A 144,179-nucleotide genomic window follows, 5' to 3' on the forward strand; every position below is an offset into this window, starting at 1 on the left:
GTACAGAATATATTTTATCAAAAAATATATCAGTCACAACAGAACGAACAGAGATCAACACCTGTGTTGACGAGAAAACGTTTCTGGTACACAGCAGCATGTTTGATAATTAACTCTTGGCCCTTAAAATCTATTGAACATGACAATATTTTTCCATAATAATATTTTTTGAATAGTATAATGTCCATTTAATTTATTTTAGCCTAAAATAAGAAAAAAATTTACAATTTGACAAATATTTTAAGTCTTGTGTTGAGCATCAAAAATACTGCTGTGTGCCAGAAACTTTTACTCGTCAACATAGGCGTTGATCTCTGTTCGTTTCGTTGTGACTGATATATTTTTTGATAAAATATATTCTGTACTACTGGAACAATCGATTTGATATAATAAATTCCAATATCAATCGATATTTTCTCACATACTGCAAAAATATTCCGGCCTTCTTCAATAAAGACTATCGAAGTTGAATCGTTCCTTTAAGTTAATTGCCATTTTTTGAGTTATTATTTCAAATATGTATTTATTTTGAGAATTATTTATTGTTTTCTACTAATTCTAGCAATTTCTGGCGCATTCGAACCTTTATTATCTATAATAAATGTGATTTTCTGAATGTTAGGTGTACTGTACAAAATTTTTGGCAATTTTGATAAATTTTACAGATTTTTTCAAAAATTTTTTTCTGTAAATGATTTTATCGATGCTTAATTTGCATAACTTACCTAAATTTAAGTGATTTCTTAAAAACATGTTGAAAAAAATGCAGTAAAGTAAAAAATTACACAATGTTTTAATTATATGGCCACTTCAAAGTCGATGTATTTTCATAAAAACCGTTATTTATGGAAAAATTGCATGCAAAAAGTTTCTATTTTCACACTAAATCTCTTAAGTGCAGGATATCGAAGTGTACTGAATTAAAAAATTTTCAAAAATACTTCAAACGAATCGAGGGCTGATCAAAAAATGTTTACCACAATAAATGTTTTAATTGCGTGACCACCACTGTAGTTGTCTTACATAAAATTCTTTAGTCTTTTCATAAATAATCTTCAGAGACTTATTCGAAACTATTGATTGTACTGCATTCCTTAAAATATTAAAAACATACTGAAACGTGGAACTATGTCGACACATTCCTATTAAAATAAGTCTTTACATAAAAAAACACTTACCTAAAACTATAATATTGTGGGTATAATTCTTGTGCTTTTAATCGTTCATACACTTCCAAATCACGTTCTCTCAGCATTTCAGATAAGCGCTTCATCATATTTTTGATACCACCCTCTGAGTCATCCAAGGTTTTTATGAAAAAGTCTCTGATTTCGGCCATAAGGGCGGTAAAACAATAAAAACAATCCGCCTCAGCATGTTCTGGAAAAAACAACATAGTAAATTATTATTAAACTATCAATATATATTATTGTATAAACATTCAAAATCGCTTATGACGACATAACGGTTATAGGAACAATATCCAAAAATCCCAAAATAAGTTCTTCTCCTACTATCGCTTATAGTGACTAATAAACAATAATCTTTACAAGCCACTGGTGTTTCAATTTTGTACATAAACATTTACCTCTATATTCCGGATCCGGATCAGAGGCCATAACATAATAAATTGGTCCCACAATCTCGTTCATACCCTGGACATATCCTTGACCGGGATTCAGTTTGGCATATAAAAATAAAATACGCTGAACCACTTCCCAGTGAGCCTCTTGTCCTTCTTCCATTGCTTTATAGGTTTCCTCAGAACGTTTGTTTATTAAATTTATCTATTAATATAAAAATACATTATTACATGAAGAACAACAGAACATTATTAAAAAAAAAAATGCTGACTATAGAAAAACATGTGTGACAAATACCTGCTGCTGTTATTTTCAAAAGGCCGCATGTAAATTATATTGGAAACAATTAAATTCGGTTTTCTTATCAACACAATTGTGTGTTGACCCCAAGTCAAATGAAATGATTTTAAAATACTGTCTGTAATGCTTACCTTGGTAACACCCAATCCCTTACGTTCCACATTGGCCGATTTCAATACTGAGGGTACAACTCTTTGATGTAGCCGCCGTTCACCTTTGCTATTGACCACAATGTCACAGGGATATTCAGTGGGTTGTTGGAAAAATGAAATGTCGGGACATAAACGCCTAACATCCTTATCGATTTGCAGAAGAAATTCATTGTCATTAAAGAATGTATTCCAGGCACTATCCGGACCCTCGTTCAACGGATGGTCACACAAAATATCTTTGTCTCCATTTTCTTTAAGACCCGGTGGCAATACTAAATCTTCAATAAATTGACGATACAATGACCTCTTCTTGGCTAAAGTACTTGACCAGGATTCTCGTTTGGGACCCAAATAGCCCAATAAGAGTTTCCAACACAATGGTCTCAAACTATTTACATCGGGAACACCTTGAATGAAGAAATACAATGAATGTTAATTGGAGTAGAACGTGAAGGTGTTCGGGAACACCTTGAATGAAGAAATACAATGAATGTTAATTGGAGTAGAACGTGAAAGTTTGTCTTTACATTTTTTCTTTTAATTTTGGGGGCGAATACTTTGTGACCCCCTAATTTATTGAGCTGACGACTGCATGCATCACTTACCATTACTGCACAACTTTCTCAGTGCCTTCAGGTCAATTTCATCTCTGGCCAAGGTATCTTCAAATTCTTTTACTCTTTGCCGATATGGAAATGTAAAGAAATGTAGTTAAATTTCTGTATTTTTATTAAATTAATTAATAAACTGATTGCTTACCGTGCCTTAAAGATTGACATAGTTTTAATAACTAATGTTTTGTTTTATTTGTCTAGGGTTGCCATGCTTCTTGTTGTGGCTGAGATGAGTTGTACGTTGTAGCATCTCAACATTTGGTCTGTATTTTTTTTAACATAATAAAAAAATGTGGAAAATATTTAATTGAAAAAGGATGTAGAAATATATTTACTAATCAAAAAAGTCTATAATGCAATTATTATGTCTTATTTAATAAGTATTTTAAGTAAAGACCCGCATATTGAACAAAATATGTATTGCACTAAAAGTTGGCAACCCTTTTTGGAAAATGCGAGAGAGCGACACAAAGTAAATGAGAGCATAACAAAACAAAAATGTTGCCAGATTAGTTGCTGCTGCTGAAAGAAATAACATTTAAGGTGAATACTAATTTTGGAAATACAAGTTAAATGAGTTGTATTCTATTGGAGGTCTGTGGCAAAATTTAACTAGCAGAAAATAGGTGAATACATAACCAGTTTTTGAAAGAAGAACTTCATAGCAAATCAATGAGGGAATAATGTTTTTTTACAATTGGAAATATCTGTGTGGGATGTACAAGAAGAAATGGATAAATATTTCCCTTAAATCCACATTTCGCGCAAAAATAAAGGAGTGCAATCAGAGTGGATTGGATATTACATTCGCTGTGTATCAAAAAGTTTGTAGTTAAGAGGTACGAATACGATTGACCCGATAAGTTACGTTTTTGGACCTGATTTAAGTTTTGAAGGAATATTAAGATGTGAAAAATTGGAATACTTCCTTCGAGACTTATCCTCTTATAGGAACATATATTTATGCAGATTTTAAAATCGGTTCGATTTGAAAGCTGATGGTTTCAAAGTAAGATGGGTGTTACTACAATAACTACATTCAATGCCAAAACGACAGAAGCCAAGAATTCTGAATATTGGTTTAAAGAAAGAACTAAAACGCTCTAACCTTGGTATTGAGTGAACGATTGAGCTTGACAATTTCCAAATTACAAAAAGTTCTAAACAGTGCTGAATTTAGTACAGTAGGTATTGAGTGGTTGGACGATAGAAGCTATATTCTTGAAATTTATTTGGGAATCGCAATGGAGTTGGGAAAAGATTGTGTTTTTCGAAATTCGTACTACAGTTGTACAAAAAATATTAAATAATACTAAATTTATTACATTAAATATTGTGTTCATAAACTAGAACTAAATTGAAAATTAGTATACGCATTGAAGATTTGATAGTGATTTTTAAAATCAGTATTATAATTATACGAAAAACTGCAAATGATACTAAAATTAGAAGTAGTTTTGAAGAGATGAGATAGGGAGGGGTTTTTGGAAATACTAGCTGGTATTGAAAAAAGTACAATTAGTGTTTGCTGGGCCAATGGGGCTATGATTATTAACTTTAATACCTGAATTATTTTAGCATACAGGGTTTTTCATTTGAAAATGTAAAGCGTCCGAAAATTACCAAATGAGCACCATTTTGGTATTATTAAAAAAAACTGAAATCTTGAAATGTGCTATGTGAATTGTAGACTATAGGACTGAGATATGAAGAACATTCGTACTGGGTGGGAATTTCATTTGGTGGATGTTTTTGGAAATTCGTGCTATAGATGTACGAAAATTACTAAAAGATGTACATTATTAATCAATGTATATATTTTGAAGGTCTTTAACCAATTATAGATATTCGAACGGTCACACAGTCACATTTTGTATTCATTTATCATATTTTTATTGAAATATTATTCATTCGAATTGACTACATTTAGAACTTCTGAATGTATTTCATGCAAATCATTTTTGAAACCAATTCAATTTTGATTCGTTTTAGTAAGAGAAAATTCACAGTCGTTTGATTTTAAATTACACCCCACCAACAACCATCTTTATACATTTCTCGAACTCGAATCAAAAATCCTTCAAATATTGAGATTTATATATGTGGGATCACAATAAATTTCCAACAAATTTTAGACAGAACAAAAAAAAACAAAATTATTGTTTTTGTTAATTGCTTTATTTCTATAAAATTTAGTTGCATGATGGCTGTTGCACTTAAATACCCATTTCATACAACAAATGGGAACGAAATGTATCAGTTTAGCGAAATATTGCACTTAAATGTGTGCACATACACACACATACGCAGCCATTACCATTCATAAAATACGACCAACAAGTGGTAATGACCGAAAAATATGAACTAAATTTTGAGAAAGCGTCTAAATTACAAATTCTTAGTGAGTGTGTGGGGACGTGTACCCAGACAGGCGGACAGTTAACCAGATCCACATACAGCTGCAATAGTACAAAAAAAAAAAAAAAACAAGAACAACAAAACAAAACGCAATGTATGGGTGTAAGGACATTCGGCTATAGTCGGCACATAATCAAAATTTTTTACGATATTCTAAATGGCAGACAGATTTTATGGTGAATGATTTTTACCCCTCAGAATGAGAAAAAAAGAAATACTATAACAAAACCACAAAACAATAATCCAATTGCGAATGTGTATTTTTTAAAAAAAAAAAAAAAAAAAAAACAAACAACAAGAGACGTCATTGGAGACCTAATAGAAAAAAAATCATACACAGACATCCATCCATCTACCCAGTCCGGCCAATTCGGATCGTTCCGACTCGTTGCCATTATTAAACAGAATCAAAAGAAAAACATCTGTTTTTGCGGAGGCTGGGAGACTGAACCTGAAGAGTAGATAACAACATATTTAAAGAAAATTGAATCTGTCATAATGACTTTAGATCAGCGGTTTTTGATTTATAAGCAAAACAGCAAATTTTTCTCATTCTACAGAAATAAAAATTAACTGAGTGCCTTTGGAGAATATAAATTGAAAATTTGTTTATTATTTTTATAGATTTGAAAAATAAACTTTTGATTTGGTAGTGTATCTAAATGTCGTTCTTTAATTCGCAATATGAATCGGGCGCATACCATATGAATATCTACATATTCTGTTTATATGCAATATTCGCTAAGAGTCCCTTGAAGACAACAAATTGCAAATGGCAACGAATATTGAAAATGAAAGATCAATGATTGATTTCTGTGAACACATGTGGACATTGATCAGTTTAGGATGCTATGCCAGCAACTAAGTATGACGAAGAGAAACACATCTTTTTTTATTGAGTTGAAAATTATTTAGAAACGAACATTTCATTAGTATATTACATTTTTTTGATGGCTATATTCAGCACAGTATTCTTTGGACCAAATAAGTTTAGACAATAATCTTGACCTCTGGATGAATTTATGTCAATTCATTCAAAACTTGCAAATTTCGTGGTATGACAGGTAGGCTGTAGAAATTATTTGAAGAGAAAAAAGTTTTAAATTTTCACACCGGAAATCTACTATAGAATGTTTTTTGTTCTTTTGCTGACAATATGATATTCGATCCCGCCAAACCTACATTTAGTACCTTAGTTCTCTAATAGTACGTATTTCCAAAACATCCACACCAGTTATGACCGCAACGAAATCTAGATTTGTACAAATTTTTGTACAATTTATTACCTTCTGTACTTATTTCCAAAACTAATTTTAAATTTCATAATTCAAGCTCTATAGGTTTAACCAAATGCCTCTATATGTTTATCCAAATTTAGTAACCACATCAACAATCCAATGAAAATCATATCTCCCAACTTCAGGATTCCAGCCCGATCGGTTCACCCAAATCCAAATTGAACTAAATTTAGTTCAAAATAATATAAATTTCCATAAGTAACCACCTCAACAATCCAACAGAAATATTTTTTGAAATTTTCAGAATTCAAGCCCGATCGTTTCACCCAAATCTACATTGTACCAAAATTTAGTACCATTTAGTAAAAAATTCCAAATCTTTCCAAATAATTCCAATTTTTAATAGAAATTTTATTTCACAATTTCAGGATTCCAGTTCTCTCGGTTTACCCAATATTCAAATTGTACCAAATTTAGTACCATTTAGTACTTTTCGTACACATAAGTACACATTTTCAAAACTACCTACAATCCTACATTATGATCAGTGTTGCCGAATGTGGGCATTTATGCCCAAAAGTGGGCATAAATAATGTAAAATTTACGACTTGGGCAGATTTTGGGCATTTTTTCGTTCCCGGCACATTTACATTTTTTTCTATATTTCTATATGCCCTACACAAATATGCTGTGAGAAATTTTATTGTCCCAAGAGTTTGTAAAACAGCAAAATATTACTCCAAGACTACTATTTCGACTAGCTGATTCGATTTACACATGTTTTTTCCCCCGTCTGTCCATTATAATTTGTATTTATGGATTAATAGCCATGTGTATGTGAATTCGGTTCTACTCAAAGACGACTACTACACTGCGTATCATAACTATATATGAACCTTTTATTCAATTGGTATGTTAGTTGATAAATAAGTTATTGTACACAATAAAATCATCAAACTCTCCCTTATTTTGAATAAGTTCAAAAATTCTGTCCATCATACTGTCTATCAAATTTTGTTCGCAAATATTCATCAATTGACGGCCATTCATCAATAATCACTCCTTTGGGTTAAACACAGTTTGGTATTGGCGGTTTTTTCACGAAGAGTCAAGATTCTTCATATGTTCTCAATCGGATTCTGGTAGGAAGTTGGAATATTTTTTGATTTTAACCATTCTTAAGTATGACGACTTTTATGAACTGACGAATTGCCCTGCTGAAAAACGAATCTTTCATTGTTACTGCTTTCCCAAAATGGCAATAATTTGTCTTCCAAGACTTAAACGTACTCCATTGAATTCATTCGACAAATAGGAAATGCCAAATCAAAATGCTCCCATTAAAGAAGCCGCCACTGAAATTTTGTTGTAAGGAATATCGTGGTTCCTTCCGCAGATCTATCCAATAACAATTTAAACCATCTGGGCCATCAAGATTAAATTTTTTCTCATGTTCAGTCGTATTTGTGAAGGGTGTTGTATGGTCAGCCCCGGTTTACTGGGGTCTATGAAACTACTCTCTAGTGCCAAGGTGGAAAATTTTTTTTATTATATTGTGACCGATAATTGCCCAAAATTCATATATTAATATATAAGTATTAAGGCCTTTCATTTTTAGACCACAAAGTATTTACCATTCTCTTTATTTAAGGTATATGTTTTTTTCAAAGAGTTATGTCCTAGAGGCCACATATTCGGGTTTAATTCAGATTTGGTAAGATATTACGATGTGTAATCAATGCATGAAATCAATATTTACAACCTTTTAAAATGTTGACCCTGAAACATTGACCTGTGGGTTCCCACCTTCGAACTTGATATAGTTTTGGTAAAAGTAGGTGGAAAGATTGAATCAGACATTCTGTTCAACTGATATTGGATGAACAAAAAATTAAAAATTTCGACGCTTTGTGGGGAGGTACTGGAAGGAGTGTTTCGATGTTCTCCATCTCCGATCTTGATTTAAACTTTAATATGTGCTAAGTTTGGATGAAATATGTTAGTTCTTTCGAAAAATATCGTGCGCACCACTCATCCAGACAGACGGTCATTTGTAAATGGACTCCAAATTGTCGAATCAGATTTGGTCCAAAGACACATGGCGTTTAGACTCCATTTCCAATATTTCGATTAGGGAATTTTGCGCAACAAAGTACAAATTTTTAAATCAAATACATAAAAAAACTAAAAATCAAATTTTCCATACTTCCATGCTGCAAAACAGTGTAATTTTCAGCATTTAAAAAATATAGAACAAAAAGGACCCTCGCTTTTAATATTTGTATCTTTTCATTAACGCTTAAATTTTTGGGCATAAATTTTTGATTTTGGGCACTTTTTAGGGGGAATTTTGGGCGGAAATAAAAATTTCAAACGGCAACACTGATTATGATTGTAATGTTAATTTGAAATTTCAGAATTTCAGCTCCATCCGTTCAATTCAAAGAACGAGAATATTTAATCGATGTTCTATAATGGGCAGATTTTTAGTATTAACATTCTGCTTAAAAAATGAAATTTCCCTCAACAATTTTGGTTTAGTTCCACTACCAAAACTTTTAGGTTACATAGCCACTTTATTGCAATTGTAAAATTAAAAAAAAAAATGAAATTCAAATTTATAATGAGAGATTTGTTTTCTTCAAAATATTCGAAATAAAATAATACTGGACTTTTATTCTACATTCTGATGAGCCATAACAAATTCATATGAATTGAAAGAGAAATTTATTAGCACTGTGAGTTGGTTGGTGGGGTGGCTATTTTGCTTTTATTACGCTTGCGATCAGCTACAATACAGTCGTTGGCATTCATATTAGAACGCTAGGAATTTATATTGAGTAAAAAAAGTAACGAAAAAATATAGTTATGTCCGAGCAGATGGAAATATTCCACATGAGCAATAACAAAATATATGTAATTCAAATGGAGTATACGGAGGACCTATGATAAACCTAATTGGATAATAATAGTCATTGAAAAATTCGAATGCAACTCTTAAAATAATAAATATGGAGCGGAAAATATTTGAAATATTGGGTCTCCGACGAGTATTTCAAGGCAATCCATGCGAAAAAATAAAAAAGCAAAGAGTGGTCTATTTATAGAATTTGTATAAAGTCCCTTCTATTTAAAGATGACCTAAAAAGTAATTTATCCTATCTTGGGACCTATAAGAGGTCCTCTATATATAAAACCTTTGAAAGATCTTCCATCTATGACATACCTATAGAATCACTTTAGTCGATTTTCGATATACAAAAGGTCTTTAATATATAGAAGATCTAATACATCGCCAAGGTCTATATACGAGTTTTACCCGTTGATAGATCTTCCATCTAGGGTACACCTATAGAAGGACTTCTGTCGATATTTGGTCTTCTATATATAAAAAGATCTTCAATATATAGAAAATCTAATAACCCCCCTGTGCACTGTATGTTTGTGCTTACGTACAATCTCTATATCACCGTGTGCATGTGGTGACGACGACGACGAAGAAGCAAAAAAAAAACCCGAAAAAACAATAACAACAGAAGAGCGCCGTTCCGTTTTTACTTTTTGTTTGAAAAATATTATAAACAAAAATCTTATGTTTTATGAAAAGCCTTTTCAATTGAGAAAAACTAGTGAACGGAAAAACAACGTGTGCCTTATAATTTGGGCCAAATACAAGCGTGTATTTCTACAAAAAAATTGCCTTGCCGCTCGTGAGTGTGTCCCCGCCGCCATACGGCATCGGTGTGGAAATATAAAGTGTGCGTGTGTGTGTGAAATTCGCAAAAGCAATAACAACAAAAAATATATAGACGGCTAAAAAGAAAAACAAAAGAAAATAAAGCGAATACAACAATTTTCATTTGTGTCCGTGAAAACGAAAAAAGAAAATGAGTCAAACGAATTCAATACCGCGACCCGCATTTTGGAAAGTATCCGACTATGTGAATGATATGCAGCATTACAGAGTGCCCAATGCGGCACCAATGCAAACCCCCACATATACAAGTCAATATCAAAAGCAGCAGCAACAACAACAAAAATATCCAGTTACACCATCGGTCACCGGCATAAGTGGTGCAACCGGTGTCAGGGGTATAAATTCCTATGCCGGTACACCAAGTGTTATAACCAGTGCCACCCCCTCGACGACAATAGCAACAACACCAATAGCTACCCCTACAAGGGGTCTCTTGAAAAAACATTTTCGCTGTGCTGAGAAATCAAAGAAGCGCGTACGTTTTAGGGACACTGTGGACCAATATAATTATCTACCAATGCCACTGGATTATAAGGCAAATATCGCCAACAATACCACGACCACTAACATCAACGATTATCTGACCCAGGGAAATGATTATCCTGCAACGAATGCGAATTCGGCATATTATCCAACGAATTCATTGAATGTAAGTAAGCTGCCCGTTCTCCCGATCTCCTTCTCTCTTTTATAGTCCAAAAGATTACTGATATTCTCCAGATTATTTGCTGAGAGATTTAAAAATGTTCAAACATTTTGAATTCGTTGAACGGATTTACAGTTTCCGTAACAGTTTTTTTCCGAATAGTTTACTTTAAAAAGAAGAAGAGTGCACAAAAAAGAAAAATAAATAAATCGGCATGTAAACAAATCGCAAAAATCGGTTTATATGTATGACCGAAAATATAAACATGTCATCATCTGTTTGGCGGTTTCGTAAAATCCAAACAAACGTATTAAAAAAGAGAAACATAAATTCAAATAATAATCAAAAATAAAAATTTTTCGATGACATCTAAAAAAAAAACGCAAAATGAATGAGATGTCAGTGGTGGTGATTTGAAAATAAAACAGCAACAACAACAACAAGATTAATATCATGTTTTAAGAATAAAACGACAACAACATCCTGAACATAGAATTCTTATTAGAATCAATGTTATATGAGAAAACATACATACGTATGTATGTTTGTACGTAAGTTCGTATTTGAATGTGTGTAGGAGTGTGTCTGTGCAAATTTTGTACATAAATATGTATGTAGCAGAGGACATGACATGTTGTTATTTTTTTTAGTTTGATCCATATTATTATTTTATTCTAAAGATTTTTGCACATTAGGATAGAGTGAAAGTCATGTGAATACACTAATACTAATCTATCAAACTATTTTTTTAATCGCACAGAATATAACAGTTATATACATCAGTATAACAGATATTTAAAGTGTATAATTTTAATACACTTTACGACTTCTATCTGTAGAAGTCGTAAGGAAGTCTTATTTTAACCGAAAGTCTTGTGGAACCAATAGAAGGTTTTCCAATCAATTAATTACCTAAGGAAGATATGCAAAAGGCCCATGACATTTCCATAAAGTTTGACATGTTTATAACATAAACGTACTCATTACGGTTTGGCGTACTACCATGTGTTGTGTAGTTTACTGTGTCTAGAAAAATAAATTTACCATTTTTATAATTTTTGGCATTGAATATTGTGACAAGAAAACTTCGAAAAGCTGGTAGAATGCCTATAGGAGGTTTTCCATCAATTAGCTATCTATGGAACATACTCTAGATAAAGAAGGCCTGTAAAAAGCTTCTATATGCAGAAGACAATCTGTGACATTTCCATTGGAAAGTTTGACCTTTTTATAACTTAAACGGACTCATTACGGTTTAGCGTACTACCATGTGTTGTGTAGTTTACAGTAACTTAAAGAATAAATTTGCCATTTCATAACTTTCGATGTGGATTCACGACAAGAGTTTATGCAATAACAATGTGGAAAATAAGTTTATTAACCCTTAACTTGGAAGGAGAAGTTTTAGAACAAATGGAAAAGTTTACCTTGACACCATACCTGAACTAATAATGCGAGGTCGTCACGTGACATACCGGTGGATACAGGCATATTTTGGCATTGCCTCCGCTAACATATATTCGATATTGCATGAATATCTGATCCCGTAAAATAGGATCGTGTCGATTGTTTTCGACCGAAGTCAAATCAAATACAAACTGCTTATGCAGCGAATGTTCCACTGAAATGACTTTAGGCCATTCCAGGACCAAAAATCAGCTAATACTTAAAACTTATAATATATATTAGGTTGGGGAAAAAGAAAACCATTATGAAAATGTCGATAAAATAGCAGCCGTAAAATCACCCAGGAGCTTAAAATCGACTGTCTTTTAAACTGTTTTAAATCATTTACACAAAACTGGATTCAAAAAGAAGCTCGATGTTTGGGTGCAACACCAATTAATAGAAAAAATAGGATAGATTGAATTTCCATCTGCGAAGCCTTGGCCAAACGGAATGAGATTGAACCATTTCTTAAACGGATGGTGATTGGAGTTGAGAAATGGTGAAGCATCTCAAACGGTGGCCAAACCAGAACTAATAGCCAGGATGGTTCTGCGTTGCATTAGGTGTGACTGGAAGGGGATTATTTATTATGAGTTGCTTCCATATGGCCAAACGCTAAATTCTAATCTTTACTATCAACAGCTGGACCGTTTGAAGATAGCAATTGACCAAAAACGGCCAGAATTGCCCAACAGGAGAAGTGTCGTGTTCCACCAGGACACACACAGTGACTCGCCAGAAACTTTGGCAGCTTGCTTGGGATGTTTTAATGCAACCGCCAAACAGCCCGAACTTGGCACCAATCGCTATAATATTTTTCTTGCATTTCAAAATTTCTTTCATGATAAAAATTGGTATCTAGGGGGATTGTGAAAATCGACTACCAGAGTTTTTTTTTGCAAATAGAGAGCTGGACTTCTATGAGAGTGACATTGCGAAGTTACCTTTAAAATGGCAATAAAATCATACCACACAAAACGATGCATATTTTGTTGAAATCGAACATTCCAAAGCATGTTAAATAAAGTCCTATAGTTCATAAAAAATGATGGATTTCTTTTTCTCCACCCTAATATATATGGTAAAAAACTTAATCCTATATTGAACATATTCTATTAGGAGTGTCTAGGCCACTTCATTTATAAAATCCATGGACTATTTGAATATGTATGTGGGTGTTATGTTAAAACATAGATATCGAAAAAAATTCAATCAGGAGGTCTTTAATCATCTAAGGACCCAAAATGCATCTAAGAATTTCAAAATACTTGGGTCGGAACTGATATATGGGAACCTCTGAAAGCTCAAAATATGAAATTGCTGTCACTTCTGTAAATTGGTATATCTTAAATTTTGCCTATATTTAGATCCAAACAACCGAAAATAAAATACTTTAATAGTTTTCAAATACAACAGCCAGACAAGTAATTGATGAAATGTGAAACATTACATTCGATGTGCACATCTGAGTATATTCACGGGTTTTCGCGCTCTGTCCCACTGAATTGAAATTTAGCACAAACCTCGTAATTGAGTCTAGAATTACAGGTGTAAAATGTGGTATAAATCAATTCGGACTTAGATACGGATATTAAATGAGAAAGTTATTTTGGTTTGAGTTATTCTAAATTTGACTAAAATGTTTCCAATTTGTATACTTTGGTACGGGTTACTTGTTTAAAAATTATTAAAATATTAGGTTATTACAGGGTTTGTTTAGAGTTTTTATTGTGATTATTATTTTTATTATTTTATTTTTCGGTAAATCATTTTATTTTGTATTATTAGATCCACCCCATTATCCTCAACTACACAGTTCAAAATGGAAATATTTTCATACAATTTTTGAATATTATTGACTCTAACATATTAGGTCAAATTTGCACATGTATATGCCGCCGTTTGAATATGACATTAGTCATATAAACAAAAATTGAAAATTAAATAAATATCACAGCTTTCACTATAGACCAATGATAAACCACACAATCAAGATAAACTCAATTTTACCATACACATATTTAAAAGATATTAAATAAATAAACATTTCATACAAAAATGTAGTTTTTAAGAAACATATTTATTATTGTTACATTTCCACATGTGAACATCAAACAAACACATATATATTTATATATAGATATAAGTCTCATTTCATGCCGAAAACCTTCATATGTCTGCAGTAGTAAAATGGGAGATGGTACTACACGTTGTGCATGTATTTGTATGGCATTTGATCTGTTTTGAAATAACAGGATAATTATGATATAATTAAAAAAATAATTAATAATTTATATTAACTATGGATTAAAAAAACCTAAATACAGTCGCTGGTATAATTGTTTTGATTGTGAGGATATTTTTTTATTTCAAATACAAATACAATATTTCAAATACGATCTTTTTTTAAGAAATTTGTCAAAACAATTATGCCCATGACTGTGAATTAATTTGCATCTTTAGGTGTATGATAAAAATAGCTATTAATATAAAGTTTGAAATCTTTAATAAAAAATATAATAAAATAAAAATAATAAAAAAAATATTTAACAAAAATATTAAACAAAAAACTAATATTATTGCTGTAAAATATAAAAAAAAATATTATATTATATATTTTTAATACATCTTACATCAATTATAAGTAATTAAAACAAAGTTAATCATTAATTATTTTAATAATTTTTATTATTATTTCATTGCTTGCTTAAAAGCTCTGCGCTATGCCTCTGCAGCCGCAGCATGCCCATAACGAATTTAATCATCATCAGTACATTTTCGACCAAATTTGCTGGTGGGTGTTATTGAATAAAACAAAAACATGAAACTATAAATTTCTATATTTAAAAATTTAATTTGAATATTTACTAATTCTCTTATCTTCTTATCTTTTTTTGAAATTACTTTAGCTAATAAAAACATATACATAATATTTAACCATAACCAATGATTCTAAATTCCAAAGCAGCTACAAAATTTAAATCTAAAAACTCAACTTAACCACAACTAACTACTGCACAGGCGTTGGTCAACAACAAAGTCACAGAGAATGCCACTGCATCAACCATCATCAATTGGGGGAATACTGCCTGCAGACAGCGAGGGATTGAAATGGTGAGTCTAAATGTTGTTGTAGTCGATAGTTGATAGATTGTTGTCGTAGTGTGTAGTTTTCGGATGGTGTAGTAAAAATATTAATACAATGCGTTGGTGTTGGATTTGTAGTTTTCAAAAGCATTTTCATTTTCAACAAAAAACAGTGAGCGGAGCAGTATAGTCGGACTGTGCCAACCATATGATACCCTAAACAGCTTCCATGGAAATCTAACTTAGAAACGTTGTCCTTGACCATACCTGGATCCTCATGGAAAATTTGAAAGCGATCAGCGCTATATATCCGCCCTCTAGTTTGGGTTACTACATAATATGTGAATACGTAAGCACCTGTAAATATTTAAGTGTAACTCAAGCATCCGAGTACCTAAGACTATATAATTGGTATCAATTTAAAGGTCAACCACTCCTCTCGGATATACTATCAACTTCTCGGGTCTATGTCCTTCAGTGGTAAATATATACGCTATAGAATAAAAATTTTGTCATTTTTCACACAAAAGTTAGGGTCCATTTGACCCGCTAAATATTGACCGATCACTATCAAAACAGGCATGCTTATTCTTTGGCCTGATCCCCTTCTCCATTCGCGGTGTTTGGGCCATAATTGCGGCCTCTGGAGCGACCAGAAAAACCGACAAAAATAAAGATTTTGGTCCATTTCATCTCCTAAATGTTAACCGATCTTTTCCAAAAACAATAAAAATCTGAACCGGTTTTCACGAAACTTAGAACACATCATTCTAGGCTTATCACAAAAAATTAAGTTTTTGATCCACTTCATCCCAAAATGATTATCTGATCATCGCCAAAAATCATAGGCGTTGTCCTTGACCATAACTGGATCCTCATGGAACATTTCAAAGCGATCAGCGCTATATTTCCGCCCTCTAGTGTGGTAATGATTTATTAAATAATATCTGAATACGTAAGCACCTGTAAATATTTAGTTGTAACTCCCACATCCGAGTACATACGACAATATAATTGGTATCAATTTAAAGGTCAACCACTTCTCTTGGATACTTACTTACTTACTTTCCTTAAGCCGAGCTTAAAAAAGATTTCCAAGCGCGTCGGTCTTGTGCGCAAATCCACCAATTTGGAAGATCACATTCCAAGATGTTGTTTTCTACTTGGTCTTTCCATCTAATTCGTGCTGCAGATATTAAGTATTTGGACCATTTCTTTTCCGATCTTTACCAAAAACAATAGGGGGTTCATTGCCCAAAACCCATGCAACATGCAAAATTTCGTGAAGACTGGTCCATAACTGTGGCCTATATCGTGTTTACAAATTGTAATGGACAGACCGACGGACGGACACACATGTCTAGACCGACTCAGCTAGTAGAGATTTGATCGGTATACTTAACAGTGGGTATGGGACCAATATTTCGCGGCATTACAAACTCTTGGGGCTGCACAAAGCTATAATACCCTGACAACATAGTTGTATAGGGTAGAAACAGTAAGTAAAATAAGTGACATTTTTGACCGGAAGACTTATGGCAAACAAATTGTCGTATAAAATTCAGAATCAACCGTCCGCAAAAATGACATTTCTATAGCCTCTATATTACGGCATGAACATTTCTCAAATTATGGCACAAAAATTTCATCAAGTTAATTCCATTTTAATTCCATTGACTCTTGTATATAATTTCCCACCCTTAGGTCATTTTTTCAAAAAAAAGATCTATTTTATGAATACCCCTAATTAAAAATCAAAACCACGAATAAAACTTATTTTACCATGTCAGTCAAATGTAAAACAAAAGAACCACAAAATCGAAAAAAAACAACAACAACAATGGAACACTTGTGCCACATTTTGAATTTATTAACTCATTTATCATAAATCAGAAGAAAAGGAGAAAAAAATACAATAATGACCATATCGATATACGTCAACGGATCAGCTGTTACTTATGATATGAGGAAAATGTGGACTCGAGTGTGTGTGTGCTAGTGTGCGATTCTGAAGAATTTTCATATGTTTGTAAAATTCATCGATTAATGTCAGAATAACATGGGGAAAAATAAAACTCACAGTTCATTTCATTTTTATTTCAACGTGCAAAATGAAAGACATCAGAAACTGCTGCTGCTACAAATGTCTTTCATTTTTGCACGTTGAATATTTCCTCTTTGAAGTATTTTTATTTTTTTGTGGTATTGAATTTTTTTTTGGAATTTTCAATGACTCAGCTTTGCTAAAAAATGTCGAAACCAAGAAAAAGGGGAAATATATTCAAGAAACTGGAATTTGGGATTTGTTGAAAAATGAAAAGAATGTTTATTAAATACCCAAACATGGGGAATTTTCGGGTTTTTTCATTATTAGTTTTAGCTAAACTCGAATGTAGTGACCAAAGCTAAAACAACTGAAATTGCAAACTGACCTGTAAACTTTTTTGAAAATAAAAATATAGTGATTTTTTCAGAAATAAATAAGTAATGTATTCATTAAAAAAAAACAAAAAGTATAAACGCAAAATTTATTTTGAAATGAAAAACTAAATCGCAGATTTTTGCTTGGTCAAAACTAATGCTGATGTTTTCTTATAAATAAGCAATTTTGCTAGTAATGGATAGCATAACTATTATTACGACATCGCACCTACAATGCATTTAATCTATAAAATGCTCAATTTAATTCTTGGGTGTACTGTTTTTTGCATCCTGAACCTTTGGGAAGAGGTTATGTATTTTTTGTGAAACTTTTTTTATAGGATGATGATCAAGCGGTATATTTTTACAGCGAAGGGAAACATAGGGTTTTCCAACACATTTGTAAAAACAATACGATTCATTGCTTTATAAATATCGAAAATATATCGTACTTCGTAAAAAGAAGAACTCAAAAAAGCATAAAGTTCGGCTGGGCCAAACTTTGGATACCAAAAATTGGGACTGTACCGATAATTCTACAAACCGACCATTATGTACACCAAATAAAAATTTTAGCAATTTTTAATGGCGATTGTTTCTAAAATCTGAAATCCCCAAATCGTGGACTGATACTAATAACGCATGGTAGAGTATACAATCTTCAAACTACTGCAATTTAGATTGCAAAGTTATATGAGGCTATGCCTAAAAAGGGGACCAATATTGATTACATAGAGTAGGAATAAGCGAATATTTGAGGACCGATGTATGTCAAATTCGAACCCATTATTTTAGTTTTGTATCTCAAATCTTTCCTCCAGGAGGTATCATTATATGGAGGAGATGCCTAAATGTCTGCCGATATATCGTTATCGTTAAGTTCCAGTTTTTATCACGATATCCATAGAAGACGGAATGATTAAAAAGATAACTGAAATTCCACACTTTGTATGATAAAAACTGACTATTCCGAGCAACGACTATTCCACTTACTATGGCAGAATACACCTATATATAGGGACAACCCCAACACACGGTACAAATCAGCTAAATATTTTAATATAAAAATGGGGTTATATGGGGACTACTCCTAAAAGGGGGTGAATACTAATAATTTTTGGTTGGGAGATTTGTTACCATATACGACTTCAAAATGCCAATTTACAGCGAATTTAGTTTAAAAACACACTCAAGAGCCCCAAAATACCGAAAATTGGGGTACCCTTATATGGGGGCTAACCGAAAAAATTTACCTATATTTATAATTTTTAGTGAAGAAAGTTGGTACCCAATAAGAACACAATGTACCAAATTTCATCGAATTCGGTTGAAAAGCGCGCCCAAGAACCCCAAATACAAAAAAGGTGGGAGGTCTACCCTTATATGGGGGCTAGGCCTAAACAGACATAGAATTTTACGCTGATCAAGAATATATTTACTTTATAATTTTTAGTGGAGAAATTAGGTAACCAATAAGAACCCAATGTAACAAATTTCATCGAATTCGGTTGAAAAGCGCGCTCAAGAACCCCAAATACAAAAAAGGTGGGAGGTCTACCCTTATATGGGGGCTATGCCTAAACAGACGTAGAATTTTACGCTGATCAAGAATATATTTACTTTATAGGATCGGAAATGATTATTTCGATGCGTTACAAACGGAAAAACAAAACTAATATCCTCAATACTATGGTGGAAGGTATAAAAACAGTCAATACCATCATTGACCCTCCTCCATGCTTCCCAGTCCCCCCGGCAATACTGTCGCCTCCAATTTGAAGACTTTTGCACGGTAATTTTTTTCATGTCTGCGTCTTTAATATTTAACTTTAATTCACCCGAGAGCATAATATGTCTCCACTGAGTCGAATACCAATTAATATTAGAATTTCCGAATGACAATCTGGCTTTCAGATTTTTTCAGAAATAAAAGAACTTTCTTGATAGTTTCCGGGCATGTAGACCTGCTACCATAGCTCGTGTACGCTCTGTTCTTAAGGTTATAACCAACGATAATAGTCTGGCAAATTCCGTTGAACTCTTAAATGGCTATTTTTTACTGCTATGACAATTTGCTGATCAGTACGGTAAAAATAACTAAAATTTTAGAGCTCATCTGTTTGTACTATAGGGTTGCTTTAGTTTTGTCTTAGCAAAAATTGAGACAACTCCCATATCCATAAATTCTTATTTATTTCATAATGAATTTTGCATTAAGTTATGCGCCATTTATTAACATTGCAAATTTAGTTGCCAAAATTGCAAGGTTATATCCTTAATTTTGCAATAGGCATTGTGATATACAGCAGACAATTTTTTTCTGGTATAGAAAATTTCTTCAGCCATGTTTTTTTCGACATTAATTGGATCAACAAATTGTCGTGTATGTTCCAGAATTAAATAATTGAAATAAATTGATACAACGTGATATATCTTAAAATAAACATAGCTAAAATGACAGCAACAACAAAAATACTTGTTTAATATAAACAGAAAAAAACATTGTCGCCTATCTTTGATTTTGAAATTCTAAAAATACTCGATTTAATTTTAAAACTCAATAGAAATGTTGAAATAAATTAAGTTTTTTTATATCCCTCCCCAATAAAAACAAAAGAAAACATCAATCAGTATCTAAATAAAAATCATACCACTACAACTATACAACAATCAACCCAAATCATTCCCCTGGTGGTGGCGGTGATGATGAACCAATTCCCCCATGACCAGTGCCAATGAATAGTGAAAGTCCATTATTTTACGTTGATTTAAATTAGTCTTTTTCATAGGTTGTTAGTAACTTGGCTAATAGATAGCCAACCACCACATGAAAAAACAACAACAACAACAAGAAAAGAAACCCAACAATTTGTAACACTGCTAACAATTTGCATTACATTTCCTCCCCGTAAGCAAACCGAAAAAAAATCAAAAGGTGTTATTTTTAAAAAATGCGGAAAGATCTGACACTGAACCAAAAATATAAATTGACTGTGAACAGACGAGATGATACCTTTTGCAAATTTTCGCATTCTATTTATTTCCCCTCTAGCTCAGGTGTAGGATATTTGGGGAGAAGGGGGGCTGCTGGGTTTCAGTGTGTAATGATGTTACTTTGCAAATGTCTAAGATCAGCTGCTTTTTTGCAGATATTTTTGTAATTCGTCACAATATTTTGTTGGTGAAATCGTACGACGGAGTGGTGGTGGTACATTGTTTGGTTTGTAATGATTTTGATTTGGTTTTTTATTGTAATTTCTGGCCAAATGGTTGTTGGTGTTGTTTTTGTAGGGATGTATGACTCGTACTTTTTACTACATCATAGATAGGCATTTTCGAAAATAAGCAACAGAAGAAATAAGAACATTAGACAGATATTCGAGAATAATGAGCATTAATTTTTTTTTTAAATAATTACACATTGAAGCAAAGACAATAACAAAAGACGCAAAAACACAGGGGCGTAGTTAAATAATAATGACGAGTAACATTAACTACATTGAGTAACATTAACTACTACTTCTTTAGTATCTTTGATATTTTTTTGTAAGATAAAGTGCAAGAAATATTTGTTATCCTCGAAAGTCTGTTCCTTGCCCAAAGACAAACATTGTTCCGATTGCAGAATATCCTCCTCCACACTTTGTGGCGATGTACGGTGTGCATTGCACAGGTCCAGCCTAAAATTGTTGGCATTTTGATTATTTTACGCTTTTTTCCTATTGCAATAGCATCGATTCCTTACCAAAAGGAATCGATTTTAGTCCAGGATTACATGCATCGCCCACATAACGGTACCATCCCTTTTAATGACAATTTCCATAAAAATGGGGGCCAAAATTTAATATTTCTGGAGTAAAAATGGCATAGGGCTGGTTTTCTTTTTATGGAGTTCGATCTATTTACGAGATTTCTGAAGTTATGGATCGTATTGTTTATACAAATGTGTAAAACGCTATGGTTACCTTGGCTGAGCAATATTCACATTTACTATAACCTCAAACATACACCGAAACGTGGCAAAAATTTGTTTTTCTATGACCTATCAAATATAAAAAAAAATCAAAAACAAATTCAGAAGCAAACAAACATAACCTCTTCACAAAGGTTTAGTTGGATGCGAGGAATAGTCTATCCAAGAATCAAATTGAGCATCTTATATATGTATGTTATACTGTCGATTGCTTTAGTCGCTTTAGTTTTGACCAAGCAAAAATTGGGTCAATTTAATTTCCCGTAGATTATTTTTAATTTCAAAGTAACTTTTGTGTTTATATGTTTTTTAAAGTGAATAAATTACCTTTTTATTTCTGAAAAATGCACTACAACTTTATTTTTAAAACCAGTGAGCGGAACATTAAAGTCGGACGGGGCCGACCATACGATACCCTACAAAATACCACGGAACTCAAACTTTCTGTGGATTTTTATACCCTTCACCACACTGTGGTACAGGGTATTATGTCTTTGTGCATATGTTTGTAACAGGCAAAAGGAAACGAGATAGACACATGGTTCCTTTTGAGAATATGCATAGAATCACTTTCTAAGTCGATTTATGCATGTCCGTCCGTCCGTCTGTCTGTCTGTCCATGTATTTTTGTGAGCAAAGTACAGGTCGCATTTATGATCCAAATTGGATGAAATTTGGCACAGCTCATTTGTTTGGCCCAAGGACGAACCCTATTGAAATTGGGAAAAATCGGTTCAGATTTAGATATAGCTTATATATATATATTTAACCGATTTAATGTACGGTATATATATCTTTCGATTTGCACGAAATTTGGTACAGCCTAATCATTTAGGTCTAGAATGATGTCTGCCAAGTTTCGTGAAAATCAGTCAAGATTTAGATATAGCTCCCATATATAGTTTCGTCCGATTTCATGTAAATGGTGCCCCAAAGTCCCTATATATCTTCCGATTTGCACGAAATTTGGCATAACGTATTGAATTAAGCCTAGAGTGATGTCTGCCAAGTTTCGAGAATATCGGTCCAGATTTAGATATAGCTCCCATATATAGTTTCGCCCGATTTCATGTAAATGGTGCACCAAAGTCCCTATATATCCTTCGATTTGCACGAAATTTGGCAAAACGTACTGAATTGAGCCTAGAGTGATGTCTGCCAAGTTTCGAGAAAATCGGTCCTAATTTAGATATAGCTCCCATATATAATTTCGTTGGATTTTATGTAAATGGTCCACCAAAATCCCTATATATCTTTCGATTTGCACGAAATTCGGCATAACGTACTGACTTGAGCCTAGAATGATGTCTGCCAAGTTTCGAGAAAATCGGTCCAGATTTAGATATAGCTCCCATATAAAGTTTCGTCCGATTTTATGTAAATGGTGCACCAAAGTCCCTATATATCCTTCGATTTGCACTAAATTTGGCACAACGTACTGAATTGAGCCTAGAGTGATGTCTGCCTTGTTTCGTGAAAATCGGCCTAGATTTAGATATAGCTCCCTTTTATTATAGATTGATTTTAAGTAATTGACGCACCAAGGAATTTTGTGATGCGGCCTCTGGAGCTACCAGAAAATCAGACAAAAATAATTTTTTTTTGGTCCATTTCATCTTCTAAATATTAACCGACCTTTAAAAAAAACAAATGCGGCCTGTATCGTGTTTACAAATTATAATGGACAGACGGACGGACACACATGTCTAGATTGACTCAGCTAGTCGAGATATGACAACCGGTATACTTAATGGTGGATCTGGGACCAATATTTCGCGGCGTTACAAACTCTTGGGGCTACACAAAGATATAATACCCTGACAACATAGTTGTGTAGGGCACATGAAGGTACAGTACATCTATTAAGTTTGTAATTTAGTTGCTTCACTTTTGGCCATCAATGTATGTATATTCTTGATTAAAAAAAAATATATGTCGATTTACGCATGTACGGATTTTGGGCACCGGTTTTAACTGAATTGACTGTAATTTGGTATTTTGGGTATCAAATCTGATTACCAAAAACTATCGGTATTTTGAGAATTAAAAACATATTTTTCTCGCTTCTTTTTGGTATGTTCATGGTGCTCCTAGGAGAGGGAGCACCTCATTCTTTTTTTGCACTGGTACTTTGAAAACCCTAGAATTTAAAGGAATGTCTGGAAGACTGTACAGAAGTCGTCCCACTATCACCAGAAGTTCTATGAAGTCCTTAAGGAATTTAGCCAATGTGACATTTAACCAAATGTCTGCTTTGTATATATGTTGTCTTGTAAATATACCTCCTATTCCAAGAATTAAAATATTTGCATTTTGAGAAAACCAACAGACAATCTGTAGACCAGCAAAAGGTTACTGTCTATGGAAAATCTTATATCTGCAGAAGTCGGAAGTCTGTGAAGTGTTCTGTCTGTCGCATAAAAAAACACAGATCATAATCTAAAGATAGAATTCCTTCCCCTCATAACTCTGTGGAAATTCTTCTCGTATAGGCCTAAACATTAATGAAAATTATGACAACATTTGACATTCGCATAAATTAATTTTTGCAAAAACAATTGGACATTCATAAATACCCCAACCCCAGACGAAACGCCACTGAACCACAACAGCAGATTGCTAGTTAGCATTAGTTTTGGCATGATCCGTACAATAACAATGCGCTAGGAGCTGGCCGCTCAGCATAGCCATCGGCCGCAACAACAATACTACGGCAATACAGCAAATAAAAAGGAACAAATAAAAATTGATACATCTGTATGTAAAATAATAATAAGAACAACAACAGCAGCAATCAGATCATTAAAAACGATGCCGCAAATTCGGCATCTGCCGCAACCGCAGCAACAGCGGCAGCTGATGTTGAATGAAGAAAGAAAATGAGACACAATTGCAAAAAATAGCGAAACGAAGTAAAAAACGCAAAAAATGCTTGTTTATTCGGATTTGTGTTTTTAAAATTAGTACTTGGGCAGCTTTCAATACGATCAAGACGTTTTTCTCTCTTCAACAATCAAAAATCAAAGAACTGAACGTTTCAATTACAACAACCAATTTTTTTGCAACAACTAGTTAATAGTACTAGAGAAAAGTTATAATAACAAGAACAGACTTGAAACCAACAAATAAGAAAAAAAACCGAATTGCGAAGTTTTTGTAACGGAAAATTCGAAATATATTTAATTGTGTTTCCAATTTTCGAAGTCACAACAAACTTTCGTTTTGGTGAAGTGTCAAGTGCGAGAGTAACGAGGAAGTCAGGAGAAGACTAAGAAGCAGAATAATGAGCCCTAAGCTACATGAATTTGCAGTAGTACTCAAACGTGATGGTCAAAATACACCCTGGGGTATACGTCTAGTCGGTGGCAATGATCTGGATACGCCATTGATAATAACACGGGTAATACAACAAAAACAATACTAATTGGAAACAAAAAATTAAAGTGACATTGTGACCATGACATTTGTGTAGTTAAAAAAATATTTATTGTGAATTGCAAATTAACCAGTGACATTTATATGAATTCAAAACATATTGAAATTATTGCAATGAACGTAAATTTTAAAAATATTAAATTTTATAAATTTAATACCAGCCAGTAATAATGATTTTTATATGTTTTAAAGTAAAACACATATCTTTTAAATATAAAAAAATTTAAAAATATAAAATTTTTGTGAATTCGAAACTTTTATTATGCAATGTGATATATCGTTCATACGCCTAGTGGTACCCATCTGTAAAAATCAAAGTCATACCAACAACAACAAGAACAAAATTTAAAACCCCAACATCTAAATGAAAAATATCTAATTTATCGATTGTCATCGTTATCGTGTATTCGTCACTTTTCTTTTAAGGACATTTATTGCATTGTGTTTTGTGAGTGTATCGTCCACCAACGCCACGCCATGCCACACTTCTTGCTGGGCACCAATTTATCAAAAATTTGTTTTGGTTCTTTTTTGGGTTTTCAAAAAACTACAGATCATTTATTTGCCAAGTTTATTTACCACAATAAAAATAAGAAAAAAAAAAATTGAAAACAAAACAAAAAATAATAAAAAAGAAATTTCGAAAAAAACTGACGCTATTGCAATACACAGATGATGAAGAAACAAAAAAAAAAGAGACGCTAATCGTCTAAACGATGCCAATTTGTGAATGAAAACAAACACCAAGTAGCCGTTCAAGAAACAAAAAAAGGGCCTCCACTTGTCTCAATTCAGCCAATAGCTGGTCGCCAAAAATACGTTGCATTTTCAGTACCCTACCAAAGCCAACTATTTTGTGATATTTAACTAGTTAGAAAATATCAGTTGATGTTTCTGATGGATGGACCTACACTAGTGGCCAAAACTAAAGCAATTAAAATTGCAAGGTTAATAAATGCAAACCTAATTATGATATATATATATATATGCATATATACCGACCCTACACAACCACTACAGAACTCTAAAGGGCTAAGCAGAATGATCGCGTTGAGCCATCCGTTGCGTTATGTGTTATCGAAAATACAACAACCACAAGGAAACGATAACACAAACGCTCGAAGTTGTTGAGCGCTGCGCTTCGGAGTTAAATATATTTTAACTTTTTGCGTGCGTTAACGCGATAACAAAAAACGCTCAACGCGAACATTCTGTTTAGCCCTTAACTTCCTGCGGATGTTTTGTCTGAGCCTGGGAAATATTTCATTATATTTGCCCTTTTTGCGCGATTAGAGGACAACAACACTTTTTCCTCACACTGACATATTTTCCGAATATTACTAATATTCAAGTACAGCCCTTATAATTACTTTCCTTCACCATGGGTTGTGTTGTAATGTTCGACTTATAATTGTGGCCCTTAGATTGACTCGAAATAGGTAAGATTTCGGTCCACTTCATCCCAAAATTATTATCTGATCAACACCGAAATTTATATGCGTTGTCCTTGACCATAAGTGAAACCACATGGACAATTTGAAAACGATCAGCGCTATATGTCCGCCCTCTAGTGTGGCAGTGGGTCCTTCTATGTCCTTCAGGAGTAAATATATACGCCATAGAATACAAATTTTGTAATAGACTGACCGATCTTTATCAAAACAGACATGCTTATTGTTTGGTCCGATTCCCTTCTCTATGTGAAATTTCGCGATGTTCGCGAAATAAATGCGTCCTCTGGAGCGACCAAAAAAACTAAGAAAAATTAAGTATTTGGTCCATGTCATCCCCTAAATATTAACCGATCTTTACGAAAAACAACAGGGGTCTTCATTGGACAGAATCCATCCACATGCACAATTTGGTGAAGATTGGTCCATAAAATGACCTGTATCGTGTTTACAAATTATAATGGACAGACGGACGGACGGACACACATTTCTAGATCGACTCAGCTAGTCGAGATATAACGATCGGTATACTTAATGGTGGTTCTAGGACCAATATTTCGTGGCGTTGCAAACTCTTGGACCTGCACAAAGCTATAATACTCTGACACCATAGTTGTATAGGGTATTAAAATGGCTAGAAACAAATACAGTACTCCGATAAAACATCTAATTACCAATGATTGTGAAAATAATTTATCACAGAAAATGATTTCGGAGAAATATCCCACGAATAAATCTGTGATTTCTAGAATTGTACGTTGATTTTATACAACTATATCAGTATTGACAGTTCAGCACGGAGAAGGGCTTCAAAAATATCAGTTCGTACTGATCAACAAATTGTCGTAACAGTTGTATATATGGTAGCAGGGCTACATGCCCGGAAACTTCGAAAAAAAGTTCTTTATTTTCTGAAAAGAATCGGAAAGCCAGATTGCCTTCCGGAAAAGCTCAGTCCTCGGATGACTTTAAATTTAATATTTAAGGCACAGAAGGTCAAAAAATGAATAGTTCAAGCCTCAGTATTGCAAGGGTACTGGGAAGCATGGAGGTGGGTATTTTTCTTTTTAATGGAATTCGATTTATTTACGAGATTTATGAAGTAATGGATCGGATTGATTATAGAAATGTGTTGGAATACGCTTTGGTTCAATCCGCCGAAGACAATGTACCATTTGTTTGGTTACTTCAACTTGACAAACAAACACCGAAACATATCAACGATTGGTTGCGCGAGTCAAAAATCAGGGTTTTATAATGTCCAACACAATTATCAGATCTTCACCCTATGAAAAAAACTTTGGGGTATCATAGAAAGCAAAATCAAAACAGATTCAGAAGCAAACAAACATAACCTCTTTCCGAGGGTTCAGGGTGTTAGAAATAGTATATCCAAGGATCAAATTGAGGGTGGTATAGATTCAATACCCCGAAAATGGTTACTCAGTTTGCAATTTCAGTTGCTTTAGTTTTGGCTACCAATGTATATAGACGATATTTGCACCAAACAAGATTCAACATTTGCTTTGGATGATATAAATGAATGTGCCTAAAAGTAACGAAAAAATGGATCGGTACCGTTATATGAGTGCTATACTAACATATGTACCTCTGTACATCATTTTTAAGTAGTTACAATGGCATTTTTATTTAATATGAATCTACAACTTCTCAAAAACGTCTTATTAACATTTCAAGTGAAAACCTCAACAACATTGGAAAATATATCCGATTTATTGTATCAGGATCAAGCGACAGCTATAGTGCTTCTCAAACTTTCTCAAAATAGTGTTTTTACGATTGGCAGGCACGATAACGCCAAAACGATTAATCCAATTGGTTCCATAAGCCTACACAACTGGGATAAATCCCTACATAGCTAGAATAAATCCAATCGGTTGAGTCCTTATTTTCTATCTTTGTTTGTGTTCTCCTCCAAAAAAATCCTTGGTCAGCATTTTTGCTAATTTTCGAGTGAAGTCAATAACCTGTATTCTATGTCAATAATCTGTATAATATGTATTCTTTCTAATTGGAATTGTGAGATTCGGATATTCCAGTGAAAACAAAGACTTTTCTTTAATTACAAAAAACAACAACAACATTTTGAAATTAATTTCTTTAAATTGTCTCTTATACCTTATTTAACACTAGATTGCCGAAGGCGATCATTTTGACCGCTTTTCAATTTCAAGTACAAAAACAACTGTGTATATAATGACACTTTCTTTCAAATTTGGTGACTTTTTGTACCACATAGAATTACGTTTTTATAAAAAAGTCACCAAATTATAAAAAAAAGTGTCATTATATGCACAGTTGTTTTGTACATAAAATTGAAAAGCGGTCAAAATGACCGCGTTCGACAATCTAGTGTCAATAAGAGTATACATTTTGTATAAAGTATTAAATAGTCGAACAAGCTGTGCACTGACTTTTTCGAACTTGTTGAATTTATTATTTGTTTGGCACAAATTCGGCTGGTGTTTTTTTCACATTTTTTTATTTGCTTATTCTTCTTTTGTAATTTGTAAATGTTGCAAATTGCGATTTTCACAATGCAGACGTAGTAAGAAAATAACAACAAACCAAAAATGAAGAAGAAAACAAAAATGAAAAATATTCAAACAAATGATGATGTATTGTTTTATGTGCTGTTTTCCTTTTACATGTTTTATTTTATTTCTTTCGAACGAAAATGCTGTGGTACAAGTTGCCTGTCCGGCTGCCTGGCAGTAGTCATGTAAACAACTTAAGAGAAGAAATCAAAACATTATTTTTTACAGGTATTTTTGGGGTTACACAGACACACACACACCTTTACAAACATCTAGTAAAAATAAATACTTTTATATTGTGGTCATTGTTGTTTTTAAGTGCAACAATATTTTGTTGTTGTTTTTTCATTTCATCTTCCTAGTATAGATTTACAATCACAGGTCCAAGGTTTCGAAATGTTTGCTGTCGTTGCTGTCTTTGTTTGCTGTGCGCTTTTGAACAAACAATGTCAGATCAAATTTTTCAAATTATATGTATTTTTCAAAAAAAAAAAAAAAAAAAAACGAAAATGCAGATATCCTTGAGATAATGTCAAAGCTAATTACAACATTCAATCATGCATACAGAACGTAATTGAAATTAATGTACATATGAACGAGTATGTATGTACATGTATTTGTATGTTCAATTGATATGTTAAGTGATCGAAATACCAAATTGATGGGCTATGGAAATGTTATTTTGAGCGATTGGCGGCGTATTATTAAGGCAAAAAATATTCCATGAAAATGAAAAAATAAATAAAATGAAGTATTGAATATGAAATCAGTGGAACATTAGGTGTTATAAAAATATTCAAAATATAATGTAGGATTATCCAATAAGATAATTTTTTAAATTCAAATTAAATGGAAATTTTTAGGATTTAATGATTGGATGTTTATTTCGCAATAAAGAGAAAGGAATGTGGTTTACATTTAAATATCTATTTTTATATGAACTTTTATAATAAACTTTGATATCCTCCACCATGAGGTAGACATTCAAAATATTAAACATACCAAAAATGACGCGGACCTTTGTATGATCAATGTTCATAATGCGCTAAGAATGCGGAATGCCAAATTATAGCCTCTTCGTAATTCAAATTAAATTAAGTATAAAAGGCCTACCTGGCTGTACCCAAAGATCGACCAATATTTACAATTTCTGTAGGAAGTTGGCTGGCAACCCCATTGATAACTCAATGCATCAAATTGGAACCAACTCGGGTGATCCATGTCTTCAATCCTCCTCTGAATTATAACCAAAAAATATATAATTATACCCTACATAACTATGTTGTCAGGGTATTATAGCTTTGTGCAGCCCCAAGACTTTGTAATACCACGAAATATTGGTCCTAGACCCACCTTTAAGTATACCGATAGTCATATCTCGACTAGCTGAGTCGATCTAGACATGTGTGTCCGTCCGTCCATTATAGTTTGTAAACACGATACAGTTATGGGTCACAGTTATGGGCCAATCTTCTCGAAATTTTTTGTATGTAGGACCGGTTTTGGCCAATGAAGACCTCTATAGTTTTTGGTAAAGATCGGTTAATATTTAGGGGATGAAATGGACCAAATGTATAATTTTTGCCGGTTTTTCTGGTCGCTCCAGAGGCCGCAATTATGGCCCAAACATCTCCAATTTTTACATCGAAAGTGGGATAAACATGGCTGTTTTGATAAAGATCGGTGAATATTTAGCGGTTCAAATGGATGCTGACTTTTGTGTGAAAAATGACAAAATTTGTATTCTATAGCGTAAATATTTACTCCTGAAGGACATAGAGCCAAGAAGTTGATAGTATATCCAAGATGAGTGGGTTGCCTTTAAATTGATGTCAATTATATTGTCTTATGTACTCGGATGTGGGTGTTAAACGGACGGCGAAGGACTGTATTGAATATTAGTAATATTCGGACAATATGTCAATGTAAGGAAGAGGTGCTGTTGAACTCTAATCCGGCAAGAGGGTGCAACTATCACGAAATATTGCCCAGGCTCGGAATAAAAATCCGCAGAAAGTTAGAGTAGTTGTGTAGGTTATCGTATGGTCGGCCCGTCCGACTACCCTGGCTTTTAATAGAATAATTTGCCGAAAACAGCAAAAAAAAAAAAAAACAGAAACAGTGTAACCTACCGAATATTGGATGGCACTGTTATATGGGGTACGTGGTGTAGTAACTCTTGGTTTTTCCGAACGTAGTGACCGACGTGTAAATGGAACTCATCAGACCAAATTATTTTTCGATGGATTTTCGGTTAAATTTCGTACATTTCAAAGACATGACGTTGTTGATGATTGGACGACTTAAAATCTTTATAAGCCCTTTAACCCGAGTCTTTAACGAAAATGATAAGGAATATGCAAATTTGGGGTTTCTTTAACACTTTGGATTATAACATTCTCAGATGTTCCTTAGTGAGGCATCACATCTCTATCTTGACCCAAAAAGCATAAGTTTTGCGAACTGTGATTTTCACAATTTTTGTGGTGAATTTTCATTTGTTCGTTCGTTGTTTTAACGCTTATCTCAAATATCTAAAATTACTCTAAAGATTTTTTTATTAAATATACAAAAACTTTTTTACCTAACTGTACGCAGAAAATGTTATTTTTCTATAGAAAATTTTACAATCAACTATAAACTAATAAAAATGTGTTCATAAAATGTCCTTCCCTTTATTAAATTTTCATCAGAGAGTGATTTTGCTATTTTTTTTTTTTTTTTGTGGTAGATGAAAACAAGAGCCAAATGAAAATTTGCCAAGGCCAATGAAATCAATGGCGGCAAGACACAATAAATCAAATTATAATTGCCCGAAACAAATTCTAAATAGACTTTTTTTGTCCAATAAGACAATAAATACATTTCGCAAAGAAACAAAGAATAATTATTTTAGATGAATTATTGAATTCATTTCAACAATGTTCGACGACAATTTTTGTGTTTAATGATTTTTAAATCGTTGGGACAAATTTAAAGTGCTGTCATTAATTTTGAAAATTCCACAGTGGTAAAAGAGAAAATTATGTGTGTGACAAAAGATAAATAAAAAAGGAAAATCAAGAACTTTGAGCATGTGGGCAAAGATTTTTCAAATAACTCTGATATTTCACATTTTTCATACACCAAATTAATTTAAAAATATGGAAATTTTTACAATGGCAAATAAAGAATTGCTTAAGAAACGTGTCAAAATTTGGAAACGATAGGATTGGATTGCCATTCGTAAAAACACAGTTTCGAGTAAAAACGCGTTTAAAGTTCGAGAATCACTTAAGGGGACCCCCCATTCTCGGGGTCAAAAATGTTGTTGATATAATTGGAATCTACACTAATTAAAGAATGTCCCTACAAAATTTCAAATAAAAATCTCAACAACTCTTAAAGATATAGCCGATTTATTGTGTGACGGCTGAAGGGTTTCTCAAAATTTAAACGAGTTTTTCTCTAAACATTTTTTTGCGAATGGCGGGCACGATAACTCAAAAACAAATAACCCAATCGACTTCAAATTTTTACACGTTTCTCTGTGAGTGTATAGCTATCGTATGAACTAGGATAAAGCCAATCGGTGAAGATCTTCCTTATTTTTTAACTTGGGATTTGGTCAAAAATCGGCGATTTTTCAAAAATATTTTTTCAAAGGTCCACCATTTTGTTAATTTTAGAGCGAAGTCAATAATCCTAGTTCATACGAGAGCCAGATGTGTACTCTTTCTAACACCGTTGGAATTTTCGGATTCCGATGTTCCAGTGAGGAGTTATCATGCCCGCCATCAAAAATAAGGACTTTTTTTAATTACAAAAAACAACAACAAAACAATAACAAAAATTTTTTGTAAATTATTTTTCTTAATTTTTAAATCTTCAAATATATATGTGTAAAGTTACAAACCTTAACAAGCATTGGTTTTGATTTACCAGCCCATTGAAAATCTTGAAAAATTAATATCGAGAATGGGGGGGGTCCCTTAAGACGTCGTTTGATGCTGACAGAATGAATAGGCTATATATTCGAAAGTTGTTGAGATTTTCACTTGAAAAGTTATAGGGACATTCTTCAATTAGTTTAGGTTGGAATCAAATTAACTAAGAATGGGGGTATCCCCTTAGGTTGGTCCGAACTTTTTATAAACTCCACAGTCGGGACCTTTAGTAGATTTATAACGATAAAATTAATAAAAAAAAACAGTGAGCGGAGCAGTATAGTCGGAAGGGGGCGAACACGAAAATCTAACTTTCCACGAAAACTTTCTTTGATTCTATATTCTGAGCATGGACAATATTTCGCGATATTTGCACCCTTTTGACCGACAAGAGATCGACAAATATTACTAATATTCAGTACAGCCCTTCTAATTACTTGTCCAGATTCCCTTCGCCGTGGGATGTGTGATGTTCGGCTTTCAATTGTGGCCTATATATCGAAAAAACACAACAAATAAGTTTTCGGTCCACTTCATCCCAATATTATTATCTGATCATCACCGAAAATTACAGGCGTTGTCCTTGACCATACCTGGATCCTCATGAAAAATTCCAAAGCGATCAGCGCTATATTTCCGCCCTCTAGTGTGGTAACGGGTCACTAAATAATATCTGAATACGTAAGCATCTGTAAATATTTAATTGCAACTTCCACATCCGAGTACATATGACAATATAACACTGTGCAACACAAAAAATAATTACCGGGAAATTCCAACAGATTATGAAAGAGGGGCTAAAAAAAGAAGACACGTGTATCGGCGTTTTTAAAGTTTACGTCGGGAGGTAACCTAAAAAGTGGGGCAATATTCCCCCTTTTCAAGAATTTCGATAATTTTCGAATAATGATTTCCTGAAATCCTTGCATTTTAGGTATATAGTGTCTTCGGCAATATTACTGATAAAATATCGAGGAATATTTTGGTATACAACTTTAACCCTCATCCGACTCATTGAAGGGGTCTTTTCGGTCCCCTTTTCCATAAGTGATTGAAAACACATTCAAAACGGTTTTAAAGCTGCTCAGAATATTCTACAGAAATATTCGCCATCACGTTTTACTATAAGTCTCAGAATAGACTAAAACTCAAAAATCAGCTTAAACGTCAAAAATCTTAAAAAACAAAAACTCATTTTAGGGTTAATATCGTACTTATTACTAGTTTTTACCCATTTTTCCCACATGATGACGTTTTAGAAGAATGGTACAAGGGACAAAAATATTCTCCATCAATTTTTAGTATATGTCACTGAACAAGAGAAATCTGTATAATGTATATACCGAATATATAGCCATACATTTTGAACCAAAAATTCAAAATGTTCTTGTATTTTTTTCAAAAGACATTTCCCAGTATTTTTTTCGACAAAGTGCATTAAAGTAACATGACACTTAATTTTATAGCCTAGACAGACGACAGCCTTAATTTGCATTAACAGCCTTAATTCAAATTAACTTGTACATTATCCTCATTTTTATGTGTTGTTAATGCACAAAATCAAACTGAATTTATACTGAATTAAGCTATTTCAATATGGCAATGCTGTAGAAAATAAATTGATTGTTGTCAAATTTGTTTACGTTTACGAAAATAAAAATTAAAAATAAAGGCAAAATTCAACATTTCTTCAAATTTGGAGCTGTTTTATCTTCATTATAGCTGTTAGTTTTCCTTCCTGCCATGTATCAATTTCAAAAAGATGTAATCCTAAAAAAAATTGTAAAGAAATGTCAATATTTTCTTCCTACACACAGACAAACAATAGTTTTGAAACAAAAAACTGGTTCATAAATGCAGAAACTCTCGTCTGTCAGGGGTAAATTTTAATTCAAATTAAGAACTTTTTAATGCAAATTAAGTCTGTCGTCTGTCTATGGTATTAGGTATATAATATCAAATAATAAAATAAATTTCTTAAAAACTATTGAATATAAATATATAGTTTGTTCTGAGACTTGAAGTGGATTTTGATTATCGTCTATATCCTTCAGGGGTAAATATATACGCAATAGAATACAAATGTTGTTTGACACTAAATATTGACCGATCTTTATCAAAACAAGCACGCTTGTTCTTTTCTCTATGTAAAATTTCGCGATGATAGAACCATAATCAGAAATAACGAAAAAAATAAGTATTTGGTCCATTTTATCCCCTAACTATTAACCGATCTTTTCCAAAAAGGGGTCTTGATTAGTCAGAGCCCATCCTACATGCAAAAGGTCGTGAAGATTGGTTCATAATTTTTCGTATGTACAAATTATAATGGACAGACGGACGGACTGACACACTTGTCTAGATTGACTCTGCTAGTCGAGATATGAAGATCGGTATGCTTAAAGGTGGTTCTAGGACCAATATTTCGCGGCGTTACAAACTCTTGGGGCTGCACAAAGCTATAACATCCTGACAACATAGTTGTGTAGGGTATAAACAGGTATACATACTGAACGTATGGGGACTATTAAATGTTAAAACCATGAACAAGTTTGTTGAAAATTTTTGGAAAAAATTATTTTAATCACAAGGAACATGTGATGTCAATGATTTCTTTAAAAGAATTCGACTAAAATCATTAAAATGTCGAAAATATGGCGGGACAAAACCCTGATCTGCTCCTGCAAAGATGTTTTCATCCTTCAACAACCCCCAATGACAATGGAAAATTGCAACACGCACCTGTCAAAATGAAAATGGGTCTTACATTGAACATTTTCTGCAAATTTGTTTCACTCCTATTAAAATTAAAACATCAAAACATGTAGCTGGGCTTAAACTTTATATTGTGACCTATGTTACATTTTCGCAATATATCAGTCTACAAAAACCCGGAGCTCGAAATTACATCCGTTTTGATCCGAACAATAAGGATGTATATAATTATACTGAAAATTAAGCGGAAGTTTTATATATGGGGGCTATGTTAAAACTCATTTTATATTTATATTTATACATTTCTACATAGATGTATGTCATACATGCTTATACTTTATATTGTGACCTATGTTGCCTTTTTTGCTATATATCAGCCTCCAAAACCCCGGAATTCGAAATTAGATCCGTTTTGATGGGAACAAAAATGATCTATTATACTGAAAATTAAGGGGGAAGCTATGTTAAAACAGCTCCTCCAGAAAGCTGGAATGCCAAAATACATCCATTTCGTTTGAAAAATTCGGCTAAATCCACAAACATTTCGAAAGTTTGGCGGGACAGTTTCAAAGCTACAACTTAAATATTTCGACAAACAAACATGGCTACATATTTTAAATGGGTGCCATCTTTTGCCCATATACAAAGTGTGGATCTATATACTTTAAAAATTTTTAAAATATGTTCCTTTGTGGGAAGTGTACCTAATTTGTAAAGTTTAGAGCAAATCGGGAACCCCATTCTTCACAATTTTGAACAGAGAGGTTATGCCGAATTTCGAATATTATTTGGACTATTTATTACGATATGAAGAATTTGGATCAAATCGGTTACTCTCTTCATTTTGAAATCGACACCAAATTCTCTGAAACGGATTTTGTTCAAAAATAATCAAGACTATAAATCAATAAAAATTCTTCGTAACTGATCATGCAGTACAAATCCAAATAAATCTTATAACTCTATTTACAATTTTATTAAAATTACGATATAAATCGCCGAACATATATTTGATCTTTTTCAGAAATTGCTAGAATTGTCTGTAATCGAAATTTCTCTTCTCATCTCGATGACAATTAATAAAAATTTACCATATTTGTTTAAAATTTGGATTCATTGTAAACTTTATTTGTGTAGTTGTCTTAAATACAAATATATGCCCCCTTCCTCTCGTTATTTCTAATCAAGTGACAATTTTATAAAAACATATATCTTTTTAACACTTTCACTGCACACACGCAATATTGTTACAAAAATAAAACTGATTGACCAAATTAATACAAGGTTAATGCGAATATCGAATGAATTGAAGATAAACTACACATGAATGCGTCAATCTATGCGTAACCTTCTAAACAGTATAATAAATACGAAACAAAACAGCTGCATTAAAAATGTTTGACAAAACCACAAAAAAAATATTTGTGATATATGACGATTATGTTTTCACTTACAAAAATAATAATGTTTTTTTTCACCTCTGTATACACTTCTAGGTTCAGGTTGGCAGCCCCGCTTTCGGTGAAGTGCTACGTGGCGATATAATTGCTAAAATTGGAGAATATGACGCCAGAGATGTTAGCCATGCCGATGCTCAGATGTTATTCCGTACAGCTGGTAATGAAATAAGTTTGGTTGTGCACAGGTAAGAATGTCTCACAAAAAATTTTAATCAACATGCTAATGTATGTATTCCTACCCATAGGGACAGTAAAATTGCTTACACTCAGGGTTTAAGTGCTGATAATTCGAGACCAAATTCCTCATTACTTTCTACCAGTCCAGATCCAAATCAACCCCATAGGTATTGTGTTTTCCATTTCTAATAGGAAAAAATGCGAAAAGTAAATTAAAATTTGTTTTATTTAAATTCCCATAGAGCCCCCTCACCTTTTCTACCCGGCCCCGGACAATATGAACATGCTTTGTCGGAACCCATCAATACGCTGCCACAAACAGTATTCCCCAAATTGAATCCATCCGGTGGTTATGTACCACCGTCTAGCACTTTTACACCAATGCCAACACGGGATCATCAACAGGATGTGGCTGAGGAACAGGCAACCATTGTGAATCAAGTGAGTTTCTAAATGCTTACCAACAACAACAATACCACCACAAGCACTACTACTATCCACCACCACCAAATATCATCCATTCAATTGCTATTTATCACCTGTTGCTAAAATTTTGCGCTTGGCTTTATTAACTGAAATAGTAGATACATAATGCTTTAAATTTGTTTAAAATTGCTAATTTGTTGTTGTTCCTTTAGTTGTTGAGATTTTTAATAAAAAAAAAACATTTTAGTAATTGTATTTATCTACAAAAATTGGCCAATTTAAATTTTTTCGTTAAAATAATGATAGGATCATTGATAATAATCCATCTTTCATAGAGAATTCCCCGTCCTATTTTGTTAACGCCTAAAAGTATGCTTTGAAATTTCAACATATTAGAGGGTAGCATTTGATTTTGTTTACGTTGATATTTAGTATATTAAAATATATGCTACTAATAAAACCAACTAAGAAAGTAGGAATAAAAAACAAAATCGGTGGGTGCATCATAGGACCAGTATCCTGTCCGATTTGCAGAACGAAATATATTAATAGTTATGTATAGAAGTAAAAATATTTTTGGAAGCTACCGAATCGGTGTACCATGAGATATAGAATCTGAATCTAGCAAATAAGACCACAAATTATGGGAAAGAGTTCTGAATCCAATCCTAAGTGACTACTATTTGTTACGTTAAATAAATTGTTTAACGTGGTTCTACTTTTGGACATTCTCTAATCAAAATGGCAGAATTCTTAATATTTTGAAGGACCAAGCGACATTTTCTAACGAAGTGGATGTAAACTGGCATTTCGACTTATCCTCTTTACATAAAATATCCGCCATATAGGTCCAAATGTTCGATATAGGTCCATGTTTAGACAAAGCCCCATATATAGAAAATCTGTACTATTTTCCGTATTACCCACAGAGGTTCATGAAGTGAGAAAAACATCTTTGCAGACAATTTTAGATGCATGTGCATATTTTGGCATATTTTTGCCGCATATTTTTAAAGAAGTAGCTTTAAATTGGCATTGCGGTTGAAAAACATCTTTGCAGACATTTTTCAATATAAGTCAATGTTATAACAAAACAGGGACCATTTAGGAATTGTGAGTGTTCAAGTGTCCTCACGAAGTGACTGTAATTGGGCATTCCGAGTTCTTAGAGGGTAAATCCATCATAAATCGATGGGCTGGATCCTTATACAGATACTTTATTGCCACATAGTCATTATAGAAAAACTTCTATAGGTTAATCATTCCACATAGCTCCCATATGAAAGTTCCGCCTTTCCGACATTTTCGATATTTTGAATTGTGTAGCGGCGTATTTCCATCGAAGTGACTATAATTTGCCATTTTGGGGTTCTATGAGAATGAAAAACCTTTTTCAAATCATAGGGCCAAGTATTGACAAATCCCACATATCAGGGTCCCGCCTGTTATAGATTTTTTGAGAGTTTTACGCATATTTTACTAACCCGGAATGCCTATAGTCTGGCATTCCGGGTTCTTGTAAGGTTAAAAGCATGTTCGCAGACTATTTTAGGTATAGCACCATGTTTTGACAAAGCTCCCATTTAGTGGTGCCGCCATTTTAGGCATTTGGACTGGGTTCCAGACTGGATAAAGAACTTATTAGCAGAAAATTTCTAAAAATAGGTAGATTAGGAAATGGCTCCCATATAAAGATTCCGCCCCATTATAAGTATTTCAGACTCATTTTCACACAGAATCGAGCGTAATTTGTTGTTCCGGGTTCTTGGAGGGTAAACAAATCATTACAGAATTTATTCTTTATAGGTCAAAGTATGGACATTGGATTGAATAAACAACGTAATCACACAAAATTTGTCAATATAGATCCATGTTTTAACTACCACTTCGTTGAAGAAATTCGACTAACATTTCTTCAACGAAGTGGCTGTAATTTGTCAATTCGGATCCCCAGTGGATAAAACGGATTCATGCATTGAAATAGCTCCCATACAAAGGTCTCCTTTAATTTTCGGTATATTTAAATTCCTAGACCACTTTTTCAACCCGAGGGTCTATGATTTGGTATTTAATTTTCTTTGATCACCTACTGGCTGACAGTATGCAGCACTGTTTAAAATTCCCGAGAATTTTGAAGAAAAAGTTCGGTCCGGCGGATATTAACGTAATTTTTATTTGTAGGCATTAAATGAGACTTTTAGGAGCTTTTAAAGTATCCGTTGTTGCAGTCTGTTAAGCCATCGTCCAATTTCATAGGAGTTAGAAAAGGTTTCACATGGGGATATAGATGATTTATTACAGCCGTCTTCATAGAAGGTTATATAGGGTTATATAGCCTCCTTTGTAGGAGAGACTGTATATGAGTTTCTTAAGACCCCTAAATAAACTTCAAAGGAACCTATGGAGGCCCTTTACATGAGCTTATAAAGGATCTTAAAGAGGAGTATTTAAAGGCTAATTTTTAGGTGCTTATATTAGAAAGGTTCTGCTCATTGGAAGAGGAGAAACCAAATATATCAACGACATTAGAAAAAGAGTACACTTTTCGTTCTCTATAAATAGAAAGCGAATATAAAATAATTTCCCACAAAAACTATATTTGGTCATAAATTGAAAATAGCATAAACTTTTTTAAATTTATCATTTGAAAGGGTAAAGGGACATTTTTGAGTAGTTATGGGATCAAACAAGTGGTTCTGATATACCTTTATAGGAGTGAAAAAACTCATTTACTAAATCTGCAACTCTTGTGTGTGTGTAGATTTTCATACGGATTTTTTTTAATTTGTAATAAAATCAATGGGAAAAAGTAAAAATTCCCCATCAAAAACAGTTCTCCATTCAAAGCAATAGTAAATATAGGGGAAAATAAATGTCAGTGTCTTTATTCCATTTGTGTGGGCGTTGATGAATCAATCAGTCTGTCACTTACTCATCATTTGATGTTTTTTAAATTTTTCTAAAAATATACACAGAATAAAATAATGTTAAATCACGTCATACATTTTAAATCACAATAATCCTTTTCTGAATCATAACTTTTTGTTCGCAATGAAATTTAACATTCAAATTACAATTTCTAGCACTTTAATATAAACGATGTTTACAACAGCCAATATACACATGAAATAGCTGCAGTCTTTATACACACCGCTTATTATGTGCACTTTAATGTTAGTCGACCAAAATATCGGGATGCCTATATTTCGGTGTGTCCTTATAGGCAACTGATATTTGTTAGGTATACATAAGAAAAATCGGAAAAATGTTTTGTTGTATCAATGGAGCAAAGCGAACCACAAAAAAACATCTAGTGCTTATATAACGTTTATATAAAGAAAATAAAAATGTTGTTGCAATTTTATGACCATCTTATTTTTGTTTTCAAATGATTGTTGCTTTAAAGATATCACAAATATAATGCTGTATTCAAGTACTCGTAGTTAACGTTTGAAGCAAGAAAAAGGAAAACAATGTTTATTTATTTCAAAGAGATTCGTCAATAAAAAAGCAGATCTCGAAACAAAATGGAAATTGAAAAAGAAAAACACAAATGCATTTTCTTGTTAATAAAATTGTACATTAAAAAAACTTTTGAAATTACCTGAATCGCATAACGTTGCTATAAACCTTGAATTCATTGTTAAATGGTATGACCTTGAACAAAATTTTTTTCATTGTGTTCGTTTTTTTTATAGAATTACAACAACATTCATCTGTATAGGTATTTATATATCGAACTGTGTTAGGAGGCCCATTTGTTTATTGCGTTTCGAGGGGCGTTTTCTCGAAAACAAAACGGAAGTGTGATAAACATAAAAAAGTGTATGCATAAAAACTGTGAATCGTAAAATTTTTTGTTGATTTTTGAAGGTTCGTCAATATCTCATCAGTGCTCCAGAAAAGATCTTATATATTTTTTTTATTTTTTTGTGGGGACTGTAATATGAATACATTATTATTATTATTTGAAGCCTTTGGTTTCTGAATTCTGAGAGATAACATCTCCCACATGCTAGAGAGCTCAATTGTGAATATTTGTAAGAAGTTATTTTTTCTGTGAATAAAATCCCACAGATATTTGGAACATTCTTCGTCAAAAAATGTTCTAAACAAAATTTCCTATAATTAATATCTTAAATATTTGACTACAAATAAACATATATGAATGAAATGATCTAAAAAAATCTGTGATGATAAATTATGCAATCGGTCCTTATTAAATGGGAGTCCGGCTTCTCGCAACTTTAGGGAGTACCTCACTGTATCCCAATAACTTCCACTATGCAATTTTCCACAAATTAACACACCTCCAAGGTATCGATTGAGAATTATATTCTGGAAATCGGTTATCTCATTTTGTACTTAAAAAAATATTGTTCAATGCTGTTTTCCATAAATTGGCTCATCTCCAAAAGTTTAGCAAATTTGTCTAATCATGCATAGACGCGATTGCAATCTATTGCGTTGTAGACGTTTCAGTTGACTGGTCGTCAATAATGTCATATTGGCAATTTAGAGTACAGCGATAAGGCACAACATTTTTTGTGTATTAGATATAATCCAGTTTCATCAACTTTCATTCGTAAAATTCGATCCAAAACATTTGTTTTTGTCCCGACTCTGATGTAATAATAAGGTGATGTATCAAAACAAAAACCTTTGTTTTTTCATATAATATTTCACATGGTTGGCAACATTGCACATCGAATACAAGTAGAAATTACTCACTTTGTCAAAGTGATAATTTCTACTTGAATCAGAATGTGCAGCTAAATGGACTACCTGAAATATTATTGTGAAAAAAATTGAAGATATTAAAACAAAAACAGGTTTTTGCTTTAATACATCACCTTATTATTGCATCATGGTCCCGACCATGTGCCAATTTTTTCTAGTAATATTTCAGAGGGTTGGCAACATTGCACATCGAATTCAAGTAGAAAATACACAATTTGACAGTAAATCGAATCGTCGCTGCGCTAAATAAACTACCTTTTTTATTGTGCCAGGATTCGATCCTTCAGTTTCGTAGTCAAACCCCAATGAATGTGAAATGGTTTTGTAGGACGATAAAGGGAAAGGTTGCCTTATTATAGCTTCTCCATGATGCAATAATACGGTGATGTATCAAAACAAAAACCTTTTCTACTCGACCATCTGTCAATCTTTCCCTTACAATTTTTCACATGATTGGCAACATTGCACATCGAATTCAAGTAGAAATTACGCACTTTGACAGTTAATCGAGTCATCAGCTGCGCTAAATAAACTACCTTTTTTATTGTGCCAGGATTCGATCCTTCAGTTTCGTAGTCAAACCCCAATGAATGTGAAATGGTTTTGTAGGACGATAAAGGGAAAGGTTGCCTATAGCTTCTCCGGAATATTTCATCAGTACAGAGCGACTTTTAATGACATAGTATACCCAAACGGTATTAATAGTTCACCAAGCGCATCAGCTGGGTCTAAAGTTTTCAAAATACATTATTGTGATTTATGCCTAATATATGGGTGTAAAAAAACAGGCAAAACGTTAGTAATATTCCGCCGGTCAAAATTTGTTATTCCCTTCACCATGTGGTGTGCATTTAAAAAATTCTTAAAATCTGTAACATATGATGACTATGTTTATTTAGAAAAAACTAGCACAGGTTAGAAAAACTGGACTAAAAACTTCAAAGTACAAATAAATGTTGTCCTGCCTAATTTGATATACAAATAATGTTACGGAACCTTTAAGGGGGTTCCCAACCTATTTATATATATTTTTCATCCTTCAAGACCCGGATTGCCAAACTACCACCACTTCGGTGGAAAAAGATTGTAAAACCTTAAACGAATTTTTATGGCGGACCTTATAGTGGAGGATATGAATATTACATTGATATAATTCTTAAAGAATTGTCCGATATTCTCATAGAAATACCACCAACATTTCCATCGTGATAATGTTTACAAACAGACAACGTCTGTATAGCCCTCTGCCCCAAACAATTTATAAAAATCGTTACTAATTATTGAATTCTCATACACACCCAATATTTAAATTGTAATTCCATTTAAATATATAGGTAAATTCAATCCGAATAATTTTTAGAAATTTAATAAATAAGGCAATATGTTACAAATCAAATTCCAAACGATTATTTTTAAAAATTCCTAGAACTGCCTACATAAACTTTTGACTTTGAAAATGAAAATGCATTGTTCTATATTTTTCCACAAATAAAATACAAATATAGATATTTATATCATTAAGAAAATGAGAGATTTACGATATCAGGTAAATGTTTGTTTAATGACCAACGAAATATATATAGAATTTTTTGTTTTGAAAAATTCAATGAACTTTTTGTTGGAAAGCAAAACAAAAAAAATAGACGCGACAAAACGAAACACCTTTGCAGGCCAATAATATTAAATAAATGTGAAATATTTTAAAAAATATAATAAAATAATAAATATAAATATAATTTGCATTAGACAATTTTAATTACCTCAGTTCTGTAGGTGAGAGAGTAGAGGGGAATGGTAAACCTCCACCTCCATTGCCCTCAAACTAACAATTTTCACAAATAAAGTTGCCTAATGTAATCTGGGTAACCTAATATTTTGAAAATACAGTCAAACATGATTTAGAAGAATTATATTGAGCCAAAATATGTATATATTTTTTGAAAGCTAATAATTTATAACAACTATATATTATATATAGAAGCTATACATCAAGTTTTTTATTGAAATAGATTGAAGTTCGTCATAATTATGCTATCCTTTATTACTTCTTTCCTAATAATTCAATTTAATTTCAATACGAAAAAATAAACAATAAATTTTAAATAAATCCGCTAATTATACAAAATATATATACGAATTTTTGTTCCTCTTCTTCTTCTTCAGCGTTTGAAATATTTGTATTATATAGATTTGTTGTTTGTGATAATTTAGACATATGACGCACAAAACACCAGACCCAGAACCCAGAATAGAATTTCTAAAATTATATATTAAAAAAAATAAAACAAACGAATATATATATATATATATATAGATGTGACGGCAAATTAAAGGCGTGTGGCCACGTTATGGCGACATGAAAGTCAAGTGACAATACCAACATTCAATGTAAGGCTCACATACAAAATATAAATGTTCGCAACATTTTCCCTAAAGGCACGTTTTTGGTTTTTACTTTGTTGTTGTTTTTTCTCTGGCGTTATTTTTCAAAGTTCTTTGATCGATGAAAGTATTTCAATGCTAATATTTTCCGCCTCTTAATTTTGATTGCCTTCTCGCAACAGAAATTCTGGTGATGAAAATCCGGTTTGAATTTTCAATGTAAAAATTGGGTATTCATCATTTCTGAAAATTCAAGGTTATGTATTTTATTTTATTTTTTTTTTTGTTTGTGGCTTTTTGAAGAGTGTCATTTCACCTCTACTGTAGTATGTAAGTGATGTGAATGAGTAAGTGGTGAGTGAGTGAGAGTGTCTTCTCAATTCAGATATGAATAAGTTTACATAAAGAAATACATATTACGGCGTGACCATGGTCTAAAACAAACAAAAAAATGAGTATTTTTAGAAGAATTTGAAAAATATCTATAGTTTTTTAAGAAGAAATAATATTAGGTCGGCATATTTTTGTTAACAGCTAATTGGAATAATAATTTTAAATTAAATAAGTATCTGTAAAGAAGAAATAATATTAGGTTGGCATATTTTTGTTAACAGCTAATTAGAATAATAATTTTAAATTTTAAATTAAATAATTGGTCTTGTTTTGAAAAGCTAGTAAAAGGGAAACATTTCAAAATCGTTCTCAGAGTACAAAATAATTTGAAAAGTTCGGAAACGCAAATCTAGTAAATATGCCAAAATTAGATGGCGATACTTCAAAATCAATATAACAGCAATAAGAACTTGGAATTCCTGTTTACCATTTTTATTCGGACAATTTTTTAGTGTAAAAAGTTTACAAAGAGTACATCATTTTGTTTTGTGTTCTCTTAAATTTGGTTCAATGTTTTACTAGTTTTGTTGATTCCGGAACTGTTGTAAAACTAGTAAGGAAAGTAGAAAAATCGGGCTGGGCTGACTATATAATACCCTTCAGCACTTTGGGTACATTGTAATATGTATCCTAACAGACGTGGCCTTTTCGAAGGAACATTGATATGAAATTTAACGAACTCAAATATGTGATCTTTATCTCTAAGTGAACCGACTAACATCAATCCATACACATCCCTTTCCACAACCTATGATAAATTCAATTTCATTCTGGCAGATTTAGACTCGTTTGCAAACTTGATATACACTATTCGGTATGACCCTCTGTTTAAAAATTAATCGCAATCAGACCCGTTCGATATATATATATATATATATTTATGTTTATATGTCAGCATCTACACCAATTTAAAAACAAAACGCAATAACGTCATTCTAGTCTCAATTTGATAGGTTTCAATTTTCCTTGAATCGGATGATCTCAACAAAACGTGTCTGTGATTAATTTATATTAACTTCAGTACCTTGTACAAAATATATAGGCTCGATCCAGTGCGCTGTGTCAAATTTCTTGCAAATCGAAGGATATATAAGTGCTTTGGTGCACCAATTACCTAAAATCGGAAGAAAATATATATTTCGTGCAAATCGAAAGAAATATAGGGACTTTGGTGCTCCAATTTTACGAAAATGTATATGGGAGCTATATCTAAATCTAAACCGATTTTTTCATTTTAATAGGGTTCGTCCTTGAGCAAAATAAATGAGCTGTACCAAATTTGATCCAATTCGGATCATAAATGCGACCTGGACAATTTAACATCAACAAACGGACGGACGGACGGACATGCATAAATCGACTCAAAAAGTGATTCTATGCATATTCTCAAAAGAAACCATGGGTCTATCTCGTTTCCTTTTGACTGTTCCAAACATATGCAGAAAGGCATAATACCCTGTACGCCTGTACAGTGCGGTGAAGGGTATAATTATTAGTTTGTTTAGGTTCTGTAACGGAACTCATTATTTTCTGCCTTAGTGTATAAAAATCTCCTTTATTGAAATTGTTAATTTATCATTCACTTATCGAACTCTCCCTTTTTTATATTTTTTCCCTGTTTTACCTTTTTTCAAATTTTGTTTATTTGCGACTTACTTCGCAAAAGAAAACAATATACATCTATTTATGTCAACACGAACGTCTATGACCCTAAAATATGTTCGTCATTTTTCCAAAGCGTAATTATTCAGGTGATAATGGATAACACTAATTCATTTAAGCGAGGTCATGTAGACTTTTTCTGACATATAGTTCATTGAACTATGTAAAACATTTAAAAGAAAACTAATCAGACGAAGCCAATCATTTGCCTTCTTCTTGAAATGTAAACACAATATTTAATATTGTAAATTTAAAATATTATTTAGTCTTATAAAACTGCTAATGTTTCAAAATGCCTACGTAATAAAAAATATATAAATTAAAAACATTTGATTTGAGGACTTTGACCGATAAGTTAGAAAGAAGAATTTTAAGATTGGCATCGCCATTTTAAGGCAGAGGTTATATTTACTATTGCAAATTAAAATATAAGGAATTTTCTTTAATTGATCAGTTTAAATGTAATAATTGTGAGAACACTTAATTTGTTTATTTTGCGTATACGTGTCGACAAAGCGTATACGAACAGGTGATCCCACTGTTTTAACAACAGCTCTAGTAACATTTCAAATTATTGTTATGTAGACGTGTTTATTATTATAGCTTTGTATTTTTGTTGTATATATTATTAATTACTTTTTATAAAAAATATATATTATTCTTCTTATATATTTTATTTTTTTTTTATTTGTTTTTTAACAAATTATCCATAATATGAAACATCTTACAAGCGTTAAATTAAAAAAAAAACAAACACATTCATTTTAAAAACATATTTCAATGTCATGAACTTTCGAGGTTACAATAAAAATAACAACAACATTCATACATATGTTACCTATAAAATATATTTTGTAAATGATGCAAATCAAGAGGTCAACATCTTGAATGTGAACGACAACACAAATCACTTTTGGAATCAAGGAACTTTTATGTGTGAACAACAACAACAGCAACAAGAGTAACAAATAAATTTTGTTTATAAAAAAAACATAATTAATTATTACCTCGGAGAGGAGCAAAGTGAATCTGTATATGTGATTTAAAGACATTACGTACATACGTAGGTATATAGTCGATGGGAGGTATGTAGGAGTGTGTGTATATGGGACACATTGCTTACCAACCAACCACCGACATGGTGGAAATGCCCCAAATATTTTAATGGCAAAAAATATTGTGTAGGCGCGAAAATTGTATACAAGTCCAAGTTTATGCTCGCTCACAGCAGCTGACGGGCGCAAAAAAAAGAAAACAAAGAAAATGAGAAAACATCGAGAAAAATTAATTTTCTCTAAAATGATTTTTCTTTTGGGGGTTACGGGGGAGATAAACTTTTATACAATATTTTCTGGTTTGCCTCTCAGCCAAAAAATATGACTTGTTGCTCTCACTCATCGTCCAAGTGAAACCACCCGCCCATATATTCACATACATGGATAAGTATGTATAGCGGACCATGGAACCACTGTGAAAATGAATTGATCTTAGAGGTCGGCATGGCGGAAGGGGGGTAATGCCATTGAGGGCATTTTGTGATATTGAAGATAAGCAGACAGACAGAAAAACAAGTGTGTGTGTATGTGTGAGCCATAATACTTCCACAATAGCGGTGTATGTATGTGATCTATATACTTTTCTAAATACATTGAAAAATTATTTTTTGAAAAACAAATTTGTTTTCATCATCAATTTTTGAAAAATTTTCAAATCAGTTGCTTTCGGAATATTGTAATATTAAGTTCGCCATTTTAGAATACTTAGGTAGTTGGAATAAAACGACGAAACAAACGAACCAAACCAAGAAAAAGATCTGGAAAAAGTACTTTGCAAAAACAAAAATTAAATAATTATTAAATTCAAAATCCAGTAAAAAAATAATAAAAAAAATATCCAAAAATACAATAAACAATACCAAACAAGTGTTATTTTAAATAAAAAAACTGAAATTATTGAAGAAAAAAAAAACAATTTGTGAAATTGACATTATTTTTTAATAATCTGAATTTTTGTATTTAGTGTTTATTAATTTTAATAAAATTTAATTTTTTATTTATTTTATCAAACCCAAAAGGAATTTTTAAACCGCATTAAACGAATTAATTTATAAAAACCAAAACCAAACCACACACATACACACAAAAATGGAGTACGTACAATTCAAAAACGGTTCACCACACTACTACAGGGAACAACCCGACCTCAACGAATGTATTCAATATCAAGTAAGCATCGAAGTTTTTATATAAAAACATTAAAAAAAACCTGCAATATATGACAATGAATTAAATTGAAATAGAATCCTGTAATATTTAAAAAAATCATTTTATGCCTATAATAAAAATCAGTTCAAATAACATTAAAAACCAATAGTGGGAGATAAGTTTAATTTCAATTTTTTAACGATTTCCATATTCATTGAAAATTTCAAATATGAATGTACATTTCGTATTGGGTTTTCCTTTGTACAATTTATATTATGTTCGAGAACCTGCAAGAATGCACAACTTTTTACTACGTTAACAATTCTTCCTTTCTGATATCGAAAAATAGAAATTAGTAAATTCTTGCAGTTCGAGAAGGGAAAAATATTTGAAAAATTTTGCCAATTTATTGGGTTATCGTATTACATTTTTTACTTTTATACGTTAATTTAGAAACACATTTTTGTTTCTAAAACCAAATTGACTGCCGTGGACTAGGTTTCCATTCATGTATATACATATGTATTAAAAATTGAAATCTTATGGTCATTTTGTCTTTCGTTAAATTGGAATAAACCACAGGACTTATGTCGTAAACAATGAATGACGTCTTGTGTTAGCGTCAAAAAGATATCAAAACAGCGATAATGGATTCAAAGAAAATTGTAATAAAAAAGAAAAGTTCGATATATTCCAAAATATTGATAAATCGTCCACCTTTTAAAATAATTGTTTTGTAGTTGTAGCAGTCCACCTTTCAAAATAATTGTTTTTTGTTTGTAGTTTTTAGTGATTAAAGAAAAGTCCTTATTTTGTATGGCGGGCATGATAACTCCTCTGTCTGGCTCTCGCATGAACTAGGCTTATTGACAATTGGCGGATTTTATTTTATTCATTATCTTTTTTTAATTCGCTTATTTTTGACCACAAACTAAGTTAAAAAATAAAGAAACTCTTCATTCCCAAAGAAACGTGTTAAAATTGGAATGGATTTTTAGTTTTTGAGTTATCGTGCCGTCATTCGTAAAAAGACTGATTCGAAAAAAATGCGTTTAAAGTTTGAGAATCGCTCTTGCCGCCACTTGATGCTGACACAATAAATGGGCTATATCTTCAAGAGTTCTTGAGATTTTCACTTGAAATTTGGTAGGGACATTCTTGAATTAGTGCAGATTCAAAAGTTCACTGTATTAAATTTGAAAGAAATCATAGGTCTTATTTCTTTTCGCCATTAAGATTAAAAGAATATTTGTTATTACTTCTAAAATAAAATATTTTTTATAAATAGGAATACTTTTATAAAGAATGCTTACCACTTTGCTTCAAATTTGAGTTTTCAACAACTCGAATTCAAATCCTTGTCTTCTGAAAAATGTTTCATATACATTTCAATTGGGATACGCTTTATTTTCTTATAAAGCCAAGCATGATTAAAATTATGGATCTGTAATGAAAAATATGTTTTTAAAAAAATAGATATACATTTTAATAAAAATCAAAGCTCATACCTTCAAAATAAAGCTGTGAACAAATTTTATTATTGTAGAACAGAATGTCTTCTGCCATTTCCATTGATTTGAAATCCATACATGTTGCAAGCCGCTCTTGCTAAAAATAAAAATACAATATAAATATTATTTATATAAAAAAACATTCATAGGTCTCTCATATACAGACATTTAATTTTATTAAAATTATTTTAATTAAAATTAAATTAAAAACATTTAAATTAAAATTAAATAAAGATGATATTCCGGTTTACAATTTTTTAAATCTTTTAAATTTATTTTAATTCATATTATTAGTTTCTTAGTAAATTTTATTCGATTGTGGCATTTGAATCTCAGCTCACTACAAACCATGGCGATTTAGTATTTCGCATTAATGACTGTCTTTCAATGTCAAACATTAGCATTCTATCCAGTTTACACTGCAATAAAACTAATCTAATCACTCAAAACTAATGAACAGATATTCCATTTTTTCAATGAAAAAAATCACCCAGTAATCAATGATTGATATCCTTTGAAAATTCCAATCAAATGCCAAATTTTTTGCAATGGAACAATTTGTTCATTGGCCAAATAAACATACACATTTCAAATCAGTAACAAAAAAAAAATACAATAACAAAACAATTCAATTCTCTCTTGGTCTAATATACAAAAAAAATATATAATTTATATGATACAGATGGATATGCAAAAATCTATTCATGCCTACATACATATACATATGTTTGTATAAATATATTGATGATATATGCCAAATTATATACACAAAAATCTTTTGTATAGATATTTGCTTGTATATACATACATGCATATATATCAAGGAAATATGGTCATCATCCATATAAAATAAGCTAACAAACCTAGAATCTTCTCTTTACTCTCAGATATTTTTTTCCGTTCGTTTTGTTTTGCGGCAAAACAAAATGTGGTGTAATTTATACTTTATTTTTAGAATAAACACAAATACAAAGACAAGCTAAACAAATCACTACGACGACGATGATGATGATGCTGATAATAACTGAATTGGAAAAACAAATTATTTTTTAATTTTCAAACAAAAAAACGAGAATAACAATACATTGAAACAATTTTATGTTTTGCACCCTCCCCTCTCTCCTCCCATATACATATATTTTGTGGTATTTGGAAAATAAAGGCCACAACAAATTAATTATAACCAAAATAAAATGTGGTAAATTTTTCTATATTGTATATATAAAAAATCTATTGTTTCACGCCTCAAAGCTTTAAAATAATAAACAACGTGAAAAACAACAACAACAACATTAATCCATGATGATAAACCCAGATGAACAAATTGTACGCCATAACCATAGGAATTTTTAAACAAATTATCACTGGCCATCATCAGCATCCACCGCCTATTAGCAGAATACCATACAAAAATATTGCTGAAACATATTTTGTTGTTGGCCAACTGACAAGGGATTTAAAACATTTGTCGTTTTGTTGATTTCAATCCATCATCATGATTTCCCTTTTGGTTGAAAAGTGAAATCATACCTAAATAGAAAATTATGTTTGCCAAAATATTTAAAAAAGGGAAAATATTTGGCAAAATCTGGCAGTTAAAATTATTTACATAAAGACAAAATTGTATTATTTATATGAGGCATATTTTTAATTAAAATTAATTAATTAAATCAACATTTTTCTAAGGCGTAAAACAATGAACTTTTGTCAACAAGTTGCATAAATTGTTAGTTGTTGTTATTGTTTATGAACTAAAAAATATGCTTGAGTTCATTTAAAACCCTTTACAACTACTATGTTAGGGGATAAAATGGACCAAGAACATTATTTTTGTCTGGTCTTCTAGTCATCATAATTTTCTTTCAAACCAAAAAGCACCTCTTTTTTAAATAGCCGGTCAACAGTCCACTACTTTTGTGTTGTTCAAAAAAGCTTTTAGTGCATGAGAGAAGAATGGTAGACCATAGAGATATACAAAATGTTTATAGGGGGTCTTCGTATTATAAGTCCCCTGAAAATGAAAGTACAGTGTGGTGTGTAGGGTATTCTATGATCGGCCAGTTCTAAAATACTTGAAAATATTACATTGATCCCCCAAGGGAAGAAGAAAAACAAGAAAAAATGTAATTTAACATTTCCAAAAGCAATTCTGGTCAGCAATTTGGGTTTTGTTTATTTGTTTTTTCTTTTTCATAAAAATTTCTCAAGATTTACAATTTTTTTTTAAATAAAGAAACTATATCCAGACTCAGACATGTAAACATTACACATTAGAGCTGGCAAACAAAGACAATAAAATACCAAACTATCAACTAATAAAAATAAAATTTAACGTAAATATGGTCAAGATGAGGTGGGGGTTTTGGGGGTGAAGACGTGTCATATATATAAAAAGAATAATTATTATCAACATATGATGTGTAGTCTAACTTATTCATATATAAACGAAAACGTGTAAGCTATGTAACCGCCGTTTCTTCGTTCGATTCGATTTTAAAACAATCAAAAAGGAAATACATGAGAAGAAAATAAAATACATCTTGAAATATCAAGGTTAAACAATTAGATGGTATGGCAATTAAAAATAATTTGTTGTTTGTCATTCTTTGGGTTTATAAATAAATGCAATTGTTATTGTGGTAGTAGATGTAGTGGCTGTCGTCTTAGCCAAAAAGTAATTAGAAGGTGAGTGGGATAGAATAATAAAATAAAATGTAATTGTCTGTTTTGTGGAAAAGGTGTGGCGGCAGGTTGAATAACTAACATTAAATTCTAAATTCTTTTAATGTCATGCTGTCTTGCCAATATTTTTTTAAGTAAAAATTTGTTTTCTTATTTAGCCAAACAGGCTGTGTCATCTAGAATGGAAGCAATCAATTGTTTGTCACACAGAGCACCATTCACTTCATCTTCATCCCATTGCAATTGGACTTTGTGTAGGCGTGGTTCCTTCTTTTTAATAATGCGCAAAATACCTCGTGTCTGTACCAAATCCACAGTGCCCGCGAATTCAGCCTGATCCAATGGATGTATATTACGTTTATTACATACACGTCTGTAGACTTCGTGTAAACGACCCATTGTAATGTCCTTGTTCTTTTCATTACGTAACATTAGCATTAACGAACATAACATTATTTTTTGTTGCAATGGGAAAGACTCTTCAATGTCTTCTTGGAGATTTTGAGAGGCACCATAGACCTTGTTTAAGACGGCCGCAACTTGGGTGACTTGCACGGGTTTAAGTACTTCTAAGGAAAGAAAAAAAAGAAAACATTTTGTAAAGGAAATATTTTCTATTATTTTTAATTGATCCTACCTTCCTTAGGTGGTTCCTGTGTAGCTGCAGATTCATTACCATCACCCACAATATTATTGAGATTTTTCAGCTGAACTTCTTTCTCTCCTGCCTTTTTCTGTTGCTCGGCAATTTCCACAACTCTGCGTCCAATATCCAATGCCCTACGTACATCTCCGCTGACAGCACTTACTTTGGCAGCCAACAGTTGCAGAGTAACTGGAGGAAAGATATCCAAAACTTCTGCTTCCTCCAATCGTGACTTGAAAATATCAACAATTTGTTGTTTAGAATAGGGTGGGAAATGCATATGTTTTGGTTTCAATTCACAGCGGGCATTCAAACGCAACAGGGTCCTTTCTGTTAAATCCAAACTATTGGCAATGCCCACCAGCAGGATACGTGCATCTGGCATAGCTGGCCATTCGAAAATCGTATACAATACAGATTGTTTGGAACTACACAGCTGATCAATCTCATCGAGGACAATGAGTAGCATTCGTGATGATGTTTTAATATGCTCTTGGATGGCCATAAGATGATCTCTTTCGGTACGGCCATGGGGTTTGAGATTCAATTCGGCACATAGTTTCTTATACACTCCACCAATGGAGGCAATAGATGTGCAGTTGACATAGACCTTCTGTATGCGATGTGTAAATTCGGGTGAGCGCAGTAGCAGTGAAAGGCAGGCAGTTTTTCCAGTACCCGGTTGTCCTGATACATACAAGCTACCGGATTTTTTATTCTCTAAATGTTCTCTAAAGAAAGCTGTCAACTCGGCCAATTGTTCCTCACGCCCGGGAAGTTTTTGACACTCAGCACTATTCAAGACACGGCGGGCATTTTGATATTTATTACGAGGTGCAGGTGATTTTTTTGGTGTTACCTCCTTTTGTGATGCCACCTTCTTTTTGTGCGACTTTTGTGTTGGACCATCTTCTGTGGAGGCATCAGATAAATCTTCAGGTTTTTCATCCAGACTTAAACGTTCCAAAACACGAGATTTTCTAGGAGTTATATCCTTTTGCGATGCCACTTTCTTTTTGTGGGATTTTTGTGCCTCCTCCGTGGAGGCATCTGATAAATCTCCTGGCTTGTCATCAATACTTAAACGATCCAATAGACGAGAGGGACTTATTACATGGTTAGGTATTGCCTTGGAGGTATGTCTAGGTTGTTTGGGTGGTGAAGCTTCATTCAGTTGTTCGACAGTTTTACCACATTCCTCTTCTGCCTGGAGTCGTTTAAGTAGCTCCCTTTTCTTGGAAGCTGGCATTGGTTTGAGTGAATTTTTACTTCTTGGTGTCTTTGGTGCTTCATCCTCCACATCCACCGTGTCCAGTGATTTGCTGGTCTTGGCAACTGATCTTTTCCTATGGGCAGCCATTTGATTAATACGATCACAATTCTCTTCGTTGCTACAATTCGAGGAACGCTCTTCTTCCTCTTCGTCACTGTGTATGGAATGAGTACTTTGTCTATGACCCCATATGGTTGACCTGCGGGTAGTGGTTGTTGTTGTTGCAGGCAGCGTAGGCGTTGCAGATTTAATACCAATGCTGCTTAAACGAGTTGATCGTCGAACTGCCATTTAGAATAACATTAACAAGAATTTAGCAAGTGTTAGGTTTGTGTTGTTGTAGTTTTAGTCAAATTTGGAAATTAGGAAATTTTAGTGTACCCAAGAACTGATAAAACAAAAACTGGTAACGTAGCCACAACGAGATAAAAGACAAAGAAAAAAGGTCAGCGATATGCAGGTAACACACAAAAAAGCGCGGTAAACAAATGACAAATGTCATTTGGTTGCATTGCCAGCTGTTTGAGAGTAACAGAGTTGCTAAATGGAGTAGTAACAAGAATGCGGGAATGGTGAGAGAGAAACATAGGCTGCTGTAGTTAGTGCACGAGTAACGTAATGAGATTTAATTAAAAAATTAAATACAAAAAGAAATGGGCAAAAAATATAAAAATTAATAAAATAATATATTATTTAGGACATTATTTTGTTGTTTAGAATGACAATTAGGAAATATTTCATTGAAACAGTACGGTAATTAGAGATATATTGTCAGCAGTGTGGGAAGGGAGGCTTTTTATATGTTTATTCAAGCCAGGTGAGAGGCAGAGAAGTATTGGTAACTCCGTTTTTATTGTCAGTTAAAATACATATCATGTAGTGGCCAGGCCACATTTCAATTTGCTTGGGAAAAGTACCAGATAACAAATTTCTTCAGAGTCGGGAATAGAAAACAGTAAATAAAATTAAATAGAATTATTATTGATTTTTATTTGATTTTTTGTATTTGATTGCATTTTAAATAATACAATTCTGGCTTTTTGGGATTACTATTTAAAATAAAATCATTTTGTCTTATTAAATATATATCAAAAGAGAATGAAAATATTATTTGCAAACTGGACACAATTTCAACGAAAATAACTTACGTAATAATTTATAAATATTATTTTAATTTTTCTGCTATCTTGAAATACTCAAGATCTCGTTATATGATGTGGGTGCTGACACTCGCAACAGAACAGAGAACAGGGAAAACACAACGTATATTAAACAAATGAAATAATAGAAAAATGACCAACAAGCAAAAAATACACAAGTAAACACCTACTGGTAAAATATATTAACACAGACACAGAATAGAAATACAATGTATATAGGAGAATGAAAAAGTTTTTTTCCAATTGCCAAAAATTAAAATTTTTCTCGATTTTTCCTCTCATGAAATGAGAACCATTTGTTTGGGTACATATACATATATTTTTTGAAAATTCTTGTGGGATGTTTAATATTCTTACTCACAAATACCATAACACATTTTCTTTTTCGATCTAGAAAAACGGTATGTTTATATAATTGCCACACAAACACATTTTCACAAAAAGAAAAATCTGAAATGTTTATTTGTCTACTGGAAAATTAATTACTTTTTATTTTGCAAATGTGCGTGTGCAACAAAATAGATCCATAAATATTTTGCCATATTGTTAGCATTAATTATATGAACAAATATACATATTTTGTTCAAGGTTTCTTTTTTTGTTCGTATAAATAATAATTTATTTATTTTCGTTTTGCTTTAATTTCCTTGCAGCCATACCGAACAACTCCACTTGTTTTGCCTGGCGCTAAAGTGAAAAAAGATGCTCCCACCACAGAATCCTACCTGAGACACTACCCCAATCCAGCTGTACGTGCTCGTCCCCATCAAGACTTCCATGACAGTGTAATGAAACAACGTGTGGCCGATACCATGTTGCACAAAGTTGTTGGCCAAGATGCTGATACCGGCAAAGTAAGTTCGGCATTTTTTTTAGGTCTGAAAAACGGACATTCTCCTTTAAAATGTTACGACGTTTTTTTATATTTGAAGTGTAAATTTTTGGGGAATATAGGGATTATATTATTATTGTCTTTATAATATCCCTGTAGGAATAGTTTGAGATTCTAAAAAAACACAATGAAGTAAAGTTATAGCTTACTCCCAGCCCTCGTCTAACATTTAATAGTTTTCCCAAATATTTCTACACTTAATTAAAATTGGGATTTTAATATTTAATTTGTATTAGTTTGAGGCGACAGACATTTAACAATACAGGATATATAAGTTCATGGCACAATGAATAGGTAGTCCATTTAGCGCAGATGATGTCTTGATTTACTGTCAAAGTGTATAATTTCTACTTGAATTCGATGTGCAGTGTTGCCAACCATTTGAAATATTGTATGAAAAAATTTGACAGATAATTGAGACAAAAACAAAGGTTTTCGTTGGTATACATCACCTTATTATTGCATCATGTATAAGTTCATGGCACAATAAATGGTAGTCCATTTAGCACAGCTGAGGATTTGATGAATTCGATTTGCAATGTTGCCAACCAAGGAAACATTTGACATTTGCCAAGGAAACATTTGACAGATGGTCGAGACGACAACAAAGGTTTTTGTTGTGATACATCACCTTATTATTGCATCATGGGTAGTCCATTTAAAGCAGCTGATGACTCGATTAACTTCCAAAGTGCGTAATATATACTAGAATTCGATGTGCAATGTTGCCAACCATGTGAAATATTATAAGGAAAAATTTGACAGATGATCAAGGCAATAATAAATAATAAAACGTGTCATTTTGTAGGGATATGTAAGTCGGCTTTCGAAAAGTCGTGTTTTGAGCATGAACAAATTTTGTTTAAAGTAAACATTACATACGTTTACATGAAATGTATTTTATTAAAATGGGTTATTTTAATTCTCATTTAAACGCATAGGCGACACATCGGACTTACAAATTTATATTCCTATCTTATATAATATATATCCCTAACTTTTTATAATTTTATTAATTTTTGTCACTTTCCTGAAGGTTTTCCACAAACAATTCAATTCCCCCATTGGTTTGTACTCGGAGAACAACATTGAAAACACCATCCGCCAGACAGTTCCGTAAGTATTATTTGATTAATATCTATTCTGAGTTAAGTTACTAACCTTAGTATGACCTTAGGGCTGACAATAATAATAACAATTAAACAAAAAATTAAAAAGAAGATATACAAAACAACCGCTTCAAAATAAAAATATTAGGTTAATTTGTTTATAGAATATTAAAAACAAAATGTATATATAAAATAACCACCTGAAAAAGTGCAAACAACACAAAATAATAATCTGTACTATCCATTTAAAACTAAACAAGGCTACACTGATTATTAAAAAAAGCAGAACACAATACTAAACATTTTTTGGATATTTTACTAATTTGTTTTTCTATTTATTTTTATTATTTCTTTATAATTAAAAAAAAAAAAACACTAAATATTGTGAGAATTGCTGTGTGCACGTTCAACTGTAGTCGAATTTTGAAACAATACAAAACAACTGTTGAATAATTGATGTTGAATTAATTAAATTTTTAATTTATTTTCTGTGTCAACTCTCTACCACATCTCTATTTAATGTTTGTTGTAGTGTCAATACACTAAGGAAGAGTGCTTTATATCGTCCTTTGCCATCAAAACTAGACGGGTAAACTTTTTTAAAACCAAATAAAACAAAATCACAATTTTCTATTTTTATTATCATTTTAAACAAATTAATTCAAAGTAATTTATTTTTCTCTTCACTTGCTCATGCCCAAAATTTCAAAATTATAACATTTTGAAAAAAATTTAATTTTGATCCTGCTAAAAACAACAACTAGACATAACGTCATTGAAATCAAGTTATCTCCTGTAATATATCCTTCAAGCAGTAATCAAAAATGTCTCCTGTAATATATCCTCAATAAAATTATTTCTTTTGGAATATCCACATAGCCGTTATAAAAGCTTGCTTCAACAACACACGTTTCCCACATAGGCACACACACATATGTATAATTTGTGTTTTTAATGTATTTGTTAATAACACGATAACAGTACATTTATTAAAACCGAATAATTTATTTACAACTTTCATAGTAATCCTTAGATACAATTTTAAGCAACTAATTTGAAATGTTGCCAGGTTGCTTTATGAGTTGCCAACACAAATAGTCGTATGACCCTTTTAGGGTAAAATTCATAAAGCTGCATGGCCACATATCTAGTTACCAATTTCCACAACATTAAAACAAACTATTTGTTCCAATTCCACACTGTTCCACAAAGTGCAAACGCCTCTACACTGTCGATGATTGTTCCATTAAACCTATTAATGAGGTCGCCAAGAAAGATCAGCTGTTTTTTGTTTAGTGTAAACATGCGTTATTGAAATTGAATAGAAAAATAAAGCCAAGATGGATTTCGCGATATTGTTATGTTATCATAACATCACCCCTCAGAAAAGTAGTTATTTAATGTGACGAATTATAAAACAACAATAGTCCGAATGGCAATGAAAAGCCCAACAAAACATCAATATTTAATTAAATTAAAAAAATTGGTCAATAACATAAGAAAATTTTTTGGGGCTAGGACAGAATAATCGTTTTATATAAAGTTTTTTAAATAAATTATCTAAATCGAGCTTCGAAAGAATTTGGCCACACTTTTTCCAAAGCAGTGTGACAACGATATCCGTTTTTTATTAAAATTCTTTTTTCCTCTGTTTCATTAAAAGTTTTATTTCAAATATTGTTTTTAGTGTATATATAAATTTTAGCTATTTTTGTTATTTCTTCCAAATCTAACCAAAAATTCTTTTGAAACTTTTGAATAACTTTACTAAATTTATGGTTTTGATTTTTTGGAATAACCCAAAATTAATTAATTTTGGTTAAACAATATTAAAAATTAACACAATTGATTAAAAACAAGCCAAACAAAAACACACCAAAGCAATGGAATTGGCAACACTATGACGGTGTTTCAATTCCATTCCATTTCAATGGGTGTTGTGTGTTTCCATATGTTTTTGTTTACAGCTAAAATACAAGTCTGTCACTGTTACTTTATTTTTGTTTTACTGTTGACAGTTGAAGTTTTATTTTGAATTAACACCAAACACTACCCAACAAACTATTTTGTAGAAAGTTTGTTTATTTTTGATGTTTACATTAGCAAATTTACAAATTGAAAAATAACGTTTAATATTTGTTTTACAAACAACTAATGTAAACATGATTTGGACCCATATCCCCCCACCAACCAACCAAACCAAAACAAGAAACAAAACAAACAAAAAGAAAACCAAATTTTTTAATAGTTGTTAGAATTATATAAGGACAAAATATTGTTAAGAACGATTAGCTGCACGATTAATGTTAGAATTTTCATCGATCTATCTTTCCTGGAACAAAAATATAAAATACTGGAGCAACAAAAGCAGAAAGAATTGAATGAACTACAACAGCGGAAACAGCGTCAAAAGCAGCTAGAACAACTGTATCATCATTGAGAAGAAGAATAAAACACTTTTGTGGAAGAAAAACATATTTCTGCGAATGTTAGAGAAAGAAAATGTGATAGAGAAAAAGTCTAACTCAAGCTCCCAATTTAACATTTTGTTTTCCTACAAACTAGTTGAATTTTCAAATTTACCCAAGTTCCTTCCACCACTCGCCCTTCAAATTCCACTCCACAAACCCCACCTATAGAGATTATGTCCTTTAACAAAAAATAACTAGTTTTCCCAGGTGTTTTAACTCCTCCTCCCCCACCTCAACACACACAGCAAACACTCCCATTGCAATTACCCGCAAAAGCTTTTGTGGCTAACCTAAAAAAAGAAATATCGAAATTTCCTTTTGGATCCCCCAAAGAAATCATTAATTTTTATATTAAATCCCCCACCACATATCCAAATGCTTCATTATTACTAATCTATAAAAAACCAAAAGCATAATCTAGCAATTTAATATTTTTAGTAGTTCTAATGCCATCTATAATTTGATGATGCTACTAGCTTCAAATGAAAACATAAACAAATTTTATAGCCATTAAGTTTTAATTGGAATTTGTCATTTTGCAAACTGTCATTGTTTTTTGCCAAATTTAACTTTAAAACCACAACAACAAAGAAAACATCGATTTTTTTGAAACTAATTCTAACTTATTTTGTGCACATCCTGTTTTTTCTCTCTCTTACTCTCTACGCTATCTTAAAAAATACAAAAACTAAAAAAATAAAACAAAAAATATTAAAAAAATAAAAACCAAAACGTCAAATATCCACCATCATAAAAAAATTAAACTCGGATCTCACATAAACCACAACCAACAACAACAACAAAAAAATGCTGCAACGATCACGAACAAATACGAAAAACAAAATCGTTTACCCCCCCAAACCCAATAAAAAAAATCAAACGACAAAAAAATTCCAAAAATTTAGTTACAAGCCAACAGTACTCTATGACCCATCAAAGAGTGAAACCTTTAAGGCCGTCCAGGAAGCGGGCTACGATCATGCTGACTATAGCGAAGAAGTAACGGTGCCAGTCCAACCTAAGGTTTTCCAACCCCATAAAACCGTTCCAGGAAAGGTAAGATCACAGTGTCACATTGTGATTGAAGCTCTTCTCAAATCAAAACAGAAAAGTGCCAACATAGAAATCATCTCTCGTGTGTTATGCGAGCTAGCGCTCTCTTTCTCTATCTCTCTCAAATCAGCTCTTGTCATATTTATCAGCATTTATTACTCGTTCGTCAGCTAGATTGTCCTGCGTCAAATCAAAAACCGAAATCAAATCAACAACAACAAAAAATATCATTGTCACTGTTTTGTTTTTCCGAACCCAAAACCCCGTCCTTACATTTTTGTTTTGTTTTTTGCTCTGTGTTTAATTTTGAATTTCTTTTTGTTTTTCGTTTTTATTCACTCACTGATCGCTCAGCTAAGCTCGCCGCTCATATTTATTTTTTTGAGAAACAATAAAAACATAATGTATAATCAAACAGCTGTAAATGTTGCCATATCAGCATATAAATATCAAATATGTAGTGGTTGTTGTCTTGCGCTTCGTGTGTAGCCGACATAGGTTATTAACAGTAACACAACTGTCAAACTATAGAGTTACCCATGTAAAGTATTACCATTACTTAATTGTGGGTAGGTGTCTATAGTTTGCAATCATTTTGTAAAATTCCATTTGACATTCATACTATAATTTATGAAAATTAACAAAATAATAGTTTTACTAATAGAAATATTACAAAATATTTTTATTACACTGATTATTTTTAAATATATAAAAAGAAAACATTAACACTTATACGTTTATTTGAAGTTTAATCTTATCACAACAAGTCACTGAAAAGTTAACTAGTGTCATTTTAAGAATTGTCATTGTACTAGTATGTACAAATTATTTCAGAAATACAGTTGGAAAATCTTAAAGACGACTAGATTTGTATATCGAGATACCAAATCCCAGGTGTTTAGACTAGCATTAAAATTATTTTTTTTGTCAGCTGTTATTTGTTTACATATACATACAAATGTCAGTGGTTGCATAATTTCTGAGACAATTTTTCAACCAATATTTTCAAAAATTAATAAAAACGTTTGATGTTTCAAATTATTTTAATGTCCACTATAAGTCATGGCATAATTACAGAAGTTAGTCTCACTTGAGAATTTGAGAATCATGGCAAACCTTTTTAATTTGGAACTCATCTATCAATTTTAAATAATATGAAAAATAAATTCCATAAAATTGTATGTATGTCGATTGGCATATTTTCAATAAAGTAAACAAAATATATTTTCTAAAGCTGAATATTATTCTCAAGATTTAACTATGATTGTTACAACTTATATTTATAAGTTTTAGAGGCAGGGATCTTCAAAATATTTTTAAATATATATTATTTAGCAATTTTCCACTGAACAAATGATATGCGTACATTTCGGAAAGGAAGATATTTTCATTTAAATTTTGAAAGCTGAATACTGTTAAAGGCAAATTTAAGAAAAATTTGGAAACATATGACTACATGAGACTACCTTGTATAATTATGCCATGACTGTTAAATTTAAATTTTTAAACAGTTGCCTTTTTTATAGGGAAGTGTTTTGAAGAATTCTTTTAGAAGAAGTGATTAATTTGTGGATGAAAAAACAGGGTTGTATTAGAATATATCTTGATCTAGCATAGAATTTCAAGATAATAAGTGGATTTAATTTTATGTGGTAGCTTTGAAATTATTAATATATAAATTTGACAGTCAGCTGGTCTATATTTCACTGATTTCAAAAATTCTGTTGCAATTGTTCAATGCTCTCCAATTTGTTTGACAACTATATTGAATTTTAATATATTTTGAAACGTGTAATATATTTTGAAACGTGAAAAGTGTAGCCATTTGTTACTTTTAGAAGAGATGCATTTTCTAGTTCAAAAGCAGAGTTGTATTTGAAATTTTAACGATTTTCCATGTAAATCGAATTTAATATAATATCAGTGTAATAAAATTATTTAATTTTGATTTTAATTATTCTGACTATTAAAATCAAAATTGATACAAATGTTCAAAACTAACAATATCAATGGCTAAAACTAACCTCATTTTAGTTAAAAAATCATAAAACATATATATGTAAACATTATCATTTGAAGAACGTCATTGCGAAATGAAAAGATATTAATTTCAAATGTACACTTTTTTATTTTACAACAGAAACTCTTACAATCAGCGCCCGTTTCCCACACGTCGTACCATGTAAGTATTTAGTTTTAAAAAAGTTCAATTTATAAATTTATAATGTTTCTACTTATTATATATGTTTAATAATAAAAACTACATAAAACACATACGATGTTAATGTAGCATTATCCACACATATCAATTGCAAATATTGGCAACACTGCCAGCACTGTCAACATTAATTCTCATATGTCTCTCTTCTCTTTCTCTCTCTCTTTATTTCAACAGGTGGTAAATTCACACGATGAGACCATTCGTCAAAGTGGATCCTTCAATCGTTTGATGCACAGTGTTTTGGGACAATCAACATATTAATTATTTTTTTTGAAAATATATTTTATTATTTAATAAATGTAATTAACAAAAAAAAACCAAAATAGTTACCAACATCAACAACGATTACTAAACCCAAATATACATATATATTTTCAAAAAAACCAAACAAATAAGCTCAACAACACCTAAACTTATTGTAATATGTACCATCAAATGCAGAAGAAGATATAATAGTTTTCAAAAATTACGACTTGTAATTATTTAATTAAATCATAGAAAAACAAAACCTTTAATGGGAACAATTTTAACCTTTGTATTAATAATTAAAAACCAAAAACAAAAAATATTACAACATTAAAACACCAAACACTAACACAGCCGATAAGAATTCAACTATTCATTTCTAAATTATCGATTATCGATCGAACAATTTGTGTGTCGATTTCATGTTCACAATTTGACATGCATTTTGTTCAATTCCCTTATAAGAAAAATACAACAAACAAAAAACAAAACAACTTATTATTTAATTTAAATTATTTTAATTTCATTAATGAGTAACGATTAAAACAAAAAACAAACATCGACAACAAAATTTTCTCTTTATCTGTGTTGAACAATTTTTTTCTATTTTTAAATTTGAAAATAAAATTAACACACCTAAAAAAAACAACAAAAAAACTAAAAAAATTGTTTTTTATTTATAAATTTAGAGGGGAATCTCAAATTGGAATTTTGGGAAATAATTTATGGGTTCGTCCTGAAACAAAATTTCAATAGGTATTTTTTATTTCCAGATTATGACACTTACTTTTTTGTCTTACTGTAATCTAATTTCGAATATGTGTTTACTTTCATTTTTGTTAATTACGAAATACCTGCCACTTTGTATTTGTTTTTACAGATCGAAAACTAATTGGCATTGCCGTTTATCCATTACACATGTCATAGCAATTTGCAACTGACCCAATAATAAACTTAAAAATACTCTCATTGTCCTATATAAAACTTGTTTTCAATACAACACATTCATTCATGAAAAATGTGTAGCAGTATGTAATATAGCTTCCAGTCGTAACCTGAGGACATACATACATAACATCCAATTGGAATTTTTATTATTGTAAATAACTTTATTTGCAATACAAATATGTATATAAAAAGAGAACAACGAACGGGAGGGAATTTCTGCAGACGAGCTGGATATGACGGGTCTTTATAAACGATCAGAAGGGGGAGTGGGTTCTTTGAAACGAATTGTATGTCAAATAAGAAGTCTTACAAATGATTTGTAGGGTCCTTATAGACCACATGAAAAGAGTATTCTTAAAGGAAATGGAACCTATAGAGCTGAAGCCAGGAGTTCTTATAAACTATCTGACGATCTGAAGCAAGATAGGATTTCCAATATGTAATTCTTATTTTTTAATAAATGTTTTCCAAAACAAGGGTAGATATTTAAAAACATGTTTCTACTTGTCATTAAGTTCGGCCGCACTATGGACCAGGAATCCAATTTTTTGGCAAAAAGTCCATTTCAGGTAGAGCCGATAAAACGTTATATATTTGAGATCTGGTGACTTTGAGCTTTACACCAGAAAAATTCTATAACATTGAGGGTCACAATTTACAAATGACGAAAAAGCTCAAAATTACATATTTTTATACCTTACACAACTACGTTGGCAGGGTGTTATAGCTTTGTGCAGCCCCAAGAGATTGTAACGCCGCGAAATATTGGTCCTAGACCCACCTTTAAATATCCCGTCGTCATATCTGGACTAGCTGAGTCGATCTAGACATGTGTGTCCGTCCGTCCGTCTGTCCATTTGCAAACACGATAAAGGTCACAGTTACGGACCAATATTCACGAGATTTGACATGTACGTTGAGTTCTGGCCAATGAAGACCCATATTTTTTGGCTAAAATCGGCTAGTATTTAGGGGGTGAATGCCAATCTTTGTCTGATTTTCTGGTCGCTCCAAAGGCGCAATTATGGCCCGAACATCGAATTTTTACATGGAGAAGGGGATCGGGCCAAAGAAAGGCATGCCTGTTTTGAGAAAGATCGGTCAATATTTAGCGAGTCAAATGTGAAAAATTAAATACAAATTGTATTCTATAGCGTTTATATTTACCCCTGAAGAGTATAGACTCGAGAAGTTGATAGTATATCCAAGAGGAGTGGTTGACCTTTAAAATGATACTAATTATATTGTCATATGTACTCGGATGTGGGAGTTACACATAAATATTTAGAAGTGCTTACGTATTCATATATTATTGAGTAAACCATTACCACACTAGAGATCGGAAATATAGCGCTGATCGCTTTGAAATTTTCCATGAGGATCCAAGTATGGTCAAGGACAACGCATTTATTTTTCGGTGTTCATCAGATAATAATATTGGATGAAGTAGCCCAAAAACTTATTTTTTGTGTTTTTGTCGTGTCGATCTATAGGTCACAATTTAAAGCCGAACATCACAACACAACCCACGGTGAAGGGAATCTGAACAAGTAATTAGAAGGGCTGTACTGAATATTAGTAATATTTGTTGACCTCAAGTCGGTCAAGAGGGTGCAAATATTGCGAAATATTGTCCATGCTCAGGATATAGAACCACAGAATGTTAGATTTTCGTGGAAGTTGTGTAGGGTATCAAATGGTCGGCCCCGTCCGACTATACTGCTCCGCTTACTGGTTGTGAATATTATTTATACTTGAAAAATGTTATATAAAATTGGGATGCGTCAAAATATTAACTGGAAATTACGGTCAATTAAACAGAAAAAATATCAGTAATATAAAGATAATAATAAAAGTTTCGCATATAAAACTCTTAAAAATTATTATTTTTTTTTTTTAAATTTCAGTCTATTTTTTTTTTCATAAACCTACTGCTCTAATTTTGGCCAAAAAATTAAATCTCTGGCCCATAGTGGGTAGGGACAAACTTTTTATAACCGCCACAATGACCTGCTGGACCTTCAGAAATGTCGGGCTATGTACTGGCACATTTATGGTACAAAGATTTGACACCCAATGACCCCCATATGGGCTCTAAACAAAAACGTGGGCCGAAATATTCCATATTCAATATCAAGCATCCTAAATCTATTGCGATTTCAAAAGACTGACAGACAAACATACGGATATGCATAAACAGACATAGAATTTTATTCTGATCAATAATATACATACACCATTGGGTCTATGGGGCTGCAAATGTAATGACAAATGTAATTTTGAATTATTTTTTCATCAATTATAAGCTTGGGTTTTTTAAATATTCAAAAACTAGTTTACATTTTTTTAAAATTTTTCTGGCAATATTTTTTTTTTATCTATCCTTGCGATAGTGAGGATTTTTCTTGTTTCTTGTAGACACTCACAGAGATTACCTTCAAAGCGTCTATAAAAATTCCCTACAAACTATTCTTCATCTCTTGGAAACCGTTCGGGTCGTCTAAAGGCAATCTCTTTAATTCTGAATATAGGTGCAACAAAACTTTGAATCAAACCTTCAAACATAACTACACATGAAAGATATATTTATATAATTTTGTTTTTATATTTTTCATAGTCAAATTTTATTTTTCAATCTCCATATATCATTTTTTTAATATTTCATTTATGCACACTCATTCGTAATTGTAATTGATACGCTATTTATTACATCTCAGGGTTTTGTTGCTGTTGTTTTTTTTCTTATCTGCCTGCCAACCACATTGAGGGCTGACCTAATTTTTGTTTCTGTTGTCAAAGAATATTTCGTTGGCGAAGTAAACAAAACCGACGACTGACTAAACAGTTGCCATTCGCATGCATCTACGCATGCGCAGCAACACCTTTAGTAACCAGACCAGACAGACAGCCGATACCGACTCGTACACACTCGCACAAATAATGGACGACATATAATTGCCGATATTCATTTACATTTGTTTATGGTTAGTCATCGTCATCGCCGTCAGTGTCTATTGTTATGGTTGTTGTTGGTGGTGGAGGTTTATGTTGTTGCTGGTGGCTAAGCCGCGGTGTTGCTGTTGGCTATAATATTTAAGAGTCATCATAGCCACCGCCACTGTTGGAAGACGTCGATGACAACAACGACGAATCATGTGCAATCATTTAAATGTTTGTTTGTTATGTGATGCTTTTAATTGTGGTTTGTGGAGACGTGATCTATAAGATCTCCTTAAGACAAATATACGCTGTATTATCTACATACATGTATGTACAACATGGGATATATTCACCCGTACCTACCTATGTATGTAACATATCTAATTGTAGCCATGGCTAGCATTATTATTTTTTAGGTTGAGGGTATTGTTATTACTGTGACGGTGGATAGTTACTTAATCAAAAAAAATGTTGAACTGTATCAACAATAAAAGAAGTACTGCGTACGTACTGATTGTGTTTAATATCTATTATTCAATTATCAAAAGCGTTCAATTGTTTACGAATATTCATTGTGGAGAGTGGAGTTCAATATGTTATTGTTTTATTATTGTTATGAACTAACCGCAACATACACTCCTGGATTAGAGACAGGCTGATCAAATTCCAAAACAATGACAAGTTCCTGATAATGGGAATATTTCACAATACAAAAACAACATACAATTATGAAACGAAAGGGGGTTTCTATAGACGAGCTAAAGGGAACATCTTTTGACGAGCTTGATGGACATGCTAAAGAGAGACTTATAGATGGGAATTTGAAAATGTAAAAAATCCACACCTAAAGCTAGAATATCCACTAGAACATATCATTAAAAAATCCACTCTTCTAGCTGGGATATCCAGGAAATCCACGCTAATAGTCCGTAATGAAAACCTGCCTATGGTTTGCGGAGGTGTTTGGAATTAAATATAGATTTTGTTATTAGCGATATATAAGAAATATGTTTCAGAGGTTTCAGATTTAATGTTGAACAAATTTTATAAAATATTGACCATTTGTAAGGGTTGTACCGGAAAGAGTGGTCCGGTACAAGTCCGATTTTCGGACTTGATGTAGAGTTGGTAAAGATAATAGGTTGTGCAAGGTTTGGTTCAAATCTGAAATTCCATTCAAATCTGAAAATCCATTATTAAATTAGTTTTAAGTACAATTTTGACCCTTTTGTGGAGGAGGTACCAGAAAGAGTGGACCAATAGGTCCAATCTTTAAACTTGATCTAGGCATGGTAAAGGTAATCGGTTGTGCAAAGGTAATAGGTTGTGGTTCAAATCGGACAAATATTGAAAATGTTGACCCTCTGTGGGGGAGATACCAGAAGGAGTGGACCAATGAGTCCCATCGTCCTACTGGATTTAGGTTTGGTAAAGATAACAGGTTGTATAAAGTTTCGTTAAATTCGGATAGCCCGTTTGCATGTTATTATAAAATTAATGTTTAGCACAATTATGACCATTTTGTGGTGGAGGTACCAGAAAGAGTGGACCTACATACCCCATATTCGAACTTAAACTAAGTTTGGAAACAATATTAAGATGTGCAAATTTTGGTTGAAATCGATTATTTCCTTCGAGAGTTATCGTGCGCACCCGCCAGCCAGACAGACGGACATGGTTAAATCGACTTCAAATTTTCTGAAACACCAATATTTCGATGAGGTACATTTTCACCGTATCATTAGCCATAAGGCTGAGTGTATAAAAATCCAGGCATATATTCTTAAAAATCCATACTATTCTCTGAATAATATTCTAGAGAATATTATTTAAAATAATCTACGTTTTAAGGGATAAGCAGAATGGATACGTTGCGTCATCCGTCATGGACAAGTGATAACACGATAACATCAACGATTGAAGTTGATGTGCCCTGCACTTCGGAGTTGGATGTAGACATATGAAAAACCTATACTGTCCAAGTCTATCTTTTGTCTTCTAATAAACAAAAATTCATCAATACATTAGTTTTCCAACTCCCCCAAGTATGTAACTCTCAGACCAAACGCAAAATCTGTTTGTATGCCTCTCACTCTCTAGGTTTTTAACCGGTTAAGTGACGTCACTTGTGGAGGGGAAATTAATTTTTTTCTCCTTGCGGTACGAACTCACACACATATCCACAAAATGTACGTGCAACATTGAAAGTGAGAGTGAAAAAATGTAATGATTGTTGTTGCCAACCAACAACGATTAGCTGTTTATGTTGTTAACCAGGTCTGAATCAAACAAAGCATCAGGAACAACAACAAGAGAATTTGATCAAAACAATGGTAAGTAAAATCCAAAACTGCAGCAGTCGCAACAAATGCTTAAAAACGAACTCATTTTTGTTGTTGGTTGGATGGTTGATCTCTTCCGAGAGACGGGCCGCAGAGCAAAAGAGTCAAAAACTTGATGATAAACCCCCCCAAAACAGAAACACACACACACAGCAACAAACTGAGGGGGACAATCAAATCGAATATAGATATACGTTGAAAAAGAAGTAGAGGAGGTGGCCATTAAACAAACGCTGAGCCATTGTCAAAAGTAGGTGCAACTATAAAAGCCTGGACTGCAGTGTCAAACTATTGCAGATACCGTTGTTAACGCTTTTAACGAGGACGTCTAAAGAAACACCAACGGCCGGAAATCGAAAACAAGAAAAACGCGTTTGTGTGTAATAGACCAATTTTGTTGGAAATAGTGTATTAACCTTATAAAGGATTTCGAGAGACAAAACTAGTTCAGTGGCTATTGCTTTGAAAGGAAATTAAGAAAATTCGAATTTTAATTAAAAATAAAAAAAAAATTAAAATGCGTGCATTTGTGATAATTGCTACATTGGCCGTGCTCGGCCATGTCGGAGCCCAGCAACATCAGCAAATCGATCCAGCCTATTTACGTCAATACTATCAACAGCTGCAGCAGCAGACCGGAGCTGCTGGTGATGCAACACCAATTTATGAACAAAACTCGGAACAATCACAGCAATATATAACGCCAGGACAACAGTTGCGTGTCAAGGATAATGTGCAAGAACAAGTAATGTCGATTAATATTTGAAAAAAGTTTAAATTTCGTTATATAATTCAAAATATTTTAAAATTAAAGAAAAAAATAATTTGAACATATCTCATAAACGAAATATGAAAATTAAAAAGGATATTGTTTGAATTATTGAATTAATTCAAATTAGAAATACAATGATAAGAAAAAATATTTTGAATTAAAATGTAATGAACAAAATTAAAGTAAAGAATTTAAAATATTATGAATTAAAATTTGTAATCAAAAAAATGTTAAATCAAATAATGTATATTACAATTGAACAATTCAAAATGCGCTATAAAATTTATTTCGAAAGTGATGATTTAAAAACTGATACGAAATATCGAATTACAAGTAAAAGAATTGCTTAAATTTCGAATTGCTTTATTTAAAACTCAAAATAGATTTGTATTTATTTTAAATTTCAAATATACAAGTTTTTAATTTTAATTTAATAATAATTCGGTATTTTAAATGAATGGATACATTCTTAGTTAAAGCATTGAAAATATGAAATTAATTAAATAGAAATTTAAAATAAGAACATTTACAATTTGTAATCAAATTTTATTCAAATTAAATTTGGAATTGTAAATGAAATATTGAAAGTATTTTCAAGTAATTTATTTGAAAATCGAAATAGCCGTATTTAAATATTAATATATTTAATTAATTTATATATATTTAATTTGTTTTGTGTATTTTAGGTCCGCGCCTCTCAACAACAGCACCAGCAACAACAGGGTTATGTTGCTCCTGCCGTCAGAGAATATTTACAACATCAACCTCAGCATCAGCCACAACAGGTAAGACAAGTTTTTTGGCCAGCAAATTAGAAAGAATTTCAGATTTTTAGTTTTGGAAAATATCGAAGCTTTACCATTTTTTATTCGGTTTGCTGCCCAAAAGAAACTAATTGAATGTATTTAGTTCCATAGTTCATTTTGGTTCAATCGTTCATTGGTACACGCCAAATAATTCGGTCAATGAACGAAGACATCTAAATGAACGATGGGATTAAGAGGAACTAAAAAAAGGGGAAAAGAACGACAGGATAAAAGTGAACTAGATGAACGAAATAAACGTACCTAGTACCGAACTTTTCTTTTGCGAACTGGTTCATTCCGAAACGATCCACTTCTACGGATTTTTGTCGGAAAATAAATATGAGGAACTCAGTTCGTCTTCGGACGGCTCACAAGAAGGACTTAAAAAGCTTTCACTTAACTTACCATGTTTTTATATACCGAACTAGACGAAATATAGTTTATCATCGAATACAAATTTGAGCGAAAATTGTTTATAAGAAGATCTCATTTTTATACAACAGCCAGCCAGTCTTATACCTTCTATTTTACCTTTGTATAAACTTTGTAAAGCTCAATACAATGATTTCGAAACTCGTTTAAATAAGTTCTCTTCAGCTTGTGTATACACTTTCTTTGGCTCCTTTGCAAAGATTCGCTCAGCTAGTCCATATAGTCTACATTCAGCTATTCTAATAATTATGTAAACGGGGATATATATAGCTGACACGGATATTCTACGCGAGGTCTACAGTCTTTGTGCACACTAATTTATTAACATAAAAATTGTTGCTTAAGAACTAAGTATGATAATATGACTTAATCTATCTTAGACTACTGTGTAAAAGAAAGAGAGAGAGAGAGAGTGAATACATAACACATGGAGTGGACACATACATTTCTTTATCTCACATCAGTCGGTAGGGTAGTTTACTCCCCATAATCTCACCCAAACATAACACACGTGGCAATATCATATTCTAGTGTACACATATTCAACAAAAGAAATCTCTTATCTTCAGTGGACTGTAGACAAAAATAGATCCCTGTTTAACTAAATATTCGTTCCTTTACACAAGAGGCCCACATCAAGACATTCACTATATTTATTATATGAAAATCCCTGTTTGCTATGTGAAAAAATTATAAGTTTCACATTTCCTTGTTAAAATAGTTTTTTTGCATTTGGGCGCCACTTTATCAATGTTAATTTGTAACTATATAATTTTATAGTTCAAAATTAAGAGTACATTTTTAAAACACTCTTTCCATGGTGTTTCCATTTAAAAACTGGTTTTCTTGCTGGCGCCCATTATCACAACATTTCCTTGTTAAATTTTTTTTTTTGCATTTGGGCGCCACTTAATCAATGTTAATTTGTTCTTTTTTTGCACTTATATAATTTTATAGTTCAACAAAATTAAAAAAAAAGAAAATAAATAGAAAACAGTATCAGTTCCACATTTTTTTAAAATACTTTTTTTTGCATACTTTTCAATGTTAATTTTTTTTTTTTGCAACTATATAATTTTATAGTTCAACATAAATAGTAGATTTTTAAAATACGATATCCATGTTGTTTCCACTTAAAAACTAGTTTACAACACTTTTCCAAGTTGAATTTCAGAGTTAATATTTTTATAGCATATTGAAATTGCAACTACACCAAAGCTATGAAAAAATTAAATATACATTTGGTTTACAAACGGACATTTTAATTTTCGAATAAATATTTCAATTTTCCTGATTGTTAAAAAAAAAATATTGACACATTAATTATTGATTGACACGTTTCAATTGAAGACATTGTAAATATTTTTTGGAATTAAGTGGTTAAACTTGATATTGTAGAAAACATTTTACATTACGCCATATTTTTGGGGGTTTTAAAATGTTTGAAAATTTATTAGCTTTCACACACAGCTCAATTAAATGCTAAGTGGAGGTAATTAGCGTTTGATAAATATCAATATCCTGGTTAAATTGACATTGGCATATTAATTTAAAATATAGTAAAATATGCAGACAAATAAAATTGGCAAATAATTTTATTTTTTGACAATCTTTTTCCTCTATAAAAATTTTTATGAATTTGTCGTAATTCTAATTTATTTTATTAATTTTTGTTCTTCCACGATGCCGTGCATTATTGCAGGACTTAGACAAGAATTTGTAGAGTTGAGTACATGGCACAATAAATAGGTAGTCCATTTAGCACAGTTAGTTCGATTAATTTCAAATCTATTTCCGATCAAAAGGAACATATGAAATATTATAAGGAAAAACTAGGTCAAAAACAAAGGTTTTTGCTTTGATAGCTAACCTTATTTTCATCATGGTTCATTCCTTTAGTTGATGGCCCTGCAGTTGAAATCTGTACCTTCCGAATATTCTACTATACAGAAATTGATTAAAATCATTTTTTTTTTAATTTTTGCTCAAGTTGTTTAGTTTTTCCATCAAAAACCAACCAAAATACGAATGTATGTTATGACAAATTCAATAAGTGTTCAAAAGGGCTTTATCTACACTTGATTCAAATTGACAATAAACGTCCGAATCCATGTCCATGTATTACAAGCAATTTTAATTCAAATTGGAAGCTCGGATTTTTAGAACATTTTCAATGCATGTTCAACATGTTCCGACATATTGTATTTATTTTGAAGGTCTAGCATAAAAAAAACCCCTGAAAAACAATTTTTACTTGTGTGATATTCGATATATCATCCAAAATTTTTACATTACTTTTAATATACGATTTATTAAATTTTTTATCCTTTCTCATTTTTCAGATTCAATACCAGGCGCCACAACAAGTCTATCGTCAGCCACAAGCTGTTGCCCCAGCACCCAGAAGACCACAGGCTGTGCCACAGCAATATCAAGCACCCAGACCCAAGGGCAAGGGACAAGTTGAAGAAGAAGAGGAATATGAAGATGTAAGTAAAAATCCATCCGCAAATTAACTTTTTTCAATTAGAAAATTAAATACTTTCCAAAAGAAACTGACAATACCTCCCAAATTATAACAAGATACTTTCTTTCCATAATCACACTTTTTCCAACTTCCAATTATTATGTGCCAACCAACTTCCTTTCATTCTTTGCCATTCCAATAAGAAAAAACTCCATTGTTTTCCCAATGCAGTCAACATAAATCACAGTTTTTTTTAAGTGGTTGTTTGAACTTAGGCCTGTTTATTAATTTCATTGTTTCCGAAAATTTCTCATAAAACGTTGAGACCAAATAGACTTCCTTTAAATTGAGTTTTTTTCTGTTTTTTGTTATTATCCCGTTCATTGTATGTTAATATTTCTTGGCTGAACTTTATTTCATGTTAAAGGCCAACAATGTTAGTTGTTTTTTTGAGTATGGTTATTTGCCGATTTTGGCCAGTTTGCATTGCATGACGGTAGATGGACAAATGGACGGACGGGTGGAGGAAAAATAGAAAAAACAAAAATACATAAACACAAAAGAAATTTCAAATATTACATGATTTAGTGCCACCGCCACTGCACTTGCGCATAGCCGGATCGTACAGCGATGGCAATATAAGGTCATTAACACCAATTGAAATGTAAGCGAATAAATGAATGAAACTAAAGCAACAACAACAAAACAGTCAACTACGTTACGTCAGGCATGTGCTTTGCAACTTTGATGATGTTACCAGCAGCCATCCAGCCAGCTAGTCAACCTGGCAGTCAGCATTCATGTAATTGCATTGCAACTGGGTTGTCAGACAAGTAGGCAGATTTTAGTCAACAACAACAAAATATTTATCATCAATGAATTTTCAATTATAGCAGAGTTGCCACTTAACGAAAAGGAAAGTTCGTCGGAAAAAGAGTTATGTAATAAAAAACCGTATCGGAAATTATTTTTCCTTTAAAAAAAGTTAATCGGAGATGATATTTCCCTTAGGAAAAAATAATCCTATATCCATTCGTCGACTCTTTATATACAAAGGAGATGTCTTCTCCTGGAGATGATTCACTGGAGATGATTCATGGATGTTATTTTCCAACATTTAAGAAATCATCATAAAGACAATACTTTCCCTCAAATCAAATTCCATGACTAGCCGTATAGTTAGTTCACGAAGCAGATCGATGTTTCTTGTTACTTTTTTTAGAAAGGAACTAGTTCCTTTTCTCCCTATATTTCATGAATCTCTGTCTTTCAGATTTTTTTGTTTACATAGTTTCGAAGTTAATGGAATTGAAAAATGAACTAAAGAACAGGACCTAGTTTCCATCGTTCTTTTTTCGGAATAGTTCCAATGAACATAATCGTTTTGAAATGTTCAAACTCTAGATTTTTTAAATAAAATTTATTCTTCAATGACCCACCAATGGGAGGAGGCTTCTTAGAGTTCAAATTAAGCGCATTCCACTCTATGAAAACTTCGATTTGGCTAAAATGTTCGACGTTGTAGATATATCTGATACTAAGATCCTTCTTAGCCACAATGAAATTCTTCAAATTTAAGATTAAGATTAAAATATTACTAGAGTTGTATCTTCGGAAACACAACATTTTCTTTCGATTTAGACTTAATCCACCGAAACAAGGACAGAAGCCAAAACCACAAACCAACATTTTCGAGATTAGGTTCCCATTTGATGATGTATTTACAAAGTGTTTCCCTGTACCTATTAAGATTTCTTTCCACAGGTCCGCCTAACATTTTCTAGCCATGCTGCCAAGATCCTTCTTAAATAAAATGTGAATCATAGCTATTTGCTTATTTTCTTGACCTTCAACAGCACATAACCCACATAAGGACAGAAGCCAACTTCGACTTTGTATTTGGACATTTTTGAAAATGTTCTTTGAATACTTGGGTTTAAGTGCATAGGCTTTTCCAGTTACAAGATTGATATTTCACTTTATATAGTATTTGTGATGTGTTTCCATCTACGCATTCAGTTTTCTTCTCATCCGTTGTTTTGACGTTCTGTCTTTGAATATTTATATACGAAAGATAATCAAAGGTGGCGATTTTCATAGAGGAGACGGCGTATATTTTCTGTAGAAAATACAATTGAAGAACTTTACTTAGATCAAACCATAGTCAAGGATTTTTCGTGATTATAGTCGAATACACAATGTAATTTTGGACTTTCAGTTTTTTTTTATCGATTTCTAAGTGACGATTTCAGATTCTTCTGACTGTTCAACAGCCATGAATATTTGTGTACAATGTACAATAAATAGGTACTCCATCTGACTAGTAGATTAACTGTCAAAGTGCAGAATTTCTTCTTGAAGTCTACGTGCAATGTTGCCAACATTGAGAAATATTACTACATAAAATTTCACGGATAAAAAACAGATGTTTTTGTTTTGATACATCATCTTATTATTCCATCATGTTTTCATGGTTGGCCACACTGTCAAACAAGCAATATGTGGGAAAGAGTCTCATTCTAAAGTGATAGTGTGTAGACCGCCTAACTTTCCTCTTGGATAAGTCCATGGCACAATAAATAGGTAGTCCATATAGCGCTGCTGATGTCTCGATTAATTGTCAAAATGCATAGTGCAATGTTGCCAACCATGTGAAATATTATAAGGAAACATTTGACACATCGTCGTGGGACAAAAACAAAGGTTTTTGTTTTGATACATCACCTTATTATTGCATCATGGATATGTCCATGGCACAACAAAAAGGTACTCCACTTAGCTCAGCTGACTATGCAATTAACTGTTAAAGTGCATAGTTTCCATGGCACAATGAATAGGTAGTCCATTTAGCGCAGCTGATGTCTTGATTAACTGTCAAAGTGGGCAATTTCTACTTGAATTCGTTGTGCAGTGTTGCCAACCATTTGAAATATTATATGGAAAAATTTGACAGATAATCAAGACAAAAACAAAGGTTGTTGTTGTGATACATCACCTTATTATTGCATCATGATAGTTTCTATTTGAATTCGACGTGGAATGTTGCCAACCATGAGAAATATTTCTAGATGAAACTTGACAGATGATCGATAAAAACAGCATTTTTGTTTTGATACACCACCTTATTATTGCGTCATCGTCGATCAATTTATCCATAAGAGAAGTCTTCTTTGAACTTCTCCAAAATAAAGTTGGCAATCCCAATCCTTGTTGACTACAAACAAGGCAACAACAATAAATCAGATGCTGTTTGTTGCAAACGTTTCGTTTCATTGCATGTTGTTGTTTTAGCTTTCTTCATTGTTGTTTTTGTTAGTCTTCCGTACGGAAATGCATATTGATTGGTTATACATTTTCATGCAATGTGTGTACGGATATTCGGGTGTGTGAATATGTTTGCATGGATACAATTTTAATGGGAAAACGATCAAACACGAAATGGTTTTTTATTTGGCCTTTGTTTTTCGTTATATTTTTGTTATTGCTTCCTTTCCACTTTTCATTTGCTTGTCTGCATGAATAACCAGTTGTTGGTCAAATTGAAATGTGACAACGTTAGCACTCTTGTTGATTGAACAGTGGGGTTAAAAAAGAATAAGGATAATGAAGTAGATGAGACTAACAGGGTCCAATGTATGCTACGAAACATCATTTTTTGTCGAATTGGGCAAATTCGAGTGGTATTTGCCTATTTTCTTGACCTTCGACAGCATAGGACAGTACCATAGCACTTCATTTTGCCTGAAATTTCAAAATCACATTACACTTGTCCAGGTATTATCATCAGCATACGTTAAAAGTTGTCATTCTCCAGCTGTGATCCAGGAGGCTGAAATTCATACACATTAGTTCGCATTATGCGCCTATTTTCTTGTCTTCGACAGCTCTAACTCATATAATGATAAAAGTCAAGGTTGTGCTGAATGATTCCAAGATAGTGTCTCACACTTCTCCACTCTCAATAAGTGATTCAAAGGAACTATTCCGTAAAAGGAACGATCGGCACTAGCTCCGGTTCTTTCCTATATATGGTTCCGATTAACTGTCAAAATGGGTAATTTCTACTTGAATTCGATGTGCAATGTTGCCAACCATGTGAAATATTATAAGGACAAATTTGACAGAAGTTCGAGACAAAAACAAAGTTTTTTTTGATACATCACCTTATTACTGCATCATGGCTGTGCTAAACGGACTACTTATTTATTGTATTCATAATCCAATTAACTGACGTGTACCAATGAACGATTGAACTATGTAACTAAATGAATTTCCCTAGTTCCCTTTGCAGAACTGACCGAAAATGCATTATTTGATCTTTCGAGAACGAGGAAATTCATTTAGTCTCAAAATACCTTTTAACTCAAACGTTCGCCGTACCCCTTACGACTTTTGCCGGCCAACGCGAAATCCATTTTCAATAAAAATCCTAATTTCCAATACAATATTTTACAATAATTATTTTTGAAAATAAAATTGTTTGACAATTTGTCAAACAATAAAAATACCTTCAAAAACTTCCAAAGAATTTGAAAATCATTTCGTTGTGAATGACAATCAAAAAATTGTAATTATGTTTGACAGAATCCATTCATTGGTGGTAATTGAACCGAAAACATGCAAACCATGAGATTGAGATTACATTTCCGAAACTATGTAAATATGAGACTAAGAAACTTCACTCGACAACTTAATTTGTATTCAATGAACAGTGTAAAATATTCTATCACATCATGTTAAACTGAGGAGGTATTGTTATGATGTTTTTGGGCTGCACCCAATGGTGGTATGCCAAACTGACAAGAACAACTACCTTAACCCAGTTTAGAGGAGAGCAAGCAAGCGAGAGTTTTGAATGCTGTTTCTTGCAACAAGAAAAAACTCCAACAATGTAGGCTCATAGAATAACCATTCGTTCGGCCTTCTGATCGTACTTTTGGTTGGTGGGGCCTACCATCTAATTCTGGCGGTGGTTTCTCGTTCTCTTGCATGTTCATCGGCATGCTGTATTTCCATTCATCCGTTCCAATGCATTCATTTAGGCTAGGCTGGTTGGCGGACTTCAAATCGAACTCTCATTGTTTGCCGCTTCATAAAACTTTTCGATTTCATTGTTTTCAGATTATTTTTCAATAGGTCTAATGAGAAATACGAGCGAACGATCAATAACCTTGAGTTGTTAACCTTTTTGAAGTAATTTCAAGAAGGAGAAAAAGAAGAAGATGAAAAAAATGCCAAAGAAAATCTTCATCGTCATCATTGACTTGGTGCCTGCAGCGCCCCCTATTATTACCTTCAAACTACGTTTGTAGGAGTAGTTTGATGTTATTACATGATTTATTGTAACTTCAAATGCATTGTTGTATGTTTTTTGGTATTAAAAAAAAGAAAAAAATCTTAATGGTTTCGATAATTGATGTGATAGCTTCAAAACCGAAACAAATGACTTTTGATTGATTTTTCTTTTGTCAGATAAAAACAATTTTTAATGATTAATTGTTCGAATGCATCAAACAAATTAAGATAATAGTAACATCAATATTACAAAATCGATTTCTGGCCCTTAAAGATCATCGCGGAAGATTATTGTTAAAAGTGAAGTCAAATATTTGATAGACAATTGTTGATCAATGCAAAGCCCTTTCTCAACAAATCAGGATGATTCCAAGATACTGTCAATAAGTTTAGAAGTTCCAAAAGGAACTATTACACAAAAGAAAGCATCGGTACCAGGTTCAGTTCTTTCGTATATCAAAGTTCATTTTGATCTTGTTCGTTCACCTAGTTCCTTATGATCCAATCGTTCGAACGATTGAACTAAAAGAAACTATGGAACTAAATGAATCGCCTAGTTCCTTTCCAATACAATATTTTCAGCAATTATACTTGAAGGAATGAAAAGTTAATACTACTTCAGAGGTCTTATATTCTCTATTAGAGTTCAATTATCCTTGAAATTTCAGGTGAAAATGTACGACGAGATACAAGAGAAAGGCATTTTTGATATTGCAACTAGTTTGTAAGGTTTTATGTCTTTGACATTGACCTTTTTGGAACTCATTTCGATTTACACGAAATTTTCAACTAGATTGGCTCATGTATGGAAGTAAAACTTTAACAAACTGCTGGCAACGTTTACAGTATGCATTAAATGTCCCAGTATCGAGAAATTCAAATTAAATTGTTGATGTAAATTCATCTTTAGAGCTATATTGTACTGACAGATCTCAAATGTTTAATATGTTGTTGAATATCAGGTGCAAATTTACGACGAGATATAAGACAACGATTTTTTCCATCTTAAATTCAGTATATTGTAAATCAAGTTCCACTTGATATTTCAAACGTTTGTATGAAAGTACCACCTTGCGATGTCGAGGTATTGAATGGGAGATACGATTCACTCAAGTTTAAAATTACATTATGTCAGAACGTTCCAATAGCGTGTAACACTTTTTTTTTTATTGTGACCATCGCACAATAAATAGGTAGTCCACTTAACGCAGCTTACTATTCGATTAGCTGTCGAAGTGCATAGCTTCTACTTGAATTCCATGGCACAATAAATAGGCAGTTCATTTAGAGCAGCTGATTACTCGATTAACTGTCAAAGTGCGTAATTTCTATTTGTATTCGATGTGCAATGTTGCCAGCCATATGAAATATTAAAGGGAAAAATTTGACAGATGTTCGATACAAAAACAAAGGTTTTTGCTTTGATACATAACCTTATTATTGCATCATGGTTCATTGCACCTTTGTTTTTGTCTCGATTATCTGTCAAATTTTTCCTTATAATATTTCATATGGTTGGCAACATTGCACATCGAATTCAAGTATAAATTACGCACTTTGACAGTTAATCGAGACATCAGCTGCGCCAAATGGACTACCTATTTATTGTGCCATGGTTCATGGTTTATACTTGAATTGCAGGTGCAATGTTGCCAACCATGAGAAAAATTACTATATAAAATTTGACAGATGACCGAATACAAAACATATGGCAAAGTTTTTTTTATTTCACTTTTTCAAATTCCGTATAGTGTAAATCTGGTTCCAGTAGAGTTTTCAGTAATTAGCATAAAAGTACAGACTTGGATAACGAGGCTTTCAAAGAAAGGGTAAGCAAAATTTCATATTTTTGTGATGTATTCTCGGTGTAAACCATCGAAGCTCACTCAAGCTTAAACATTATATTATCTCTGAAATGAATCTATGGATGGAGCTGGAGTAATAAACACTCAATGTTAGAGTTAGGTAATCTCGTTCATCAAGCAGATCCATCTTTTTCGATTCCCTCCACAAAAGGAACTAGGCCATTTATTTCCAAAGTTAATTTTAGTTCAATCGTCCATTTATACACAACGGTTAATAAGAGATGATCTCAATGAACGATTGGAACTTGGTGAGCAAAATAGAACAAGATGAACGGAAACTAGTTCCGATTTTTCCTTTTGCAGAATTTGTCCATTGAACTAGTTCGTTCCGGATCAATTGAGAGGAAATTCTGATGTATCATCGATAGTTGTCTCACTTAGACAAATACCTTAAAAATAAATTTAAAATATTTAAATGAATTTCGACTATTCCTAATGCTAATCAAATACTTTATGTTCCGACTAAAAATTCGATATAAATTCGCGAGCAACTAATTTTTGCTTGTTTCTTTGTTGTATCTTATCAGAGATGTCAGAGCTCGATTCAAATAAAAAAATCGAATGGAATTAAAAATACTACATATTGGAACGAAGGTTATTTCCACTTTAAAAGTAATCCGATTTTTATTGAGTTTTTTTTTTTTTTTTTTTGAATAATAACATAAAGTTTCCTTTCATTGAAGAAAAATAAATTCAGTCACATTTTTTTAAACATTTCCAAAATTGCATTTTTTATTGATTATTCAGAGGAATGGCTATGTGTCTCATTCTACACAAAATTTATGATAAAATGGAATGTACAAATTCCCATAATCGCTTAGGGTGTGTTCGAAATCCGTATCTTATTTTCAAGGACGTCTGTGCATTCTTAATGGAAAATTAAACAAATTTTACGCATTTTTTTGCAACGACAACGGCAAAAATTCCACAATCACGCCACAAAGCAAACAATTATTCATCAGACCAATCCCTTTCAAACTCAGAATTTTTGTGTTATGTGGCCCATATAAATATCACACCACGCAAAGCCATTAACACCGCTGTAGCTGCTGCTGCAATCACTTAGATTGTCAAAAATTTGTTAGACAACTTTCATAAATGTTATGGTTTGCTGTTGTTGTTGCTGGGTTTATGGACTAGTTTTTGTTGTTATTTTGTTAACTTCTTAACTTCCAAAGAAAGAAAGATTTGATATTTGTTTTTGGCCACAGTAATAAAACCTGGCGGGCTGGCTGGCTGCCACGGCATATCCAAGCCATGCTGTTATTGCGAAAAAATGCGTTTCTTATGTAATATGATCTATATATTACATAAGCGAGATACAAGCATGTTATGCGTGTTGTGTGCTAAATTTGAAGCTGTAGTACCTACAAGTCATAGCTCTAGATATTATGAATTGAGGAATGGTTGTTTGGATCTAACTAGCACTCTCGTTATGGCCTACAACGAATCTAGGTGGATGACTGACTGGCTGGCTGGTGGTTGCTTGCCGGGTGTTGGATAGTTATTTCAGGCCGTTCATTTGGACATTCCTTAACGCCAAACATTTATGGCAATAATATGAAGACCACGAAGCTACGGCTAAGACGGCCACAGAGAATTGAGAATTTACCAAAGCATGCCAGTCGTACGACGTCGTCAGTCACATTAGTTAAGACATTCACTTTGAGACAAACACGAAAACATCGACACACACACACACATATATCATTTACGACCGCCTCTGATCGCAATTAGATATCGGCATTTGAATTAATCATTTTTCTTATGCAATGTGGGATAACGATACAAAATAGAGAAAAATAAGTTATCAAATTGAACACTCGCACATGCACTCGTACATACAGACAGACAAACAGACATGTGTGTCACTTAACCAACGCCTTCTTTTTTCATTCAAATTTAAAATTTATTAATGCGTTTACTTTCTATTCATTACCGGAACATTGGCAACATTAAGCGGACATGGCCAGTGGAGGTAAAAATTAATAAAAAAGAAATCAATAAGTTTGTTTTATGAAAGACCGGCCATCTGGTTGGAATTGTGACATAATTATATTGCATGCAAACTGCAGTAATTGGAGACAGATTTACTTCGAGAAATGACTAAAGGGAGTCTAATTACAGTAATTTGTCATTTTTTGACATGGCCAGATGGACATTATACAACACATCAATGATACGAAAATAAAAAATTTAAAAAAAAATCTATGGGTTTACGCTTTGATATTTTATAATAAATATTAAAAACCTGTGAGCGGAGCCGTATAGTCGGACGGGGCCGACCATATGATACCCTACACAACTTCTACGAAAATCTAACTTTCTGTGGTTCCATATTCGGAGCATGGAAAATATTTCGCTGTATTTGCACCCTCTTGACCGACTAGAGGTCACCGAATATTACTAATATTCAGTACAGCCCTTCTAATTAATTGACCATATTCCCTTCACCGTAGGTTGTGTTGTGATGTTCGGCTTTTAATTTTGGCCTACAGATCGAATCGAAAAAACACAAAAAGTAAGTTTTCGGTCTACTTCATCTCAATATTATTATCTGATCATCACCGAAAATTATAGGCGTTGTCCTTGACCATACCTGGACCCTAATGGAAAATTTCAAAGCGATCAGCGCTATATTTCCGCCCTCTCGTGCGATAATGGGTTACGAAATAATATATGATTACGTAAGCACCTATAAATATTTAAATGCAACTCCCGCATTCGAGTACGTACGAGAATGTAGTTGGTACCAATTTAAAGGTCAACCAGTCCTCTTGGATATATTATCAATTTCTCGGGTCTATCAACTTCAGGGGTAAATATATACGCTATACAATACAAATTTTTATAATTTTGTACACAAAAGTCATTTGACCCACTAAATAAATTGACCGATCTTTATCAAAACAGGCATGCTTATTCTTTGGGCCGATCCTCTTCTCCAAGTAAAAATTCGTGATGTTTGAACCATAATTGCGGCCTCTGGAGGGACCAGAAAATCAGACAAAAAAAAGTTTTTTGTCCATATTATCCCCTAAATATTAACCGATCTTTACTAAAAACAATAGGGGACTTCAATGGCCAAAATTTCGGGAAGATTTTTCCATAACTGTGGCCTCTATCGTGTTTACAAATTATAATGGACAGACGGACGGAGGGACACACATGTCTAGATCGATTCAGCTAGTCGAGATATGACGATCGGTATACTGACAACATAGTTGTGTAGGGTATAAAAATGTATGCCTTGATATTTCATTGAAAAAAACTTAGAACTCATATTTGGTCGAAAAATATTTTTTTTTAAAAATCTATACCTTTATACTTTACTAGCATATACCCGCTACTTCGTTAGCAAATGTGGGATGTATTTAAACCCTATACCGACCATTATTAAAATTTTAGAATCATTTAGTACATATGTTCTCTTTAGTACGTTTTTCAAATCTACATCTATATATCAACCCTACACACCCATTCCGACCGCAACAGAAATCTACCTCTATGTTTTAGGATTCCAACTCTATCGGTTCACCCACAATTCAAATTGTACTAAGTTTAGTACATAGTAGTACCAATTTCCAGATCTTCCTACATACCCCAATTCTGCACCTCACATTTCAGGTTTCCAACTCTTTTGGTTCACCCACAAATCAAATCGTACTAAATTTAGTACATAGTACATACCCTACATACCCCAACCCTACACCCCCACAGTGATCCTAAATCAAAATTTCACGATTCCAACTCTATCGCTTCACCCACAATTTAAATTGTACCAAATTTAGTACACTTATTACAAATTTCTATAACTTCCTACATACCCCAATCCTACACCCCTACAGTGATTCCAATTCCATGTTTCAGGATTCGAACTCTATCGGTTCACTCACAATTCAAATTGTACCAAATTTAGTACACATTAGTATAAATTTCTAAAACTTCCTACATAAATCAATCTTACACCTCAACAGTGATTCTGACTTCAAATTTCATGATGCTAGCTCTATCGATTCACCTAAAATTCAAATTGTACCAAATTTAGTACGATTTAGTACCAATAAGTATTAATTTCTTAAACTTAATCCTTACCCCAAACCTACAACCCTACAGTGTTCTGATTCCAAATTTTATTGCTCCCGCTCTATCGGTTCACCCAAATCCAAGTTGTACCAATTATAGTACGATTTAGTACTTTTCGTACACATAAGTAACAAATTTCCAAAACTACGTACATATCCCAATCTTATACTACGACGATAATATTAATATTTATTTTAAGGATTCCAGCTCGGTTTGTACCTCTAAGCTGAATTTGTACCAAATGTAGTACCATATAGTACTTAACGTACACGTGAGTACACGGTTTCAAAACCCTCTCCTTATATCGACCCTAATTTGCATTCCATATTCCAAGTTTTTAGCTCTATCCGTTCACATGCTACAGAATTGTACCAAATTTAGTACATTTTCGTACTTTTCGGATAGTTATAGTTCGAATTTCCAAAAACTCTTTGGTACATTTACCCTACACTCCATCAACGACCACCAATCCAAATTTCAGAGTTCTAGCTCCACATGTTCGCCAAATACAAATGGTATCACATTTAGTACTTTTCGTACCGTTCTAGTACGAATTTCCAAAAACCCAGCCTTATATGTCACCTTTGGACCAAGAGTGAACCTCACACAAATTGTCAAGATTCTAGCTTCAGCCGTTTCGTCTGGGCGTTGATGAATCGTTAAATCAGTCAGTCAATCACTTTACTTTTTTATTAGTATAGATTCAGAAAATATTTTTTAAGTGAGTTATTTATAATTTTTCGATTCGAGCTAATGATCTAAGTTTTGCAATGAAAAGGAAAGCCAGGAGAAGAACCTACTTACCCACCATTATGCGACGCGTTTCGCCGTTGGTTAAGCGGCTCATCGGGCATATTGGGCAATGTGGCTTCATAAAGGTCGATAACTTGTTTTTATTTCGCCCTGATGAGAACTTGTATTTTTATTTAAAAATTTTACCACATAATATTTGGTTATATATATACCATATTTTTGTAATACCTATAGTTCCTAATGAATCCTTTTTTTCCTTACAGCAAAACTCTTCCTATCAATTTGGATTCGATGTCAAAGATGATGAATTCACAAATTACCAAAATCGCAAGGAGGTGCGCGATGGTGGCGTAATCAAGGGCAGTTACTCAGTCGTCGATTCGGATGGTTTCATTCGTACCGTCAAATACACTGCCGATCCCAAAGAAGGTTTCAAAGCCGAAGTTATTCGTGAGCCAACCGATATTGTTGTGAAAATTCCCACACCTCCACCACCACAACAACAACACCAAGGACTGCTGCGTCCCCATGCCCAGGCTGTTAAGGCTCAGGACTACAATTTGAAACAACAATATCAGCCACAATATCAACATTAGGGAGGAGATCGTTAAAAAATAAAATAAAAAAAAACAACAAAAAAATCGAACGAATTTAGTTAGGAGGAAGGAGTAGGAACGAGTTCCTAATACTCGTGTTTTATTTTTCTTAAAAAAAAAAATCAAAAACAAAATATTGTTTTCGAACAATGATATCATATTGTGTATTTGTTTATTTATTAGAAATGTTTTTTTTTTTAATTGTTTATCTAAATATGTATATCATGTGTTTTTATTTTCTATTCGAAACCATTATGTCAACTGTGTACGTTTTTATTAGAAATCATTCATTACAAAAATATTTTATATTTAAGTAAAAGCATGCGCCCATTTTTTAGGAAATTGACCATGCTTTTATGTTCATATTCATAACTATTTTTTTTTTTCAATACTCAAATTATAATTTTAATAAAGAAAAAAAATCATATAAAAATCTAGAAAAATTCGGGGTTTTATTAAAGATCTTTGATTTTTTTAGATAAAAATCCTACATAGATATTTTTGTAAAAATCCATGGCTGGATTTTTCATTAAGGGGACCACCCACCATTCTCGGGGTCAAAAATGTTGTTGATATAATTCGAATCTACACTAATTATAGAATGTGCCTACAAAATTCCAAATGAAAATCTCAAGAACTCTTGAAGATATAGCCGATTTATTGTGTCAGCATCAAGTGACGGCTGAAGGGCTTCTCAAACTTTAAACCCGTTTTTCTCTAAACATTTTTTTGCGAATGGCGGGTACGATAACTCAAAAACTAATAACCCAATCGATTTTTACACGTTTCTCTGTGAGTATGTAGCTATCGTATGAACTAGGATAAAGCCAATCGATGAAGATCTTCCTTATTTTTTAACTTGGGTTTTGGTAAAAAATCGGCGATTTTCCAAAAATATTTTTTCAAAGGTCCACCATTTTGTTAATTTTAGAGCGAAGTCAATAATCCTAGTTCATACGAGAGCCAGTCATGTACTCTTTCTAACACCGTTGGAATTTTAGGATTCCGATGTTCCAGTGAGGTGTTATCGTGCCCGCTATCAAAAATAAGGACTTTTCTTTAATTACAAAAAACAACAACAAACATTTTTTGTAAATTATTTTTCTTCTATTTTAAATCTTCTTCAATATTTTAAATCTTCAATTATATATGTGTAAAGTTACAATTCGAGATGAACAATTCCAGTGGTATAGAATATCCTTTTATATTTTTGTGTATAATTTAATGTCCTTTTTGTTAGCCTCTGGCTCATCAGCACCATTAAACATTGTCCGTTGCATTTCGAAGATGCTTTCATTTGCATATGCCCTGGCCATATATTTGTTTGCTTGATTTGGTTTTCTTGGTCTTTGACCGGTCAAACCGGTTTGTCCAACCGAACTGATCTAACTATCAGTGGGAAAATCTTTGAAGATGAACTTTCGATGTGTCATTGCTGTTGTTGTTATTGTGTAAGAAATGAGGTGTCCTTTTGCAATGTCCTTGCATACATTAAGGGACTCAACACAAATCGTAAAGATCGCCGCCCAAGATGCGTTCGTGTGGGAAAAAAGGGTTAAATGATTACGAAGTGACCTTAAATGAAAGAATAAATATGGAAAACCGGTTCTGGACATTTATCAAAGAAAGGTAGCCATGAAGACAGAGAATATACACATACACACACATTTACATATAGACATTTTTAAGGATACTTTGTAGCTATGTTGTCATATTTGTGTCGATATAGTTGATGGAATGTTAAACAATTCGATGATTATGAAAACCAAATAGTCCTGTGATGATGAGGTGGTTGGTCATACCCACGGTGATTGGGCATTGAAGACCAGTGGTCTGTTAGACGACCAAAAAGCGGCCAGCTGTTTAGTTACAAATTCCAAAATAATGGTCATTACATGTTTATGTTTTAAAATTAGTGAATGATATGCAAATGAATCTGCCTTCCTATTGTGTTGTCCTGTCTTGAAGTTAGACAATTCCCTCAAAAGATAATAAACCGAACAGACGCACCCCTATTTTCCATTACAGAGCAAGAATTATATTTACATGGATCATCACCACCAAACTGATCTTAAAGATTGCCCAAAGGGTTGTTGTCCTCTACATGAAGATACCATACAGGGAATTCCTGTCTTTATTTCGAAATTATCCTTAGGACATTATCATTTGCTTGTAACAGGGAATCACTTGTAAAAAGGTCATTACAGAAAACTGGTTTTCCACTCCCAAACATGATTGAAGGACGAAAAGCGGGACAGGCAGCCCAAAGTTGGACCTTAAGAAATGACCTTTCAAAGGATGAAATTTTGTCAATCAAGGATAGGAAAAAAAACTGGACTGACCACTTTTTACGTGAGAAATTTCTTCCAAAGAGAAAACAGACAACCCTTTATTTTTGGCTTCCAGCTTAAATCTCAGCTTCCATATTTTCGAAATGAAGAATGCAGTTTTCTTTTAGAAATGCAAATGTGTTTCTTCCCTTTCAGCTCTTCCTCAAAAACAAAACAAATGCAATTGACTTTAAGATTATTTTAAATAAATACTGCAAAGTTGTGCTAAGTCACGTTTTATTAGAACAATGCTCCTTAAAGTTTTCCCAATGCCAAATTCCCTTTAATGCAAAATATGAAAGAATCATTATATTTTCTTCAAATTATATTTCGTAAAGTCATTTTCAGCACTTACTTATGAAGATTTACACTCTTCCTAATTTCAAAACGTGTCTGAAAAAAATGTCGGCGTCAACAGCAACAATATTCACACTTAACATCTTGATGATGATCACAACCTTTCATTACAATTAATTGATTATTGATTTGATCAGACAATAGTCGATTAAAACACTTCTTACAACTAATTAAAATAACAATAACAATAATGTGGAAAAGTCAATAATAATCCAAACAATTCAGATACCCTACCCTCAGCAGCTCAAGATGAGGGTCTGTCAACACACAACAGCACCGTGTAAACATCACATTTCATGTTTTCCCTCCAGGGGTGGTGTTTTTTCCATTGTGGGTAATAACGTGGCAGCATCCTTAAACAGGACTGTTGTCTTGCTGTCACGCGTGTCCTCATCTTCATTCTTAGCACCCTTTGTGTCCTCAACTTTACCCTCCTCAGAATTTTGTATTCAAAGTGGATGAGTGTCTTTGCTATGACACTCTTGGTGCTGTTGATGATCCTCACGCTCAATTAACTTATCCTTTTTATTGTCCCGAAAAATTGCCCTCAATTTTCTTTCTTTTCTTTGAATAATAGAAGGATATGATAAATATTTTGGTTCATTTAAATTTACAATTGACTTATTAGAACGTGCCAGAGCAGGAGGAAGAGGCAGAAGAATTGATATGCCATTTGAAGGCCGATCGCTGTGTGTGGTGTTTTCTGATGGCGTTTCGTATAACGATGCAGCATGGACAGGTGTAAAGGGTGGAGATTTGTGGCTTTCATGGCGGGATTTATTTTTATTAAATTGTATAGATTCAAGATTTCCTCAGCCATACTTTGTTAAAAAGTTTTACCTTAAAATATTCTTAACAAATAAAAAACATGCCAAAGGCCAAACTAATAAATTTCTGAGAGTACAATTACAGTAGTCTATACTACTGTAATAAATCAAAATACTTTCTATATTCAATAGTGTCCTTTAGTCTCCAGTATCAAAGGAACATTGTCTGCTGCAGTAAGAAGATGCTTTTATTTGCATATGTCATGCCCACGAAGTTTTTCCTTGATTGGATTTTGTTGGTCTTCGAAAGGTCAAACCGGTTTCTCTAAGCAAACTGATCTATCAGTGGGAAAATCTTAGAAGATGAACTTATGATTTGTCATTTCTATTGTTGTTACGATATAAGGAAGGAATTGTCCTTTTGCAATGTCCTTGCATACATTAAGGGACTCAACACAAATCCAAATGATCGCCGCCCAAGATGCCGTCGTGTGGGAAAAAAGGGGTAAATGGTTACGAAGTGACCTTAAAGGAAATAATAAACTCAAAAATCGGTTCTGGACATTTATCAAAGGATGACTATCTTCTAAGGGATGGCTAAGAGAGGGAAGAATCACATACACACATTTACATATGGACATTTTTAAGGATACTTGGTTGCTATGTTGTCATATTTGTACCGATTAAGTTGATGTAATGTTAATCAATTCAATAATTACGAGAACCAAAGGTCCTGTGATGATGAGGTGGTTGGTCATACCCATGGTGATTGGGCATTGAAGACCAGTGGCCTGTTAGACGACCAAAAAGCGGCCATCTGTTTAGTTACAAATTCCAAAATAATGGTCATTACATGTTTATGTTTTAAAATTAGTTAAGGATATGCAAATGAATCTGCCTTCCCCTTGTGTTGTCCTGTCTTGAAGTTAGACAATTCCCTCAAAAGATAATAAACCGAACAGACGCACCCCTATTTTCCATTACAGACCAAGAATTTTATTTACATGGATCATCACCACCAAACTGATCTTAAAGATTGCCCAAAGGGTTGTTGTCCTCTACATGAATATACCATGCATGGAATCTTTTTGCTTACTTCGAAATTATCCTTAGGACATTATCATTTGCTTGTAACAGGGAATCACTTGTAAAAAGGTCATTACAGAAAACTAGTTTTCCCCTCCACAAAAAATGATTTAAGGACGAAAAGCGGGGCAGGCAGCCCAAAGTTGGACCTTAAGAAATGACCTTTCAAAGGATGACATTTTGCCAATCAAGGATAGGAAAAAAACTGGACTGACCACTTTTAGCGTGAGAAAATTTCTTCTAAAGACAAAACAGACAACCCTTTATTTTTGGCTTCCAGCTTAAATCTCAGCTTCCACAATTTCCAAATGAAGAATGCAGTATTCTTTTAGATATGCAAATGTGTTTCTTCATTTTTCCCTCCTCCCTAAAACCAAAACAAATGCAATTTTCTTTTGTATTCAAATTATTTTTCCTTTGTGAGTTTTTTTATTAAATACTGCAAAATTGTGTCGAGTCACGTTTAGTTGTTGAAATGCTTCTTAAAGTTTTCCCAATGCCGAATTTCCATGAGTGTTGGTCATTGTCATCCTTATAATCCATCCACAGGACCTTTAATGCAAAAATTAAAGAATCATTATATTTTTTCCAAATTATATTTCGTAAAGTCATCTTCACCACTTACTTAACCCTTATGAAGACTGGCACCCTTCGTGCTTTCAAAACGTTTCTTAAATAATTTCAGAGTCATTTGTACATGACCATAATTGGTCTGATGAGATTTGGGGTAATTTATAAAATATCACTAGAAAAATAGGTCATTTTTTCGATGAAAATAAGAGAATTCAAATTAATATTGATGATACTAGGGTTAAGGGTTGCTGCCGATAAATCATAAGAATATGGGGGTTTTTGAATTTGAATTTTTTTAAGGTTATAATTGGTGAAAATTAATGGCCAAATGAAATAAACCAATATGAATATCATTTGACAATAAATCATTAACTTTAAGATCCTCATAGTGATTGATGATGATCTTAAATCTTAGCACCAAGATTGGCGATAAGTTATATCAGTAACGAGAGGTAGTGTTCTTGTTGTCTTCTTAAATGATCCAAAGCTGTCTCCATTTACGGAATCTCAACAGACCTAATATCGCTGGAGGTTTTTATATTTCCAACTACATGCGAATACCTGTACTGGGTTACTAATTTCCAAGAACTCTTAGCAATCAATCCACATTCACAATTTTCAAAATAAGCTGATGATATTCAAAGGCTTGAAGATGCTGTCTTTAACAAATACAGACGAGATTCCTAAGGTTACTGCATAGAGGGCTAGTATATACTTTGTCGGTTGATGGGATTTTAACAATTGCCGACATAGGTGCGTCCATTGATGGTTATATTAATGTAAAAGATCCATTGTGGCAATGGGTCAATACCATATAAAAGCAGAAGAATACTCCAAGATCTTGCCCGATACATCGTTGAGAGGAAAATGCTTCGAAAAATCATAAAAATTGGCAATTGTAAACATCACTCCAACATCAAAACTGACACCAGAAATCTAACCATGATCAATGAATTGAATTGACTTATTTATATGAAAGAAACCCATACAAGTCATATTTGCAATCCATCGATTCCAGATATGACTACATGAATGTACCACGCAGAGAACCCTTTACTTTATTTCGAAATTATACTTAGAACATTATTATTTGATTGTAGCAGGGAATCACTTGTAAAAAGGTTATTACAGAAAACTGGGTTTCCTTTTCCAAAAACGATAGAATGACGAAAAGTAAGGAAGTTAAAGACAATTGATAGGCCATAGTAGGACTAGGAATGATCTCCCAAAGAATGCCATTTTACCAATCAAGGATAGGAAAAACGGGACTGGCAACTTTTAAAATAATTTTTTACAACGAAACAAGTAGCCCCCTTTTCATGGTCAGCTTAAATCTCAGCTTCCATCGATACCAGATATGAGCTGTCGGTCTCTAATTTGGGCAGCCTATACGTGTTGTAAAGGAGTTCTATCTCCCTCTCTCTCTCTCTAAGGACCTCAAAAGATCATCTGCAAGGTAGATAGCAATCTGTCGCAACAATGGGATAACACGTTCCATAATCTTAAATAGCAGAGCTGTAGAGATGACAGGACTTTGTGAGCCTCTGGTTTAGTTTGGAACCCCTTGTAAAGGTAGATGGCTATGTTACCAACGAGACATCCTTATATTATCTTCGAATGTTGTTCTAACACTATGAATTCGATATTCTATTTATAGTTTCCTACACATTTTTCATCTTCTTCTTTATATACCAATGACCTATTCACTTCTTATGAATAAATTCCAGCAACAATTTTCACACTTATCATCTTGATGATGATCACAACCTTTCATTGCTATTAATTGATTTTTGATTTGACCAGACAATGGTCGATTAAAACACTTCTTACAACTAATTAAAATAACAATAACAACAATGTGAAAAAGTCAGTAATAATCCAAACAATTGAGAAGACCCTACCCTCAGCAGTTCAAGATGAGGGTCTGTCAACACACAACAGCACTGTGTAAACATCACATTTCATGTTTTCCCTCCAGGGGTGGTGTTTTTTTCCATTGTGGGTAATAAAGTGACAGCATCCTTAAACAAGGCTGTAGTCTTGCTGTCACGCGTGTCCTCATCTTCATTCTTAGCACCCTTTGTGTCCTCAACTTTACCCTCCTCAGAATTTTGTATTCAAAGTGGATGAGTGTCTTTGCTATGACACTCTTGGTGCTGTTGATGATCCTCACGCTCAATTAACTTATCCTTTTTATTGTCCCGAAAAATTGCCCTCAATTTTCTTTGTTTTCTTTGAATAATAGAAGGATATAATAAATATTTTGGTTCATTTAAATGTAGAATTGACTTATTAGAACGTGCCAGAGAAGGAGGAAGAAGCAGAAGAATTGATATGCCATTTGAAGGCCGATAGCTGTGTGTGGTTTTTTGTACTGACGGTTAATGAAACACTTGGGGGTGTAACGGTGCGGCTTGGACAGGTGTAAGTGTAAGTGAAGATTTGTGGTTTTAATGACGGGATTTATTTTTAGTAAATTGTATGAAGAGATTCAAGATTTCCTCAGTCATACTTTGTTTAAAAGTTATATCTAAAAAAAAAAACATAAACAAAATAAAAATAAAACTTGCCAAAGGCCAAACTAATGACTTGCAGAGAATACAATTACAATGGTGTAGAATATATAAAAAGGGTTTCTATATTGTATATTGTCATTTCTGTTAGCCTTTGGCTCACCCGGTGAAAATTGTCCGCTGCATTAGGAAGATGCATATGCCATGCCCATAAAGTTTTTACTTGATTGGATTTTGTTGGTCTTCGAAAAGACCAAACCGGTTTCTCCAAACAAACTGATCTAACTATCAGTGAGAAAACCTTAGAAGATGAATTTATGATTTGTCATTTCTATTGTTGTTACTGTGTAAGAAAGGACGTGTCCTTTTGCAATGTCCTTGCATACATTAAGGGACTCAACACAAATCCAAAAGATCGCCGTCCAAGATGCGTTCGTGTGGGAAAAAGGGTTAAATGGTTACGAAGTGACCTTAAATGAAAGAACAAATATCAAAACCGGTTCTGGACATTTATCAAAGAAAGATTGCCATGAAGAGGGGAAATGTACACATACACACATGGGCATCTTTAAGGATACTTGGTTGCTATGTTGTCATATTTGTACCGATTAAGTTGATGCAATGTTAATCAATTCAATAATTACGAGAACCAAAGGTCCTGTGATGATGAGGTGGTTGGTCATACCCATGGAGATTGAGCATAGAAGACCAATGTCCTGTTAGATTACCAAACGGCCAGCTGTTTTATTATAAATTCTACAAAAGGTGGTCATTACTTGGTTCTGTTTTGAAATTAGTAAAGGATATGCAAATGAATCTGTCTTTCCCTCTTGTTCTGTCTTGAGGTTAGACAATCCCATCAGAAGATAATAAACCAAACAAACGCACCCCAATTTTCCATTACACACATAATTTTATTTACATGGATCATCACCACCAAACTGATCTTAAAGATTGCCCAAAAGGTTGTTGTCCTCTACATGAAGACACCATACAGAGAATGCTTTACTTTATTTCGAAATTATCCTTAGGACATTATCATTTGCTTGTAACAGGGCATCACTTGTAAAAAGGTTATTACAGAAAACTGGTTTTCCTTTTTCCAAAAACGATAGAAGGACGAAAAGTAAGGAAGGCGAAAACAATTGATAGCCCATAGTTGGACTTTAAGAAATGACCTTTCAAAGGATGACATTTTGCCAATCAAGGATAGGAAAAAAAACTGGACTGACCACTTTTAACGTGGGAAAACTTCTTCTTACAACGAAACAAATAACCCCCTTCATATGGCCAGCTTAAATCTCAGCATGCAAGATTCTTATAGTTATGCAAATGCGTTTCTTATCCTGTTCCTCAAAACCTAAATAAATGCAATTTTCTATTTTTTCTTCAAGTCAGTTTTCTTTTTTATGAATTTGCATTATTTTAAATAAATACTGCAAAATTGTGCCAAGTCACGCTTCTTATTTGGTATAATGCATTCATTACTCCTTAAAGTCTTCCGAATGCAAATTCCATGAGTGCTGGGCATAACCACCTTTATTTTCCATCCACAATACCTTCAAGGCAAAAAAAAAAATAGAACAACAATTTTAATTATATTCGAATAAAATGTCTTAAAGTCATCTCCTCCACTTACTTCGCCTTTATAACGATTTGCGCCCTTTATGCTTTCAAATCGTTTTTCAAACAATTCTGGTGTCAGTTGTACATGACCATAATTGGCCTGATGAGATTTGGGGTAATTTATAAAAATATCACTAGAAAAAAAATGGGATTTATTTTTTGATGATTATTAGAAAATTCAAATGAGCAGTGGTGTTAAATAAGGGTAGCTTCAAAAATGTCGTATGAATTTCGATGTTTTTGTTGCTTTTTTGAGGATTATGATTGGTGAAAGATTAATGGGCAAATTAAATAAAAGTTGTGATAGATTATGAATATTAATTGAAAGGCAAAAAGGATTGCGTACTCTGAGAAAAAATAAACATTTGCAATACATAATGAAATGTGGTCAAATTGAATTTTAAAGCTTTTTTTATTTATGATATATTTTTTTAAATTTAAAAAAAATTGTTTAAAAAATGATATCATTATTTTGTGAGGACCATAGTGTGGATTAAATAAAATATTAAGGGCACCTAAGCGTGATTTAAAAAATTTATTATGTGTGAGGTGTATCAAAGCATGACAAAAGTATGTTTAACCCTTTGTGGCCCAATGTTGTCCACAGGCAACAAAATGTTTTAGCTTATAAAAAGCTAGTAGATACATATTATTTGGATTTCTTTGATGGACGACACATTTTCAAAATAAATTTCAAATATAGAGAAAAGGGTAAATTTGTGTACAGTACTAATTTGTGTATACAGTCCAAAGTATTTAAATCGCTTCGTATTCAAATTGTACGAATTCTGCAATCAGAATTATTTTTACATTCTTGTAAAAATTAGTATAGAAAATAATATAAGATTTTTTTTCTGTCGATTTTTCATTTGATTTTCTTGATATTGGATTTTAATTTTTTGAGGACCATGCAAGGATGTAGCGATGTTAAATGTTGTTCATATCCTATTTAGGATATTAGAATTGAATCTGTGAAATTGGTCTAAGATTGCGAAAATCGGGACAAATATTTTAATTTCTTAAAAATACTATATTCAATAAATTTCTACTATTACTAAACTTGAAAATATATTAATAAAAAATCCATGCTTATATCTTGAACAAATATTTTTAAAAAAATCCAAGCACTATCAACAAAAATATATATATTTTGTTTTTTGTTTTTATTTCAGTTTGTTGACGAAAAGTCAATCAATTTCCACCAGAAGCTATTAATAGCTTCTTTACAAAAAACCTATCTCTTGTATAAGAAGAATATCCCAACAAAAAACTAAGGGAACTGATGAGGATCAGTGGCGAGATCCGAAACTATAGTCTTCCCTGCCTTACCCCTCGGCGGACAATGCCATACATTCCCCACTAATAAATATTTGTTTTTTATAAAAACAACAAACTGGGATTAAGCCTGACTATTTTGCAAAAACAAAATACAAATGGTATCCCAAATAACCCGCCAAACACTACCAAAAATATATATATTTGAAATCAATTTTTTCTTATCTAAGAATCTGGAAATAATTATGCGAAAAAAATTACGATCATTTTTACTCGAGAACCTGGTGGTTATATTTATTTTAAGAAAATTAAAAAAAATCGAATTCATATGACTGTCATAATTATACACCGTATTCCTCTATTTAAACAAATGTGCTGATCCATTTTATAAATATCTGAACGAGTTACGAGACCAAGATGTTGAATTTTGAAATAATAAATACAATATATTATCATTAGTCATTCGAATTACAATAGCTTATTTGGAAATATGTTAATTATTTCAAATATTTCTAATATGCAAATTTTGAACTCACTCCTAATGAATACATTTCACAAACCATTTTCAAATTCATATTCATGATGAACACATCCTTGAGTCACACATTCACCTCTTCGAATTGATTATTGATATGCCCATACAATGGTCTATTAAAACACGGTTTACAATCAATTAAAATACCAAAAACAACAAGTAAAAGTCAACAATAATCTAAACAATTCACAAGACAACAATGACTCTACCCTCAGCAGCATGAGAGGAGGGTATGCCAACACACACAACCACAACACTCTACACAGTGTCAATATCGCATTTCATGGTATCGGCCTGGGGTGGTGGTTGTTCCATTGTGGGTAATAATGTCGCAGCATCCTTTAACAGGACAGTAGTATTGCTATCGTTCGTGTACTCATAATCATTCTTAGCACCCTTTGGGCCCTAAACCTTACCCTTTTAAGCATCATGTTATGGCGCCTTTGCTGGTGCTACACGCTCAATTAATTTATCCTTATCATTGTCCTGAAAAATGCCCTCAATTTTCTTTGTTTTCTTTGAATAAACGAAGGATTTGATAAATATTTTGGAGGAAACGACGACGAGGGGACCATTTAATCGTCGATCACTGGGTGTGGTGTTCCTTGCTGGCGTTTCATGTAACACTTGGGTGTGTAACGATGTGAAATGGACAGGTGTCGGGGTGGAAGTTTATATGGTTTTAACTGGAGATTTCTTAAAACATCAATTAATATTTTTAATTTTTTTTTTTAAATCAAAACATATATATTTTTTTTATTAATTCACACTTCTTTAGTTTGAAAAAGGGTAGTAAATAAGAATTCTACTGATGTTAAACCAAAATTCTTATTGAAATCTAAAGTTCACGTACATTCCAAAGAATGGCCTGAAACTTTTACGAGAGCACAATCACAGTGGTATAAAATCCTTTTATACGTGAGTATCCTTCAATGCTCTTTCATCTTCCCGTTGCATTGGGAAGATGAATTTTCTGTTTGGATTTTGTTGGTCTTCGTCTGGATAAACCGGTTTTGTCCAACCAAACAGATTTAACTATCAATGAGAAAATCTTTGAAGATGAACTTACGATGTGTCATTTCTATTGTTGTTACTGTGTAAGAAAGGAGGTGTCCTTTTGCAATGTCCTTGCATACATTAAGTCCCTCAACACAAATCCCAAAGACCAAAGGGTTAAATGGTTATGAAGTGACCGTAAATGAAATGTCAAAAACCGGTTCTGGACATTTATCAAAGAAAGGTTGCCATGAAGAGAGGAAATGTAGACGTACACACAATTACATATGGGCATCTTCAAGGATACTTAGTTGTTATGTTGTCAAATTTTTATCGATTCTGTTGATGGAATGTTAAACAATTCGATGATTATGAAAACCAAAAAGTCCTGTGATGATGAGGTGGTTGGTCATACCCATGGTGATTGGCCGTTGAAGACCAGTGGCCTGTTGGGCGCCCAAGATGCGGCCAGCTGTTTGCTTACAAGTTCTAAAAAATGTGGTCATTACGTGGTTTTGCTTGGAAATTAGTAAAGGATATGCAAATGAACCTCTATTTCCCTCTTGTCCTGTCTTGAAGTTAGACAATCCCATCAGAATATAATAAACCAAACAAAAACACACCCCTATTTTCGATTAAAGACTAAGAATTTTATTTACATGGATAACCAACAATATCCTGATCTTAAAAATTGTCGAAAGGGTTGTTGTCCTCTACATGACGCTACCACACAGAGAATCCTTTGCATTATTTCGAAAATATCCTTAGGACATTATCATTTGCTTGTAACAGGGAATCACTTGCAGAAAGGTCATTACAGAAAACTGGTTTTCCTTTTATAGAGAAGATTGAAGGAAACCCGACAGCCAGGCAGGCAAACAAAATAGTTAGCCCAAAGATGGACTTTAAGAAATAACCTTTCAAAGGATGACATTTTGCCAATCAAGGATAAGAAAAAAAACTGGACTGACCACTTTTAACGTGGGAAAATTTCTTCACACATCCAAGCAAGCAAACCCCCTATTTTATGGCTGCCAGCTTAAATCCCAGCTTCCATATTTTTTAAATGAAGAATGCAAGATTCTGATAGATATGCAAATGTGTTTCTTCCCCTTTTCCCCAAAACCAAAATAAATGCAATTTTCTTTTGTCTTCAAGTCAGTTTTCTTTTTTTTTATGAATTTGCATTATTTTAAATAAATACTGCAAAATTGTGCCAAGTCACGCTTCTTATTTGGTATAATGCATCAACTGTTCCTTAAAGTTTTCCCAATGCCAAATTCCATGAGTGCTGGGCATAGTCACCTTTGTTATCCATCCACATAACCTTTAATGCACAAAAAATGAGAATAAAAAATTATATTTCTATTTGAATTAAATTTTCTTAAAGACATCTCCTCTACTTACTTCGCCCTTATAACGATTTGCTCCCTTCATGCTTTCAAATCGTTTTTCAAACAATTCTGGTGTCAGTTGTACATGACCATAATTGGCCTGATGAGATTTGGGGTAATTTATAAAAATATCACTAGAAAAATTTGGAATTTTTTTGATGGTGATTATAAGAAAATTCAAATCAGCTGTGGTGATAATTGGTTTAAAGGCTGCTTGAGAAAAGTCGCATGAATTTCGGAATTTTTGTTGATTTTTTTTTTTTTTTTTTGTGAGGATTGTGATTGGTGAAAAATTAATGGGCAATTTAAATAAAAGTAGTGATAGCTTATGAATACTAATTGAAAGTCAAAAGGATTTGCTTACTTTGGGTAAAAAATAAACATTTGCAATACATAAAGAAATGTGGCCATATTTAATTTTAAAATTTTTTATACAATATGTACAGTTTTTAAATTTCAAAAATTAGAATTTTTATTTTGGTTTTTGGGTGAAAAGAAATACAATGAAATAATATTGATTTATAATGGATATGGAGAGGTTCGTATGAAACATGAATTTCCATTGAAAATATTGTGTTAACAAGTTGTTTACCCCCCAATGTGCCCAAATTTCGTTTATATGGATCTACACAAAAACGTGGATAGATTATCCTATTTTTACTACCAAGTATCTTAGGAGTATTAACAATATAGTTGACAGGGTATTATAGCTTTGTGCAGCCCCGAGAGTTTGTAACGCCACGAAATATTGGTCTCAGACCCATCTAGCTGAGTCGATCTAGACGTGTGTGTCAGTCCGCCCGTCTGTCCATTGCAATTTGTAAACACGATACAGACCACAGTTTTGGGCCGTAGGATGGGTTCGGCCCAATGAAGACCCCTATTATTTTGGTAAATATCGGTTAATATTTGGGGGAAGAAATGGACCAACTATTTAATTTTTGTCGGCCTCCAGATGCCGCAACTATAGCGAATCGAATTTACATGGAGAAGGGGATCGGACAAGACGTCCAGCAGACTCAGACCAACTGTGGAACTTTAGAACTACAGCTTCGAGGTAGTCAAAGATTGTATATACCTTGGTACCGCCATAAACAAAACGAATATCATCAGTTTTGAAACTCGAAAAAGGATAGTGATAGCCAACAGATGCTACTGTGGTCTGAGCAAAAAACTCAAAAGCAAGGCCACCCCCCGCCAGACCAATCTCACACTCTATTACCCGTGCTGTTATATGGATCTGAATCATGGGTACTAGCGCAAGCAGATGAGGCAGCTCTTAAAGTGTTTGAGAGAAAAATTCTTCGAAAGATCTATGGGCCGATCTGCGTTGATGGTGAATATCGTCGTCGAATGAACCGTGAGTTGTACCGGCTATTCTCGGACATCGACATTGTTAGACGCATTGAGCTGCAGGCTAGGTTATGTTGTGAGAATGGATGAAGATGCTCCAGAACAGAAGGCATATAAAAGCTGATGGTTCACGCAGAAGGGAAAGGCGAAGAATACGATGGAAAGATCAAGTCGATGAAAACAGTGCCGAAAATGATCTTTCAAATTGTATAATCTGTGCAAAAGACCGACGCGCCTGGAAATCGTTTCTAAGCTCAACATATTGACCGAATGTTCTATCACAAGCCAGCTAAGTAAGTAGGGGATCGGGCCAAAGAATAAACAGGCATGTTTTAATAATAAAGCTCGGCCAATAGTTAGTTGGTTAAATGGACCCTGACTTTTGTGTGAAAAATTACAAAAATTGTATTTTATTGCGAATATATACAATATACTGTTATTTTCAAGAATATATATAATTTTTAATTATAGGACATAGAACTGATAAAAATTTTAAACTTTTTGGGGAAGAAATTTTTGAAATTTGATATGAATTTGAGTAAAGCCTATGTAATTTCCAAAGTCATTAATGGAAAATATAAAAACCTAAGAGATGTATGTAATATAGTGAAAATGTATGTCATTTACGTCACTGTTTTTAAATTGATACCAATTGTGGGATGTGGGAGATGCACTTAAATATGGTGATGATCAGATAATAATATTGGGTGAAGGAGACCGAAAACTTAATTTTGTGTGTTTTTTCGAGTCGATTTATAGGCCACAATTGAAAGCCGAACATCACAACACAACCCACGGTGAAGGGAATCTGGACTAGTAATTAGAAGAGTTGTACTGAATATTAGTAATATTTGTTGACCTCTAGTTGGTCAAGATGGTGCAAATATCGTGAAATATTGCCCACGTTCAGAACATAGATTTTCACCGAAGTTGTGTGGGGCTCACTGATATTATTTAAGAAAGTAAAAATACAAATCCTTAAGGCTGTCATAATTACACACCATATTTCTCTATTTAATAAAGGGTGCTGATCCATATTATGAATATTTTAACGATTATTTTATAGACGAAGAAATTGAATTACCAAAAATTAAATAAAAGTCATTACACATTTCAATTACAATAGCTTACTTGTCAATATGTAAATTAATTGAAATCTTCCTTATATGCAAATTTCGAACTCACTCCTTATGTATAAATTTCACCAATCATTTTCACACTTATTACCGAAGACGATTAACATATCCTTGAGTCACATTTTCATTATCATTAACGGGTTATTGATTTGCCAAGACACAAGACTTACAACCAATTAAAATAACAACAAAGGCAATAATCATTCTAACAATTCACAAGTCAACAATCGAAATACAGTGACCCTACCCTCAGCAGCAGGAGAGGAGGATCTGTCAACACACATAAACACAACAACTCTTTACTCACTGTAAATATCGTCTACCATGTCTGATGGCCTGGGGTGGTGGTTGTTCAATTGTGGGTAATACGGTTACAGCATCCTTAGGCAGGACTGTAGTGTTGCTATCATTTGTATCCTCATTGTTATCCTCATCATCATCCTTAGCACCCTTTCTATCCTCAATATTACCCTCTTCAGCATTTTGATCATCATATTGAGTTCCTTTGTTATGACGCCCTAGGTGTTGATCCTTACGCTCAATTAATTTATCCTCATCATTGTCCCGAAAAATTGCCCTAAATTTTCTTTGTTTTCTTTGAATAAACGAAGGATTTGGTAAATATTTTGGTTGATTTAAATGCACAATTGACTGATTGTAATGTGCCATGGCAGGAGGGGGATATGCAGATGAAATAAGACGACGAGTTGATGGGCCATTTAATGGCCGATCACTGGGTGTGATGTTCTCTGCTGGCGTTTCATGTAACACTTGGGTGTGTAACGATGTGGCATGGACAGGTGTTAGGGGTGGAGATTTGTCGTTTCCAATCAGCAATTTATTTTTCTTAGATTGTTTAGAGATATCATATAGCTCTTCATTTAAATATGTTGCTGTTGTGACTTCAATTTTCGGTGAGGGGGGATGCAGGTATTCACGTAATTTTGAATATGTTTTAAAACTATTTATGGGAAGCTGTTGATGACTACTGACAAGATCCGATATTGATCCAGCGGTATATGGTCGTAAACCAATTTTTGTTGAAGTTGTTTTTGGACTTAATTGCCTCGCCGTTGTTGCTAAATTATTTTCATTTGATTGTGAGAAATATTTTGGTAATTTCTTCAAATCAGATTCCTTAAGCTCTGCGTAGGATTTTCCTCTGTTGATGGAGGTAGGAAAAATTTTGGAGATATTTCTAATCTTCGGATAACCTCTGACCCTTGTAGTGTAATTAAAAGAATTAATTAAAATCGGTGACTTTGTACCACTATCACGAAATCTCCTTTGATGCCTTGTAATATGACTGTCATTTGAATAGTTGACTCCGATAGCTTGACAAAATCCCGTTACCAATAAAATAAGGAAATATTTCATATTGTGTTTAAACTATGAATAATAAATTAGCGTACTAAACTAGAAAGGTAACACAAATTCCCCTGCATTATATACAAATTACTATCGGAAATGTAAACAGAAATATGACAAGACCCAAATGCCAGTGATTTGTGAAATTGTGGTTTTAATGGAAATAGGAAATGGAAAATAAGAAAAGAAAACTATTAAAAAAATATGTATATTATTAGGTTAGGAGTTATACAAAAACTGATAACAACGTACATAATATCGTATACTAATCTAATGCTTGAATTTTTCAAATATTGTTTAAAATAAATTGATTAAATTTTTTTAAGGACTAGAGGCACATATTTTTTATATAATGAGGGTTTATACATTGATACGATGACAATATACCTGATCGAAATATTGGGTTTTGACCCCATGTTTCCTTGGACCAAATCCGTTTCTGACAATTTGGATTTACAAATGATCATCCGTCTGTATGGACGGCTTGTGCGCACGATATCTCTCGAGGGGAGTAACCAATTTCCTCCAAACTTGGCACATCGTAATATGTTTTTCCAAACTTAGATTAAGTTCGAAGATGGGGAATATCGGTCCACTCCCTCAGGTACCTCCTCCACAGAATTGTAAAAATTGTGCTTAAAATAAATTTAATAATATCATGCGAACGGACTATCCGATTTGACCAAACCTTGTACAACCTGTTATCATTACTAAGCCAAGATCAAATCTAAAGATGGGACCCATTGGTTTACTTCTTCGGTTACCCTCACCCCAAAAATGGTCATCATTTTCAATATTTGTAAATTCAATATCAGGCGAACGGAATGTCCGATTTAAACAAACTTTCGCACAGCCTGTTATATTTACCTAGCCTAGATAAAGTCAATTGAATCATTGGTGCACTTCTTCTGATACCTCCCCCCATAAATGGTCCAAATTTTCTATATTCCAATATTAGGCGAATGGAATGTCCGATTTTGAACAAAACTTTGCTCAACCTATTATCATTACCAAGTCTAGCACAAGTCTGTAGGTGGGACCTATTTGTCCACTCTTTTTTATGAATACCCTTCTCAAGGACTCTCCGCACCATAAGCGTATATTGTATTAAGTATATCCTTCTCAAGAACCTTCGGGGTGTGGATTTTTGAAGAATATCTTTTTCTTTAAAGTGATTATTTATACTCTTTCGAATCGAGCTTAATGATCTAAGTTTTGCAATGAAAAGGAAAGCCAGGAGAAGAACCTACGTACCCACCATTATGCAACGCGTTTCGCCGTTGGTTAAGCGGCTCATCAGGCATATTGGGCTATATGGATTTACGAAGGTCGTATGTTGATAACTTGTATTAATTCCGCCCTAATGCGAAACTTGCATATGCCAATTAAATTCAAATTGGTCAAAGTTCGACATTTGTCTTCAATTCTAGGAACAGTCCTTTTCAAAGCAGATTTTTTTTTCAAATATATTATTTTAAGAATATCCTTCTCAAGGACCTTCCGGATCATAAGTGTGGGTAATTTTTAAGAATATTCCTTTCTAAACCCCTCTGCACAATAAGCTTGGATTTTTTTGGGAATATTTTTTTTAAAAGGACGTTCCGCACCATAAGCATGGCTTTTTTTATAAATATTTTTCGTGAATTTTTTTTTTAATATCCTTCTTTAAGATCTGCACGATAAGAGAGATTTTTTAAGAATGTCCTCAAGGACCTTCCGCACCTTAAACGTGGACTTTTTAGGGATACGAATATTCTTCTCAAAGACCATTGGCCTTAAAAGGGTTAATTTTTAGAGATATATCCCATTGTAGGAAAGTATAAAAAAATTCCTCCAGACCGTTTTAAAATTTCTTAATTAGTTATTTATTTCCAGCAACCAACAATAAAATTTATTTAAAAATAAACTGGCCTACATTTCAACCTATATTCTTCATCGCGACCATTCAACTAGCATTCCATTAGTCTCAATAATCTATGCCTTCCTAGTGTCCTTTCGTCATGTGAACATTTGTCTTGTCTAGCTCACTTGTAAAAAGATCCTTCTTCGGTCATTACAAAACCGGTTTTAATGAACTATAGAAACACAACAACGGAAAGGACACAACTGCCTACAGATAGACCATAAAAATTTTTTTGGACTTTTGGAGACATACCACGAACGAAACAGAATGAATGACCCTTTTAAAGAATGAAATCAACACACCAAATGAAAAAGGATAACTAAAAACTGGACTGACCACTTTTAACGTGAGAAAGAATATTGGGTGGCTGGAAGATGTCTTAAAGGACAAGACAAGACAAATGCATGGAAAGCCACCCCTTTCTCCATTAATCCTTTGAATAATGACGATGATGTTTGTAGATCAGTGGTAGTGGTTGGTTGGACTTCTTCTTCTTAATTTACCGTTCTTTATGTGTCCGCCGTAGTTTTTCCCCTTTGTATGCAAATGAGATGATTTCGTGTGTGTGTGTGCTATGAACAAGGAGTAACTTTACTGTTGTTTGTTTTCTAATTTTTATTTACTACTGTGATGGCAAGAAGATATTTGAAAAATGACCCCTTAATGTCAATGGTGTAACGAAAGGAGGTTATTATTTAGTAAAGAAATGAGCAGTTGCAGCTTTCTTTTTATATGCATTGGTGTCATTTAGTTCGTGTATCAGCTGGACTTTGGTAGTAGATAGATAGTTGGGTATAGCATTTAGCATAAATTAGCGAACATAACATTTGAGGTGGATTTTAGTATTTAAAGAATATAATACAGTCCGAGCACACCTTCGAACTTATAGAGATGTATAAAAATAAAAAATAGTACTGACTGAAGTGTCATCGCATTCGAACTGAATTCATTTTGGAAAATGTGCAAAACATGTACAAATCGGTTAGTCCCTTTGAGATTTTTTAAAAAAGATTTTCTTTGAAAAAATTCAAGAACAAATAGAAAATATATTTTTGTACAGTGTAAATCTCTCTTATTTAGCAGTGAACTTTAGCCATAGGGTACAAGAACATTATTATTCCGAAACACTCCTATTATATTCTCAGAAAATATAAGAAACAAATTTGGTCACACTAACTTCTAAAAGAATACCGATACATAAGTAAATGCCTCAAAAATTGTCCACCGCTAAATGGCTACAATCTGGCATTTACTTTATTTGTCCCAGCGACGAATCCTGTTGGTGAAAAACGGTCGGGATTAATAAATCCATATAAAATGCCATAAGAAATTTATACGTGGGCTAATAACAAATATTTTGTCAATAAGCTTTTTTCGCTTGCAAAATGCCCCTAAGAGCATTAGAATACATAAAATGGACCGGATCTATATAAAAACTATTTTCAAAGTGTTTTTTTTATCGCCTGAAACTAAATGTCGCTTGGAAAATTAGGCTTTGGGCACATTTTCCAAACATAGAAGTGATAAAAATTTTGTATTTTATTTATTATGCCCCAGAATGGACCAAGGAGCTCCATCTTCGAGCTTTATTTAGGCATGGTAATTATAATAGCTTGTGCGACCAATGGATCCCATTTTCGGACACCATGTAGGCATCTTCGAACATGAACTAAGTTTGGAAGAAATATTACAATCTGCAAAGTTTAAATGCAATCGGTTACACCCTTCCAGAGTTATCATGCCAACCGACCTGATATGGGAGCTAAGTAAAAAAATGGGTACACTTTGAAAATTTTCTGCAACGACAGAAGGGTTATTCCATAAGTCGAGCTTACGGGCAACGGTCATATGCTGTTTCTAGGCGCTCGTAAAATATGTCTTTGGCCTGTTCGTCTTTATCTTCGGTCGGAGCATGGGCGCAAATTAGACTGATGTAAAATAACTTAGCTTTTATACGGATTATAGCAATTCGCTCATCTACTGGAGTGAATCTGGAGACAAGGTCTTCCATTCTCTTGTTAACCATAAATCCGCAGCCAAATTCATGTATCTTTTCATGGCAGCTATAATACAGGGCGTAATCGTCTGATTTACTTACGCCTGTCCCTTTCCATCGCATTTCCTGTAAGGCAATAATATCGGCTTCCTGAGTATGTCCGCCAAAGCGAACCAAGTGCAGATTCGCAGATCGTGGTCCTTTATACGTTTGCGGGGGTCGTCAACATTAGGGGGGTTTGGTTTTCTTCTTCTTTGCTTTTTCATAGTAGGTTGGGTTTTCCGAGAGTGGGGAACTAACCCAACGCCTCAACCCATTTTTTTATAGTTCTTATGGGTGAACTTCCACACTTGCTCACTATTTCATCGGGTGATGGCGTCCCCAGGTGGCACGGGACATGTCCACAATTGAGATGATTCACCTTGTCCCTGATACACCTCATAGCGGATAGGGCTGTCGACGAATAGGTGGTATGTGTCGATGTGTTTTTCATGGGTTTTTTTTCCAGAATTTGGCGCAGTGTGAAAATCTGGTCAATGTTGGATTTGCCAGGTCTGAAGCCGCATTGGTATGGTCCAATAATGTCATTGACCATTGGCTTCAATCGTTCACACAGCACACTGAATAGCACTTTATATGCGATGGGAAGAAGGCTAATTCCTCTATAGTTGGCACGTATCGTCTTGTTTCCGTTTTTGTGCACGGGACACAGGATGGGCATGCATTCTTCTAGCCAAATTGTACTAATGGTGCATGCTCCTGACCAGCATCTGACCACCAATCTTGAATAGTTCGGCTGGTAATTCATCGGCACCTGCTGCTTTATTGTTCTTCAGCCGATTAATTGCTACTCTGACCTGGTATACACTCTATACCGTCATCTCTTATTGGTTCTGGGGTATCTTCTTCGCCGCTAATATTTGATACCAGCTTTTCAAAATGCTCCTTCCAGATCCTCAACACGCGGTCTGCATACGTCACCAGGCTTCCTTTTTTACCTCTACAGGAGGATGTGCCTGCTCCAAAGCCTTCGGTTTGGTGTCTTACTCGTTGATAAAATTTCCTGACTGTTATATGTATCTGTTATATGGATCTGAAGCATGGGTACTTGCGCAAGCCGATGAGGCAGCTCATGGGTGTTTGAAAGAAAAATTCTCCGAAAGATCTACAGGCCGATCTGCATCGACGGTGAATATCGCAGTCGAATGAATCACGAGCTTTACAATTTATAAGCGGACATCGACATAGTCAGTTGTATTCAGCTGCAGAGACTATGGTTGCTAGGCCATGTTGTGCGGCGAATGAATGAGAATGCCTCAGCTCAAAAGGCATATAAAATCGAGCCTACTTATGATTCCCGTAGAAGGGCAAGGCCAGGAATTAGATGGAAGACATCATCTCTCAAATTGGAGGAGATGCGCACAAGACCGACACGCTTGGAAATCTGTTACAACCGGCTTATGGAACAACCGTTCTGTAACAAGCCAGCTAAGTAAGTATTCTGACTCCTGACCATCTCGATATGCTCACGCTCACTCATTTCTTGCATTTTTCTGAAATGACATCCTTAGAAAATAAAGTTTAAATATTTGGAACAACAGATCTCACTTTCGAAATCTTTCATTGACAGTTCGAAAAAACTAAAGCATTTGGTTTAAGTTTGAATCAGAAATTGGTTATAACGGCACAGATAGTCATGTGAAGAATCATCCATCCTTGCACGTATTTCAAGAATAACTCAGAATATTTCCCTCAAGTGTTTGAAGAAATTTCAGATTTATCCACTCCTTGTTGTTCTTCGGAATTGGGCATTCCACAAGTATCATTAAATTTGGTTTCAAGGCTTATTAAATTCAGTTAACACAAGATCTCAATTTTTATGATTTGAGTTGGATAGTAATGATCTGGACAACGTTTACAATCGATATGACGACGCTGCGTGTCCCAGAAGAAACGAAACGGTTTTACAGGAAAAAAATTCGGGACAATGTTATCTTGTGGAAGATGTGATCACAATTGGTCAACGAGATCTTAGGATTTAACACCCTTTAGGGTCGTGCGAAATATAATTCTACGATAAAACAAAGATAGAATTCGTAGATATAGTGTGGTCAATTTTCGATTCTTGATCTTGAATATGAAGCACAACCGTTTTTAAAAACATTTGTTTTTTAATTCCAAATTAACACCTTCTTGGAAATCCTGTATTTTCTAAGCTTTTAATCACAAATTTTCAACAAGCTTAAATTTTGGTTAACTGGTTTAAATATCAAAAATTAAAATCTTGTATTTTTTCGGCAAGAAAAACTTACTTTTGTTTATCCATTTATATTTGTCAAAAAGTGCACCACACATCTGTCATCCAAATATTCGACATCTGTCTTCAAGTTTCAGCACACACACAAAAATTGGCGGTTTAAAGTTTAGACTTAAAGATATCAACAAACGTCTTCTTCTGCTAGTGACCGACCTCATGGCAAGCTATTATATAACTGAAACATCTACAGTTGTCTGCGGATCAAGGACACGCCAACAATTCAGTGTCTAACGGTCAAAAAGGGGGTATTTTTCCAAACGTCTCTTTTTTAAACATAATAGAAGCCAGCAAACATAGTTCAAGGTCAAGCAGGACATGTATGTAGAGAACATGCATGCACAACATTACAAAAATTCAGTTGTTATTTTAAAACATAACGGTATTTTCAATAAAAACCATCATCATACCACCAGATTCCAGTACCACGCATACACACATACATAGTAGATACGTGAATTCATTTTGTTGTTAAGTATGAACTCTAGTTTCCACACATAACAACATGGAACCAGTATGCCAACAATATGTCCTTAGAAAATTTTTGCCAAGGATATTCCAGAAAATCCACATACACACACACACACACACTCTCACATGAAGATATACAGATGTAGATTATGATTAAGTATGAAATCTAGTTTCCACTTCAGGACGAAAAAAAAAACGGAAAACCACAATGGCAAAACATATTTTTTGCAAAGGACTTGTGAAAAGTGAGCTGTAATTGGTGAAAAAATAAGGGTTGCTACTTCAACGTTAGACCAGCGGGTCTTGTATCGAAATTTACTCTGCAGTGTGTGTGTGTGTGTGTCCATCTTAAACAACCCTCATCCCCTATTGAGGCAATTTTTCTTAACGAACAAGAAAATAAGACAATCTTCTCAAAACCATCATTTAAAACAGGATCGTTGTCTAGGGCCAGACATTCAACTTCTGAAGTTGAAACCAAGCACACACACCACCTATCCAAACTCAAAACAAAAAAAATATTAAAATTTTTTGAAAAAAAAAAATATTTAAAAATATTGAATTTTTTAGAAAATAAAATATCAAGGTTTTAAATATAAAAATTTCTAAAAGAAAAAAATAAATATATATTGTTTAAAAAATAAAAAGTAATAAAATAAAAATATTAATTTCAAATATAAAATTAAAAAAAAAACTTTAAAACGTATTCAAAAAATTAATGATAAAAAAAATTACAATAAATAAAATATTGAAATATTTTAAATTAAAAAAAAAAAAAAATTTCACGTATATACAAATTAAAAAATAAAAATAAGTAATACAAATTAAAAAATAATAAAAAATATTTTTTTCTAAAAAAATTAAAGAAAAATATTTTAAATAAAATTTAAATAAAAATTAAACCATAAATATTGAATAAAATAAATATTAAAAAATATATGTTTTACTTATAATTAAAATAAAAAGTAACAATATATTATTTTTTTTTTGTTTATAAATATTTTTCTTTTTTAATAAAAACCCAAAAATTTGACTAAAAAAACTAGTGCTACTTAAGTGATTCAAATTGGTGAGTGAAAATGTCTAAATATATATTTTCTCTATTTAAAATAAGTGACAACTCCAGATTTTTTTCCGATTCCAATAACAATTTATTTATACATTTTATGGTTTCGTTTATATATAATTTTTATATTTTGTTTTTAGTTTTTTTTTTGTTTTTTTTTTTTTTTTTAATATTTGTTCCCTTTAATAACTTAGTAAATAATCAGGATTATGTCCGTTCAAGTAATTCGGACAAAGAAGAAGAAAAACCAAAAAATGTCAACAAATTTGCCACAATTACACAAACAAATACAAAGAAAGTTCCGCAAGTTCCGCCTTCTAAAAGAATATCTTTTTAGCCAAGAAAAAAAGTATAGTCTTAGAATAAAAAAATCTTAACATGGTATCCTGCAAAAGGATCATCACCAGTGGAGTATATTTTTGATATTTAGCTTTCTCCTCATTTATTGATCATTCATTTCGGCATTGTTCATGCGCATTTTGGCAAAATCTTCAAACACAATATTGTCATCATCGTCCTGATAATAACCCTTGGTGTTGCGATGCTGTTCAATTGATTTCATTTTCTTCATGGCATTGGAACGTTTCTTTTCAATGGTTCCTATAACAAAAATATTCAAAGTTTAATCGTAAAATGTCTGAATTTCTTGTGGATTAAAATACCTGGTGCCGGTTGAGCCAATTTGAACGGCACATCAGTTTGTATTTCACCACCCAGGGTGCCACAATTCAATTTCACCCTCAATGAATAGGAAATGACAATACCACATGCATCACCAGTTGATTTACCATCCTGCACCATGGTGGACGAGGCCAAGTTGACATCTTCGTCCTTAAGATGACCATCCAAGGCAATACCTGTTTTGGTTTTGATTTAAATTTAATTTAAACAAAATTAATACAAAATTCTTCTTCTTAAAATTATGACAAATTTTCTTTTTCAGAAATGCACAAAGAAGGTACAAAAATAAAATTTATTAAAATACTTAAGCCCACTTCAAAATCCACAATTATAGGTCTGATAGTAGGTCGAAATTAGTTTCTGTATACGCCATCTACATCTCAATTACCGTATCGTTTTTCCGAATACAATTGTTCATACAGTGCATACTTTTGGGAGCTGACGACATTTTCCAAGAATTTGTATTTAATACAAAATTGGAACTACGACATTTCTTTAAAAAATCATCCTTCATTGCTTCTTTGAAAAGAATGTTCTTCCTTCCACAACTATTTTACAGAATTATCGCCTATTTTTCTATGAGATGATGAAAATTCACCCCATTTTATGTGAGAGTTCTTATTAGAAATAAATTATTTAAAAAACCTTATTTTGAAAACTTTAAGTCCACTTCAAAACCCACAATTATATGTTTGATAGCTGATCGAAATTTGTTTTTATATACGCCATCTACATCTCTATTAGCTCATCGTTTTTTTTTTAATATATTCGTCACATCTCGAAATTCGTCATATGAAAGGAATAGGATAATTATCTTAGCATAAAACGATACGTAAATCTTAAAAAATGAAATATTAAAAAAAAAAATCTTGAACGCCATCTACACATCAGCATTTGATAATGTTCTTTAATATATTTTTTTGAGAATGGTGTATAAGATTAGGCGCCTGAAAGGTTTTAGTTTTTGTAAGGTTGTAGTTTTTCAGAAAATCGTATCGTAAGTATCACAGGAAATATCTTCCCATCTAGAGGAAGATTTTAGTGGATAATTGTATAATAAAAGTTATAATGAAAATATGTAGCGAAACACATATATAGATTATTATAATGGATGTCATCTACATATATGATGAAGAGCGCCATCTATACTTGAAAATGTACACATTGTTCTATAGTAGCATTTTATGCGAAGTGTATAAATTTAGGCGCTTCAAAATACATTAGAGCCACAAATGGCATAAATATTCAAAATTATATACGAATTTTGTGGATTCGAACACTGTTGATATTTCTATTCAAAATCACAATTCATGACCCGTTTTCTCCCAAACTTCCACCATAAAGTATTTAAAACAAAAATTGATCCATTCTAATAAGAACTTTTTTAGGCTCCAGATGCCTATTGAAGACCTTTCTTCGAATTAATGAGGCATAACATATCTGCCTCACAGCCAAAGATGGGTCTTGAAAATTTCCCTTTGCAATACACTTTCAAAAATATTTTTTTTTTTCACTGTTGCTTTCCTCTCACTTTTTCTCTTACTCACCATGCCTATCCTTGTTATTCGATGCCAATGGTATCAAATAGAATGTCTTAGTCAAATTTGCACCCGGTGTAATGGGACAGCCTTCCTTGGTTTCCAACTGGGCAACATGTTTGCTAAACTGTGCATTCACCATTGTGATCTCGGTATGCTGAATGACGAAGCATTTGATATTTTTCACAGCCTTCTTGGAGCTATTATTGATTTGTACTGTGGCTGCCACTTTCTCTCCATGATAGTAAATTTCACGATCCAATGTGACTTCCAAGCTAATTTTTCCATTCGAGAAAGTGAATCCCTTGCTGACCAAAGAGCTGGGCAAACGTTGACCCCTGGTCGGGGGAGCATATTGCAACTTCTTAATCACCAAACTGACCATGCTACGTTTGTGTTGACGTTCATCTTCCGAATCGGCGACATAGGCACGAATGGTGTATTCCACACCCAAGGGCTTGCCATTATCATCGCCCTCCTGTTGCAAAGTTACAGAACTGGGTGAATTGGGTGGGAAATGGAATGTAAATGGATGTGCATTAACACCGAGTTTTCGCACTAATTTCTCCTGCACGGGAGTCATTTCCATGTTGGGATTGCTCATCGGCACAATAACTTCGCGGCACAAGATGAGCTCCTTGGAAAATTTAACACCCATAACTTCATCCTCTTCACGGCCATAACGATAGGTGGTCACCAACTGGCCGAATACCTTGCGGCGCTTGAGATATTCTTCATCGACCACCACAACACCATCGACAGGATCACAATAATCCAAGTGATCAATGAAGTCACGGCGACCCAAATAGAAGGTCACCTTGCCATTGGGTGTTGCTTTTTTGAAAACTTTCACGGAAACTACCATGTTGTTCGATTCGAATCTAGTTTTGTACTCGGTAACTAAATGTATTCGCTGCTGAGGTGAAGCGCTGCTGTTGATGAGCGGCGCAGAAAACTTATCGCGAAAATGCGGTCAAATGCTGTTGGGCACCTGCTTTTATACCTTCGATTTAGGGGGCCATCAGCCAAAGCATTTTAGGGGTTTCATAAGTTTCTCTAAGTCCGACCAGCAGTTAGTGCTACCACTGCCACTAAGTGGATTTAATGATTACAAAAACACAATGTCTTTGTTACAACAAACACTACTGTCATGTAGTCGGTATTTTCTTTCTTTGCGAAAACATTATTTTCTTGATGTAACACCAGTGACATGTTAGGTTACATGAATAGATTCCACAAGGCAGGGTTCTACCGAATAAATAAATAAAAAAAACATATTCCAAGGGAATAATGGGGGGGTAGGGGAAGAGATGAGTGAAGAAATATTTTCCATACCTTAAGTGGACATTATTTTGTTGTTGCTTTATTTGTTGCTAATTTTTGCGGTTTGGCTAATGTCAGGGTGGCTTTTAGCCATTTTAAAGAAAACATTGACCTTGCAGAAGGTCTATCCGCTCTATCATGGGAAGTATACCTAAATTTGTGAAGAAGACATAAAAGTCAAATTGTGTTGGGTCATGGTTAAAAGGGATTCACTGGTTATATTTTAAATAATAAATAATTGATAAATCAGATCCACAAGGACCATAAAATCATAAGAAAGAGACATATGTATTTTTAATCGAAAAAGGCCCATATTAAAATGTTGTTCTATGGAGGCTTTCCTGTGCAACAAAACTCTATTTAAAGTCAGATTGAGAATCTATTGTACTCCTTTATAAAAAAATTGGGTTGATAGAAAAAAAGTGAAATCAATATTTTCAAATTCCCAACATATTACTTTTCATTGTGAGTAACATAATTGTTTCCTCTTGGCATACCTTCCCCTTCCATTTGCGCTTATTTTCCATTTCATCGAATTAAGGGAGAACATCAATTGTTTTGGTTTAATGAAAAATACAAAAAAAAAATTTTCCACATAACATTGAAATTTTTTTATGCAAGACTTAAACCAAAATCAGCTGAGTATGCATTTATTGGTAATGGATTTATTCAGCAAGGGCGAATTAAAACAAATATTAAAGCATACTTTAGGGAGCAATAAATGATATACACAATGGATGAACGATTTCTTTTATATCGTGACTAATTAAAGGTTACTGTCTAGGTTGAACGTTTTTAATAAGCAATGTACGATATTGAAATATTAGGGATTTCTATTCGCAATGAGTATGTTTATTTATTTTTTGGGAAAATTTTCTGCAAAATATTTAGGTACTAAATATAAAAAAATAGGGTAAAAAATTACATATTTATAAATAGTGACATCAACCAAGTTTGGAAAAAAATTACCTACAAGAAACTTTCTCATAACAATACTATATTTTGTAAATAATCATATTTGAATATAAAATTAGAGAGTCATAAATAACAAAAAAGAATTTTGAACATGTTTAATTTTTTTTTTTGAAAATACTTAATATGTAACTAATGTACCTCATCATTATTATTTAATAAAGTATTCTTTAGAGTTTTTTTTTAATGAGTAGAAAATGTTTTTGTTTATATTTTTATTATGTATCCTCACTTTTATCACCAAATCGCTTAGAATTTAACGTTTTTAATTAAATATTTATTATACACACTTTACCATTTACATTATCATTCGTAAACAAATAAAATTATATTTTTTGTTTTTATATATAAAATTTAAAAATAATATATAAACATTTTTTTTTATTTTTTTTACAGTTAAATTCAATCACATAAAATGTATACCACATATACTACACCCGACCGCCATGGTTATAGTGTAAAATTTTCAACATTTGAAACAGATCGACTACTGCTGGCCACAAGGTAAGTCATTATTAAATAGATTATAATTATAAAATAAAATAATAATTGTGAATTTTAATAATAGAAAATGGAAGTACGATTAGAGCGAGATTTTTAATAGCTTAAAATCTTCCATACTTTTCGGTATAATTAAAACGGAACTCAAGAGAATCTCAGAATCTCGTTCTATAGGGAACTCAGACGAAAGCTTTGCATGCCTAATTTCAATCGATTAATTCCGCGACATTTTTTAATACTAAACAACACTGACACCTAGACCCCTAAACATACATATCTTACTATTTCTCCCATATTCGAATCGTCCATCAATAGAATTGTTATTTGATTAAAGGTCAACAGTTCCTCTTTCTTGTAGTGGTAACGTTTCCGGATCATTTTTCACGGAGTGAATATTTAGACCATAAAAAATTAAAAATTTTGTCACTTTTCGCATAACAGTTTTTGTTACATTTGGCCCGCTAAATATTGACCCGCCTACAATTTGTGATGTTCGGCTTATAATTGTGACCTCTAGAGCGATTAGAAAAACAGACCAAAATAAAGTTTTTGATACATTTCCCTTAAATATCATCTGATCAACACAGAGAACTGAGGGTGTCGTACTTGACAATAACAGGAACTTCATGCTAAATTTAGTAGCCATCAGCGAGACATTTCAGTCCTCTAGTTGGGTAATAATACTACAGTATGTTTCGGTTAATTGAACCTACGGTTAATTGGTTTCCACGCTTAATTGAACCACATGATGGGTCAAAAATATTTCATTTCATAGTAAGCGGGTTCGGATAATTGGTTCCTCGGTTAATTGAACAAAAATTTGTGCAAATTTTGATGTGCAATTAACCGAAAAATACTGTATAGAATATCGGAATATGTAGACACCAGTAAATATGGTAGTACAACTCCCACATCCTAGTACATACATCAGCATAATTGGTATCAATTTAAATTGGATATACTGGTAGCGTATCCTGTCAATGTCCTTCTAAAACAAAAATCTAGTAGTCGATTTTCACAATCCTCCCCAGATTTATTTTTCTTTTATCATTAAAGAAATTTTGCAATGCATGAAAAATATGATAATCGCTTGGTGCCAAGTCGGGACTGTATGTCACTGTAGATGCTGGGCCACAGCGTTATGCTGGTGGAACACGACACCTCTCCGGTTGGCCAATTCCGGCCGTTTCTGGTCAATTGCTATCTTCAAACAGTTCAGTTGTTGACAGTAGATATCAGAATTTAGCGTTTGGCCATATGAAGCAACTCATAATAAATAATCCCCTTCCAGTCCCATCAAATGCATAGCAGAAACTTCCTGGCCGTTAGTCCTGGTTTGGCCACCGTTTGAGGTGCTTCACCGCTCTTCGACCACGATCGTTTTGCGCATAGGTTATCGTATGTGATCCATTTCTCATCTCCAGTCATCATCTGTTTAGGAAATGGGTCTATCACATTCCGTTTGGTCAAGGCTTCGCAGATAGAAAATCGATCCATCCTATTTTTTCTGTTAATTGGTATGGCACCCAAACATCGAGCTTCTTTTTAAATCCAGCTTGGTGTAAACGGTTTAAAACAGTTTTTTAGTCGATTTTTAGCTCTTGGGCAGTTCTAACTGCTAAAATGCAGGTCAAAAAAATAATGGATTTCTTTTTCCCCAACCTAATATATTCCGCATAGAATTCAAATTTTGACAAGCATCTGGATGCATTTGACCCGCTTAATAATGCTTATTATTTGACTAAATACATTCCATCTCTGCATAAATATAAACATATAAAGATTTTACCCACATTTTCCTATAGTAACATTTTTCAGGTTTGTGTCAATGAAAACTCACGGCATTAGATACATTTTCAATATCTAAAATTGTTTCCAACCCTGTATTTTTATCAATTCTGAATTTTTTTCTGAAATCCGGTATCCATTCAAGACCATTTTGCATCCACTCACAGGTTTGCAATAATTACTAATACGGAGGCACCCAGTGTTATTACCGTCTCAAACCCGGTATTTTCATCTCTAGAGAAATGTGGCAATATTAAATCTTGTTATTTATATGAATATCATTTGTTTGTGTCAGTGATAAGAGTTGAGGCTATGCTAATTATAGGGTATCATTCCAATATCAAGGTTTACTGTTGAAAAGGTACCCTGTGTTGTCATATTTTAACTCATTAATGTGAAACCGAAACATCTACAAGTAGTGGACGGAATTGTAGACAAACACCAAATACTTATAGCACTATTGTGAATGAATACACTGAAACAAATTTAATTTCTGTCGTTAAAATTAAATCTATATCCTTAGGTATATATTTATTTCAAATATTTTATTTATAACTGCATATTTTATTTTACTAATCTCATTTCCTCTGTTTTTTTCTTTTCTTTATTTCCAGTCAATTATATGGCTTGGCCGGTGGTGGTTCTCTATTTCTTTTACAGGATAGCCCCAACAATGGAATCGGTGAAATTGCCCGTCTCGAATGGTCTGATGGTCTATTTGATGTTTCCTGGTGTCCCTACAGTAACAGTGTTGCTGTTACATCCTCCGGTGATGGTTCACTACAAATATGGTCCGGTTTAGATGCCGACAGCGAAACCTCTACGAAAATTCCCCAAAAACCGGTAATGTGTTTGCGTGAGCACAAAAATGAGGTATACAGCGTCGATTGGAGTGAAAAATGGAATTATCATCAAATACTATCGGCCAGTTGGGATGGTTCAATAAAATTATGGGATTGTAATCGTCAAAAGTCGGTAGCCACTTACAGTGGTCACAGCGATTTGATATACAGTGCAAAATTTTCACCATTTATAGCAAATATTTTTGCTAGTGTAGGTACGGATGGAATATTAAATTTATGGAATTCTTTTGATTTTTCAGGTAAGCCATTGATGTCGGTGCCCGAGGCTCATAGTTGTGAAATCTTGTCGATGGATTGGAGTAAATTGGATCGTAATGTTTTGGTGACCGGCGGGGCTGATGGTTTTGTCCGGGCCTGGGATTTGAGAAATATGAAGGAACATGTTTTTGAGCTGTTTTCGGGAGAATTTGCCGTGAGGAGATTGGCATTTTCGCCACACAAGGCCACCGTATTGGCATCGGCAAATTATGATTTTACAACAAGGTATGTTTTTACTTTCTTTCTTTTTTATTTATTTGGTTATTAATTTTATTTTAATTATTTTTTCTTCTTTTGCCTTCAGAATTTGGGACTTTGGTGTCTCGGCAGATGCTGTTGAAATCCATGAACATCACACCGAATTCGTGTGTGGTCTCGACTGGAATGCCAACAAAGTTCATCAACTTGCCGACTGTGGGTGGGACAGTGTAATCAATATTTTCACACCGAAAACACTTAAAATGTGAAATGGAGCGTAAATTAAAATCAAAGAGTAATACAAGGTAGCAACTCGAATATTAAGCAGATACCGGAAATGCCTTAAATGGACAAAGCTTGAAAGGAAGAAAAATATTGAAATAAGGAATTGTGATAAACTTCCCAAAAAGACTACCAATGGAGAACAGAAAGCAGGATGAATACGGACAGATGGATCCAACCACCCACAGTTTACAGAGTCCATAGCGTAGCGGATACAATTGGGTGGCATAGTATGCCACCCAAATGATAATGGATATAGCCAAGCTAAATATCGAACAAGCCATACATTGTGATAGTAACATTTCAAATTGAAAGAAAGGATTATTTTTATTTCAGATTAAATTGAAATAATGTTTAAATAGATTTACGAATAAATAACCTTATTTTTATTTATTATATAATGTAAATAAAATTTTAATTTTAAGAATGCTTTAAATAATTCTGTATTATTTTGAATATAACTACGAAAGTGTAGTCAATGGCAAAATATGATTTTTCGGTTCGATTTCGGTTCTATCGTACCAATCTACAACCGATAGAAAGTAGAGGGAAATTAGAAAATCTGTGGAGACTATTTGCCATTTTTATACCCTGCTCCATAGGGTGAGTGCAAACATGTCATTCCGTTTGTTACCAGTCGAACTATTTGTCGAAGACCCCATCAAATCAAAATAATGTCGATTTAGCCTATTCCGATTGTTCTTCTTCTCTTCACAACGGGATAGTTAGAACAATATTTAAAATAGGGCTTCAAAATTTTTGCACAGTCATTGGTAATAGTTCTAGGATATTTGATATTGAAAAGTGGGATATATTGGTCCATGTTTTGGTGTACCCTCCATATAATGATACCCTCCCATTTTTTTCCTTTTAGTTCCCATTAGGAGGCAAATTATATAATTGGTGTAGCCCCCATAGAACGGTACCACACAACTTACGAGGATTTTTGAACGATTTACGGAACTTATCTCTATAGAATGGGTTTTAATTTGATATTTTAGGTTATCATTCTTCTCCCAGAAAAAAATCAAAATATCATCCTACTAGAATAAAACAATATCGGCCAACTTTTAGGGACAACTCCTAAATAACAGTTCCGCACAATTTTTAGGAATTTTTGTGGAATTACGGAACGTTTTTCAGCCGAATTGGCTGTTATTTAATATTTTGGATTTCCATTGGGTGGCCCATCTTCCTACCAGAAAGTATCAATTTCGGTCCACGTTTTGGTGTCAGTACAGTATCCGTCAATTTTGGATATTTTAAGAATTTCCGAAACGTCATTCAAGCCAATTGGCTTAATCGCGATATTTAGGTTTCTCTATTTTTACCAAAATATCGCGATATCGGTCTATCTTTAGATATAGGCCCCCTGTAAAGTTCACGACCCATTATAGGTATTTTAATGGTACTTTGAACCATGTCCAATCGAAGAGGTTATAAATTAGTATTTCAGATTTTTGGATGGTGGAAGATATCTATGCAGAAAATGTTCAATATAGGTTCATGTTTAGTCATAACCCTCATATAAATGTTCCGCCTCATTTTATGTATCTTCAGGGTCCTATGTGAATTTTCTAACCGCAGTGGCTGTAATTTGGCATTCCGTATTTTTGCTAGGTATACAACATTCACGTCAGAACATTTTCAATATCATGACATGGCATAAAGGTCATATAACACCCATGTCAAGGGGGGTTATAGGACCTATCATAGCATTTCGTTCTTCTAACTGGACTCCTTGTGTGTCCTTTTCATCCTTAATTTATTGAACCGGACTCCAATTATTACAAGATGTGATTTTTCATCTTCGCAATGTTCTACAAAAATGTTGCTCGTAAGATTTTAGGTGGTGTCCTCAAAGAAGAGAAATCGATATTTAAAGGTTTTAATGGTCAATTCTTAATTTTACCCGTTTCTTGTCACTTAAATCCAACAAGTATGCATTTCGATAAATTCAGTATACATTATTTATTAGGTAGAACTGTCGGATTCTTCCGAATTAGTTTCTAAAAAAAATAAATAAATTTCGAGGAAGAAAAAACCGGTTTTCTAAATTTTTGAACCGGATATTCAGGTAATAAAACCGGTTTCAATACTTTATATGCATAACTTTAGAAAGCTAGTGAACAAACGTGCTAAATTTATTCAACTGGACTATTATCGATTGTATTATCTTATTATGTAGAACAGTCGAATTAGTCCGAAATATTTTCTAAAAACATATAGATATGGCAAAAAAAATAAATAAATTTCGCAGACGATAGAATCGGTTTTCTAAATTATTGAACCGGCTATTCAGGTAATAAAACCGGTTCCAATAACTTATATGTATAACATTGGTAAGCTTGTAAACAAACGTGCTAAATTTATTGAACCGGACTGTTATTGGTTGTATTATCTGAAGATCCGGTTCAAAAATGTTAGAAAACCGATTCTCTCGTCTTCGTAATTTATTATTTTGAAAATGTCGTCATCAGGTGCCTTCTTAGGACCAGCCAGATTTACATTGGATTCCCTGATGCTTACAAGAATGTGTCTCCAAACATTGTAGGCTTCCTTCTAAAAACTCACACTTCAATATTTTTATTATCCTTGAAGAGTATTCACGGCCCTTCATTGCTTGGATGATTTCCAAAACATCTTATTTTCAAATCATTTCCAATTCTGCCAACCCGGTTACATCGAAACCAATATTGGCCAACAGTGAAAGGGGTTGTTAGTGGTGGGTGTTGGGTGTATTGGCGTGTTGTTATTGTTGTCATTACATTTGTTGGGTGTAACTGCTGTTGTTGTTATTTTTAAATTTAGAAAATAAATTCGATAAATTCCAACGATCACATGCAGTGCAGTACGACGTCAGCCGATAAAAATAAAGACTCATCTCTCCCACTATAGTGGCCGACAACAGCAATAACAACAGCGAAGACGACGGCATTAGTGGCCAAAAAAAGTATTGGCGTAACAGTTTTGGCTCGTTCGCCAGCACAGCACCTCAACTCATCTCCTCATTATCATCGTCGTGGACGTGGACGTTGTGATTACCGTAATCATCCACATCATCATCATCACCATCTTCGTCAGCATGAGCCTGCATCCGAAATAAAACATGTGAATGTTTTCTTTTATTGTTGTTTCTGTTGTTGTTTTTATTATTATTGTATTTGTCTGAAATGATGCCGAGGCGCGTGATTTCAGTTTAGCGATGTTATAAATATCGACATCGAAATGAGGAATAAATAAAAATGTTTTGTTGTTTTATATAAAAAAATAGAATTAAAAGATTTGAAAATGAAAAACACCCACACACACACAGTAACAGGTTGAAATTTCCCCGAATTTTGAATGTGTTTGTGTGTGTGTTTTGGTTTACTTTTGGCAAACATTAACGCTTGGTGGTTGGTGTTAACGAAAAGGAAAACAATTGATCCTGAGTGTATTTAACCCATTAGGTGACTAATTGAACTAATTGAATATTTAGGAGTTTTACATTTTAGGAAATCTAGTCTATTGAAAAATATTCTAAATCATAAAATCCACTCCTGTTTGAGTCCTTCAAAAAAAAATTCCTCATAAAATCCACGTTTATTTGAGTTCTTGAAAAAATAAAATCCACGCCTGTTTGAGGCCGTGGAAAAATATACTTTATAGAATCCACGCCTGTTTAAGTCCTTGAAAAAATATTCTTCTCGCCGAAGAATCTCAAAATAAAATTACTAAATTAAATTCTTTAATTAGAAAACATTTTGTTGACCAATGCTGTGATTTGCTGATGCATTTCTAAAATATGTGTAAGATTATTTATGTAAAACTATTTATAAACAATTTTACACACACAAACATAAACACGTTGCATTCTCATCTGCAAATCGCTTGCAACGCTTTGATATATGCGCCATTAATGTTTACACGATCTTGGAAGATATCATCGAGGTGAATGGTTTTCTGTTTATAGTACGCGAATGTATGTATGTGTGTAAATGCCAGTGGTCAGTTTTTTGGATTTTAAAAATAGATTGAAAAAAATTTTCAGAATGCAAAAACCAAAAAAGTGCAACCAAATTTGAAATGTTCCTCAGCTATATTCAGCGATTCGTGTGCCAAAACACAATTCCATCCCATATAGACGCACATAAATATTTCGGCATTTCAAAACAATTTTAAATGAAACATTCAAATTCCCACGTCTTTAATTTATAAGTCGTATAATAGCTAGGCAGGCATTCTGTCTGTCGGTCTGTACGTACGTCCATACGATGGCATCATGTGATTTCTGCCAGAGATCTGTTTTTCATCATTGGCAAAGAAAAAAATATAATTTCTTTAATTTATAGGCTTGCGGGGATGAATAATCCGCTGTAGGCGTATTCTATAAATTTTAGAAAATATTACTTCGGAAAGAAATTCCTCAAATAATATTTTCATTATTAATCAAATAATATTTTGCAAAAACTAGTTTACAAGGATCTACAGAAGCTGGGATATTTTTCAAGAAAACGTGGATTGATTTAAAAATAATTTTCAAGAAAACGTGGATTTTTTAAACATATTTTTCAAGAAAACGTGGTCCTTCAAAAACACTCTTTATAAAATCCACGCCTTGTTGGTCCTTCAAAAACACTCTTTATAAAATCCACGCCTTGTTGGTCCTTCAAAAAACATTCTTTATAAAATCCATGCATTGTGGGTCCTTCAAAAAACATTCTTTAAAAAATCCATGCCTTGTTGGTCCTTCAAATACGTTCTTTATAAAATCGACGCCTTGTTGGTCCTTCAAAAAATATTCTTTATAAAATCGACGCCTTGTTGGTCCTTCAAAAAATATTCTTTATAAAATCCACGCCTGTTTGAGTCCTTGAAAAAAATATTCTTTATAAAATCCACGCCTATTTGAGTCCTTGAAAAAAATATTCTTTATAAAATCCACGCCTGTTTGAGTCCTTGAAAAAAATATTCTTTATAAAATCTACGCCTGTTCGAGCCTTCGAAAAAAATATTCTTTATAAAATTCGGGCCTTGTTGGTCCTCGAAAAAATATTCTTTATAAAATCCACACCTTGATAGTCTTTGAAAAAGTTATTCTTTACAAAATTTTGAGAGTCGTTCTATGCCTTTAACTAATATTGAGAAATGTCTGCCACCATTTAGGCAATTCATAATAAATTATTACCAAGTAAAAAGGATTTAAAGGATTTACATGGCCTTCTTTCCACCATATTTGTCACAACTCACATCGAGGGGAGGGTCAGGAAGGATTAAGTGAAAAGCCATGGATTGGAAATTCTGTGGGGATTTGTGAATGTTTTGATTTTGCTGCTAAACAATACGCCTACATGTTTGGATTAAATCCGACGACAGCAATCTTCGGCGGCATTGACATTTCCAGGCCTCGCTGAGATCAGATGAGATTAGGTGGGTCAAATCGCCAACCAAATCTGTCTACGTTACACCTCTTTTGCAAAAGGATTAACAACGGCAACGGAACGGTGTAATTTAAGCATGTCCGCTTTGTTATCAATTAGTCAACACGGAGTTGTTGTTGTAGCTGCTGCTGGGCAGACATTTGGTGTTGTGCGCAAGCGTACACGCCCTCTTTGCTGTTATTAGCGTTGCTGGCTGAAGGTCATTTGGCAGTCAAATTAAATGAAACTCTTTTTGTTTTCTTTCTTCTTTTTTTTTGGAAAAATGTTTGAGAAAACTGATGGCAATTTCACTTTAAGAAGGCGATCATAAAATGCCATCAAAAATCAACGCCATGGTGGGACAGACAGCGTCGTAATTTGTCAACTGAAAAAGTTAAATTTCCATGTCAACTCTCGCCAACGAACAACAAAAACAACAGTGACGACATGCATATTTTGTGGTCATAATTTGATGACAAGGTCAGGAGGCCATGCAAATAAACCATAATTTCTGTTACAATTTCCCTCTAAAAATAGGCCAACCACTGGCCGGCGAAAAAACAAGCAACACAATTTATCCCAATCCGACATACGTGGCAGGCATGTGACATATTTATTTTTATTTGTTCCATTTTTTCTTTTGTTTCTGCATTTTTTGCTACAATTTTTGCTTAGAATTTCTCAAGAAAAACACGCCGACCGGCAGGCAACCCTTTGCTGCCTTCACGTTTTATTACCCCTTTTCCGCGTTTGCAATGCACCAATCTAAATCATTTTGCGTTTTATTGCCTTTGACGGACGACAAGGTCGACCAAGGCTATGCTCACCCCTTTTGCCCTCTGTCTGCTCTAGTAATCTAGTTCAGTGGGTTCTTTGAAATTAGAACACGACGGACAAGAAAGAAAAAAAGGATTCTTTGCTGCTCTTTTTTTAGATACGCTCTGGTTTTTTGTTGTTCCTGGTCATAAACCGATGACCAAAATAGGATATTAGAGCAGAAAACAAGGCTGCTGCAAAGTGAAAAGAAAAAGGATTTTGTTTTGCCAACAATAAAAAACTGGAACAATTAGTTTAGCTGGCCTTAGTTCGAGGAAAAAATAAAAATTATTTTCTTAGGTTAAGGTCATCCTTTTTAGGCCATGTCATGCTCTAAATGTCAGTTGTTTATTTTAGTTTAGCGCCTAGCATCATTTTTCTACTTTTTTATTTGGAATTTCTGTTGACATCTGAAATCAATTGTCATTTCGAAATTACCCTAATAAAATATTTCTTAACTTATTACCTTTGGATGGCTTCTTAGGCGGAATTTCATAAAAATATGTTTATTGGCTTATATGACTTACCGAATTTGGGTGGTATTCAACTTTCCTGAAATGGAACGAGAGTAAATTGAAATTTAGTAGAGTTATGGCAAATATATTGATACTTTTGAAGGATTAAACTAAATATTTGCTTGCAATTTTAAAATCCTGGAAAATATATGATTTATAAAATACCCTCCTTGTAAGTCCTTACAAAATATAATTAAAAAAATCCATGTCTTGTATCCAAACTTCTGTGGCACCAAAAATAATATTCACAGATGTAAAAATATTCTTTATGAAATCCACGCCTGTTTGAGTCCTTGAAAAAATATTCTTTATGAAATCCACGCCTGTTTGAGTCCTTGAAAAAATATTCTTTATGAAATCCACGCCTGTTTGAGTCCTTGAAAAAATATTCTTTATGAAATCCACGCCTGTTTGAGTCCTTGAAAAAATATTCTTTATGAAATCCACGCCTGTTTGAGTCCTTGAAAAAATATTCTTTATGAAATCCACGCCTGTTTGAGTCCTTGAAAAAATATTGTTTATGAAATCCCCGCCTGTTTGAGTCCTTGAAAAAATATTCTTTATGAAATCCACGCCTGTTTGAGTCCTTGAAAAAATATTCTTTATGAAATCCACGCCTGTTTGAGTCCTTGAAAAAATATTCTTTATGAAATCCACGCCTGTTTGAGTCCTTGAAAAAATATTCTTTATGAAATCCACGCCTGTTTGAGTCCTTGAAAAAATATTCTTTATGAAATCCACGCCTGTTTGAGTCCTTGAAAAAATATTCTTTATGAAATCCACGCCTGTTTGAGTCCTTGAAAAAATATTCTTTATGAAATCCACACCTGTTTGAGTCCTTGAAAAAATATTCTTTATGAAATCCACGCCTGTTTGAGTCCTTGAAAAAATATTCTTTATGAAATCCACGCCTGCTTGAGTCCTTGAAAAAATATTCTTTAAGAAATCCACGCCTGTTTGAGTCCTTGAAAAAATATTCTTTATGAAATCCACGCCTGCTTGAGTCCTTGAAAAAATATTCTTTAAGAAATCCACGCCTGATTGAGTCCTTGAAAAAATATTCTTTATAAAATCCACGCCTGATTGAGTCCTTGAAAAATATTCTTTATAAAATCCACGCCTGATTGAGTCCTTGAAAAATATTCTTTATAAAATCCTCGCCTGATTGAGTCCTTGAAAAAATATTCTTTATAACATCCACGCATGTTTGAGCTCTTGAAAAAATATACTTAAACAAATACACGCCTGTTTGAGTCCTTGAAGAAATATTCTTTTAAAATCCTTATCTATACTAATAAAAGAGTAAAGTGATTCACTGACTGACTGATTTAACGATTCATCAAGACCAGACGAAACGGCTGAAGCCAGAATCTTGAAATTTTAGGTAAGTGTCACTCTTGGTCTAAAGGTGACGGTACGAAAAGTACTAAATATGGTATCATATGTATTTGCCGAACCAGAAGAGCTAGAACTCAGAAATTAAGTTTGAGGGTCACTGATGGATTGTAGAATAGATGTAGCAAAGGGCTTTTTGGAAATTCGAACTATAAGTATCCGAAAAGTACTGAAATGTACTAAATTTTGTACAATTTCGTAGCATGTGAATGGATTGAGCTAAAACTTAAAATTTGGAATGCAAATTAAAGTTGAGAAGTAGGGTCGATATGAGGAGAGTTTGGAAAGTGTGTACTCATGTGTACGAAAAGTACTATATGGTACTATATTTGGTACAAATTTGATTTGAAGGTACAAATTTGATTTGGAGGTACAAATCGTGCTGGAATCCTGAAAATTCAAAGTAACATTACCGTCGGAGTGTAGGATTGGGATATGTACGTAGTTTTGGACATTTTTTTCATGTGTACGAAAAGTACTAAATCGTACTATAATTGGTTCAATTTGGATTTGGGTGAACCGATAGAGCTGGAACAATGAAATTTGGAGTTAGGAGTTGTAGGGATGTCGGATTAGGTCAGGATTCAGTTTAAGAAATTTATACTTATGGGTACTAAATGGTACTAAATTTGGTACAATTTGAGATTTAGGTGAACCAATAGAGCTAGAATCATGATCACAGTTAATGTGTAAGATTGAAATATGTAGGAAGTTTTAGAAATTTGTACTAATGTGTACTGAATTTGGTACAATTTAAATTGTGGGTGAAGCGATGGAGTTGAAATCATGAAATTTTGATTTAGGATCACTGTTGAGGTGTAGGATTGGGGTATGTCACGTTTTATTACCCCTTTTCCGCGTTTCCCATGCACCAACAATCTAATTTCGTTTTGCGTTTTATTGCCTTTGACGGAAGGAAGTTTTGGAAATAGGTACTATTGTATACTTGTACACTTTGAATAGTGGGTGAACCAATAGTGTTGGAATCCTGAAACTTGGATTTTGCATCACAGTGGGGGTGTTGGTTTGGGGTAAGAAGGAGGTTCTGGTAATTCGTACTACTTTGTACTAAATTTGGTACAATTTGAATTGTCGGTGAACTGATAGAGTTTGAATCCTGAAACTTAGATTTAGGATCACTGTGGGAGTGTACATTTTGAAATTGGTGCTACTGTGTAGAAAATTTGGTACAATTTGAATTGTGGGTGAACCTATGAAGTTGGAATCCTGAAACTTCGATTTTGAAATTGGTACTACTGTGTAGAAAATTTGGTACAATTTGAATTGTGGGTGAACCTATGAAGTTGGAATCCTGAAACTTCGGTTTAGAATCACTGTCGGTGTTTAGGATTGTGGTCTTTATGAAGTTTTGGAAATTCGCACTACTGTGTACTAAATTTGGTACAATTTAAATTGTGGGTGAATCAATAGAGTTGGAATCCGGAAATTTGAATTTAGAATCATTGTGGGGGTGTAGGATCGGGGTATGCATGAAGTTTTGTTGGATGGTTTAACAGTGTACTTATGGAAATAATGTGTGCAAAATGGAAAATTTGGATTTGGGTGAACCTTTAGAGCTCGAATCATGAAATTTTGTACTAAATGGTACTCAAGTTTAATTTATGGTATAATATGTTAATACATGTTTACATGCTAGTATTCCTTATAAAAATCCACTTTTTGCGAATATTTTTCTTTTAGCCTCTGCTTCAGAAAAATATCTTCAAGGTGAAATACAAGTTTGTTTTCTTTTAAAAATATCCTCAGAAGGACTAATTTAAATTTGCATAATTGTACAAAATTCAAAATATAAGTGTGTATGTGTGATTTTAGCATTTACATAAAAACACATACACACACTCACACAAACATTACCTCACATTAGAGGATCATAAAAATAGTTACACACAGCTTGTTATAATTTTTTCCGTTTGTTGCGTAACATTGCATGGAAAAAAGACGCAATCCTAGAGCAGAGAACATAAAAACCTTCAATGTCCTTGTCATAAAAACGCATTAATCCACAGCTTCTGAGAAATGCACACGAAAACAACAAAACAAAAAACAACATTGACTTCTCGTCAACGCTGTTGGTCCTGACTTTGATGTGGGAATTTCTCACATTAACGCAACAAGCCACTCGGCACAAAAACAACAACCCACAACTGACCTCATTTTTTGTTCTAATTATTCATAATGAGTGCAGAACTGTCTGACCGAAGCGGACGGACGGACAGCCGACCTACGTAACAAATTGCGGCCATAAACAATTTTGTTACAATTTTTTTTGTTTCATTGGAAAAATGAAGGATTTTTTATTGTCTTTTTGCTCGAATTTGGTTTTTAGGGGCACGCTTTTTGCTGCCGTTTTGCAAAAAGATTTGCATGAGGCCGACCGGCGAGGACCGAGACGTGTGCTCGACATTTTTGGTGATCTAATTTTTTTCTTGGCAATTCTATTGTTTTAGGTGGCGTTTTAGTTCCTTTGTTTGGAATTTTTGCGACAATTGTTCTGCTTTCCATAAAAATTGGTTCATGTTTTTCTGGCCACATCATTTATTTTTTTAATTACGTGGTGGATTTTTTGGGTATTACCTGGCGTCTGTGATTATTTGACTTTTGTTGAAAAATTAGGCACGTGGAGGGGATTTTTTTGAGTTTCGAGTTATTTTAAAGAACATTTGATGTTATTTATGGATTTTAAATTATTTCGATTTTATTGTAGAAGATATATAATTCAAGGACTAAAACAGGCGTGGACTTTATAAAGAATATTTTTCCAAGGACCCAAACAGGCGTGGATTTTATAAAGAATATTTTTTTCAAGGACTAATATAGGCGTGGATTTTATAAAGAATATTTTTCTCAAGGACTAAAACAGGCGTGAACTTTATAAGGAATATTTTTTCAAGGACTAAAACAGGCGTGAACTTTATAAGGAATATTTTTTCAAGGAACAGGGGTGGATTTTAAAAAGAATATTTTTTCAAGGACTAATATGGGCGTGGATTTTAAAAAGAATATTTTTTCAAGGACTAATATGGGCGTGGATTTTAAAAAGAATATTTTTTCAAGGACTAATATGGGCGTGGATTTTATAAATAATATTTTTTTAAGGAATTTTGAAAAGAATATTTTTTCAAGGACTCAAACAGGCGTGGATTTTTTTTTAAACAGGCGTGGACTTTATAAAATATTCTTTTTTTGAAAAAAAATATTCTTTGTAAAGTCCACGCCTGTTTTAGCCTTGAAAAATATTCTTTATAAAGTCATATTTTTTCAAGGACTAAAACAGGCGTGGACTTTATAAAGAATATTTTTTCAAGGACTAAAACAGGCGAGGACTTTATAGAGAATATTTTTTTCAAGGACTAAAACAGGCGTGGACTTTATAAAGAATATTTTTTTCAAGGACTAAAACAGGCGAGGACTTTATAGAGAAAATTTTTTTCAAGGACTAAAACAGGCGTGGACTTTATAAAGAATATTTTTTTCAAGGCCTAAAACTGAATTTTAAGGATTATTGAGATTTTTAAATAGTATTTTTCAAGGACTAACACAGGTGTGAATTTTATAAAGAATCAAGAGATGAATTTTTTAGGAATATTTTTTCAGACCCAATACTTTCGTGGATTTTTTTTAAATGTAATATTTTCAAATTTTTACAAATTATATTTTTTTAAGTAATAATAAAGTAAGCATTTTTATAAAAAAAAATATTTTTTGAAGTCCCTAATGGGAAACAAACATTAGGACTCTACCTTCAAAACATCTAACCTAAAAATCTCAATATGGAAATAATTGTTGTAAAAGTGCAATGTTTTTGGAAAAAAAAATCATAATCCGCAACAACAACAACTAACCTAAAATGTAAAACAATCAAGCCATTTATTGCTCTTCATAAAATTACGTAAGCATCGGTCGTACAAGGACATGCGACCGAATGAAAACGATACAATTCATTGTTATGTAAGAGCAGAGAAGTGCGACCACCGCGATTATTGGCGGCAATGTTGTTGTTGCTGCCGAGGGCATTTGTGGTATTAGTTCCTTGAATTATACGCAACAATGTTATGTCCGGCTGTGTGCCTGGCAGGCGAGATTACGCAACGCAATTATTCGAACGCATTTACAGCGACATATAGGCCACATGACAGGATGCTAGACAGCCAACCAGGATAAGAACGCAATGTTATGTAACAATTTTTATGATATGACGTAAGAAGTAGGTAGGCCGGAGGTGGGGGATTAAGTGTAATGCATTACAATTAAGTGATCTCTTTATGACAGGGCAGTTAAAAAATTCAGGACATTCAGGACAACCAGGTCAATGGTATGCAGAGTCCTTCGTTGCTTTGGTCATGGTCTCATTGTTCTCAAAAAAACAGCAGAGTTTCTATTTTATTTATGATCCGAATGTTTTTGTAATGCGGGCTGGCGTAAAATTACGTCAAATTCTTGGCAAAAAACAAGGACATTTTTCGTTTAAAAGGTAATTTAAAATTCGGCAACGCAACTATTTTTATGTAACGGAAAATATGTTTTTCTGCGAAATTTTCGACAAATTTGGTGGAAGTAATTTTTTTGTTGGTTTTGTTATTATCCACAAGAACACGCTTCGCTATGGGCTGTGCCGATTTTTTTTGTTTGGGAAAAACAAAAATTTGAACTATTTTTTTTTTTTCTGTGGCCATCACTTCATTAGCATATTTGGCCAAAGAAGACGTCAATCTCTTGCTGTTGTTTGTTTGTTTGCTGCTTGCTTTCTTCGATCGTCGTCATCATCATAATTATGATGACCTCAGCACCAACCTCATCATCGTCGATGAGGCTGGTGATGGGTTATTTGTTTTGTGTAGAAGTCCATGGATGTATGGCGTGGAGAATTCTATTTTATGCCATCACTCTTTCTTCGCTCGCTGGAGAATGAGTAAAACGCGTCTGTGTGTGGGTGGTTGGCTATTCTGTTTACACAAAGTGGCCCACATAGTTGTGGGAACATACCGGCAGTGGCCGTTCCTGGAGGAGTATTTTTTTCGAAAATCTACTACCGCCAAATGATGCTGCTGCTGCTGCTGTTGTTCATTCATACAAAAATAATTTCCAGCAAGCATGTTGTTTGTTCGATCGCTTGTTTGTTGTTGGCTGGCTGGCAATGGGGTTTAGGTCATCATCTTGGGATAGCATTTATTGCGCCTCAACATTAACCATTTCGTATTAAAAAAATATGTTTGTATAAAACAAAAAATAAATTCCGACCCGTCTGTTCCGGTAAAAAATAATTTGTATATGGAACAAAGGTCTCTGCAGCAGCCAAAACGACCAATAAAAGAAAACATGCATCGAACTACGTTCAGAACGAACAAGCGAACAAACAAATATATTAATTTTTAATGACGTTATACAAAAATTGTTTTCCATTCATAATCAATGAAATTCAATGGACAGACGGTCTGACGGAATCTCTGGCCGTTTGGCTGGAGGAAAATGGGGAATATTGTGATCATAGTGGGTGGCTATACCCTACACTGTAGCAAAGGGGAAATATATATTGTTTCATAACATCTTGTAAGAAAATTTTCTTTTAAGAATATTTTTTCAAAAAAAAAAAAAAAAAATATTTTTTTTTTTTAACAAAGAGTTAATTTTTTTAAGGAACAACAGATCGTAGGTTTTTAAAAATATATTTTTTCGCAAATATGTTAATTTAATTTTAGGACCTTACGGGCATGATTTATTTAAATATGTCATTAAGAACTGCAAAGGCCTCCACCGGTATTTGATTTTTTAACCAGTAAGGAAAGTAGTAAAGTCGGACTGGGCCAACTATATGACACCCTTCACCACTTTGGGTATATTCTACATAGTCTCCTAACAGACGTCGCCTTTTCGAAAGAACATTGACATGAAATTGAACGAAAGATATTTAGGGACTTTGGCGCACCATTTACCTTAAATCGGACGAAAATATATATGGGAGCTATATCTAAAACTGAACCGATATTCACGAAACTAAACACACATCATTCTAGACTTAATTCAGTACGCTCTGCCAAAATTCGTGCAAATCGAAGGATATATAGGGACTTTGGTGCACCATTAACCTTAAATCGAACTAATTATATATGGGAGTTATATCTACATCTGTACCGATTTCCACGAAACTTAGCACATATCATACTGAACATAATTCAGTACGCTATGTCAAGTTTCGTGCATATCGAAAGATTTTTAGGAACTTTGGCGCACCATTTACCTTAAATCGAACGAAAATACATATGGGAGCTATATCTAAATCTGAACCGATTTTCACGAAACATAGCACACATCATTGTGGACCTAATTCAGTACTCTATGCCAAATTTCGCGCAAATCGAGGGATATATAAGGACTTTGTTGCCTATATCGGTCAAAAATATATATGGGATGAATATCTAAATCTGAACCGATTTTAAAAAGTGACTTGTGTCAAATTTCATCCAAATCGGATAATAAATGTGACCTATAATTTGGGAATATTGGATGAGGCGTGGATGTTAAAAAAAAAACAATATTTTTTTCAAAGCCCAACAAAGGCGTTGATATTTAAAAAAAATATTTTTTCAAAGACCAACAAAGGCGAGGATATTAAAATTTTTTTTTTCAAAGACCGAAAAATTCGCCGATTGTTATTTCCAAGGACCACTAGTTTTCTTAAGGAAAACCCCACCCCCATTCTCGATTTTAATTTTTCAAGATTTTCAATGGGCTGGTAAATGAATATAAATGCTTGTTAAGATTTGTAACTTTGCACATATATATAATTGAAGATTTAAAAGAGAAGAAAAATAATTTACAAACAAATTTTGTTATTGTTTTGTTGTTGTTTTTTGTAATTAAAGAAAAGTCCTTATTTTTGATGGCGGGCATGATAACTCCTTACTGGAACATCGGAATCCGAAAATTCCAACGGTGTTAGAAAAAGTACATGTCTGGCTCTCGTATGAACTGGGATTATTGACTTCGCTCTAAATTTAACAAAATGGTGGACCTTTGAAAAAATATTTTTAGAAAATCGCCGATTTTTGGCCAAAAACCTAGTTAAAAAATAAGGAAGATCTTCACCGATTGGCTTTATCCTAGTTCATACGAGAGCTATACACTCCCAGAGAAACGTTGCAAAATTTGGAATCGATTGGATTATTAGTTTTTGAGTTATCGTGCCCGCCATTCGCAAAAAAATGTTTAGAGAAAAACGCGTTTAAAGTTGGAGAAGCCCTTCAGCCGTCACTTGATGCTGACACAATAAATCGGCTATATCTTCAAGAGTTCTTGAGATTTTCACTTGAAATTTTGTAGAGACATTCTTTAATCAGTGTAGATTCGAATTATATCAACAAAAATTTTGACCCCGAGAATGGGGGGTCCCCTTAAATGTATTTCGTGTTCCAAAAAAGACGTGGTTTTTTCAAAAACAAAAAATTGTGTGGATATGACCTCTACAGGCGTTCATTTTTAAAAGAATATTTTTTCCAGGACTTCTACAGGCGTGGATTTTTAAAAGAATGTTTTTTTCCAGGACACCTAGAGACGAGGATTTTTAAAATAATATTTTTTCCAGGACCTCTACAGGCGTGTTTATTTCTTAAAGAATATTTTTCCAGGATCTCTACAGGCGTGGATTTTTAAAAAAATATTATTCCAGGACCTTTAGAGGCGAGGATTTTTAAAAGAATATTTTTCAGGACCTCTACAGGCGTGTTTATTTCTTAAAGAACATTTTTTCCAGGACCTCACAGGCGTGGATTTTTAAAAAAATATTATTCCAGGACCTCTAGAGGCGAGGATTTTTAAAAGAATATTTTTCAGGACCTCTACAGGCGTGTTTATTTCTTAAAGAAAATTTTTTCCAGGACCTCACAGGCGTGGATTTTTAAAAGAATATTATTTTCAGGCCCTCTAAAGGCGTGTTTATTTCTTTAAGAATATTTTTTTTTTCAGGACCTCTAAAGGCGTGTTTATTTCTTTAAGAATATTTTTTTCAGGTCCTCTAAAGGCGTGTTTATTTCTTTAAGAATATTTTTTTTCAGGACCTCTAAAGGCGTGTTTATTTTTTAAAGAACATTATTTTTCAGGATATTTACAGGCGTGTCTATTTCTTAAGGAATATTTTTTCCAGGACCTCTACAGGTGTGTTTATTTCTTACAGAAATCCAAGACATACACATCCTTGGATTTTAAAAAGAATATTTTTTCCAGGACCTATACATTCTTGGATTTTAAAAAAATATTTTTTTGCAGGACCTCTGCAGGCGTGTTTATTTTTTAAAGAATATTTTCCCGCGTTTTTAGAGGCGTGTAGTTTTTAAGAATATATTATTTCCGGACATTTACATTCGTGGATTCTTTAAAGAATATTTTTTCCTGGACCCTTACATCCGCCAACTTCTTAAGCATATTTCAAGTACTGTGCTACTCGTGTAGCGTATTATTGGCTCCACATTGCCTACCATTAGACTTTTTATTTCCCTTAGCCAAAAAAATCTCACAGCCTCCATGGGAAAGAACCACATTCATAACTTTTTTGTTTTGTTTTTCTTTTCATTTCTTTTTGCGTATGTTGTGCTTTTTTTTGCACCAATTTTTTTCTCATGTGTGTGTGTATGTATTTATTGTTTGGAACGTGGGCAAAATATTTTCATAACGTCTTGAGAAAAAAACACTTTTCTTGTTCATGACGTCAATGAGAAATTTGTTTTTAATTTTTTTGCCATAACGGATTTTTATTTATACCTTCACTTGTTCTGGATATCGGGGGAGGGACGGGGGCAATTGAGGTGCGTCGACAATCAAAATTATATATTTTTGGCACAGAGGGGACTTCTGAAAATAGTCGGCGCTTGTTGTTGTTATTTTTTTTTTGGTTCTTAGTATAGGGGCCAATATTCGTTTTGGATGGCAAGTGTGTGTGTTTAATTTTTTTTGCGTTTTGTTTGTAGTTGTAATAATTATTTTTAAATATAAGGTGAACAAATTGTTATTTTAAAAATAAAAAAATATATATTTTTGTTTGCTTTTTTGTTGCTTTATTGAAAATTAAAAAAAAAACAAATATTTACTTTGATGATGGCTGGGGAAGGATAATGATGTCATTGTTATTGACGGGCAAGTGGGGCACATATATAAAAATCTTCCAATCGATCTTAGGTATTTAGATCTTACATCATAATGATATAAATATTTAAATGAGTATTAAAAATTAACACTTTGGAGAATTGTGCGATGATTCCAGTAAATTTTAGGTTTGATAAAAATGCGAATTTTTGAGCAACAGGAGTTTTTCTAAGCATATCGAATATGTATTTATATCCCAAAATATTGAATAGGAAATTTTTGTTTTTTTATAATTCTTAGAAAAAATTAAAAAAAAATGCCTACCTATCTCAAATAATAGCCAGCATTAATAGTTCCCATTATTTGGTAATAAAAATGTGGCTAAAAGTCAAAAATTGCAGTTAACTCTTTAACCGTACAATAATATCGGAAATAATAGAATTTCCACGAATTAAAGCAATAAACCAAAAACAATACCTATAAATCTTAAAAAACACATCATATTAATCCTTTCTTGAACTCCTTCCCTCTACGAAGGCCTTTATCTACGAAAAGTCACAAAGAAAGCATAATTTGCAAATTTCCAAGAAATACCATAAAAAAATTTAAAACATTTCCTAAAAAAGTAAGGAGTGAGTTAAAAAACTAAATCCTTTCCATATTTTTTTTATTACTGTATCATAAATGTGCAATCCTTTCTGATCGCTAAAACTGATATTCTTGAAAAAAAATCATAGCAGTTCAGGAAATCCAAAGAAATGAAGCAGACGACTCACTCACCCAAAAAAGGGAAAGGATTTACAAGGACGACAAATTGTAAAACAACGAAAGTGTTGCAACAAAGGGTTGTGTGTGTGTCGCGGTCATAAAAAAATCCTTTGGCAGTAAAAGGATTATGCGACAAGCAATATTACCAAATCATTATGCGGACATTACACACGCACACACACAAACACAACTTAACTTAAAAAATGAATCCTTTTTTTCGAAAAGGTTAGTTTTTTTATGACACGCGTCCTTGCAAAATTCTTTCGTTTTTTAACGGCATCATGTAGAACAGACGGCAAAATTTGTGGCATGACAAAGGGGTTTTGTGTATGTCGTCCATGCATTTGAACTGCTTCGTATTTTTGCAAAGGAATTCAGTTTTAAGGATCAGAAAGGATTGAGGTGGGCAATTTTTAAGATTCATAGAAGATTATTTTTTTGCGATTTTTGTTTGTTTATGGTTTCAGAAGAAGTTGACAACCACTTCTGAGAAAAAAATAAAAAATAGGAAAAATAAAAAATGTATTTGACAGTAGAAATAAGTCCCAGGAAATCCTGTTATCAAGGACAAAAACAGGAAAAATCGTTAAAAACAATGGCTGTTTTTTGGCTCACATTGAAAAGATCTACAATACATTCATCATAAGGCGTGGATTTAAAAAAAATCATTCAAGGCGTGAATTTTAAAAACTTTTTTTTTAATTAAAATCATTTTTTTCATAAAAATATCAAGACATGGATTTAAAAAAAAAATCTTTCATTAACTCATCAAGGAGTGGATTTAAAAAAAAAAATATATATATTTCCATTAACTTATCAAGGCTTACTTATTTACTTAACTGGCTTGTGACAGAACTTTCGTTCCATAAGCCGAGCTTAAAAAAGATTTCCAGGCGCGTCGGTCTTTTTTTCTATTGTCTTCCACTAGGTCTTTCCATCTTATTCTTGGCCTTCCCCTTCTGCGTGAACCATCTGCTGGCTCGCTTTTATATGCCTTCTGGGCTGGGGCATCCTAATCCATACTCACAACATGACCATCCAACGTAGTCGCTGTAGCTCAATACGTCTAACAATGTCGATATCCGAGAATGGTGTGTACAACTCATGGTTCATTCGACGGCGATATTCACCGTCAACGCAGATCGGCCCATAGATCCTTCGGAGAATTTTTCTCTCAAACACTCTAAGAGCTGCTTCATCTGCTTGCGCAAATATCCATGCTTCAGATCCATATAACAACATGCCTGTCGTATGATGTTAAAAAGTTCACACGACAAACTGTCACCTTGTCTGAATCCTCGTTCGGTACTAAAGGGCTCCGAGAGGTCCTTTCCGACTTTAACTGCTGTTGGTGTGCCAGTTAAAGATATCCTGCATAGACGTATTCATTTTTCAGGAATGCCAAACGCAGACATGACTTTATACACCTCTGAACAGATAGGGCCGTCGAATGCGGCTTTATAGTCGACGAATAGGTGGTATGTGTCGATGTGTTTTTCGTGGGTTTTTCCAGGATTTGGCGCAGAGTGAAAATCTGGTCAATGCCAATAATGTCATTGACCATTGGCTTCAGCCGTTCACACAGCGCGCCTTGTCTCCTTTTTTGTGCACGGGACACAGGATGCTGAGGTTCCCATCATTGGACATACCGTCTTCTAGTCAAATTGTACTAATTAGCATCTGGCCACCTGTCTTGAATAGTTCGGCTTGTAACCCATCGGCACCTGCTGCTTTATTATTCTTCAGCCGATTGACTGCTATTCTGACTTCATCTTGGCTAGGTGGTATACACTCTATACAGTCATCTATTATTGGTTCTGGAGTATCCTCTTCCTATATCGAGATGCTTGAATCTGGTGCTGCTAACTACCATGTTTTTGCTGCCGCGAAGTCAATCAACCTCATGCCGTTGTCTGATGTTTCTTCATGGAGGCTGAATTTTCCGACGGTGGTGCCAAAGATATTTTCCCTTCCGATTTTTTGCATTAAAATCTCCTAGCAGAATTTCAATGTCATGGCCAGGGCAACGGTCATATGCTGTTTCACCCTAAATTCACGTCTCGTTTCATGACAGCTATAATACAGGGCGTAATCATCTGATTTACTTACGCCAGTTCCTTTCCATCGCATTTCCTGTAAGGCAATAATATCGACTTTGTACTTCTTGATGTACTGTTCTGTACAACGTGCGCACATTCCAGTGCAGATTCGCATATCGTGGTCCTTCATACGTTTGCGGAGGTCGTCAACATTAGGTGGGTTTGGTTTAATTTTTCTTTGCTTTTTCATAATAGGTTCGGTTTTCCGAGTGTGGGCAACTAACCCAACACATCAACCCATTTTTTATAGTTCTTATGGGTGAACTCGCGGCACATATTACCTCACTATTTCATCAGGTGATGAAAATAGCTACCCCAGGTGGCACCACGGGTAGGTCAATGTCCACAATTGAGATGAAAGAGGGACCAAGATAAGCCTGGACTTCGCCATGTTAAAGCCAAACAGAGCCGTTGCTTGGTATCTATCATCCCCTACTGTATTTTTTTTTTAATTTTATGAAGGCGTGGATTTTTTTTAAAATATTACAAGGGCGTGGATTTTTTTAAAAATATTACCAAGGCGTTAAAAATGTTCAATGCGACTTCTTTGAAAATCCAAAATTTTTTCCAAGGACTTACTATTGAAAGGAAAAAATAAAAAATATTCAAACAGCAGGACATATCATTAGTACACAATAAAAATGTGGCTAAAAGTCACCAACATCAGTTAACTTTTAGTAAAACAATGATACTTTTATTATTTCCTTCCTGGAAATCTATTAAAAAAATAAAAAAAAAGAAATTGACTTTTTAAAAAGTCAATTTAATCCTTTTTTAACTCTTTTCATCTGCATCGCTAATTCCCAGAAAACCACGAATTCTTTGGAAACCATAAAAACCAGACACACACACATATATTTTGTAAAAAAACGAAATGAGTAAAAAAGTAGACAACCCTTCATAAAAAAATCACAATCCTTTCTTTTGACCTCTAAAACTGATATTCTTGTAAAAATCCATAGCAGAAGCCGAAATATGAATGACTTCCTTTTTTTTACCAAAAATCTACAAAAACAATATCACGCAGAGTTATACTCGTTTTTTAGTGGCCACAATAAAAAACGAAAGGATTTTACAAGGACGCGTGTCATAAAAATCCTTTAGCTACCAAAACACAGAAGTAAAAAAGGATTACATATTGTCTTGGGCCATAAAAAACTCTTTGCGACAGGATGCAGTAGAACAAAAAAGGATTGCATGGTAAAGAGTAACATTACCAACCATCAAACCAAAATAGGCAGACAACCAGTGACTACACACAAACACAGAGGTGTAGAATGAGTGGGTGTGTATGTGTGAGGAACTTCACTCAATATTTGTAAATATTTTGATTTCACATTTAAACAATACGCCCATTTCGTCTTCTCCTACTCCGCCTAGTCCGTTTGGCTTAGCCAAAAGGATTAAGCCTAGGCAAATGAACGGCTTAACTCAAAAAGGATTAAGGCAATGGCTTAAATGGCAGTTCACATGAATTATGGACATGCTGTAATTACTTGACGTTGACATTTTTCAACTGCAAGGCTATGCAATGTCCTGTAAATATGTCAATGTGTGTGCTAATATAAAGTTAAATTGGCGTTAGACTAATTTACCCAAGGCTGTGCGATCATGTTTCCTCCTTTTCTGTTCACACGCTCTGCTATTTCCTGGAAACTTTTAGCGGAACAATGCCACAATAAAATGTCACCAAATGTTTGAATAACAAAGGAGAGGAAAGGATAAGGCGATTGTTACAATTTACCTCTTCATTTTTGCTTCCTTTTTCGCGGGAATTATTACAACAAAATTGTCACACAAACACACGTCATCGTGAGGAGTGTGTGACAGCACACATCGGGTCATAATTGAATAATTTGTAAAGGGAAAAGGGGTAGGGGATTCTCTTTATGAAGAGAGTAAACCTTCAAGTGGGAATATTTTTCTCTTAAAAATTTGATCAATGTTGTTAAATGAAAAATATATTTCATAGGTTAACGAAAAAATATTTTAAAGCCAGTAAGGAAAGTAGTAAAGTCGGACTGGGCCGACTATATGATACCCTTCACCACTCGAAGGAACATACTCATCTCTTTCTGCAACTTATGATAAATTTAATATCATTCGGGCAGATTTAGAGCCGTCTGCGTACCATGGCACAAACGATTTATAGTAAAATTGATACACGCTATTCGGTACGCCGCACTGTTAAAAATTTAATTTCAATCAGACAACCGTTCGAAATACGTATGGAAGCTATGGCTGCATCTGTACCAATTTCAACAAAACCGAATAACGTCATTCAATTTTCAATTTGATACGTTGTGCAAAATATCGTGTTAATCGGACAAACAGGAGTTTGGTGTACCATATATGTAAAACCGGACGAAAATATATATGGGAGTTATATCTAAATCTGAACGGATCTTCACGAAACTTAGCACACATCATTCTAAACTCAATTTCAGTACGCTATGCCAAATTTCGTGGAAACCGAAAAATATATTCGGACTTTGGGGCACAATTTACATTAAGTCGGACGAAAATATAAATGGGAGCTATATTTAAATCTGAAACGATATTCACGAAACTTAACACACATGATTCTAGAGTTAATTCAGTACGCTATACAAAATTTCGTGCAAATCGAAATATATATAGGGTCAATGGTGCACCATTTTCATTAGATCGGACGAACATATGTATGGGAGCTATATCTAAATCTGAACCGGTTTTCACGAAACATAGCACACATCATTCTAGATGCAATTCAGTATGTTGTGATAAATTTCGTGCAAATCAAAGCAAATTTAGGGACTTTGGTGCACCATTTACCTTAAATCGGACGAAAACATAAATGGGAGCTATATCTAAATCTGAACCGATTTTACGAAACTTAGCACACATCATTCTAGA

At 33.2% G+C, this 144,179-nt stretch overlaps 6 protein-coding genes across 15 annotated transcripts in view; 3 read left to right on the forward strand and 3 right to left on the reverse strand.

Annotated features, from left to right (window-relative positions):
• Positions 1-2,814, reverse strand: part of LOC133334605 (TBC1 domain family member 13) — a 4,737-nt gene extending 1,923 nt beyond the window's left edge. The window contains exons 1-5 of the mRNA XM_061542919.1: positions 2,795-2,814; positions 2,641-2,714; positions 2,015-2,442; positions 1,589-1,787; positions 1,179-1,380 (exon numbers count right to left, since the gene is read on the reverse strand). Coding sequence (XP_061398903.1) covers positions 1,179-1,380; positions 1,589-1,787; positions 2,015-2,442; positions 2,641-2,714; positions 2,795-2,814 — 923 coding nt within the window. The remainder of the gene's footprint in view (positions 1-1,178; positions 1,381-1,588; positions 1,788-2,014; positions 2,443-2,640; positions 2,715-2,794) is intronic.
• Positions 2,815-24,905: 22,091 nt separating this feature from the next.
• LOC133334650 (PDZ and LIM domain protein 4) lies at positions 24,906-64,454 on the forward strand. 10 transcript variants are annotated; one of them, XM_061542973.1, is made up of 10 exons: positions 24,906-25,038; positions 37,220-37,368; positions 37,429-37,527; positions 37,603-37,801; positions 57,093-57,293; positions 58,368-58,447; positions 58,973-59,029; positions 61,817-61,967; positions 64,105-64,146; positions 64,360-64,454. In XM_061542973.1, the coding sequence occupies exons 1-10, from the start codon at positions 24,922-24,924 to the stop codon at positions 64,444-64,446; spliced, it is 1,182 nt and encodes a 393-aa protein (XP_061398957.1). In that variant the 5' UTR covers positions 24,906-24,921; the 3' UTR covers positions 64,447-64,454. The 10 variants fall into 10 exon arrangements, with proteins under 10 accessions (XP_061398957.1, XP_061398960.1, XP_061398958.1 ...); XM_061542976.1 differs by lacking the exon at positions 61,817-61,967; XM_061542974.1 differs by lacking the exon at positions 58,973-59,029.
• On the reverse strand, positions 53,508-55,614 carry LOC133334634 (cell division control protein 6 homolog). Its single transcript, XM_061542948.1, has 2 exons — positions 53,998-55,614; positions 53,508-53,929 (listed from the first exon to the last, which is right to left on the reverse strand). Exons 1-2 carry the CDS (start codon positions 55,568-55,570, stop codon positions 53,511-53,513), a joined length of 1,992 nt encoding a protein of 663 aa, XP_061398932.1. The 5' UTR covers positions 55,571-55,614; the 3' UTR covers positions 53,508-53,510.
• Positions 64,455-71,173: 6,719 nt separating the features above from the next.
• On the forward strand, positions 71,174-87,733 carry LOC133334628 (putative uncharacterized protein DDB_G0290989). Its single transcript, XM_061542941.1, has 4 exons — positions 71,174-71,406; positions 72,120-72,218; positions 75,026-75,160; positions 87,401-87,733. Exons 1-4 carry the CDS (start codon positions 71,179-71,181, stop codon positions 87,731-87,733), a joined length of 795 nt encoding a protein of 264 aa, XP_061398925.1. The 5' UTR covers positions 71,174-71,178.
• A 25,487-nt stretch (positions 87,734-113,220) lies between these two features.
• LOC133334642 (phosrestin-1) lies at positions 113,221-115,881 on the reverse strand. The gene is made up of 3 exons (XM_061542959.1): positions 115,021-115,881; positions 113,455-113,649; positions 113,221-113,392 (listed from the first exon to the last, which is right to left on the reverse strand). Exons 1-3 carry the CDS (start codon positions 115,874-115,876, stop codon positions 113,235-113,237), a joined length of 1,209 nt encoding a protein of 402 aa, XP_061398943.1. The 5' UTR covers positions 115,877-115,881; the 3' UTR covers positions 113,221-113,234.
• Positions 115,882-117,719: 1,838 nt separating this feature from the next.
• On the forward strand, positions 117,720-121,183 carry LOC133334629 (peroxisomal targeting signal 2 receptor). The gene is made up of 3 exons (XM_061542942.1): positions 117,720-117,810; positions 120,210-120,941; positions 121,021-121,183. Exons 1-3 carry the CDS (start codon positions 117,722-117,724, stop codon positions 121,181-121,183), a joined length of 984 nt encoding a protein of 327 aa, XP_061398926.1. The 5' UTR covers positions 117,720-117,721.
• Positions 121,184-144,179: the final 22,996 nt, after the last annotated feature.

The sequence above is a fragment of the Musca vetustissima genome, unplaced genomic scaffold (assembly GCF_032173495.1).
Source record: "Musca vetustissima isolate MV318-11 ecotype Yass unplaced genomic scaffold, APGP_CSIRO_Mvet_v1 utg2180, whole genome shotgun sequence".
Taxonomy (NCBI): Eukaryota; Metazoa; Arthropoda; class Insecta; order Diptera; family Muscidae; genus Musca; species Musca vetustissima.

What these genes read in the sequence shown, in the direction of transcription:
- LOC133334628 (XM_061542941.1), top strand. Translation starts at nt 71,179, where the DNA reads ATGCGTGCATTTGTGATAATTGCTACATTGGCCGTGCTCGGCCATGTC. An exon ending in AGGATAATGTGCAAGAACAA is followed by an intron (nt 71,407 to 72,119) that starts GTAATGTCGATT and finishes TGTGTATTTTAG; the next exon opens with GTCCGCGCCTCTCAACAACA. An exon ending in AAGAAGAGGAATATGAAGAT is followed by an intron (nt 75,161 to 87,400) that starts GTAAGTAAAAAT and finishes TTTTCCTTACAG; the next exon opens with CAAAACTCTTCCTATCAATT.
- LOC133334642 (XM_061542959.1), bottom strand. Translation starts at nt 115,876, where the DNA reads ATGGTAGTTTCCGTGAAAGTTTTCAAAAAAGCAACACCCAATGGCAAG. An exon ending in GAATAACAAGGATAGGCATG is followed by an intron (nt 113,650 to 115,020) that starts GTGAGTAAGAGA and finishes AAACCAAAACAG; the next exon opens with GTATTGCCTTGGATGGTCAT. An exon ending in ATTGGCTCAACCGGCACCAG is followed by an intron (nt 113,393 to 113,454) that starts GTATTTTAATCC and finishes TTTTTGTTATAG; the next exon opens with GAACCATTGAAAAGAAACGT.
- LOC133334634 (XM_061542948.1), bottom strand. Translation starts at nt 55,570, where the DNA reads ATGGCAGTTCGACGATCAACTCGTTTAAGCAGCATTGGTATTAAATCT. An exon ending in ACAGGAACCACCTAAGGAAG is followed by an intron (nt 53,930 to 53,997) that starts GTAGGATCAATT and finishes TTCTTTCCTTAG; the next exon opens with AAGTACTTAAACCCGTGCAA.
- LOC133334650 (XM_061542973.1), top strand. Translation starts at nt 24,922, where the DNA reads ATGAGCCCTAAGCTACATGAATTTGCAGTAGTACTCAAACGTGATGGT. An exon ending in ATAAGTTTGGTTGTGCACAG is followed by an intron (nt 37,369 to 37,428) that starts GTAAGAATGTCT and finishes TCCTACCCATAG; the next exon opens with GGACAGTAAAATTGCTTACA. An exon ending in TTTCCCACACGTCGTACCAT is followed by an intron (nt 64,147 to 64,359) that starts GTAAGTATTTAG and finishes TTATTTCAACAG; the next exon opens with GTGGTAAATTCACACGATGA.
- LOC133334629 (XM_061542942.1), top strand. Translation starts at nt 117,722, where the DNA reads ATGTATACCACATATACTACACCCGACCGCCATGGTTATAGTGTAAAA. An exon ending in CGACTACTGCTGGCCACAAG is followed by an intron (nt 117,811 to 120,209) that starts GTAAGTCATTAT and finishes CTTTATTTCCAG; the next exon opens with TCAATTATATGGCTTGGCCG. An exon ending in AATTATGATTTTACAACAAG is followed by an intron (nt 120,942 to 121,020) that starts GTATGTTTTTAC and finishes TTTTGCCTTCAG; the next exon opens with AATTTGGGACTTTGGTGTCT.